The sequence below is a fragment of the Mesoplodon mirus genome (assembly GCF_964341445.2).
Source record: "Mesoplodon mirus genome assembly, chromosome: 4".
Taxonomy (NCBI): domain Eukaryota; kingdom Metazoa; phylum Chordata; class Mammalia; order Artiodactyla; family Ziphiidae; genus Mesoplodon; species Mesoplodon mirus.
In genome coordinates, this window is record NC_138979.1 from 49568364 (window position 1) to 49674697 (window position 106334).

At 37.9% G+C, this 106334-nt stretch overlaps 1 protein-coding gene across 4 annotated transcripts; it reads right to left on the bottom strand.

The window, feature by feature from the left end:
* Nucleotides 1-17870: 17870 nt before the first annotated feature.
* Nucleotides 17871-61956, bottom strand: SLTM (SAFB like transcription modulator). 4 transcript variants are annotated; one of them, XM_082620093.1, is made up of 21 exons: nucleotides 61699-61956; nucleotides 60663-60750; nucleotides 49958-50022; nucleotides 47126-47323; nucleotides 46171-46218; nucleotides 38243-38270; nucleotides 36431-36899; nucleotides 35763-35812; nucleotides 33489-33607; nucleotides 31120-31269; nucleotides 30805-30908; nucleotides 30629-30714; nucleotides 29986-30071; nucleotides 29612-29775; nucleotides 27030-27210; nucleotides 26167-26291; nucleotides 25171-25341; nucleotides 24316-24630; nucleotides 24058-24202; nucleotides 20434-20594; nucleotides 17871-18559 (listed from the first exon to the last, which is right to left on the bottom strand). In XM_082620093.1, exons 1-21 carry the CDS (start codon nucleotides 61858-61860, stop codon nucleotides 18451-18453), a joined length of 3024 nt encoding a protein of 1007 aa, XP_082476219.1. In that variant the 5' UTR covers nucleotides 61861-61956; the 3' UTR covers nucleotides 17871-18450. The 4 variants fall into 4 exon arrangements, with proteins under 4 accessions (XP_082476219.1, XP_082476217.1, XP_082476220.1 ...); XM_082620091.1 differs by having other exon boundaries at nucleotides 30548-30714; nucleotides 61699-61955; XM_082620094.1 differs by having other exon boundaries at nucleotides 30548-30714; nucleotides 36431-36671; nucleotides 61699-61954.
* Nucleotides 61957-106334: the final 44378 nt, after the last annotated feature.

A 106334-nucleotide genomic window follows, 5' to 3' on the forward strand; every position in this document is an offset into this window, starting at 1 on the left:
GTTATGCCTTACTTAAAACTATAGCCTTGCTTAAATTTCCCATAGCCAGCACATGCATTGCCCTAAAATATTCCAAAGTGAGCATAGACACTCACTTTAAGTCTCTGGCACTTACAAAATGGCATGACAAAATGAGACCCCACAGGCTCCTAGTTAAAGTAGTTAATGTAATCATCCTCCTCTCAGGCGATTCATTTGACATATTTATTAAGGACAGACAAGTCCAACATCTTTTAGTCCTTTTTGAATTCTGAAGGCAACATATTACTCAATTACAAGTTTTACTTAATCTCACTGACGCCACTACTTATAAATCAGCCCATCTTAAATGGGGTTCCCTTCAACAAAAGGCTCTAGAATCTGTCCAAACTAAAGTCAACAGACACTTCCTTCAGTGCCTTTAGAGATTCCTTTGCTGTAGAGGCTTTCACAACTCCCCACATTCCTCCTGGAGTCTCTGGACCACCTATGACGGCCATAAATTGTCCATAGGCTTCTAATGCAAGAAACTACCCTTCTCAGCCTCACGCTATATATAGCATTAGAGCAGTAATTGCTGGTCACATACTGGGATATCCTGGAAATACAGGCTGTCAGACCCTGAGCCTGTGACCTTCAGTACCCAACTGCCCATTATGCCTTGGGTCATGGAAGCAGCACCCCACAAGCTTGGCACTGCTACTGAGGCCTCCGTGATGCAGAATGGAGCCAAACCTGGGCCCACTGGTTTATTCCTGGCATATTCCACCTGAAAGAGAAATGGCGTTTTGCTCTCAGTCCCTTACCAGATGTCACTCCCCCTCCAGACCGCTTGGCCCCCTGGGGAGCCACTTGGGATTAACTGAGTGAACAGCAATGGTGAGCTCACAGAGTGTACAGCATTGCCACCATCATAAGTGAGGGAGCTCAGTGCAGTGTTGCTGCTTCAGCTCTTAACTGAGATGTCCCGATGAAGGATGAGACACAAGGGTCAGCAAAACTGGCCAAATTGCAGGTAGTCATCTTAGCACCAAATGCCCTAGTCAGCAAATTGCCCCATCTGCACATTTTTATAAACGTTTGGGCCATTGCCTAAGAGTTGCCCCCTCCTGTCGAGGTGAAGAACTCAAAACTTCTTGCCTTACAGGTATCCAAGATATAAATCAAAGTCACACATGCCTCTACATATATTAAGGTCATAATACAGAGCCTCACCAGACAGTCATCCCCTTCAAAGTTCCAGACATTACTGATAGTCACCAAGACACACATTTCACTTCTCAAAATACATACTTCTGGGCTCTGGGAAAAGGCCCTCAACTGCACTTTTATCTTCCCAAAGGTCCTGGACAGCCAGTTTAATGAGAGACATAATTGTCTCTTCAAATAACATAATTTTACTCGTCTGCAAATAGATGCCTAAATGGGTCTGTATCTTGCCCCAGGCCTTAATCTCTCTTAATTTAAGTCTCCTTGGATAACTTACACCTTATAGCAACTTAAAACAACTTTCCAATGCTTTTTCCTATCTTTAGAGGCTATGTCTTTCCTCTATGTATATGAAGACTCGTTATATATGAGGCCCTTTTAATAATGTCTCCCTGTATCTTTATGGATTTTCAATCCTGCCCCCCACTCCGTAAGGGTAGGAAGCTAGATCAAGGATGCATAGTCCTTTTGGACCCATTAACTATGGATTATCTGTCAGGCTAGGCACCTGCCCATCGGATAGGGGACCCTTTTGAGCTCGAACTTCCACTACCTGAAATCTTCAATATCCAGATAATAAAGGGGTGGGTAATTCTTCTGAGCTCTCACTCCAATCCCCTCAAGGAAATAAAAATTAGTTGTCCAGGGTCATTTCCATAGACAGTGTGGACTACCAAGAAGGGAAATAGAAAATCCCACTTAGTGAATGAAAATTACATTCAGAGATAATAATAAAATCAACACCATATCCCATAATGATGAAATCAAAATCAATATCAGGCAACAAAAGCCTGCCAAGTGCAGCTGCGCACCATTCCATTGGCTATTTGTTTTGTTACTTTTGGTCTGTGTGCTTTTGTTGGTTTGCAGTCTGGAGGCCCAAACCCTCCAAGTAAGTCACTGTTTCAACCAAACACAGCAAATGTTGAGGCCTGCATACCATCAAGTGTGACTAATGCAAGCTCTGCAGCCCAAAGGTCCTGTCAGCTTGCCTGCCAACAATCTTAACTCATAAAGCAAAAGGCCCATAATAATTGGCTTAATTGGAGGACCTGCCTGCAGTTTAATTCTAGATCTCTAACCACCTCAGCCATGGATATTTAAATAACAAACAACTTGACTGTTAATAACATGCACCTAAATCAGGCCATAAGATTTAAAACCTATTTGTTGCAGAATTCCCTTCATCCCCCATCTGGGGAAAACCTTGGACTATTGGGAGTTTTTAGATTTGGCCAGCCCTATATGGGTGTTTAAATGTGCCAACTGGGTTCTGGTTCTTTGGCCCAATTATGGCAGTATCATGGATGCCAGCATCCCTTTTGCTAGCTGTGTACCCACAAAGCGTCTTGACTTAAGCTTGCAAGTAAAGCTCCCAGGCCCATTGCCTTCAAATTCCACAAGCGGCTTATTCTTCTTATACCATAAAGTCAGAAAAACGTGAGCCCTATAATCTGAGTGGATACCTTACAAAGGACGCACCAGTCCCACATCCCAGATGCCATTGCTGTGGTCCAGGAGTTCACCACAAGAAGACATCACCTCAGACACCATCTCTCCTGTCCAAGATCTGCGCATCAAATGCTGAGACCACTGCCCAAGCTACGCCCATGGGTGGCCTCTCCTAAGCCACTGACAAATTAGACACAGGTCACTTATTGCTTTTCCTCTTTTGCTATGAGGGGTCGTATTATGTTTCCTATTATGCTTGCTGTTTATGTGGCCCATGATCCTAGTATACTCCTTGCTCTCTGCCAAAATATATACCTTTATACTCCCATGTCTAATGGGAAACCCTGTCTCCCAGATAGCACTACGATCTGTGTCACTCTAAAAATTAATGAAAATTATTGCTTTCCCCAGGAAGCAACTACCTCATATGAGCCCACTCACCTCTGCATTCTCCTATTCCCCCTTCTGGCTTGCCACTTCTCACCTTGCATGTCCGACCATGGCTACCACACTACCCTTGCCCCTTGGTTACAAATACTACTGACATTTATATATAGCTTATTGAACTCTCAGTTCATTCTCTCCAACAATGTAACTGCAGAACCCACCACCATAACCCAAGAAATACACCAAGATATTGTCATGAAAAATATAACTTAGACTTTTAACATACCTGACAACTCCAAGATATTGTTAGAGACCTCAGAAATTTCAGATGTTTTCATGGCTAATGCCATGTAAATGGGGAACATAGTTATGGCCAGCCCATTAGGACTCCTTGTACTTCTGTTTTCTTCCTTTTCACGCTCATAATAAAATATTTTCTATGCCATTCAGGGCAACTTATGCTCTACTCTCTAAAATTCTCCTCTAGTATTCAGGCCACTCAAGTACCCCAAATAACTGAACTCGAAACTGATGATAAGACATGAGGGGTCAATTGTAATATTTTTTAAAATGCTATCTTAAGATATTTTTTATTGAGGTATAATTGACAGATAGGAACTGTACATACTTAAGGTGTACAGCTTGATGTTTTGACACTGTGAAATGATCACCACAACCAACTAACATATCCATCACCTCACATAGCTACCATTTTTCTTTTCTTTTCCTTCCTTTGTAGTGAAAACACTTAACATCTCTCTCAGGAAATTTCAAGTACACAATACAGTATTGTTAACTATAGTCACCATGCTGCACATGAGACCTCCAGAACTCATTCATCGTGTATAAATGAAACTTTGTCCTCTTTGATCAACATTTCCCTATTTTCCCCTTCCTTCTGTCCCTGGCAACCATCATATTCTCTGCTTCTATGAAGTTGACTATTTTAGATTCCATATATAAGTAAGATCATACAATATTTGTCTTTAAGTGTCTGGCTTATTTCACTTAGCATAATGTCATTCAGGCTCATCCATGTTGTACCAAATGGCAGGATATCCTTTTATAAGGCTGAATACTATTTTATTGTATATATGTGTACACACACACACACACACACACACACACACATCTTCTTTATCCATTCACCCATCAGTGAACATTTAGGTTGTTTCCAAGCTACAATAAACATAGGAGTGCAGATATCTCCTCAAGATCTGGGCTTCATTTCTTTAAAATATATATCGAGAAGTTAAAAACACTATCTTGATCAATTTTAAGCCCCTGGCTAGTAGCAAGTCAGTTTCCCTTCTTGAGTGGCTAAATCCACACCCAACACCTTCCCTTACTGGGCTCTCACACTCCAGGCCACTATGCACCCAACCTAACTGCCCTCGGACAAGGTACCAGACAGGTAAGACAGTCCCTATGCCCCTAGTTAAATCATTCAAATTAGCCAATCCACAGAAGAGTCATGAAACCTAACTGACCACACCTCATTTACCATATATAGGCTGCCCCCTACAGCTCTAATTTGTTGTTACCCTGTCCCTGGGTGCAATCTCTCGTGGTACTGCATGGTAGCTTTTTCTTGTTCAGATACTGTAAATACAGTATCATTGTATCCCACCATCAAAAGAATCTTTAGGGCTTCCCTGGTGGCGCAGTGGTTGAGAGTCCGCCTGCCGATGCAGGGGACACGGGTTTGTGTCCCGGTCCGGGAAGATCCCACATGCCACAGAGCAGCTGGGCCCGTGAGCCATGGCCGCTGAGCCTGCGCATCTGGAGCCTGTGCTCCGCAACGGGACAGGCCACAACAGTGAGAGCCCCGCGTACCACAAAAAAAAAAAAAGAATCTTTAAATGTTATAAACAATTAGAAAGCAGCCTATAAAAAATGATCTAAGCTTCTACCTTAAGAGGAGAGAAAGAGCAAATCAAACCCAAGTAAGCAGACAGAAATAATGAATGATAAGAGAAGGAAAAATTGGATAGAAAATAGACAAATGATAAAGAAAATAATGAAATGGAAAGCTGGTTCTTTGAGGGTAGAAAAATTTTTAAATTACTTTAGCCAGCCTGACCTAGAGAAAAAGAGAAAAGACACAAATGCCAAGAATGAAAGAGGTGACATCACTAGAAATTCTACAGCCATTAAAAGGACAATAGGGAATGTATTAATTTTCTGCCCAATAAATGCGATCACTTACATAAAATGGATAAATTCCTTGAAAGACACAAGTTACCAAAATCAGTTTCAAGATGAAATAGAAAATCTGAGTAGCCTTATGTCTATTTAGAAAATTGAGTCTGTACACTTAGTACCTCCTCAAAAGAAAATTCCATGCCCAAATGTCATCACTGGTAAATTCTATCAAACATTTAAGAACAAAATAATACCAATCTTACACAAACGCCTTCAGAAAAAGGCAAAGGAGGGAACATTTCTCTATTATATTTATGAGGCCAGTATTACCTTCATAAGCATCACAAGAAAAGAGAACTACAGGCTAATATTCCTCATGGAAACAATACAAAAATCTTTAACAGCAACAATAACAACAAATGAACAAAGAATGAAGACTCAAACTTTCTGATTTCAAACCTTGCTACAAAGCAACAAAAATAAATGTTACTGTCATAAGGATAGACATATTGATCAATGAAATAGAATTTAGAGTTCAGAAATAGAATCATATGTCTATGGTCAACTGAATTTGACAAGGTGCCAAGACTACTCAACGGGGAAAGGATTATCTTTTCAACAAATGGTGCTGAAACAACTGATGATACACATGCAAAAGAATGAAATTTGACCCTTACCTTATACCATATTAAAAAAATTGACCCCAGGGCTTCCCTGGTGGCGCAGTGGTTGGGAGTCCGCCTGCCGATGCAGGGGACACGGGTTCGTGCCCAGGTCCGGGAAGATCCCACGTGCCGCGGAGCGGCTAGGCCAGTGACCCATGGCCGCTGAGCCTGTGCGTCTGGAGCCTGGGCTCCGCAACGGGAGAGGCCACAACAGTGAGAGGACTGCGTACCAGAAGAAAAAAAAATTACCCCAAATTGATCATACACCTAAATGTAAGAGCTAAAACTGTAAAACTTTTAGGAGGAAACATACTGGTAAGTCTTCATGACTTCTGGTTTGGCAATGAATCCATAGAAATGACACCAGAAGCACAAGCATCAAGAAAAAGTAGATTGTACTTCATCAAAATTTAAAACTTTTGTGTTTCAAAGGATACCATAATAAAGTGAAACAACCACCCACAGCATGGAGGAAATATTTACAAATCATATATCTGATAAAGGACTTCTACCTAGAATATATAAAGAATTCTTACAACTCAATAAAAATAGGGCAAATAACAATAAAAAATGAACAAAAGGTCTGAAGAGACATTTCTCCAAGGAAGATGTACAAATAGCCTATAAGCACTGGAAAAGACGCTCGGTTTTATAACTCAGAGGAATACGAACCAAAACCACAACGAGATACCATTTCACACCCACTAGATTGGCTAGAATAAAAAGAGAGTAAATATTTTAAGAAAAAGGAAAAATCAGAACTTGCATATAATGTTCATGGGAATATAAAATTGTGCAGCCAATTTGGAAAACAGCACGACAGTTCCTCAACATAGAGTTACCATATGGCCCAGCAATTCCACTACTAGGTGTATACCCAAGAGAAATGGAAACATATGCCCACATAAAACATGTTCAGGAATGTTCATAATAGCATTATTCACAATACCTAAAAGATGAAAACAAACCAAATGTGCATCAGATACATGTATATGTATAAGTGAATCACATTGCTGTACACCTGATACTATCACAACATTGTTAATCAACTATACTCCAATACCAAATAAAAAGTTAACAAAAAGAGAGAAATGTCCATCAACCAACTCTGAATGAATAAACAATGTGTGATATAACCATACACGTAACATTTTTCAGGCATAAAAAGGAATGAAGTACTGATACCCGCCACAACAGGGATGAACCTTAAAAACATTATGCTAAGTGAAAAAAGCCCTGTGAAAAGACTACAATAACGAACCCAAAACAATTAAGAAAATGGGAATAGGAACATACATATCGATAATTACCTTAAATGTAAATGGACTAAATGCTCCCACCAAAAGACACAGATTGGCTGAATGGATACAAAAACAAGACCCATATATATGCTGTCTACAAGAGACCCACTTCAGACCTAGAGACACATACAGACTGAAAGTAAGGGGATGGAAAAAGATATTCCATGCAAATGGAAACCAAAAGAAAGCTGGAGTAGCAATTCTCATATCAGACAAAATAGACTTTAAAATAAAGACTACTAGAAGAGACAAAGAAGGACACGACATAATGATCAAGGGATCGATCCAAGAAGAAGATATAACAATTGTAAATATTTATGCACCCAACATAGGAGCACCTCAATACATAAGGCAAATACTAACAGCCAGAAAAGGAGAAATCGACAGTAACACACTCATAGTAGGGGACTTTAACACCCCACTTTCACCAATGGACAGATCATCCAAAATGAAAATAAATAAGGAAACACAAGCTTTAAATGATACATTAAACAAGATGGACTTAATTGATATTTATAGGACATTCCATCTAAAAACAACAGAATACACATTTTTCTCAAGTGCTCATGGAACATTCTCCAGGATAGATCACATCTTAGGTCACAAATCAAGCCTTGGTAAATTTAAGAAAATTGAAATTGTATCAAGTATCTTTTCTGACCACAATGCTATGAGACTAGATATCACTTACAGGAAAAGAGCTGTAAAAAATACAAACACATGGAGGCTAAACAATACACTACTTAATAACGAAGTGATCACTGAAGAAATCAAAAAGGAAATTTAAAAATACCTAGAAACAAATGACAATGGAGACACGACGACCCAAAACCTATGGGATGCAGCAAAAGCAGTTCTAAGAGGGAAGTTTATAGCAATACAATCCCACGTTAAGAAACAGGAAACATCTCGAATAAACAACCTAACCTTGCACCTAAAGCAATTAGAGAAAGAAGAACAAAAACATCCCAAAGTTAGCAGAAGGAAAGAAATCATAAAAATCAGATCAGAAATAAATGAAAAAGAAATGAAGGAAACGATAGCAAAGATCAATAAAACTAAAAGCTGGTTCTTTGAGAAGATAAACAAAATTGATAAACCATTAGCCAGACTCATCAAGAAAAAAAGGGAGAAGACTCAAATCAATAGAATTAGAAATGAAAAAGAAGTAACAACTGACACTGCAGAAATACAGAAGATCATGAGAGATTACCACAAGCAACTCTATGCCAATAAAATGGACAACCTGGAAGAAATGGACAAATTCTTAGAAATGCACAACCCGCCAAGACTGAATCAGAAAGAAATAGAAAATATGAACAGACCAATCACAAGCACTGAAATTGAAACTGTGATAAAAAAAAATCTTCCAACAAACAAAAGCCCAGGACCAGATGGCTTCACAGGCGAATTCTATCAAGCATTTAGAGAAGAGCTAACACCTATCCTTCTCAAACTCTTCCAAAATATAGCAGAGGGAGGAACACTCCCAGACTCATTCTACGAGGCCACCATCACCTTGATACCAAAACCAGACAAGGATGTCACAAAGAAAGAAAACTACAGGCCAATATCACTGATGAACATAGATGCAAAAATCCTCAACAAAATACTAGCAAACAGAATCCAACAGCACATTAAAAGGATCATACACCATGATCAAGTGGGGTTTATTCCAGGAATGCAAGGATTCTTCAATATATGCAAATCAATCAACGTGATACACCATATTAACAAACTGAAGGAGAAAAACCATATGATCATCTCAATAGATGCAGAGAAAGCTTTCGACAAAATTCAACACCCATTTATGATAAAAACCCTGCAGAAAGTAGGCATAGAGGAACTTTCCTCAACATAATAAAGGCCATATATGACAAACCCACAGCCAGCATCGTCCTCAATGGTGAAAAACTGAAACCATTTCCACTAAGATCAGGAACAAGACAAGGTTGCCCACTCTCACCACTCTTATTCAACCTAGTTTTGGAAGTTTTAGCCACAGCAATCAGAGAAGAAAAGGAAATAAAAGGAATCCAAATCGGAAAAGAAGAAGTAAAGCTGTCACTGTTTGCACATGACATGATACTATACATAGAGAATCCTCAAGATGCTACCAGAAAACTACTTGAGCTGATCAATGAATCTGGTAAAGTAGCAGGACACAAAATTAATGCACAGAAATCTCTGGCATTCCTATATACTAATGATGAAAAGTCTGAAAGTGAAATCAAGAAAACACTCCCATTTACCACTGCAACAAAAAGAATAAAATATCTAGGAATAAACCTACCTAAGGAGACAAAAGACCTGTATGCAGAAAATTATAAGACACTGATGAAAGAAATTAAAGGTGATACAAATAGATGGAGAGACATACCATGTTGTTGGATTGGAAGAATCAACATTGTGAAAATGACTCTACTACCCAAAGCAATCTACAGATTCAATGCAATCCCTATCAAACTACCACTGGCATTTTTCACAGAACTAGAACAAAAAAATTCACAATTTGTATGGAAACACAAAAGACCCCGAATAGCCAAAGCAATCTTGAGAACAAAAAATGGAGCTGGAGGAATCAGGCTCCCTGACTTCAGACTATACTACAAACCTACAGTAATCAAGACAGTATGGTACTGGCACATAAACAGAAAGATAGATCAATGGAACAGGATAGAAAGCCCAGAGATAAACCCACGCACATATGGTCACCTTATCTTTCATAAAGGAGGCAGGAATGTACAGTGGAGAAAGGACAGCCTCTTCAATAAGTGGTGCTGGGAAAACTGGACAGAGACATGTAAAAGTATGAGATTAGATCACTCCCTAACACCATACACAAAAATAAGCTCAAAATGGATTAAAGACCTAAATGTAAGGCCAGAAACGATCAAACTCTTAGAGGAAAACATAGGCAGAACAGTCTATGACATAAATCACAGCAAGATCCTTTTTGACCCACCTCCTAGAGAAATGGAAATAAAGACAAAAATAAACACATGGGACCTAATGAAACTCAAAAGCTTTTGCACAGCAAAGGAAACCATAAACAAGACCAAAAGACAACCCTCAGAATGGGAGAAAATATTTGCAAATGAAGCAACTGACAAAGGATTAATCTCCAAAATTTATAAGCAGCTCATGCAGCTCAATAACAAAAAAGCTAACAACCCAATCCAAAAATGGGCAGAAGACCTAAACAGACATTTCTCCACAGAAGATATACAGACTGCCAACAAACACATGAAAGGATGCTCAACATTTTTACTCATTAGAGAAATGCAAATCATAACTACAATGAGATATCATCTCACACCAGTCAGAATGGCCATCATCAAAAAATCTAGAAACAATAAATGCTGGAGAGGGTGTGGAGAAAAGGGAACACTCTTGCACTGCTGGTGGGAATGTGAATTGGTACAGCCACTATGGAGAACGGTATGGAGGTTCCTTAAAAAACTACAAATAGAACTACCATATGACCCAGCAATCCCACTACTGGGCATATACCCTGAGAAAACCATAATTCAAAAAGAGTCATGTACCAAAATGTTCATAGTGGCCCTATTTACAATAGCCCAGAGATGGAAACAACCTAAGTGTCCATCATCGGATGAATGGATAAAGAAGATGTGGCACATATATACAATGGAATATTACTCAGCCATAAAAAGAAACGAAATTGAGCTATTTGTAATGAGGTGGATAGACCTAGAGTCTGTCATACAGAGTGAAGTCAGTCAGGAAGAGAAAGACAAATACTGTATGCTGACACATATATATGGAATTTAAGAAAAAAAAATGTCATGAAGAACCTAGGGGTAAGACAGGAATAAAGACACAGACCTACTAGAGAATGGACTTGAGGATATGGGGAGGGGGAAGGGTAAGCTGTGACTAAGCGAAAGAGAGGCATGGACATATATTCACTACCAAATGTAAGGTAGCTAGCTAGTGGGAAGCAGCCGCATAGCACAGGGAGATGAGCTCGGTGCTTTGTGACCGCCTGGAGGTGTGGGATAGGGAGGATGGGAGGGAGACGCAAGAGGGAGGGGATATGGGAACATATGTATACGTATAACTGATTCATTTTGTTATAAAGCAGCAACTAACACACTATTGTTAAGCAATTATACTCCAATAAAGAAAAAAAAAGGAGCAATGAGACAGGGGCTTACTAATTTTTCTTTTGGCGTCAAAGTAATTAACATTTCAAAGTAACATTTTCTGAGCGTCTACTCTATGCCAAGTATTGGATTAGATTCTGTGATAGAAAGATTAGTAAAATAAAAAAAAAATTAATGCCATTTGCAGCATCATGGATGGACCTAGAGATTGTCATATTGAGCGAAGTAAGTTAGAGGAAGAGAAATATACGATACCGCGTATATGTGGAATCTAAAAAGAAATGAAACAACTGAACTTATTTACAAAACAGAAACAGACTCACAGACTTATAGAACGAACTAATGGTTACCAGGGGGGAAGGGGACAGTTAGGGAGTGTGGGATTGACATGTATACACTGTTATATTTAAAATGGATAACCAACAAGGACCTACTCTGTAACACAGGGAACTCTGCTCAATATTATGTTACAACCTAAATGGGAAAAGAATTTGAAAAAGAATAGATATATGTATATGTGTAACTGAATCACTTCGCTGTACACCTGAAACTCTCACAACATTGTTAATCAACTATACCCCAATATAAAATAAAGTTAAAAATAAAATGATAAATTAAAAAAAAACAAACGTTACTTTATCCTCTTATGTACTAAAAAAACAAAGTCCATATTTTTCAAAGCCTTATATCATGTTAAATATCAACTTTTCCTTAATGATTAAATCCCTATTGATCTTTTTTAAAATAAATAATAAAATAAATAAATAAATATTAAAATATTTTACAGTTAAAAAGTCCTAACCACCATCGGAGTCTTCAGCGAGTTTGTAGTAGTAACATCAAGGATCACTCATCACAGACCACCATAAGAAATATAATAATAATGAAACTGTTTGAAATATTGAATTATCAAAATGTGACACAGAGACATGAAGTGAGCAAATATTGTTGGAAAAATGGTGCCAATAGCCTTGCTCAATGCAGGGTTGCCACAAACCTTCAATTTGTAAAAAAGCAGTATCTGTGAAGCATGATAAAATGAGGTAAGCCTTACATAATAAAAAATATAAATATTATATATATATATACACACACATATTCCCAGCAATCCCACTCCTACATATTTACTGAAGAGAAATGAAAACATGTGCACAGAATTGTACACAAATATTCATACCAGTTTTATTCATAATGGCCAAAAATTGTCAACTCAAATTTTAATCAATAGGTGAATGCATAAAAAATTGTAGTACACCCACACAGTGCAATACTGTACAGCAACAAAAAGGAACTACTGATATACAAAGCAACATGGATGAATTGCAAAAATGTTACACTGAACAAAAGGAGCCAGATACAAAAGTAGAGATTATTTTATCATTGTTTATATGAAACTCTAGGAAACAGAATCTCTAGTAATAGAAAGCAGATAAATTGTTGCCTAGGGCTGAACATGTGAACTGTAATAACCAGGAAAGGGCACGAGGAAAACCTTTAGTGATGAAAGTATTCTGCATCTTGAACATGGTAGTGGTTACTTGGGTGTATACACTTATCAAGCCTCATTAAACTGTACACTTGAAATGTATGCATAATTTTATTTGTAAATTTTACTTCAAAAATTTAAAAACTGTATTTCTACATACTAGCAACAAATGATGGAAAATTGAAATTTAAAATTCTATTTATAATAGCATCAAACATACTAAATATAAATTTATCAAAATATGTGCGAGACCTATACACTGAAAACTAGACCTTGAGTTACCTCATTTGTCATTCACCATTTCCACCTTGAGATTTTATGCTTAAATTTTTTAAAATAGTTAAAGAGTGAGAATTATAAAGTGTAATATTTTTGCTTCGTAAGTACAAATTTTAGTTAATGCAAAAAATACTTTACTGAACTGTAGTAATATCTTTTAAACTGAAAATTCTTTTTTAATCACTAATTTAAAACTAAAGAATACAGGAAATGCTTATTATGGAAAATAATTTTGTCATATAGAGGAGATGTTTAGAAATTATTTGCTTTGTGGTATCAAATATATCACATATAAGTCACTGGTCATATCTCCCCTACACTGGATGAAATGACTTGAAGTTATCTTCTTCTAAGTACATGCCTATGTTTGGATCTTGGTTCCACCACTTGCTATCTCTATGATCTTGAGCAAATTGTTCCTTCGTTTTCACACATTAAAATGGGAATAATAGCAGTACGTATACCTAAATCATAAGCCTGTTGTGGAAATTAAATGAGTTAATGCATGTAAATTACCTAGTACAACGCCTAGCACATGGTAAGTGCTCAATAAATACTAACTTCTGTGATGAAAGTCAAGCTCATAATATATTTACCATGCCTGACAAACATTAATCTTTAAGTATTAGTTACCTTATTATGTGACGAGACTTTTTTCCCCTTTAGGCTCCTGTGATTAGTTAGAATGACCAGAGTTGCCTATATTTGAATTTTTATTGTAAGTTAGACAGGAATCATAAAAGCCATAAATCTGTGCATAAAGAAATTGGGAACCATAAAGGTTAGATTATATGCTCCAGTTAGTAGGATCAGAACCAGACTCCAAGACTTCTAACTCTGGATCTAGTCTCTTAATCTTGGTATCTATCTATAATCCTTTTTAAAGGTGATTCTCCAGTTAATAGAATAAAAACAAAGTACTTCTTATCTAAATAATACATAGTATTAATATTTCAGAGCTCAACCAAGACAGTTCTAAAAGCCCTGGACACAAGTTTCTAAAGCTGATGCCGAAGTTCCCCTTCCCCTACCCCAAGTGATTCAACTATATGAAGTTATTAATCATCAATTAACTAGAAAATTACATTAATCACAGCATCTCATCCCACTGGCAAGACAGCGTTTCTGAAACTAAAATGACGTGTTGGAGCAGTGATGAGGAAAACTCTACTACTCATAAAATTCTCAGCTGCTCTTCAAAGAGCGTTTGGTCCTTCTTACTCTGAGCTATATCTCCATAGTGATTCTCAACCTCAATTGTTCCTTATCTTACAGAATAATATTTTAGAATTTTGTCTTATTATCGTATACTTAAGGAATGCACCATATATCTTACTTGTCATGGCATCTGATCTGTCTCCGCTCCACTCCATCTCCCAAATGCCTGGCAGCATATGATGAGTAAATTAATGAGTTAATATATGTTGATGGATGTCATTAGAAATTTTAGAGAAGGAAAACTGTCTTTATCCTAATGACTGGTTACTGCTTGAGCTTTTGATGTACTTAGGCAGTCTCTAATAAACCGATAAAAATTTAACTATTGAGCAGATTTCATATTCTTGCTTCCTAACCCCATTGGCAAATCCAAGTGGGAAGCAAATATATGATTTGGTGAGCTTGGAGCTGGAGCAAAGATATCTAATGGCTAATATTCATGCCTAAGGCAGGCATCTCTGTGGCTTACATCTGATGGTTTGGGCAGCCTGTCTCTAAATGGTCCCATTTCTTACTGGTGGCTTCTCCGAAGGGTGGCTTGGAGAGGCTTTTGGCCGTCCTCAAGCCCTTACCTCAATTCTCACCAGATACTCTCAAGGTTTCTTAGAAAAGTGTGTTGGTTACACCAATGCAATTTCAAGATAAAGCCCAGACCCCCACCCCAACCCCCATTCCTACCAGACTACAGCCCCTAAGCCCCTTCTATACAAATTCTGAATTCTCCATATATTTGACAATTATATTGAGAAGCTACTAAGTGCCAGGTGCTCACGATATGGCAGTGAAAACAAAAAACCAACAAAAATTGCTGCCCTCCTGGAGCTTACAGCCCAGTTGGAAGAAACAAATGATAAATGTCAGATGGGAAGGGGGAGGGAGAATACTGAGGGTGGGCTAAGAGTGTGGCAGTTTTAAATATAATACCAGGGAAGGCATCACTGAGAACATGACATTTTCATGAAGACTTGAAGTGAGATATGTGGATATGTGGGGGAAGTGCATTCCAGATCAAGGAATCAATGCAAAAGGCCAGAGACGGGATGCTGTATTCAAGAAACAATAAGAGGCCAATGTGATGGAAACAAAGTGAGCAAGGAGAGTAGCAGGAAATGAGGTGAGAGAAGTAGTGCAACTCCAAAGACTTTAGATTTATTTCCAAGGGAGATGAGGTGATAATTTGAAGGTTTAAAACAGAGAAGAGAAAAATATATGCCGCTTGGAGGTGTGGACATAAGACAAAGGTAATTAGCACAGAATACATAGGTGAAAATTAACTGTTTGGAACCTGACCGTTAAGCCTGGTTAGAAGGGCTAAGTATAACAGAGAAAGGAAAGATAGCTTATTTTGCAGGAAGCACTTAAGGATTTCAGAAAACAATTCGTTGCAGGTAAAAATAGGCAGTATTTGCTGACTGAGGCAGTTTAAGTGATGTAGGAAAGAGAATTTTATGTATGGCAGCCTTACGGACTTTGAAGATAGTGACTAAATGTTTGTGAGGATTAGCTAGTTTGTGGGGGGGGGGGCGGGGGGTAGGTGAACATGTTAGATCAGAGGCCCTGAGAGGAAAGCTAATCAAGCCCTGGAGGTACTGGAAAAGATTCATCTTTAGGTAAGGAGCTGGATTAGACGAAGTTGGAAAAAATGCAAGTCATTTGACATTTTCACAGTAAGGATTCAGTAAATGTTTAACTGTTGGAACAGGCTTAAGTATGGAGGAACTGAGTTAAGTGACAATCTAGCAAGGGATACAAACATAGGCAGAAGGGTTTCTAAATTTTTCTATGCAACTCTGAAGGTTTTTTTTTTTCTTTTACAACTATTTTGGGTATGTGTAGTTTCTGACTTCAGTGCGGGCTTTTTCTTGAACCACTGTAAGCTGTTACTCCCTAAATCACTGAAACCTTCTATATTATTGGATTGCTGAAACATTTTTGGATTGCTCAACAAGTATAAGGAGAGTAACAAAATTTTCTCCTTTTCCTTGGTTTTGAGGCACCCATCTTCCTTTACAAAATCTCTAAAACTGGTTTTCACTACTGATCCTTAGCCAGCCAGATCTCTACTAACTGGTGCCCCTGAACCCTAAGGGCTACTCCCAAACTCAATGCCAAAATTTCAGAAGGTGGTTTTGTTGTTTTTTTTCAACTTGAAAATGCTATACTATGGCAAACTGAGGAAAAAATAACTACCTACCAGTCTGTAGACTGTTGTACCATTCAGTGTAGGTGTAGAAGAGATTATAACAAATCAAAGATCTAATACTTTAAGAGATTACTTCTCAGATCCCCATCTGAAAAACGGGTAGGACAATAATTGTTACTTACAGTTAGTAGGATTCTTTTGAGTATTAGGCAAGCAATGCGCTTAAGATGCTTAGTACACTGCCCAGCACATAAATGTTAGCAACTGTGTAATCCCTTGTGGTAAGCATAGCTCCACTCTACAAATGAGGAAAAAAGATCAGAAGTGACACAGAGACCCAAAGTCACAAAGAGAGGCAGAGTAGAAGTTAGTTCACTCCAATACATACTGAGGCTTCCACTGTGCCATTCTACAAAGTGCAGAGGGGATCAGGACATGAAGAAATAGACCCCTAGACACACACACACACATACACACCCACACAAAATCACCTGCTCCCACAACTATAGAGTTAGGAAGGGAAGAAAAGGGTATGAAATCCAGAACAATACAAAAAGTGCCAGTTCCCCCAAAGAGTCAAAGACAAGGGTACCCTGGCTGCCCACAGCACTCAGAAGTCTGAGCCATCTCATGGGCACAGCCATATCCACTCAGGGACACTTACAAGAACTTCTATAAAGACTCCTGCTCAAATCAAAAGGTGGCCTCAGAGCAATCCCTTGGCACCCATCTTCTACTCTGTACGAGCATACAGACTGCTGAGTTTTCCAAGAATCTAGACCATTTGAATTACTCATCACTGATTTATATGAAGGAATATGCGAGGCTTTAAGAGGCGCTATTCTGAATTTACCTTGAAGGACTTTCCTGGAAAAGATGCCTTAAAGAAAAAAACCAGTAAGGTTAGTGCTTAAGGTTCCAACACTTCAACAAAGTGTGCTGCCCAGCTACTGAGATGAAGAGTCAAAGTTAGACTTATTTCCTAGGAACAAAAACCAAAAGTCTGTTGTTAAAGTTCTAAACCTAGTCAATTACTTGGAGTAAGGAAAAGGGCTGGAGGACTAACACCTAAAAAGCTGGAAACAAAGACACATACACTTCCAGGTGTGGATTTTTATTTTCACAAAGAGACAACAATGCCTTCCCACATACAAGTATTTACAAAACCCAACTGATTCACCAATCTAGAACCTGGGTTTTTTTTTTTTTTCCACTTCTCAACATAGTTGGGAATATGGAAACATTAATACCCACACAATTCCCAGAGATGGAATTTACCCATCAAACAGTGCAGATTACCTAAAAGTGCACTTACCTGCACAACTCAGTCTAAGAACCTCAGTGATACAAACCTCATGGCCAAGGTTTCAGTAATCTATTTGGTTTCATACCATGCAAACCTGAACAAGTGTGCTGCTACACTAAACTGAAAATCGGTTCTCATTTTACAATTAAAAAGGTTCTCAACGCTTTAGCAACTATACAGAATATGAAGGTTTATTTCAAAAAAGAGTACATTTTTTAAAACCAGGATACACAGATGCACTTAATGTAACAGTACCTTCTGCAAAAATAGGTTACATAATACTCAGAAATGCAAGGAACAATCTTATTCTCTAAAAATTAAACAGCAGACTTTTTAAGCTTAAACAGCCTTCAAAATGGAGGCTGAAAATGCTTGGTGACAAGAAGTAACTCTAGAGCCTGACACCACAGAGCTAATGCTGGAAATTAAACTACGACCACACACCTGCAAACTACGCTTTATATTCACACAGAATTAAAATGGTTTTGATTCCTATCTTTTCAAATGTGTCTTGGTGCTGCAAGAAAAAAAGTTGAATGATACACAAAACTATTAAAAGTTACAACAGAACTATTTAAACATCTTCTCCAAAATTGAGAGAAGCAATCATGTTAAATTTTAAAAAAAGAGAAAAAAGAAAAAGTCTGACAGAAATCTCAAGCAAGTCAGAGGTCCTCTTCATAAGTAGTCAAGTAAAGTTTACAGGAGATTTCAATAAATTATCTTGAAACCGTGGCAGAGAGCTAATTTTCAGAATCGTCGTGGAGGTCCACCCTTAAATGGCTTAAATCCAGAGCCACTTCCTCTTGGCATGGAATTGCCACTGATTTGTACAATTCTATTAATTGGGGATGCATTACTGAAAAAGGTTTAAAAGAAAAAAATGTCAGAGAATAAAAGAACAAATAATTACAGCTAATACTTAAAAAGTGATTATCATTTAACAGACACTGTTCTTTGTACTTTACCCATATTAAATAATTTACTCTTTTTAACAGTCCTGTGAGGTATGTACCATTACTAACCCCACTTTCCTGATGAAGAAAGACAGATCTAGAAGCTAAGTAACTTGCCCAGGATCACACTGGTGATCTGATAATAAATGGTGGTGTGAGGATTTCAACTCAGGCAACCTCACGTCTAAGCCTCTGCCTCTTAGTAAGCAATTTAATGGTCTGTGAATGAATGGACTGGAGCAGTGTTTCTCAAAGTGTGGCCCCCAGATCTGCAGCATCAGCATCAACTAGGAACTTGAACCTCTGAACTACAGGACATCATTCAAGAAATATTTTTGGAATTTCTTTTATATGTATAATGCAATACAGTAGGTACGAACGGATAATACAGGAATAAAGACCCACCCCAAAATCCTACGACAAATTTGGGAGCGAAAAACCCATGGTGAAATGGTTTAAGTAGAATAAAACCAAATTACAGAACGGTTTGGATGCCAGGCTGAGGAATCTGGATTAGATCCTGTAACCTAAAGAAGCTGTCTGTAGTTTTGGAGCAAGTAAACAGTGTAAGAAAACAGTCCCAACAGTTAAATTTAGAAATAACGTGAAAAAAGGAGGAGAGAAAACACTCATTTGGGAAGATCTGATAGAAGCTGAAATGAGCAGGAAGACAAAGCTACCACAAATATATATTTTTAGCTGAACCATACTTAGAAATTTATGCTAGGAGTGGAGAAAGATAAAGATGAGGCCCAGTCTGGCAATGGCAAATCAAAAGAAGCTGGAGACAACAACTGAAACATAAAGGTTTTAAACAGCAGAGGAATGAGTTTGCTTGTGACCCTGAATTTATGGAGACCTCCAAGCATTTACATGGAGATCATGATATAAAGCTAAAAATAAAAAATAGTATCTAAAATCCAACCGTGTGAAGGAGCCAATAAGTAAATTAAAAAGGTAGAAAAGAAAATTATGGTACATTAGAAAACAGAGGAATGTTTTAAAAAAGGAAAAGCAACAGTGCTTAACCACCAAGGAGCCCAAGAACTAAAAAAATAAAGGAATCTATATTTGTCAAGAAAAAAGGTATTGGTGACCTTTAATAACCAAGGACAGAATGAGTGATGAGGCTGTGCAGGGCACAAGTATAGTAAACAGTCACTTAAGTTTGAGGCTAGAAGCAACCAATAGAAGAGTAGTAACTTGGATCACTGAGCCAAGCCACTGTCTCTTCTAAGACAGATGAATGGGAAAGAAAAAAGGGCATGGGAGAGAGAGAGGCCAAACACTTGCCAGCTGAAGGGCCACAACGGATGTTGGTATGAAGAGAAAATAAAGCTCATCTCCTAGCATTTGAACAGGCTTTGGGATAAATGTCCAAAAATTTTAATAGACCTATTTTAAAAGGGAGGAAGCAGAACATACTTTCAGTTTCTTCTTCCTTTCTAGGAATTTTCAGAATGATAGTGAACAAGAAGATGGTTCCAACATGAAATTAAAAAGCTTCATTATCTACTGGATTCTGACATACATACCTACCTGTATCGAGACTGATATGCCAGAATGTCAATCAATTAACTTACAATGAGGAACGTTAACTCACAAATTAACATCAGCTGTCCTGGGGATTTTGGGTTAATATGAGGAAATATCTGGGCAGACCTAGGGTTGTTACTAGTTGCAATTCAATCTCTCAGAAACTATAATGACCTTTAAGGAAAAGGAAAAAGGTTTGGTTGCATGCTGGCAGAAAAGTCTTAACTGATTAACTACTTACCTTGTATGCTGCGTTATCATGCCTGCTCCTGTCCGGCCATCACCCATTCGCCTTGCATCATGATAGCTAGGCCCTTGCGAAGGTGGACCATGCCATTCTTTCCTTGGTCCACTTGTGTCCCGTCCATGGCGGTCAACCACATGCCGTTCTTCAGGATAGTGCTAAAAAATAACATATTAAAAGAAAAATCAGGACAGACTCAGCCTCAGGCCAATTTACTTAAGATGTACTTTTTTTTTTTTTTTTGCTAAATTTGTTTTATTTTTATTGATTTTTGGCTGTGTTGGGTCTCTGCTGCTGCACGCAGGCTTTCTCTAGTTGCGGCGAGCGGGGGCTACTCTTGGTTGTGGTGCGCGGGCTTCTCATTGCGGGGGCTTCTCTTGTTGTGGAGCACGGGCTCTAGAGCGCAGGCTCAGTAGTTGTGGCCCAGGGGCTTAGCTGTTCCGCTGCATGTGGGATCTTCCCAGACCAGGGCTCGAACTCATGTCCCCTGCATTGGCAGGCGGATTCTTAACCACTGCGCCACCAGGGAAGCCCCTTATGGTATACTTTTAATGCCAGAAGGAAATTAGTAAGATGTGTGAGAAGATGAAAGAATGAATAATATGAAAAAAGGTTTCTATCTACTTTGAACTAAGAAGCTTCTCAGGCTTCAGGGTAGAAAAGGTAGAAAAGGACAGAACATGATTCAGCACTGTTATTTCTATACCTTCTAGCACCCATGTACTTTTTGACCCTTGAGTATTTCTGGGTCTATATGTAATGCCTGGATCTTCTATATATATGTAAGAAGGCATACTGAGAGGTCAAAACCTTAAGACAAATCAAGGTGGGGTATATGATCAACATGAAAATACCACATAGAAACAGGAGCTGTCATCTTACTGTACACAGTACTAGTTAGTGCTATGGCTCTTACAAGGTCTTACATCCATGACTATGAAAAAAAAAGAATAGTGAACATAAAGAAACAAAAGCAGAGAACTAAGGATCTGCGGGGAAAAATAGAGTCAAAAGTTATGATACTTAGCCTACAGAAATCTGAAGGCGCCCTACAGAGATATAATGGGTTGGCCAAAAGGTTTGTTCGGTTTTCCCGTAGGACGGCTCTAGTGGCGCTTAGCTGTCTTTAACTTCATTCAAAACAATTCTGTTAGATTGTATTGTGACAGCTGTCATATCAGTGTGCATTTTAAAAAAACCCCAAAGTTGGTGAATTTTTGTGTAGCCATTTTAATATTGAAGATGGAAGAAAAAAGCCACATTTTTGGCATATTATGCTTTATTATTTCAAGAAAGGTAAAAACGCAACTGAAACACAAAAAACGATTTGTGCGGTGTATGGAGAAGATGCTGTGACTGATCAAACGTGTCAAAGGTTGGTTTGCGAAGTATTGTGCTGAAGATTTCTCGCTGGATGATGTTCCACGGTCGGGTAGACCAGCTGAAGTTGATAGCAATCAAGTCGAGACATTAACTGAGAACAATCAACATTATACTACGTGGGAGATAGCCGACATACTCAAAATATCCAAATCCAGTGTTGAAAATCATTTGCACCAGCTTGGTTATGTGAATCACTTTGACGTTTGGGTTCCACGTAAGTTAAGTGAAAAAAACCCTTCTTGACCGTATTTCCATATGCAATTCTCTACTGAAACGTAACAAAAATGTTCCATTTTTAAAACAAATTGTGACGGGCGATGAAAAGTGGATACCATACCACGGAACGGAAGAGACCGTGGGGCAAGCGAAATGAACCACCACCAACCACACCAAAGGCCAGTGTTCATCCAAAGAAGGTGATGTGTATATAGTGGGATTAGAAGGGAGTCCTTCCAGAAAACCAAACAATTAACTCCGACAAGTACTGCTCCCAATTAGACCAACTGAAAGTGGCACTCGACGAAAAGCGTCCAGATTAGTCAATAGAAAACAGAATTTTCCATCAGGATAATGCAAGACCGCATGTTTCTTTGATGACCAGGCAAAAACTGTTACAGCTTGGCTGGGAAGTTCTGATTCATCCACCGTATTCACCAGACATTGCACCTTCGGCTTTCCACTTATTTTGGTCTTTACAAAATTCTCTTAATGGGAAAAATTTCAATTCCCTGGAAGACTGTAAAAGGCACCTGGAACAGTTCTTTGCTCATAAAGATAAAAAGTTTTGGGAAGACGGAATTATGAAGTTGCCTGAAAAATGGCAGAAGGTAGTGGAACAAAACGGTGAATATGTTGTTCAATAAAGTTCTTGGTGAAAATGAAAAATGTGTCTTTTATTTGTACTTAAAAACCGAAGGAACTTTTTTGCCAACCCAATACTACAGTCAGAACAGCTTATAGACCAACACCATGGAAACCAAATTTCCAAGGGAGGAACAGGATCTCTTCCCTCAGGATACCTTTTGCAAAAAGGGCATGTGAATGCAAGGGCACTAGTCTATGAGACTTAAATTTTACTCTAACTAAGGCAGAATATCTGGATTATGTAACAAATGTTAAATGTTCTATTCAGGATAAATAGCTCAATGAATTCATCTATTGAACATTTCTACTTACTAGAAACATTAAAACTTAATAAATCCCAGCAGGCCCAAATCCGTTTCAAAAATGCTTTGTATGAAATGGAAAGTGCATAGTTGTATTAACTAGAATGCCAAGAGATTAAAAAGTTTTCTGGTAAAAAATGTTGCTACAAAACCTAGTATGTATTCAAATACAAAACAGAGCACCAGAGTATACTACAGGCCTAAGGATGGAGACACACATACACACACACTTCAGAATTCTTTTCTGTATGTAATTTAAGAGAATATTCTATCTCTGCTACCGTCCACCCATATTATGCCAGTATTTCATCGACAGAATGCTTTCAAATCAGGTAAAAGGTTTTTGCTCATTTGTATTGCTAAGAGATGTCCTCTGTCGAGATTCATTAACTTCTTAATAGAAAATATTCAAGTCAATAAAGTGTCACAAGAGTAAAAAAGGCAAATACAAAATATTCCACTTACCTACCTTTAAAAATAAAAGAGCAAGAAAGAGACAACTGTTTTATTTCAGTTCTATACTTTAAGCTACTTAATAAAGTGGGAGAAAAGAGAGTATTATAAACCAAAAAGACAACAAAAAAAAGGAAAAGGTGAAAGGGAAACACAAGTAGGGGCCCAAGATTTCCCATCCAGTTTGAAAGCCTCAATTTCTTAAAAAAGAAATAAAGCCAGTCATCATTAGGAAGGCTCATCTACCAAATATAACAATTCTCAAATTTTCTCAGGAAGTTTAATAAAAATTTCAGGGCTACAATCATTTCATCATGTATCTAAGCCAAATCATTACATTGTACACCTTAAACTTACACAGTTCTTTCTGTATGTCAATTATATCTCAATAAAACTGGAAGGAAAAAAAAATTTCAGGGCTAGTATCCTGCTTCTCTGGACTACTATGTTCAACTACTGACTTGAAAATACAAGAGGCATTAAGATCTTTCACAAGAAACTCTCAATCATTCTAATCTAGTCTAGTCCACACTCAAATGATACTACAGATACAATGTGTCTCATAAGTCCTTTAAATTTATTTCTGGAGAGTTGACAATAAACCTGCATAAGCATTTACCTGTGCTCCACTTCCTCGGTCTGTGATTACTCCTCTGTCTCCCTCTCTGTTTCCATAGCCTGAAGCGTTACTGCGATTCCCAGGGGGAGCCCCTCTCACACTGTGCCCTGATACTTCTCTCCCAGATCTTTCTGGCCTTTCAACTCTGTTAAACAAAATCCAAAAACATACACAATCAAACTCTATTATACCTTTTTTTGAAAAACCCAAATGCATTATAAACCACCATTAGCTAGTCATTATCAACTACACAAATACCTTGCTTCCCGTTTGTCGGTGGACATGCCTCCTTCACTCTTCCAGGAGGTTGGTCTAGATGGATTGGGCCCTCCTTCTCGAGGATGTCTAGGGTGAGTGATATCAGGCCTGTCATGAATGATCACTGTCCTCCTCTCATCTCGTTCCCCTCGTACTTCTCGCCTGTCTGTTTCTCTAAGTTCATTTCTTGGTGGTAGAGGCTCATTTCTTCTGGAATCACTGAAATTTTTGGGATACCTTTCAAAACCTGGATCTTCTCTTCGTGCAGAAGGACGTGTTTTTTTCCCTTCACTTTGACCAACAAAACGTTCTCGCCTGTTATCCAAAACAAGGAACACAGGTCCTGAGAAGTACTTACTTGGCCTTATTCTTCTTAACTTTATTTGCATAACCTACAATAACATCTTCTTTAAAAATTAACTTAAGGTAAGGCGACCAAAAATGGCCACAATTATTGATAATAACATATATTCTTTTAAATTGAGCTAAATGTCTGGCATGAAGGTTGGTTTTTTGTCATCCAATGGTAATTACATCAAACACTCAAGTCACTACCAACCTGAGGGATATTTTACTGTTCTTCACAGTTGAGGCCCATCCAAAGTTAACAGTACTCCCACTTAGTTTTAAAGGTTAAGAAGATAAAACCAACCTACTTAACTGTGTTATGGTGGCCTATAAAACTAATTTTGAATACTGAATCACAGTCTCATTAACAAATACAAAAACCAAACATATGATTTGTTCTGAACACTCAGTTATGACCTGTACTTCTTAAGATTTTAATAGAGAACCAAACTATCACAAACAAGGCTCATATACCAAATACAGCATTTTTCAACATAATCTGTTTACCTTTCAAAAGATGAAGACTGTATTGATGAACTCTCAGGAAACCTGCCCCTCTCTCGGTGATCAAAGTCATTAAATCTATTCTGTTGTCGAGAGTAGTCAGATCCGTGGCCGAATCGTGCATCTGTATCTAGAGACAACTTTTTATTCTCGCTCCAGTAAGGATCATCTCGCCTTGAAGAGAAATATTTGCTCGTTTATATAAATTAGTTTTACAACAATCAAATAACACTTACTTGGAGTCATACATACCACATGCTAGGAACTGTGGATACAGAGGGCTAATAAACTCAAGACAAAACATTGTTACAAGCTAGCAAAAAATTATTGTTATACAAAGTCATGTAGTTATTAGAGGAATTTCACAGGAAAGAAAATAGTTGAAAAATTGTTTGTTTTCAAATTACTAAATGGAAAAGACAAATAAGATAAACACTTGATACCATTTTATGATAAAATTCTAACTAGGTGTATACAACCTTTTTGGTTATATTTAACTTTGGAAAGGTTAGAGGGGTCAGTCCCAAGCACAATTCATTCACTCCACTTATTTCTCAACACTATCAACTAAACCTCACAGAATGTATAATGAGAAATGACTATATTGTATTTTGAAATCTATTAAGAACCATGAATGCAAACACATACAGAATCTATATTTTAGTCTTCCCAAATTTATGACTTTGATTTCTGTACCATCTGCACTACCCTGTAAGAATTTTCAAAATGGGTCTGAGTTTGAGCCATTGCTGAAGTCTACCATGTATTTCCAGTCATAGTGGAAAAACATTTGCATTAGGAAGGGAAACAGAAAGAAGAGCAGACTCTTCTACTTGACAATGCACTGGGTCCAATTCAATACTGCAATCATTCCCATCCCTGTTGATCATGACCCTTTACTCCAGTGATGGGTGCCTGTACTCTCCAATTCTAGAGTTAGTCTTAGCTTGGACTAAGGAATAAGATAGTAAGCTACTGTTAAAGAAAGTAAGCAACTACCTATGATCTACATCACGTGGGCGTTTCAAAGAATTCCTTTTTTCTTGTTCATAACGAAGCTGCTGCTGTTGCCTTCTCAGTTCCTCTCGTTCTCGAGCAATACGTTCAGCTTCCTTACGTCTTTCCTTCAGACAACATAGAAGGAAGAACCAACCAATGCAAAATGAAAACATAAGGTAAGTATATATGCAACTTTGTTTTAATCCTGTCATTAAGAAACCATCATAGGCAAGCACCAGGCAAAACACATACCTGGGACAAATAAAAAATTCTGACTTCAGTAATTAGCAATCTAAGCTATGACTATTGTTCTGCAACATTAAAATTAACAGAGACTGGGTGTTAAAAGCTGGCAATTTTTTAAATTTGGAAGGTCAGATTTAGTTTAATAATTTTAAACAAAAGCACCTAAAGGGAATTAGAAATACAGTTCTTAATATGTATGAAGATTAAGTGCCTTAAAACCTTGGATGCAATTCTGCAAAGAGAGGCATTATTTCCTTCCAGCCTTGGGAAATCACTCCCACTATAATATGTAAGGAAATAGTTATTTTCTAAGAATGGGATAGTGACAGAGCCTGGATTACAACTACTCTGGACTCATAGTCCTATGCTCAGACTATTAGGCTGCCATGATATTGCAGAGCTCGAGGTATTACCAATTGGCTAGAACAACGTCATGACTAAATGTATTTTTAACTAGCACCTAATTCACTGTTATCTTTCAGGGACACTTAATAAATGCTCATTAGCTAAACTTATTCTATAGAAGCTTTACAACATGTAAAGCAAATTTTAGGGCAAAAAATCACAGGGTTTGAAAAAGGTCAGTTATTTAAGATGAAAAGATTTTCTGACTGCACCTGTTCAATACGAATGCGTTCCCTTTCCAAGCGTTCGCGTTCCATTCTCTCTCTCTCTAGTTTTTGCCTTTCAATTTCTAGGCGCTCTCTCTCTCTCTGTAAGCGTTCCCGTTCTTCCCGTTCACGAATTATTCTAATGCGTTCTCGCTCTCGACGCTCTCTTTCTGCAATCTCTCTTCGTCTAACAAAAATCAGTATTTAGAAATACTTAAATTATGCTAGCACTGTGTGAAAGAGAATAGCTTTTGAATTTGTATTTTTCCTTGAGGTTGGCAATTTTAAACTTCAACTCATTCTAAGTAGTTTTAATGTAATTGGAAAGAGAACTCAAAATAAAACTTTAAACAGATTTCAATACTGTCACTTATTTATTAAGACTGTCAACTAAACAGCTGAATTTTATAGAGTAGTTGCCTCTTACATGATTCCTGTTTAAATAAAAATCCCACTATAACAGCCCATTAATTAATCAACATTTTTAAAAGGAGATATTCTACATACATGAGTTTACAAAACTATAACTTCTACTGTTTTTGATAGCAAAATAGGATACAGTCTATCTCCTTAAAATTAGGTAGGCCTTATTTTTGATAACTTGGGATCATAACCATCAGCATGAATTATAGCAAATGCTGTATATAATAAACGGTTGCCTCAAAGCCTCTTTTGGAGTGTTCACAGCCCATAACAGATGGCTCCAGGTAACATGCTTCTTTGATTCAGGAGGTAGTTCAAATGTTTGCTCAACTAAATTAAGTTATTATATTAAGACTTTTAACAGCTTTTGTTTTTTTAAAAAAAATCATTTCCTTACTTTAAGGCACCCAGTGTATTTTGTCTATCACCATGTCTTCCCCTAGTAACCCAGTGGTTCTCAACGGTTCAGTACTGCCCCCATGGAAATATGAGGGGCATTTTTAATTATCACAAGGACCATGGGGCGGTTACCAGCAATTAGTGAAAGGGACCAAGGATTCTAAATTATCTTCTGACGCGTGGAATAGTCAAGATAGTTCTGTATAACAAAAAACTGTCCAACACTCCTAATATACCTTTCAAATACCATAATGGACACTCATGTCATCAAAACAAAATCACCTCTAGAGAAAAAAATCTAGCTCTAGAACTTAAATAATTTTTAATAAATGCTAGGTTCATCTGCTTTGGCGTGGTTTTATGTACACTAAAGTTTCCAGGAATGCAACTCCATATAAGTAAGAGGGAAAATTATACTTTCTTGAGAACTTCACCAAGAGTTGTTCACCATTTCAGATATCATGTCATAACGTCAACAACACTCCTGGTATTTGACTCACCAATATGACAAACCGGTATCAATCTGTGTTTGTAGCTGTCACATTCTCACTGAGTCTTAAGAAGGGTGCAAACATCTGACTACTTCATTAGATCTTCTAGAGAGTCATGCCTAAACATTCATATCTGGAATATATGCTTCATTATAAATTACTTTCATTTTTTCCTTCGTATTACAGTTAAGGCTTTATATTGATATTTTTTGTATATTTGTATGGGTAGGTATATTATATACCAATTTCGTTTCAGATTAGTAAAGAAGGTGCTGCAACTCTTTTGTTTACTATGAAAGGGGTGCTGGTCTAATGGGTTTGAGGAGTGCTGCCTAATAACTCCCACTCCCACCCTCCTCTCAACTTGTGGTCCTCTAAACAGGAGGCTAAGCGTGCTGAGACCTCATCCAACAAAGGTTCTGAGTAATGCAAGGGTTATTTCCTTTAGGTAAACTGTGCGGCAATCATAGTATTATTTAAGTTGCTAAAAGTATCTCTGGTAGTTTGGAGCACTCTTGTGAATGAACAGATGAAATTTCATGGTAAGTGACCATTTGACAGTATAGGTTAATATTTGGAAATTTATATTATGAAACACTTTCACAAGAATATTTTAAGTGGCATCCAAAAATTGATATACGAAAGCAAACGGGCACTCATGATGAACTGTTGAGATATTGACACTAAAAATAGAAATGTTTTGTTCTCGTTTTGTTTTAAAAAGAATGCCTGCTTTGGGACAGAGCTTGAACACAAAAAGGTTCACAGGGTTAAATCTGTCTTCACTTGGTCTCTAATTCAAAGTACAATAAGTTTTCCCTAAAATGTCAACATATTATTTGACCACTATAGCTTACATTGAGACTATCCTATCTCAAAAATCAATTGTTCCTTTAAAGTCATGTTTTTTATGGCGGCAGCTTTGGAGTAGAGGAAAGAGCATTGGACTTGGAGTCAGAAGACTTGGGTCTGAGTCCCGACTCTGCCACTCATTAGCCATGTGGCATTGGAAGAGTCATTTAGCCTCTCTGGGCCTCCATTTTTTTCACTTATATAATGGACATAACTAACCTTACAGAACTGTCAAGACAGAGATAATAGATGGAAAGGTATTTTGTACATCGTAAAATACTACGCAAACTTAAGAAATCATTAGGTTTTACTGCATTTCTTAAAAGTGACAAATATCTTTCTGTAGGAATACAATTTCCAGAAATCTGGTTTGTAACTAGTGTTAAAGATGTACCTATAGTTAAAAACAGACTCTTTTCCTACCTTCGAAGTTCCATTGCTCGTCGCAATCTTTCAAAACGAACTAAATGTTCCCTCAATCTTTGTTCCTTCATCTTTTCAAAAGGCAAGATGTCTTTCCTCCTGTAGTCTTTGTCCCTTTTTTTATCTAAGCTAGCTCTCTCCTTTTCCTTGCTTCTTCCATGAATCTGTAGAAAAAAAAATTATAACAGGACTACAAGTTAAAATAATTTTGTTTTTTCAAGTTGAGCTGGTCATTTAAAAAGCCTAAATGAGTAATGACATTCCCCTTTTCTTAGGTTTTCTAGCATGGAAGTATGCAAAATGGTTAGAGATACTGACTTATCTTCTTTTGGGAACAGGTGGAATAGTATACAACATCCGTCTCAGAGACTTACTTTCTCATATCTTCCTCTTCTTGATGGTCTACAATGATCTCCTTTAGTTTGGTCTAGTATTACCATATGTCCTGGACTCTTTGAACCTAAGAGGAAAGAAAAAAATTAGGTAAGCAAATGTCTAAAAATATTCCAGTAAAAAAAGAAAATATAATGTAAAAATGCTGAATTCTTAGACAACCAAATATTCATAAACCAATACATGAAGTAAAAAACTTACTCTATGAGAAGTTAAAGGTAAAGAGTTTTTAAAGCTTGATCTGCTAACATAAATACTTTTAGAGATACCAAAAGATCAATTACATAGCTATTACTCAATGACCATTTTCAGCCAGCCCAGATTTAACAGTAACTGGGCTTAGGTGGAAGAAGACATCTGTTTCCTAAGAGTGGAAAAGGAGAAGACAATCAGTCTATTAGACCTCCTTTTCTACCACAGTGACATCTAATAACAAAGTTTAAATATTTATCTGGATTGTAATCTCAAGTTTCCCCTTCCACTGTAAAAATTAAATTGTAGGATGCATTAGAAAGGGATTGAGAAGAAAGATGCATAGCATACTTATTCGTTTCTTTTCTTCACTTTTTTTAATCGATTCTGAAGTTTGGCCACTTGATCCATTATCATTCTTCTCATCTTTACCTTCTATTTTCTTAGTATCCTTGCTTTCTTTTTTTTCGGGTTTCTCAGACGACCTCTTCTCTTCTTTTTTGACTGAGGCTTGTGTCCTGACCCCATGCAAGAAAACAACAAAATGAGGACTACTTCATCAGTGTACCAAAAAAGTCTATATGCTTATCAACAAAATAAATCCTTACTTGCTACTTCTATCACTAATATTTTTTTTGTCTCCAGAACTTCTTAAACTACTCTTTTCATCATTTTCTTTCTTCAGTTCTTTCTTAGAAGGATCACCTTTAACCTGAAAGGTTTAAACAGAAAAAAATATGTTTTAATGTTACACTTTTATGTTTGTAAATAGTATGTTGATGGTAGAAAATTTGGAAAACAGAAATGAATATATAAAAATAAAATCATTCCTAATTCTACTCCCCACCAGTGTAACATCTTTAAATTGAAAATTATTAGCCCTCAAAGTAACCTCCCTTTTATAAACACTTAAGCAAGCTTACTTTTTCAACAGAAATTAGCTGTCCATGCAGCTCAGTGCGATGAAGATGTGCAATACATCTGGACACCTCTGTGCTTGAAGACATAGTTACAATGCCATAGCACTTGGCCCCAGGACTTCGAGCATTTGTGACTACCTTTGCACTCAGAACCTGTAAAATGAGATTATACTTTAGAAAGTTTTACAACTTTACAACCACATACATTTCTAAATAGATTAAACTTCAGAATGGAAACTATTCAAATTAAAGGATATGTTCAGGATGTATAAATTCAGGATAAAGGATAAATTTAGGACATATATTATTCTATGATCACCATCTACCTTGCCTGTAAGTACTCAGTAAATATTCAGGGGAACAATTTAAAATGTCAAAAAGCAATTTAACCTGCTTTTAGTTTTTTCCTTTTTTTTTCTTTCAAATACATTGCCAAAACACAGTCACATCAATGAAGTAATAGCACAATTAACGAAAGCAAAGAAATAATATTTTCAATTAGATTTGGGTCAAAATTTCCCTATCAAAGGCCCACCCTGAATCTCTTAAAGATATTAAAACAAAAAGGGTAAGTTCCTAGAAAGTGTCTAGATAAGTGTTAACACTTTTCTATAATGGATCTTTCAAAAATAAAGAATCTGCCACATGTAAAAAAGCAACCTTAAAAATACACCCTAGGGCTTCCCTGGTGGCACAGTGGTTAAGAATCTGCCTGCCAATGCAGGGGACACGGGTTCGAGCCCTGGTCCGGGAAGATCCCACATGCGGTGGAGCAACTAAGCCCGTGCGCCACAACTATTGAGCCCGCGCCTACAGCCCGTGCTCCGCAACAAGAGAAGCCATGACAACGAGAAGCCCGTGCACTGCAATAAAGAGTAGCCCCCGCTCACCGCAGCTAGAGAAAGCCTGAGCACAGCAACGAAGACCCAACACAGCCAAAACAAAAACAAATAAATTAATTTTTTTAAAAAACACCCTAAAAACACACCCTAAAAAGACACACTTTCCATCCATGTACTTTTAAAATGTATACCAATATAAAAGTGACAAATAATTTCAATTCTATAAAGTGAATAGCTAAGAGAGACAAGGCAGGGGTGGATGAGTGAGAAGAAAAGTGAGAGACAACAATGTAGTGCTGAATAAATAGGAACAGGGACGCAGTGTCAGGAAGAGGAACGTAAGGAATTTAGGAGGCTGTAAGGTGTGGGTAGCTGGTAGCTATCAGCTTTTATCTCAACTCTGGGAAATGCTGCCTTGCCCCAACAACAGCTTAATTCTTAAGCCCAAGGTCCTTGTTATAAGTACATGGTTTCCTAATATAGTTTTAATCCTAATAAAGGCCAACATCAAAATACCGTTTTTACAGCTCTAACAATAAATTGTTGAAAACAGAACCAAAAAGACACCACAGCTGATCATGGGACCACAATTCTCAGTGTTCTGTATCTGACATCTACAGGAACCTCCTTAATGTGCAGGTAACTCTCTAATTAGAAGAAGAAAAAAAAACTCCTAAAATCAATAAGATAGGTTTTTGTAACACTCATTAATGGCTATTTACCGTTAATGGTCATTAATTTAATAAATATTTTAAAGCCTACCATGTGCACACATAGTATAGTAGATAAAGATCCCTGCTGTCAAAGAGTTTACAGCAGAGTAGGTTACATACGATGTATCAATATATTGAACACTAAAATGTAAAGTAGAAAGTAGTGAGGGCCCTAAGGGATGCAGATCAACTGCAACTTAATTCAACAGCCATTATTTGAATATTCAATTCATTTAATCATTGACTATTTTTCTCTTCTGTTAGGGCTCCCCTCATATGCCAGAAAAAGTTCTCCTGATGAACCAACCACAGTAAAGCCTCCCTTTGCTAACACCCTGCACTCTTCCTTCACAGCTATCAAAGAACTATCAAAACTTCTGATTAAGTTTTACCAGTTTTACATTTTTCACCACCACTGTACTGGAATCTGTATAATGAGAAGGACCACATCAGTTTTGGGGTGTTTTCCCTCATATTCTATATCCCATTGCCTAATATTAATCTACCTATATTTTCCAGATGACCGGATCAGCCTCAGCAATTCTAGGTCCAAGAAATAACATGATGAATGTGATGAATCAAACTCAGTCCTTGGCTTAAATGGGCTCAAAATATGAGCTCTTAATAAAAGATTCCCAGGGTTCAGAGTGAGATTATATGATGAAACTCACCATTACTACAGAACTCAATAATTATGCCTGTGACAGTCCTAAGAGAGCCAAAAAACGAGATTTTATATATACTGTTTTGAATATAACCTCTATTTCAAATGGAGATACCAGAAAGATGGATCAAAAGGTAGAAAGAATGTATGTACCTTTCCATATTTGCCAAAGAGGTTCTTCAAATCAGCAGCTTTGGTATTAGAAGAAAGTCCACTAACCCAGATATTTTTAGTTGAGCTTCCACTGCTACCGCTAGTACTACTTGTACTTCCTAGAATAGATTTAATAGAAGTTTAAGTACCTCAATTGGAATATTTTTAACACAATTATTAGGGCCATATTCTTCCAAAATTATAATACCCTCTAATGTTGAGAGTACAACTTTACTACATCAAAATCCTACACATCTATTATTAAAATCAAACACAATAAGAGATAATACAAACATGTCTGAACATCTGTACCTTTCCTGCTGCACGAATTTTAAGACAAAGTGGGCAAAAAAAATAAATTACATGTCTTGGACTTCTGCTGTTAAGCTCAATAACTTATACTCAACCACTGCACTGAATACAGGCAACCAGGAAGTAGTCATCTAGGAATGTACAGACTGCTTAATTACCTACATCTGTGGTGGGCTTTAGCTCCTGAGAAACTTGGGAGCACAAAGGGAAAAGTCAAACAAAGGGATAAACTGTTTTCAAGAATTTGAATGTTTAATAACAAAGACGAGCGAACCACAGTTCACCTTCATCCTCTATCAGAGAAAGGGTAAGAGAAAGTGGGAATTACATGCAGCTGGATAACTCTGTATTTAAAAAAAAAAAATCTTCTAAAATCACTTACAAAAATAAGATCAGAGACCTCAAAATCCTTTAGAATAGGTAAATGGTTATATGAATTATTTCTGCACTATTTCCATACACAAATTATGGTTTCATACAGATAAATGCCATTTCTTAAAATACAGGCCTGGTCAGTCATCCTTCAGTGCTTTACTTCAAATGTACTATTATAAAAAAGGAATTTTCATTCATTTGACTTTACTTGGAAAACAACTCTTACCCACTCTAAGGGAAACAGTATCTAAGCAAACAAAAGTAACAATTTTTATAACTTTGCATTATTGGAGTAAAATGTTTAATGCTTTAAAAATTACAAGCCACAAGTTTTAGTTGAAGAACTATTGTCAGTGTACTTATGAGGAGACAACACATGCCTGACTCAAATATTTTAAATATTAATGGTTGCTGCATTTGTGTTCTTAAGAAATGTAGTTATCAAACGATCTGCTATGAAATGTGAACTGGAAGTTTGTGTATCTTTTTTATTTTACCAGTAACATTTGGGCCCACGTACTTCTCTAACTACAGAAAAAAATATTTAATGACAGGAAAAAGTTAACATTTAATTAAGACTACACTAGTCTTCTAAATTTAAAGGATAACATTTAAAACATTTATTATATCTTATCCATTAACCAAACTGTAAGGAATGTGGGTAATGCAATTAATTAATTGTCAATTACTAAACCAATCACAAAAATTTCTAATTATTAAAATATACCAACAAAATATACTAAAAAAAGTAAAAGGAACACAGTACTTTTTCAGGCACTCGAGGCATTTTCAGAATCTATAGTACCTAAATGGCGTTATTTTCCCTTAAAATGCTTTTTTAGAACACAAGAAATATTTTTCAATATACAGCATATACAAGATGACACTAAAGCACATGACCAGGAGACAAACTGAGACTGAGACTTCCCAGTAACAAAAAGTAATCAAATAATGCACCTTTAAGCTTACAAAAATTAAAATAAAACTACTTTTCTACATAAAACTCTCATCAATGCAAAATAAGTCAAATAGGAAGTAAATTCCGAAGAATTAAAATACTGTATAACTGGCTATATTAACAGAAGTGTGCCCTGATTTAAAGAATCAAGAAAGTAAAACCCAATGTTAAGAGACTGACTTTCTTTCAGCTCCACAAATATACACAAATACTGTTTATAGCATATTTCCTACTAGACAGAAAGGGAAAAGACTGTGGTGGTGTATAGGGGTTAAAAGTGACTACAATCAAAGATAAAATACTTGAAATTATAATATAAGAAAACAAAATATCTGTTATATGAATATTCCATACAGATGCTTAGAACACAACGTAAAAAACACAGACCAAATATATTTTAAGCAAATTCATACCAGTTTAAAAGTTAAGTAATTAAGAAAGTAATGCTTCAATCACACTGAGAATTTGCTGTACTCTAACTCCACTGTTTACATAAAAGGGCATCGAAAAATTTTAGTATGTCAATTTTTGAGGACTAAGTAATGTCAAAGGAAACCCCAGGCAATTATTACTTTTTAATGAAAATATGAAATTTATCACTGAAATAAACAGGAAAAGAAATCCATTACCTTTGTCATCTTTGGATGATGTCTTGCTGTCTTTAGATTCCTTTGAAGAGCTAAAGAAGCAAATCACCAGAAGAAAATTGAAAAGAAAAAAAAAAAACACAACAGAAAAAAACAAAAGAACAAAAATCGAACAGCTTGATATTGACTATATTTCAAACTAGTGCTATTCATACAAATTAATAATTCCAAAGGCCTAGATTAGGTTATTTGAACAAATGATTCCCTTAGGATTCTTGCACTGATTTTCCCCAAGATGCCTGAAGATCTAGATTTTCTGACAATTCTATTCAGTGGATATATGGCCATCTTCTCCAGATTTCAGGACTGGGACTTGACTTCATTTTGTGTTCTTAGGACTGATAGTTGTTCATTAACCATCATCACAAGGATTTTTAAAAATAAAACACAAAAAAATTGTCAATTTGAAAAAAAACAACCAAAAAAAACAAATATATGCTGACAATTCGACAATGCAATCAGTAGGACACACTGCATATTACGAAGATCTTGAATTTTTTTTAAAGTAACTTATGACGGTCAAAAATATTATAGGCAGGATCATAAGTACTAATTACTGTACATGGTCTTGAAGCCACCCCCTTAATGTAGAGTGATCTTATTGAATGCTGGAATTCAGTATCGTAAAGAACTGACATAGAAAAACAAACCTCTTTGCTTGACCAGAGGCCCCAGTAGACGAGGGCCCTTTCTTCAAAGTATCCTTTTCTTTGTCTCCAGATTCTGCTTTCTTAGAACTTTCTCTGGCTTCCTTCTCGACAGGATCACCCTTCACGCAGTCTTCCTTCTTACCATCTTTATGGTTGGCATTCATCTCATAATCCTTGCTTTCCTTCTCCGGGCTCTGTGCAATGACGTCCTGCCCATCTTTTGGCTTACTTGCTTCAGAATCTGTAATTTTCACATTTTTACCTGTTTCTAGGAGGTCATCACCATCAAAATCCAGAGTGATGGCATCTTCAGCCTGGATTGTGACCGAGATGTTGTCATCCTCAGCTTCTTTCACAGTCGTATTAGCTTCCATCTCTTCATGAGCTGTGTGATCAGCCTCAGCTAGGTTCCCTTCTGAAGGAAGAGGTTTAGATACTTCTTGTGTACCATCACCAGAACCTGCTATATCTAAGAGGATTTAACAGGAATAAATACGGCAAAACAAGAAGTTTAAACAATTTCATATTCATAAGCTAGAATAGGACCTAGAAAATATAAAGCCAGTTATTAGCACTGATGGAAGGTTAGGAAGAAAAACACAAGGGTATTAACTAACATAAACAATCCTTTACCCAGGATCACTTATTCTTCATGGAAAAAATGATCTCTAAATACAAATACCAAACAACAAAAGTGAGGAAATGGTTCCATCCTGAGGATACCAGCTCTTCATTTCTGGTTATAAGTTAATGGCATATGGAAGATTTTTTTCCTCCATGAGAGAGTGACAAATGTGCAGACTTGGTATTCAATGTTCAAATTATCTTGGGATTTAACCCTTGTGACCTTCAGAACTCCCATGGTGACGTCTTGAAAGGTCACAGTCTGAGGATACCAATCGGTCTTCAAAGTATTCAGGGCCTCATCTTTTTCGCTCTTCTTATTCAGTTCTTGTGTAGTCCAGAATCACATGGAAAACTGCTACAGGAGGCTCCAAAGATGGCCTGCTCCATAACGTTTAGGAAAGTGGTTATTTCCAGGCTTCATCCTGTCCAGTCAGTCCTGCAGTTACCATTTTCAAAGATGTCTTGCATTCCCCCAAAATAGAAAGGCTTCGGGCATCTGAGATTTTCAGCTGGTAGCTTTACTTCATCATTTCTTCTAGGTTTTTTATTCTGCCTTGCTTAGAAACCTGTTCCATGTCCTTTCTAGTCCAAAGTAGGAGGATCCTTTGACGTCTTTCCAAGAACTCTTCCATAAACCTCATACTGACCACATATTTTACTACTGGTGTCCCTGCAATTGTATTGGATGAGATAGCTCTCCTAAACTACTGAAACTGTCAGAAGACTGTACGAAATTTCTCTAAGCAGCAAACAAAAAGTCAGTCTCCTGGTCACCCAACATTTTTAGGGCTAGTTGTAAAATTAATTATCCATTACATACCAGGACTCCCAATAAGCACGTATGAGTTACTGCAGTACCAGTCTTAAGAATGTAATCAACTTACCGTATGCTAGGAGTTATTTTTAAAAATAAAATTTAAATTGGGATAAATAAAAAATAGCATTGTCCACTACAGTAACTGATATGTACCATTAAGTTAGAACATATCTTTAAAGTGTTAAAAAGAAAATTAAAACCAATTGAAAAATAAAATCAAGGTGCTAACTTAATTCACTAAGTTGATAAATTTGAAAATAAACTCATTTCAAAAATAAGATTTCAAATAAGGAATGTTTTATTTTCACATAATTTACTGTTTTTCTAAATGTCACCAATTTTTAAACTCTACTTAACATCAAACATACCTTTCTCATTTTCTTCTTCCTCACCATCCTGAAATTCAAAGAATAATCAAATGTAAAATGAATTCACTTAAAACTGGATTTCAGTAATAGTACAAGATCTATCAAGTTTAATTGCTGAATGATTTAATAATATTAGAGACACCTAACACTAACAAATACAGGATATTCCAATCAGAACTGAACCAAAACACATTTACAGAAATGTAGCATATGTCTGGTATACATGATTTTACACAACAGGCAAATCTGTTAATGATTATATCAACAATGAACTGGATTATTTAGTTTCACTACTCAAAACTAGTTTAAATAACCAGACTCTTACTCATATCAAAAAGCCACTATGAATTCCCTGGCGGTCTAGTGGTGAGGACTCGGCGCTTTCACTGCTGGGCCTTGGGTCCGATCCTCGGTCTGGGAACTAAGATCCCGCAAGCCGTGAGGGGCGGGCCCCCCACCGCCCCAAAAAAAGAGGATGCAAAAAGACGCCAATAAAAAGCCTGCCCTGATTATTTTACATGACTCGGTTCAAAGGCACTCTTAGGACATACTATTCAAAATGTACCAGAAAATCTAACATGAAAACATATACTTTTCAAGGGATGGAATGCATATTAATAAACAAAATAAATAAACAAAAAACACTCCCTTCTTAGGCATTTCAGAAGTAAGAATGACTACAAGAGTAGTTTCAAATTCTTCATTCCTTTTTAATCTGTTAAAATAAATTCATAAGCTGTCTCATATACAATGGTGGTCAGCCACTTTAAAAATGGTATTTTTGCTAAGGTAATCAAAAGAAGTAACACAATTTTTTAAATGATTGGCTTTAATTTTAAAATATGTGATATTTCAATTTTAAAATTTGTGACATCACATAATCTAAAATTAAGCATGTGCTGGCTTGAAAACAAGAATAGCACAGAGGGGAAAATCTTTATTTAGTCTACACCAAGCTAATACTACAAAAATAACTGAATTATAGCAAAAAAGAAACATTTCCCAAAATTAAAGATCATAACAAATAAGCTAGTAATATGCATTATAATCTCAGTAATGGAAAAAAATTAAGGAATGTTTTAACTTATAACTTTTAAAATAAAAGCTGAGTAGAAGTAGATTGTTTTTAGTCAAGGTGGTGTGAAGCTACCATACACGAAGGCTTAGAGTAGTGGTTCTCAAACTCTGAGTCTGTATCAGAATCCCCTGAGGACTTGGGATTGAGACTGAGATTGCTGAGCACCAACCCTAGAGTTTCTGATTCAAGTCTGGAGTAGGGCCTGAGAATCTGCATCTCTAACAAGTTTCAGTGATGCTGATGCTGGTCCAGGGACTACAACTTTAAGAACGGTGCCTTAGAGCGACAGCCTAGCAGGGAAATTAGACTGAAGGCAAAACTGAACTGTAAACAAAATTTTAAATGCCGCATTAATCTTATAACATCATTTTAGATTCATATAAAAGCATGCAGTCCTTAAAAATGTCAAATATTTTACCATATGCTCAAAATTAACATTTGGGTAACAAACGTATTTCTAAGAAGTCATTTTTAAAATAATTTTTCAACTTTAAGTTAACACATAAGTGCCCCAATTAGGGAATGACCAATCGTACCACAAACTAAAGTAACGTGAAGGAAACTGAAAACACTGAAACAATTAAGCCATAAGCTTAGGAAGTAAAATAGTCCAAAACAAGTAGATTACTGACTGACAGCAATGTGAATCCTATTATTATATAAGTCCATTATACTGTGCTCTAATCATCTCCTAATTGTTAAGCTGGAATTTAGTTTTAATCATTACATTTCTAATGTGCAACATTTGAAAAGGAAAGAAAAATGCTTTAACTTGGGTGGAGTGGTAGGCAGTGGCAGCAAAGGAAGGATGAGTTATGCTGGAATTACTGATAAGTCTTTTTCTCCCAAACTCTCTTTTAGTCATTGACCTCAGAAGGATAAATAGACTGGAATATCTTAACTTTTACTTAAAAGCAGAATAAAGTAACTTAAAGAATGCAACTCGCCTCTCCTTTATCTACCTGTGATACAACAGCACACCACTTCCAAGATATTCTTTTAGACGCAATATTGATATGTTCAAGAAAAAAAATGGCCAAAGTAGTCGCCATTTTTAAAAAAGTAAAATGTTTAAAACTACTGTGATGTAAAAGACAAAATCTTTCTGCTGTCCTTTCTGCCAATTAGAAATGTTATTTCTAGCTGCTAAAATAATTGGTAAGGTTTGCCTTACTTTGCTCAAGAGTTTTTAGGTATCTATCCTAATGACTCAACAGGTCTTCTGAAGGGTTTCACAACTTTAGTTTCTCAAAATAGTAGTAACACTAGCCTTATTACATATACTTAAATGTCCCTAGGAAAGGAGTCTGAGCCAACTTCCAGAAAACAAACTGATTACAATGGGGGTGAAGCACAAAAACAACTAGGCTTAGTAGAAAAGATGAGCCACATACCAGTGCATATTTGAGTTATTGTTCAGTATGTGCAGTAAACATAGCACTCACTACTAAGGTTAAACCATTCCTTACAATAAAGAAACAAACCAAGAAATACAAGAAAGACAGTGGAAAATTTTCCCTGTAAATGATATATAGGCACAGACATGACATGTACTTTATTTGAAAATAATTTTCCTCCACCGAAAACAGATGTTTTTTCAGAATAAGGAATATGGTAAATAAGTAACCACAATGAAAAGCAACCTTTTAAATTAACTACTTTTTGTGCTAATCTTGAAAAAATGTATTTCACATATGAAAATGAAAACAAATGTCTATAATGTTTATGTTGTTTACCTTTGTAATGGGATCTATAACCCTTAAGTCAAATGTGAAAATTAATACAGAAAGCTTCTCTATTTTTATTTCATTCTAGGAGCAGCAATGACTCATGAGAGATAAAGACAAGCCTAGGACTTGTTTTTCAGTTAACAAAGTGTTTACTATATACTCATTCTATTATCTTCCCCTAGGTTAATCTTGTGATACATGTACATATATGTGCTAAGTAAGAAGACCTCTTCTGGAAGGCCTCTTTTCCCCTGACTTGTATATAAGCACTGTATTCAGTCTGAATAATTTACAATAAACCTTCAAAATAACCCTAAACCACTAACTACCTGCTACCTATCGGGCAATACGCTAAAGACTCTGGGAAATACAAAATACCTGGCACATAATAAGCACTTAACAAATATTTGTTGAATGAATTTACTGAATAACTGTAGTGTAAGACACTGCTGTTTTTAGGTGGAGGGACTGAACTAACTGCAGCACTGTGTAAGTACAATGGAATTCAGAAAACAACAATTACGAGTGTGGAGTCATTTAGTGAAAAGAATACCAGACTAGGCACCATGAGACTTAGGTATTTATTCTGGCTTTACCACTAAAACAGTTTCACTCTGTGGTAGTGTCATCTACCTAGGTGAAGTTTACCTACAAAATAGAGATAACGGGCCTCCCTGGTGGCGCAGTGGTTGAGAGTCCGCCTGCCGATGCAGGGGATACGGGTTCGTGCCCCGGTCTGGGAGGATCCCATATGCCGCGGAGCGGCTGGGCCCGTGAGCCATGGCCGCTGGGCCTGCGCGTCCGGAGCCTGTGCTCCGCAGCGGGAGGGGCCACAACAGTGAGAGGCCCGCATACCGCAAAAAGAAAAAAAAAAAAAAATAGAGATAACATATGACCTAAATAGGATATATAGAATTAAATAAGATAAGGGGTGTAAAAAGTTCTCTGTCAACAGTAAAGCACTACATGAGAGAGATATGAGAGAGAGCTTTATGGAGGAGACAGAGATAAGTCTGGCTTTGAGAGGTATATAGACTTCGTATGACAAAAAAAGGGAAGGCCCTTCAAGTTAATGAAACATTAGGGGCAAAGGCAAATGGAAAAAGGAATATACATGAGGCAATCATAGAAGATTGACAAGATTGACACTAGAGGAAATTTTTAACAATTAAAGCATTACCAAATACAAACATTTTGGAGAAAATTTTCCAAACAATTCTCAAATAACTGATAGCTTCAAGCAAGTAAAACAATACTACAAGTAACCACTAACTACACATGTACTATGTGCCAGGGTATATGATTGATCTTCACATCACTCTAGCAGGTAGGACTTACAATGTTCATTTTACAGACATAGAAATTGACTAAGAAAACATGTCCAAACTCACAATATTATAAGTAACTAACAGAATGCAAACCAAATTCTACCTGGTATGACAAACTGCTTAGAGGCTAACACCTAAAAGCTAAAGATTTAAGCTTCAAGTCAAAGCCTGAAGACTGGCTTTAAATAAATATATCCCTATACAAAGGCACTGCCTATTTACTTATATTTTTAAAAACAAGTAATAAAAGGATAAATCCTGAATTTTAGAAAGTTCACCAATAAGGGGATGGGTGAAGGGGACTTTTTTGAATATATCCTGTCTCTTAGATTTGACTTTGGAACCATGTAAATATTTAAAATAATTATAAAATTAAATTTAAAATTATAACTTTTTATTTTGAAATAATTATAGACTCACAAGAAGTTACAGATTAAAATTTTTTAAAAACAATACTTAAACATTGAAAATAAAATGAAACAAGTCAACCTAAATATGTATTAGTTGGTGATCATACAGAAGACTAGTCTAAAACACAGTGACTTGTTTGTTCCTAGAGGGGTACATCCTTAGGAGAGACACAACTGGGGGGAAAAACCTTAAATTATTTTCAGAAATCACACTGATGGCGGTGTTGGTATTATCATTCTAGGACTATTGTATATACACTGTGAGATAAAGAAAATAATTAACTTAGAAGTATCCTTATGAACTCAAAATCTATTTTATCTTAGAAGTAAAAACCAACAAAAACAAGCAAACAAAAAACACATTCTCTAGCACTGTACATTAAAAAGGCCTAGAAAACAAGAATAACCCAGTGGCAATGAATACCCCTACCATGGAGATGATTGTCTTGAAATACCATTTACCACTAAAAGGAAAAAATGGCTAATTACAGGTCTGGAGCAGGAAATGGAACATCTTTACCAGAAAGCACAGAAGCAAAGACTACTAGGATCATGTTGAAAGGACTCAAAAGCCAACTTGAAGAGGCTCTCACTGGCTACAGATGGGACAATTTGAGCATTAATAAGAATAATAACTACAATGGACTGAAATACATTAAAAATATTTAAGTCCATGAGTTCAAAATGAAACTATGGGAGAAAAAGGGAAAAAAAAAAAAAGAACCTCATTAGTCACTATTGGAGATGCTCATGAACCAGCTCATTATTTTGAAAATTGGTAAATAAAAGAAAAATAATCAAACATATATCCCGCCTTTCTTTGTAAATGGTACCACGGGGTAACCAAATAGCAGGTGAGGAGAAGTTTCTCTTTCCAAGGAACATTCCAGCTAACAAATAAAGAAAAAAATGACAGAATTAGAATATCACCACTTTGATCTCCCTAAATAATCAGTGCAGTATGGATCATCAATGATTGGTACCATCACCAAGAAGATACAGTCAAACATTATGTGTATCCAAATAGAAGAATACAACACTACCTGGGAATTAGCTGTATGTCTTGCAGGGATGGAGATGGGGGCGCAGGAATCAGATGGTAAACCTCTGGATCCTATAACCAACTTACCAATTTACAGGAAATACAGTAAGCAGAGTTGAACGAATCCATAGGAATGTAATCAGCAAAATATAGACTTTGGAAGCTCTATGACTTGTCAAACTATGCTAGATGCTCTTTTTGTAAATATTTTTACTGAAACAGCCATCTCCATTCATTTACCTAATGTCTGTGGCTGCTTTCACACTACAATGGCAGAGTTGGATAGTTGTGACAGACCATATGGCCCACAACGGCTAATGGCCTTTTCTACCTGGCCTTTTAAGAAAAACATTGCCAACTCTTGTTCTATAGGATAAACAACTCAATTTCTTTAACAAATAAGATAGTAGGGGAAAAAAGATGGAGAGAAAATCTATAGATTAAAAGAGGCCTAAAAGACATTTCAATCAATCAGAATGTCTCGATCTTATTTGTATCTGGATTCAAATAAAACCTGTTTTTTAAAAAAAATGTTGGACAACTATTTGAAGATATTAAAAAAACGTGTTTTAGGAGTAATAATGTAAAAAATAAAAGTGTTCTAAAATTTTTAAATTTTTACGTACTGAAATCTTTAAAGTGAAATACAATGTCTGGAATTTGTTTCAAAATAATGCAGAAAAGGGGAAGTGAACAGAAGTATAGATGAAATAATACTGCCCGTGAACTGATAACAGCAGAAGCTGTGTGATGGGTACACTCTATGCAGTATTCCTTAACACACGTAGTAAGACAATACATTCATTAGTCATGTTTAGAAGCATCAGATCATGATGGAACTCAGAAACATTCATATATATTTCTAGATATTCCACTATACATCATTTAGGAAGAGGAAAAAGGTCATTTTACTTAAAACTTCTCTGAAGATGTAACCTCCCTTTTGATATGATAAGGCAAAACTTGCCCCTTGATGAGAAGTATATGTTATTTCATTCTCAGGATGGAATGGGAGCAAGGCCAAATCTAGCCCATAAAAATTTGCAAAAATTAGAAAAAGGCACTCATTCCTTAAGATACTTCTACCTGTTAAATTTCTACAATAAATATATAATCTATTATGAGAATGGGGACCCTTAGATGTGATGCTTTCACACACTCACAACCTGTGCAACTGTAAGAGAGGCCCTTGATGAAAATTAAAAAACTCGTTGCCAAAGAATATGAAGAGTTCAACTTTACCTTTTTGCAAATTAGTAATCTAGAAAAGGTACTCCTCCAGTCTGGGAGTTGATCTTCCTCATCTACTTTTCATCATTCAGAAATGAATGTACCTGAGGGTAGTATGGGGGACAAGTCTACAGACTTTCAGAGTCCTAATATTTCCTTCCTGAATATTCCAAATTAACAAAAACATTTCTCCCAGAAATGCAATTTCTCCCCCATTGCAATAAACACAGAGAGCCGATATACAGCGTCACCAGCATTTCAAAGGCAAGAGAGTTGCAGGAAAGAAGGTATGACCAGAGGCAATCAGCTAAGCAGTCTGTGAATATATGCCCAATTATATACTCTTCCAGTAAATATTAGAGTGAGGAAATACGGCTGGATCACTATTTTTTCTAAATCTAGTAAACAGAGGGAATCCTTATCTCTATTTGAAAGTATACTATTTAAAGAGGGTACATGAACAAGGCATTCTTGAGTACAGATATGAGAAAAAGACAAAGGATAATTTTTTAGTAGAGAAATTGAGCTATAAATGTGTTTACAGCATCTGTACATCATACTTTAAAATGTACATTATGCGTATCACATATACCAAAAACCAAATCTAATACAGAATAGAAGAGTTGTCATTTTCTATACACACATACACATACATACATACATACCCCAAGTAACTTAATTGAACAGATTTTTATCATTTTTATACTATGCCCATCCTAGGAGTGTTAAATTAACAAAATTTTAAAGCTTTGAAAAGGATATTAGTACTTTTAAATGATTTATTTTATACCAAAGTGACCAAAAAAAATCAAGGAGTGTGAAGGCTTCCCAAAAGACTGGTAAATAGAGTCATGTTTTATACAAAGGATAGACTGTTTTTATTTTTATTTTGAAAATGGTAGGAACCTTGTTGTAATAACTTCCAATTACCTCTATGGCAACAGAAATTTCAGCTGCCACTTTAAAGTATTTTGTATATACCACGTAAGTAACTCAGTATTAAATTTAAGGCAATTTTATGAATTAAAGAATTATGAAGTCAAAGTAAGATTCCTTTTCCAAGCCCTTCCACCCACAATATCAAATTCATAGGACTAAATGTAAACTTACTTGGGCTGTTAGAAAGGTATCATCTTCACCTTCTTGAGCTTCAAATTCCTAAGTAAAAGGGTATACAATAGCTTTGCTTTACAAAATATCTGGGTAACATGAGAATGCTTTTATGCTATACCCGATTATCACTTGCCTCGTGTTCTGTGCAGGGTCTATGGATACCATGGGTCCTAAGTCAATGCTTAATTATTCAGGCTATATTTTTTAGGCCAACAGAAACGCTTAGTCACATTGATAAAAGAATTAGAAAAATGTCCTTCATGAGCCCTTCATTTATTAGGCTAGGTAGAACGAAGTGTTCTAAGCATGAATACTGACCCCCTAATCCCTTGATTTTCTTAAGATGTACTAACATACTTCAAAGCAGGACAAATGATCTATTTCATTCAAAGAAAAGACTTAAAAATTATATGCTTTTAAGTTAAACCTTCACAAGTAATTTCCCCACACTTGATAATAACCAAATAAATGCAAATTAGTCTTTTATATCTACTAAAGTAGTAAAAACAAAAGAAACTAAAACTACCACCTGATAATGTTAGCAAGGTCAGAGTTAGATTGGTACACTCATTCATAGCGGGGTAGTAAACAACTTAAAAGTTAAATATCCCAAATTAAAGGAGTAGCTATTAGATACATAGAAAACAGTCTAATAAGTTGTGGTGTAACACAAGAATTATGAAGTCATTATGATATGTTATGTGAAAATATTATATAGAATAGCAACTTATGGCATGATAACTACTAGGTAAAAATATATACATATGTGGAAGATAATAAGCAAAAATAAAAGGGTCATCTTAGATGGTAGGAGTCTGGGTGATTTATAAATAACTTTAAAAATATATTTTTTGAAAGTTCTGCGACTTTCACATTGAACTAGAAAAATACTTTTTTATTATTTAGTACTTAATTTAACTGTGTCACGTTTTAAAAAAAACTGGCTAAAGACCTGACTTTCGATGTCCTCTTTTTCTATATCTTCTATTGCTTCTGCCTCTATTAATTCATGAGCTCTCTTGTTCTCTTCTGCAGAAAGTAACTCCTTGGAATGCACATTTTCTTCTTCATTTTCACCAAATTCTTCAGAGTCCTTTAGTTCGTCATTTCCATCTTGTTCATGTGCCTCTTGATGTTCCAATTCACAGTCCTTTTAATGGTAAGAAAATTTGGTACAACTCGAGGCAAAGTACTATAGGCTATCCACCAAACCTTTTTGGTAATTTACATCTCTAAACATTTTCACTTTTATCATATTTTGACATTATTCCCAAAGTCAAAGTTCAATCATTTTATAGGACACATTGTGTCCTTAAAAATAGAGGGAGTCTAATACCAAGGTCATTAAACTATGCATCTGAGTTCCCAAATCTCTTACACTGAAATACATACATACTAACTGGATTGCTCTCAAGTTCCAGTTGTTTAATATTTACCAAATCACATACTTGTACGAGCTGTCCTTAAAGACATGGCTTTAAAGAAATGACTTCTTTTCTCCACATGTCACAGTTTGATTTAACTTCAAAGACCACGGAAATCTTACATACGATAATATAAAGTTTATTTCCAATTAATAATAAGGAATCCCAACTGTTACACCCATGTCTATTCTTAGAAAATATGCAAATAATGAATCTAAATGTATTAGCTTTGAAATCTACCACTATGCCACAAAGCCGATTAAGCAGGGGAACATAGGTTGGGATTGCCTCTGTGAAAGAATATGTTTGCCCTTCAAAGTTTAAGGATACAAGGGTACCTCAGTAGAAACAAAGAAAAGCAGCAATCTGCCTAGTTCCCTCTTTGATTAGCTGCAGAGAAAGGGTTGAAAGCAATGAACATTCCTTCCTCCTTTCCTATTCTCATGGTACATCTAGCAGATTTAACAAAAAGTTCCTGGGTTAAAAGGGGAAAAGTGCAGGGGTATAACTATTAATCATTCATAGCTGAACTGTGATGAGTGAATAGAAATTTCTGGTGGGCACCGAGAAGAAATACGATTGTTCTGGAATATGAAGTGCTTGGGGAGCAGGGTGTCTCTGGGACAGAGGTTTAACCAGCTTCACTACCTATGGGTGGAGGAACGTAGGGGATTGAAAATGGATTAGGTGGTTGGTTATATGATGGTAGAAGAATAGGTGCAAAACAAAAGAAAATCACAAGGGAAGTCACTGAGGGAACTTCATCTACTCTGAAGTGCCAACTTTGACCATTCTCCTCACCTATAAGTAGAAGTAATTCCTATAGTATTCATATATCTAAGCAGTAGGTGACATTTACCCACCACTACTGTATAAATTCCAAAATTACCAACTCTGAGAAACAGGGAAAGCATATTCACTTAATTTCTATCAAATTCATCACATATGCAGATACTTCCAAAGGGAAAAAGAAATATAAAGAGAGTGAAGATATATTTAAATAGGATTTTTTAAAAAGCTCTTTTGTTCTTCGAGACATTATGAGACCAGGTTCATTTAATAATTACACAAAGGCATCCTTTGCAGTACATATAAGAGACAGCAATATTACATCTCGTAATGTTTCAAACGACTGAAACATTTTTATGAATTGAAGAGCTGAAAGGAGGTTAGAAATGTGAAAACTAAAAGGGTTTTTACTAAGTCACAATACTTTTCCAGCTTATGTATAATTTTGGTTAATCATGCACTCACTAGTGAAGATAACTAGAGAAATTAAGAGCAAAGGAACAACCTAATGGAAGATATACCACAAGGATAAAAGAATACAAAGACTGAAGAGTTCTTAAATGCTCAAACGAAAGCGGGTTACAGACATGCAATCATCAATTTTAATGGATCCCTGAGCAAACATTTCCTAAACCATCTGACTGCAGGGCTAACTCCTCAACCAAACATCTCTCTCTCTGTGCCTGCCCTCAAAGTGCAAGATACAAAGCATTGAGACGCATGGTGCTGTGTGGCTTGTGTGTGTATAACGTAGGGAGGGTAGAGAGCTAGACTGTAGGAGAGATGGATGGGTGAATGGACATGAGCTGGCTTCATGGTGGAGCACACAGACATCCCAAGATGTTACGGCAATATGGCCTAACTGTACACAGAAAACGGAAATACATGGGGTGTACATGTACATAATTTAAGAGGAACTATGCTCATTAAATAATTCCTGCAAATGCTCCACTACCTAAGATCTAATGATCAGTAAATAGCAGATCACACTTCATTAAAATGAAAACAAACAAAAATCTAATGCTGATTAAAAATAACAGTATATAGAACTGCCACAACCTCAATTAAAATTAAAATACTTCATACTTCTGGTTGGTCAGTTTGAAAATACATTCTTTTTTAGCCAATAAAGACCTGGCTTATCTTTAAGGGGCGAAACAAATTTCTTAATCTGATCTTCACCAAGTAGCAACAGATCAGCAACTTCCTCCATTTCAGGGACTACATTATTCTAAGTTCTGTTTGTTATATACGAAAGCTAACGCGATGGGCAGTACCCTGTCCAGGAACTAAGATAACAATTGTCCTGTAGCTGTTCCTCTGGCCCCTATGTCTCAGATTTCTACTTAAAGGCTCAGACAAACATTTTTTGCTTTGTCTCATTTAACTAAAGATAAAGTTATTTATTATATTTCTCAACTATGAGAATAAGATTGACAATATTACATAAGTCTCTATCGTTATTTTACCTACATATTTCAGTGTCTACTGTTCAAGTAAAATGCATGAATTCATCATGCAAAATGTTAGGCTCAAAATAAACATCTTAACCTGCGTAATTAACACTTTACCTTGACAAAAGCATCATCTTCCACAGAAGCATCTCCACTCAACTCATCTGCTTCCTGTTTTTTACCTGCGAAAGAAGGAAAATGGGCTAACAACCAATATTTTATTACTTTAAAAGCAAAAAACATTCAGAGAAGTTTACCCCGAGGTACCACTCTCCACTCCCAAATCACCTGACAAAGCTAATGCCAACTGCCTATAAACCACCTGGCCACAGCTGTCCCAAACAAAAAAAAGCTTTATTATCAATGTCATGCTGTTTCATTTCACTAAAATAAACTGTACAATTAATCCTACATATGAACCCATCATCTTAACCGACTTGACATGAGATACATTTTTTACACCACTCAAATTCTCTACCTCCAATTCTCCCAGAAGTAGCAGCACCTTTCAACAGTTCTCTATTTGTATACGTAACCAGACATCTGATAGCTAAATTCAAGACTCATATCCCCCATAGCGCCTTCCTAAGTTCTCCTTGTCAACAAGCTTTCTCTAAAATAAAATTCTCACACTTGACACCTCACAATCCATCAGCTGATTATATATTGCCTTGTACTCTCAAGTACATCTTGCTTCACCATTTAAAAAAATACCTTAAGTGCAGTGACTGCTTTTATGCTTGTGTTTCTCCAAAGGCCTAAATATAAATAGCGCTGGGCGCTTAACTTAATGACTGATTTAACTGATTTAAGGCAACTAGAAATTACTTCAGACCAAAAACTGTTAAGAGCTTCTAGATAGACTACAGGCCTCCCTGACCCAACCCTCACCTTCAAAACTTTGCAAACTGGTGGCTGGAATTTTAAAAATGCCTTCCACATCAGAAAAAAAAAAGTTTTCCACAGAGCCAAAGCTAAAAGTTTGTGTTTTCAAGCTAGTCCACAAAAATCTACTAATTACCTAGCCCATAATGTACCAGAAATGCTGTAAAAAAAAAATCACAGCGGCTAAAATTTTACTATTAAATTTTTATTGATTTTCAGATGTTAATGAATGTTCTTTCCCGAGGCTAACTAATCAACCTTTCCTTTGCGTAAAACAGGAGCTGCCATGTCTCAAGCTTCCATGACCCCCAGGACCCCCAGAGTAGAGGGCTTAGTTGTGAGGTAACTGTAAAAAAAAGTTAGGATGCCTCCTTTTCCCATGTCTCCTCACCAGCTCCTATCTTCCATCTACTCCCAATTTGAAATCCTTTCCATGAATGAGAGATAAAAAGTGAAACAAGATACTGGTCCTTTCCAAATATGTGAAAAGATTAAGAGTAAAGAGTTTTCTTTTATCCACTGAGGTTAAAAGAGGTCTTCATGTCCCTGAGGGCTTGTGTGAATCAAAACAGAAACAAAACGTGGAGCTTAGTGGCATTTGTATTTTACAGAAAATACAAGTTAGAAGTTACTGTAAGGGCAACAAGAGAGCTGTTCCTTCCTTACAAAAGAAAACAGTATCAGGTGAGAAAGAGCTCACTAAATTGTTTTATCACGTTTAGAGAAAGTTCCATAATATAAAAACTTTAAAGATGCTACCTTTGAGAAGAAATAAGCTTTTTAAAACTACAGGACTGGGACTTCCTAGTGGTCCAGTGGTAAAGAATCTGCCTTCTAATGCAGGGGACGAGGGTTCGATCCCTGGTCAGGGAAGTAAGACCCCACACACCACGGGGCAACTAAGCCCACATGCCACAACTACTGAGCTGGCGCACCTCAACTAGAGCCCACGTGTCACAAACTACAGAGCCCATGCGCCACAACTACAGACCCCATGGCCCTGAAGCCCGCGCACCACAACGAAGATCCCACAGGGCTCAACGAAGATCCCACGTGCCGCAACTAAGACCCAACGCAGCCAAAACTAAATTAAATAAATAAAATAAAACTATAGGATTCCACCCCCCAACACACACACACCACCAAATAACCTATAGAGTAGAGCTTTTGGGTGAACTCCTTCAGATCATTTGCAAATACTATTTACTCTTTACAAATATAAAATGCTTTACAATTTGCAAAGCGCTTTTTTGAAAGTTATTTTATTATATTTTATTTTTGGCTGCATTGGGTCTTCGTAGCTGTGCACTGGCTTTCTCTAGTTGTGGCGAGCGGGAGCTACTCTTCGTTGCAGTGCGCGGGCTTCTCACTGCAGTGGCTTCTCTTGTTGCGGAGCACGGGCTCTAGGCGTGCAGGCTTCAGTAGTTGTGGCTCGCATGCTCTAGAACACAGGCTCAGCAGTTGTGGTGCACGGGCTTAGCTGCTCCGCAGTATGGGGGATCTTCCCAGACCAGGGCTCAAACGCGTGTCCCCTGCATTGGCAGGCGGATTCTTAACCACTGCGCCACCAGGGAAGTCCCGCAAAGCACTTAAACAAAAAAAGGTCAACTGATTTTTCCTAGCACCCCATGGTACATAGGGCCGGAATCACAATTTTACAAAAGAGAAAATGAACCCGAGGTTACACAGCTTGCCCAAAGCTAGTAAATGGCATTGTCAGAACCGGAAGCCAAGGCTTCTCATTTCCAGTCTTAAATTCTTTCCACTTCATCTTACTATGACCTACTTAAAAGACATTATTCTAGTAAGAAGTGGTTAATTAACTCAATTTAAAGATACCATCTTTGAAATGGCAGCCCTCAGCATAATGACAAGCTACATACACTATGCACACTCCATGGTGAGTTTCACTTGCCTTAGTTTACTTAAAGGAAAACCAAATTACACTACAGCAACCAAAACAACAACAGCAGTCACTACCACTGCTTAAGCCGCTTCCACAGTGCAGACACTAGGATAAATGCTTCATATGTATTAATGCATTTATCTTATCCTCTTAACTAGCCCCATTTTACAAAACAGGAAACTAATGCTGAAAAGTTAATCCAATTACAGAGTTAGTAAGGGTAGTGCTTCAGTTTAATCCCAGGCCTATTCCCACTCCTCAAAAACCACAGAACCATTGATGTTCAAGTAGCTACAATGTGCCAGTTGTTAAAAATGTTATCTCTTTTAGCATGAACACAGGCTCCACAAGCCACATCCATAAAATTTTAAAATGTGAGAGTCACAGAGATTATGTAACTTGCCCCATGACAAACAGGCAACAAGAGGCAGAGGTACACAAAAAGGTCCAAGTTTGCTATATCCCTTATTGTTTTTAACAGCTGTATCACATGAAAGTACTGGACACAATGTGTCATAAGCTTGTAAACATAAAAACCACAAGGAGGAGATTTTCAAACATACAGTGATGAAACTTTAGTAATAACCTGATAGGTACATAATATTTAAGAAAACTGACATTTCACACACTAGTTTTTGACTCCTCTCATGATCTGTAACTCTGCATTTGTTTACACATGATGAATTAGAAACTATACTGTAATTTCTTCCTTTATGAAAAAAGTATCACCCCTCTGGGCTTCCCTGGTGGTGCAGTGGTTGAGAGTCCACCTGCCGATGCAGGGGACACGGGCTCGTGCCCCGGTCTGGGAAGATCCCACATGCCGCGGAGCGGCTGGGCCCGTGAGCCATGGCCGCTGAGCCTGCGCGTCCGGAGCCTGTGCTCCGCAGCGGGAGAGGCCACAGCAGTGAGAGGCCTGCGTACCGCCAAAAAAAAAAAAAAAAAAAAAAAAAGTATCACCCCTCCACCATACAAAAATAATTCACATCTTAAAAAGCTATGATGTTCATCATCCAGCCCAGAACCTAGTACAATGCTATATAATAAGTAGATACTCAAGCATTATATATATCCTGACTGATAATGGTGTAGGTTCTAGGTTGGATGCTAGCAGTAAACAAGGTCTGGATTTCTATTCAGAATTTCTATCAGCCCTCACTGGAACAAAGGTAAGACGTGACACGCCAGTCAAACTAGCATCATGTGCAACCCCATCCTGTCAGTAAGGACTGTAAACTCCAACCTTAATGATGTTACAAAGTACATCGACAGATTCCTAACTTTTATGATGTCACAGGTAAGAAATAACTTAAAAGAAAAATCAAATCCCACTTAATTCAACAAGCACCACCAGCTTAGGCACATTTTTGTACAGTCAGTAATCGTTTATACCCCATATCCCATTTAAGCCTGTGCTATGAAAGCTCCTACAACAAACTAATAAATGAATCTTTTGTCCTTCAGGGAATCTGGCATATACCACAGAAATGGGAACTGGTCCAAAGCAAAGTAGCACCACCAGGATGAGGAAGCTAACTGAAAGTGCAATGCAGTAGGAAGCCTAACTTTAATGCTCTGAGGAACAAAACTAGAAAATAAATTGAGTAGTAAAGATAGTCTGAATAGCAAAATAAAAAATAGAAGCAAAATTACTTATCACATCTCAAACTATCATAGTAGTAACATATAGTTATTTTGAAATTTCACTGCAATGATTTTAGGGTCAAAAGTAAAATGGTCAAGTAAAAATGTATACACCAAAGGAAGACGACACTAGAATACCTCCTTAAGTATGCAACATTGTTTGTATGGGTCCACAAATCCTCAGTGAAACCACTGGGGCCAGACATGTTTCAGAACTGTCAGATTTTAAGAGAGTACAATAGTGTATATACCATTTGTTAATTTAAACCTTCCAGTGGCTTCTGGAACAGTTTCTCTCAATCAATCACGGAAACACTTGTGCAATGAAATATATGAATATTAACATCAATTAGGATAAATCAAGACTATAAGTAGCCTCACTTTTGTCACCAAACTTAAGAAAAAACTTCATTTTCAGAATGTTTGTATTTCAGAATTAACAATAAAGAATTTTGGATGGCAATTTGGTTTTCTCCTTCAAAGGCAAACTGGTCCTTACAAGGTTTGGTAATTTTCCTTTTCAAGTTCAGAAATACCTCCAGAAACAAAATGAAACAAAAAATTCACTTAACAAGTAGATTTTAAAGTAATTTTGCCAAAAAAATTTTGTGGCTGAGTAACTTTTCCCCTAAACATTTATAGAAGCTATGAAACGTAGAAAATGTTCAGTCATAAAATTTCTGTTGGATAAGAGGGGGGAAGACTCAGAGACCAGGCCAAACTGAACAACACTGATGTTTCCAGCAACAACCTGTCCTCAACTGTATGAAATCTTAAAATAATCACATACTATGCCTTGTGTTAACCATTTGCATATGTGTTTTAGTCTCTCTTCTATTAAAATGGTATTTCACTAATGAAATCAGTTTTCTAAAAGGCCTTGCACACTGTCTTAAACATAGCAGTCATCCAATAGGTCATTTTATTATTTTTTAAAAATCTACCATAAAGATAATTCATACTCATTATAATAAAATAAATCTGGAAAACACCAAACGTATATTTTTAAAAAATCTCTTAACTGTGTCATCTAAAGACAACCAAACTGAACATCCACACACACTTGTGAGCATCTGCACAAGATTTTAAAAGGCAGCAAGAATGTAACTGAGTTCTTAACAGATTACTTTTCTATCCTATCAATAAAAAGAAAACAGCACTGCTTAACTCAGCATTATTGTGAGCATCAAATAAAGCAATGTGAAAGTGTTTTGAAAACTGTAACAGAGAACTAATTGCAAACTGACAGGCAGAAAGAGATGAATGAAAATGATGCTAAGTTTTAAGCTGTAATCTAGAGCAGCCAGTGGTTCTTAACCCTAGCTGCATGAGAATCACCTGACGAACTTTTAGAAAAGACTGATTCCTGGGCCCCCAACAGAGTAACCAAAACCAACTCTCTGGGGGGCAGAAGCCTGGTATCTGTATTTTTAAAAACTCAAATGACTCTAATGTAGAGCAGTCTGAGCATAACTGAAGAAGTTGGAGTGAGAAGAACATAAAAGGTTACCATTTTCAGATTCTCCAGATTAGAAAAAATTTAAATTCTACCCACCTTCAACAAAACACCTTGAGTAGGCATGAACCGGTATTAATTCTCGACAAGGTTAAAAAAAAAAAATCCTTAAACATAAACCTCCTATGAGTACATGCACATGTACATATATACCTTAGATCATGTTATCTGTGATAAAATCCGAGTGGTGGAATTACGGGCAATTTTCACTTTTTTGTACTTTTCTGGATTATCTAATTTTTAGTATATGTGCTGCCAAAGCGAGCACTGGATTATCTAATTTTTAAAATGAAAACATTTCACTTTTATAATCTGGAAAACAATTCTGTAAAGCCATAATACAAACTACTATTCCAGGTTACCAGAACTGCCACGTAAGGCTAACTCGGGCTGTGGAGTTTACGGTGTGAATGGTTAACTCCCGGAATTGCACCACACCGAGGCCCTTTTATTGTAATGTGTGAGAACTAACTTATAGTTGATTAAATAAATCAGCAAATTTCAGCCTTAAATCCTAAGCCATTGTTCAGTCTCTTCATTAAAGTCATTTCTGATGCCACCAACTGATAATAATGACTGGTTTTTCCTCTAATTCCTGGACAATTCTCACTTTATTTTACATGAGTTCATGAAAGAGAAGAAAAAGTCTGAAGTCTTCTGTCCTTAATTCAAAATGCCTAGGAGATGAATGACATGGGAGAAAGACACTGTCATAAAGTACTAGAAAATTTTATCTATCTCCCCACCAGGATCCTTGACACACACCATATTTGACACAATAAAATAGCTGAAAAAAGTACAAAAGTGCTTTGATGATAAACATAATCCACCATATACAACTGCATAAGTCAAATGCAGGTTTTAATGGCTGAGGCAAAAGGGCCTGATTTTGTGAAATGAAAATGACATACACAACTTCTGAGGTTGGACAATATTCCGGCAAAAGTTATGAGGCTTTCCAACACAGCAACAACTTGGTGAGGGATAAAAGGCGAGCGCCATGATTCACATACTCTAAAAGTAAGTACGTTTCACAATCAGTGTTTAAGGAGAAGCTACTAGTGCTGTTGAGAAAAGCACCTTAAAAAGAAAAACTGTTTGGAAAATAGTAAAGACTATTAATCTCTGACAGACTGCTGCCTACAAAGAAATATACAATTAAAATAAGCACCAAAAGAAGTATTTTTAAAAGCAGTTGTTAAGAAAGTCATCATATGGCCCTCAGTATTCATTCAACAAACCTGTTATGTGCCAAGCAATATGCTAGGCGTTACAGAGATTAATGTATATAAAAGACTATGTCCTCACCCCACAAAGCTTTTAGCCCAGTGGGTACCCAAAAAATATTTATGACAATTTTGTTCCCAAAATGCTTCTCAATGCCACAGTTCTGATTAAAGTTTCCTTAACATCCAAACACACAACAGTTTTTTAAAAAAGCAAGCATTACAGTACACTGATACTAAATTATATGAAATTCATTTTATGTAGTTGATTACTATATGCTTACTTGGCATACAAATTTTAGAAAGCTTTACACAGTAAACATGTAATTAATTATACTGAGTGTGGTACTTTCCACACATAATCAGGCATTATGTTTGGATAAACCTATAACCCCAAAATATACTTGTTTCTATAGTGGGAACAAAACAGATTTTATATAGCAGTTTGAATCTTTTTTAAACCTGCGAGTATTGTAAGTGAGTTTCAATTCGTTAAGTACTGATTACATATACTTCTGAATATTGTACTGATTAACTACTTAAAGTAACTTTTGCTGAAGTTTAGAGGCGACTCGAAAGGTTGAATATCCAAAAGAATGATATGCTGTTTACAGGTGAACCGAAAGAAAGTTTACATCTATAATCTCTAAAAGAAGCTAATGAGGAGTTAGCTCTACCTGTTTAACCGCTTTCTTAACACACACCCAAATAATGACAGTAACTCTTACTGGTGAAGCACTCTTCTAGGTTACTTATTAAAAATTTCATAGCAAAGAGAATGTGAAAAGACTCAGAAGTGAGAACCAATCTAAGCTTAAAATTTCACCCCACTAACTCTATGCAAATAGATTTTACAAATATGTTAACCATAAATATTAGGACCTGCTATAACATTATCAACATTTGTTACAAGTTTGTGAGTTTGTGCTTGTAATAACAGCATTTTTTAAAATATTCTACAATATACTTAAGAATGCAGATTCCTTTTCCTCTAATCTGTCAAAACATAACTATTTTAACACAAAAAAATTGTTTGAGAAATAGTGACCCTGCACTTATAAGAGAACGAACTTAATATTTCACCTAAGTAACTTTTCAAGACCCATGAAGCTTCTCTTGCCTTATCATTCAACATCATTTAATTTTATTGCTACATTAAGTCACATCATCATAAGAATTATTTATTTTGCCTAACAAGCTATTAAATGTGGTGTCTTGCTGTTGTCTACATGACTGCCTCTAAGTAATCCCTTTCTTTATTCTTATCCTTTTCTAGTATTCCCAGCTAAAGATATCCATACTGCCTGAGGACCTATGAGTTTTCCTGTTCCTTCCTTATATATCTATTTTAGCTAAAAAAAGAATGTTTCTTCTGGCTCCTAGCTACATATAATTATTAAATTTCAGAATTAAGAGACCATTACAGATGGTCTAGTAAATTTTCCAATTTTATAAAAAGGAAGTATACCCATTGAAGGAAAAGTAGTATGACCAAGATGCAATTACTTTCAAGATAGATACTGCTAAGTGAAGTAAGATGTGACAAAAAGAACATCATATTACAATATTATTTAATTTCTTGAATCCTTAGTTTTAAAAATCTGTTATTAATATTTTTGTTTCCCTATTCAAATTTGATGTCTAAAAATTATTTTTAAACTTAATTTAAAATTTAAAATAATCTTACTTATAAGCATCTTAACTAAATTAATTCAAACTAGGTTCTTAGTTTGGGATTTACATTATGTTCTTTCTCATTCACAGGATTTTCAGAACAATGATAAATGGAACTCAAGGAGACAAGAGCTATTTATCACACATGTCATGAAGTACTCAGTTGTAGTGTGTTGCAGACAATTAATGTTACAACTCCTGACTAAATACTACAAGATACCTTAACATCAGAGTTATGGAAAAATTAAATTTCAAGTATCCTTATAATCCATATAAGAGGAAAAAATTAACATACTTGTTATATATATATATATACACACACATACATACATACACATATATATGTATACTGAAAAACTTCTTAAAATGGTATATTGCTGAATTTATTGCTAAAGGTAGGATGAGTGAAGTTCCTAATGACTAAAAAAGAAAGTGATACACAGTTAAATTAAAAGTAGGTGAGAATGAATAAATCACATGAGATTTACTTTACATGCTAAAATCAGTAATCAGCTTAAATAATTTGGGACTATGATTAATACATAACATCTATCAAACTACCACAATATGCTAAATAAATGACATGAATCAAAATCATTATAAGAAATCACAATAAGAAACATGGTTAACTCCTGATGTACTTATTTCTGAATTTTTTATGCTTCCTCATTTTGAAAGTGCCTCTGAGTTTGTCAGCAGAGGCTTCTCAACACAAGCTTCTCTAACACAGGGAAATGTATCGCTCAAAGTGATACACTGAGTTAAGAATTACATTAAAAGCCACAGATCTTCAAGATAACTTTGTTACTCCTCTAAACACCATTTCTACCTCTGCCATTCCCATCCCATCCAGAAAATGCTTCTTTGCCCCTTTCAATTTCCTTTAGCACAAATAGGGCACTCTTGCAAACCTACAAAAACTCTCAGTGAGATGGCATCAAGATGTGCCTGGTCCCAATACTCATGCAGATTGCTTAAGATCAAACTTGACTATTTCCTTCTTTTCAAGGTTAATCCATTCAACCATTTTACTCTAGTTCAATCAATCTGGTCTACAGCAGAGAGTAGCATCTAGGATCACCTAAAGCAGTAAAGAGTGTTAGGTTTTTAAAATGCTGCAGCTGCATGGAACTTGTATGTAGGTACCAGGATCCAGATACCCACATCATGCCCACCCTCTGACACTGTCCTTATAGGACCGAGGGAAAAATCTGTAATTATTCAAGTAAGTATTTCACTTACCAGAACCTTTTAAATATATCTAAGTCCCATTTATATTGTTAAAATATTAATTTAAAACAACCTCTACCTATTCATTAAATCACCATATCCTAGAAATATATTCTGGCCTACTTTAAAAGTTATAAAATCGAAATCATTAACATATCCCTATAACTTAAAACTTTTTATTTTTAAGCTAATTAGTCATGGATTTTTTTTTCCCTACCTTGTTAGTATGATTGGTAAGGTCTTTTTGAATTTCACTGAAAATTAGAATGTTTAATGGCATAAATGCAAATTAAATTCACCAAATCAAACAAAATACTAAACACAAAGGTTATAAAATTTTAATATACTAGAGAAAACAGCAAGGAGCCAAGGTGAAAGATTTGGTAGGAATTCCATCAATACTCTGCCAATTGTGGGGCAAGGTAGACATGTATTAAACCGTATTTTATTCTTCAGGTCTTCACACTATGAAGGAAGAAATATTATGAAACTTGACTTTGTAATTTTTTCAGAAGCAAGAAAGAACTGGTCTCACTTTCAGGTCAGCTTCAGCCAAATCTTAAGGGCTACTAGTCACCCAAAGCTTGGCAACAGTAACTTTTCTTCCTTGACCCAACAAGGCAGAGTGCCAGAGGGAAATAGCAAAGAGTAGCACTATATAAACAGGGCAAGTGGCACAAGAGCAGAGGCAAGTTATATAACCAAAATATATTTTAAAATATGTTTATAACTCGTAACAACCTTTGCCTTTGGTTGGTTTCTTGTTTGGAGTATCAGTTGAAACAGTTAATTCAATATTATCTGGATCGCCTCCTTCCTCTTCAATAGCCTACATTAGAAAGAGAAGTTAATATGCTACACAGTCTATCTAAACTTATTTTAAAAAACGAAAAAAAAATTAGCAAACCTCAAGCCTCAAGACATTAGAATTGCCAGTCATTTCATAAACCAACTTCACAAAGGAGCAATTAAACTACAAGAGTGAGAAACTTTCAGGAGGAAATATCATTAGGTATCAAAATCACATGGAGTTTTACATATTACCCAGTCAAGAAAATTAACTAACACATATTATCATACTGAACAAAAGTCTAAATATTCTCGATTGCATAGAAGTTGCTAGCTACGAAAGTAAAGAACTAAAATGAGCTTTCCTAATTTCTATAGTACAAACTTATTTCTCCTCTACAATTCCAACGCTCACTCAAACCAGAAAGATAATCAGGGAAGAAAAAGAAGATTATTGCGCTAATGCAAAACTGAAAACCCAGCGGAAAACAAACCCTTTCTCTTACCCACCCATCAACTCCCACTACCAATTACCCCCCAATTGGGGGAGGAAACGGTTGGACACAATTACACGGTAACTTCGCAGAAGTCACCAAAGTAACCAGTCCCTACGAGGCCAAGAAATGCACGCGCTCACCATCGCTAAAGGCTGGGGACCGAGCGCCTCCCGGGTCTCCACGATCGCCCTTGGGAGGCCGCGCCGGCCGGCCGCAGCCTGGCAGGGACGTCCTGGGGGAGGCAGGGGTGCGCTGGGCTGCGGCGGCCGGTCCCGGGCGGCTCGCGGGCCCCTCGCAGGCCCGGCCCGGAGCGCGGGGGCGGGGGCGCCGCGAGAGGGTCCTTGCCTCCCGCGCGCGCGGGCGCCGCCCGGGACCTCCCCACCTCGCAGCCCCGCGGGCCCCGGCGGCTGCGAGCGGACGGGGGCTGCGGCGGAAGTGGGGGCTCCGAGGCGCGGCCTAAGCTCGCCTTCCCGGACCTAGCCGGGCCTCACCTGCTTGAGTCGGGAAACGAGCACAGTCTTGACTCCGGTGATGTCCAGGTTCCGCCGTTTCAGCTCGGACTTGAGATCGATGACCCGCAGATCGGTGATCTTTTTACCTTCCGCCTGACCTGAGGCGGCCGAGGCTGCCACAGCACCGGTAGCGGCAGCCATTTTAGAAGAACAGCGCGCTGCCTAGGCAGCAAGTGATCTGCAGGGCGGCGGCAGCAGCTCCAACTTCAACTCAGGCCTCGCCGGCCGCCGGCGCCGCACAGCGCTGCGCACAATGAGCCACTAGCCCCGCCCCCTGTCCGCCACCCCGGCGCAACCTGCAGCCTCAACCAGCACCCGGATGAGGGGCGCGCGTGCGCACTGGCGGGAGGCGGGGGATGGCGCCCAGCGCGCGCTGCGGAGACTGCCGCTGCCACCTGGGCGGTGCGACGGCCCCCACACACCCTTGCGTGGACTGGGAGGTCAGGCGCGTTCAACCGCACCAAAGTCCGCCGTGCCGCGGTTCCCCACGGCTTCGTTAGCCATTTTCTGGAAGCGTCTCGAGTCTTGAGCAACAGCAGTGCGCTGGCACTCTCGGCATAGATAGTGCGCGCGTCACTCAACACAAACCAAGGGGCGTGTGCGCGCCCTAAAGCTCTTCCAGGGAAATACTTTATCGGTTCTGCTGAATAATCGAAAAAATGTGGCCACTGTGCACGAACTAACTAGGTTCGCCGAGTTCCGTTCGAAGGCCGGAAAGAAACTCTGGGGCGGTTAATATAAAGAGTATAAAGGGTTATAAGAATATAATAGGGCTGGCCTGTGTGACAAGTCCCACTAGCTGTCTCGGGAAAACATGCCTTTGCTCAAGAGAATTAGTCTATTCTAGGGCTGCCCATCTCACTGAAAAAAGCAGGACAACTTCCCTTCTGCACTGGCCTCAGTTTTCCATCCTCTCCGGGGGTCCTGATGGCTCAACACAAAATTGATTACTGAATAAGGAATTTAGTTTGTAAGTACTCATTACCGTTCTCAAACGCTGTGTTCACTGTTCTGTCTCCCTCAAAATTTAGGATTCCAAGAACAATGACAATTCTCTTCGGCGGGACTAACCTGTACAAGTGAGTAACTTTAGGCACTATTATTAATCATCAAAGCATAAGCATTTATGGAATAAAACTATAAATTCCATGAATAGAGTATGACACACAACTCTTCCTGGCATTTCCTGGTTTTAAAGTTGATGAGGTCTGTGTCACTTTAGGTTGCTTTTCCCATTAACTAATTAGAGCAAAAAGAGAAAAACTGGATATTATAAAATAATACCCACCAGTTAGGTAGTTTTTTTATGGTTTATAATGCACTTTGACATGCAATAATCCCTTAATCTTTCTGCATTCTCTGAGGTAAATCTCTGCAAGCCTTAGAGAGATTAAATGGCTTGTCCGTGTTCACATAGCTGGTATGTGGCCGAACTGGTGCTCTTAGTTGCCCCTCACCAGCTCCTTAGTTGTGGCATGTGAACTCTTACTTGTGGCATGCATGTGGGATCTAGTTCCCTGGCCAGGGATGGAACCCGGGCCCGCTGCATTGGGAGCAGAATCTCCCAAACCCACCTCTGTCTCTATTACAAGTTGATTCATAGTCATAGAATATTAGAACTCAAAGGATCTTTAGAAATCTTCTGGCTCATTCCTCTCTCTCTCTCTCTATCTCTCTCTCTCTTTAATAGATGAAGATATTAAGATTTTTACCTAGGGACCCCACAATTAATTACTGACCAAATTGGCACTAAACCTCAGTTCTCACGCCAGTATCTTTTCCACCCTGCTCCCACCTTCTGTGGACACTTGTAAAGAGGGGTTATATTAACCCAAAGCTAATGTTATATGTAAAACGAATGAGTTTTTGTCTTTAAAAAAAATCTAATAAGGGAGTTATCTTACAATGGAGACCTGTACCTTCTGATCTGATGCACCGGATGATACATCACCTGCCAAACTGCCAAGAATGTTTAACCTAAATCTCATCATGAGAAAACAATCAGACAAATCTAATTGTAGGACATTGCACAAAATAACTGCTCTGGGGGCTTCCCTGGTGGTGCACTGGTTAAGACTCTGTGCTCCCAATGCAGGAGGCCCCGGTTCCATCCCTGGCCAGGGAACTAGATCCCACATGCATGCTGCAACTAAGAGTTCACATGCTGCAACTACGAGTTCACATGCCACAACTCAGGAGCTGGTGAGGGGCAGCTAAGACCTGGTGCCACCAAATAAATAAAGTAATATTTACAACAACAGCAACACCAAAAACCTGCTCTGGACTCTTAAACAAAGCAGCGCAGATGCCCGTTGGTACCAGTGCAGGATTGCTTCCAGCAACCCCTCAGATACCAAAACCTGCAGATGCTCAAGTCCCTTATATAAAACAGTGTAGCATTTGCATATGACCTATGTACATCCTCCTGCATATTTAAAATAATCTCTAGATTACTTATAATACCAAATACAATGTAAATGCTGTGTAAATAATTGTAAACACGATGCAAGTGCTATGTAAACAGTCACCAGTACGTGGCAAATTCAAGTTTTGCTTTTTGGAAATTTCTGGAATTGCGGGGAATACTTTTGATCCACAGTTGGTTGAATCCATGGATGGTTGAATGCATAGCTATGGAGGTTCCAACTATATCATGAAAGTAAAAGTAGTAGAGCAGTTCTACAATACAGATACATGATGACTAAACTTTATGTGTGACTGTTGTTTGGAACCTGGATCAAAGAATGAAAAAGCAGCTTAAATGGACAATTGGGAAATTTGAGGCAATTGGGAAATGTGGCTTTGTATTAGATTGTGTTATGGTACCAATGTTAACTATCTGGAGTGTTATATCATGGTTATGTAGAATGTCCTAGTTCTTAGGAGATATTTGCTGAGGTTCTTAGAAGTGAAGTGCCATTCTGTCTGCAATTTACTTTCAAATGGGAAAGAGAGACAGAGAGCCCAGCATGAGAAAGAGAAAGAGAACATACAAATGTGGCAATAAGTTAAAATAAAATAAGTGTGGCAAGATGTTAATAATTGGGGAGACGTGACAAAATTAGGCAAAATTAACAATTAGAAAATCTAGATGAAAGGCATAAGGTTGTTCACTGTATACAGTTTAAATTTTTTATAGGTTTGAAGTTATTCAAATTAAGTTGGGGGAAAACCCACACATAAATCTAATTTTTTGTAATAGAGAAAAAATAAAATGGACACAATACATTTTTTCACTTTTAACGTGTAGGATATTTAATTTTGTCATTTAACCTATGATTCTTGTTTTTTGGAATTATCTAAATAATCCACCTTTAAATGAATCTTTTTTAGTACACTATTTTTTTCCTGTTTTCATCTTTTAGTGAAATATATTTAGGTGAAGAAATATGATGTACTTATTTCTACATCAAGAACACTGCTAGAAAATTGACAACTTAAAAAATTTTTATTGGAGTATAGTTGATTTACAATGTTGTGTTAGTTTCAGGTGTACAGCAAAGTGAATCTGTTATACATATACATGTATCCACTGATAACTTATATTTTACGTATAAAGCCTCTTGCCATTTACTGAGTACTTCTGCACTCATTATTTTATTGTTTTCTCAAATGTTAACATCAACTTTATTCATGTTCATCCAAAACAAGAAAGGTTCAAAATGACTTTCACAATAGGAAAGTATGCAACCAATCTGTGCTACAACCACATGATGAGATACTATTTAAGAATAACAAAAAATAACTTTCAAGCCACCTAAGACACAGAAGTAACTTAAATGCATATGGCTAAGTAAAGAAGCCACTCTGAATAACGTTTCATATTATATGATCTGATTTATATTGCATTCTGAAAAGGACAAAATTATAAAGACATTAAAAAGACCAGGGTTGCCAGGGTTCCATGGGGGTCCAGGGTGCTGAATAGGTGGTGAATGTATGATAACTTTTTTTTTAACATCTTTATTGGTATTGGAGTATAACTGCTTTACAATATTGTCTTAGTTTCTGCTGTATGATGAAGTGAATCAGCTATATGTATACATATATCCCCATATACCCTCCCTCTTGCGGCTCCCTCCCACCCTCCCTATCCCACCCCTGTAGGTGGTCACAAAGCACTGAGCTGATCTCCCTGTGCTATGCAGCCGCTTCCCACTAGCTAGCTGTTTTACATTTGGTAGTGTATATATGTCAATGCTGCTCTCTCACTTCGTCCCAGCTTACCCTTCCCCCTCCCCACGTCCTCAAGTCCATTCTCTGCATCTGCATCTTTATTCCTGTCCTCACCCTAGGTTCATGAGAACCTTTTTTTTTTTTACATTACATATATCCATGTATATGTGTAAGCAAATGGTATTTCTTTTTCTCTTTCTGACTTACTTCACTCTGTATGACAGACTCTAGGTCCATCCATCTCACTACAAATAACTCAATTTCATTTCTTTTCATGGCTGAGTAATATTCCATTGTATATATGTGCCACATCTTCTTTATCCATTCATCCGATGATGGACACTTAGGTTGTTTCCATCTCCGGGCTATTGTAAATAGGGTTGCTATGAACATTTTGGTACATGACTCTTTTTGAATTATGGTTTTCTCAGGGTATATGCCCAGTAGTGGGATTGCCGAGTCATATGGTAGTTCTATTTTTAGTTTTTTAAGGAACCACCATACAGTTCTCCATAGTGGCTGTATCAATTTACATTCCCACCAACAGTGCAAGAGTGCTCCCTTTTCTCCACACCCTCTCCAGCATCTATTGTTTGTAGATTTTTTGATGATGGCTATTCTGACTGGTGAGAGATGATACCTCATTGTACTTTTGATTTGCATTTCTCTAATGATTAGTGATGTTGAGCATCCTTTCATGTGTTTGTTGGCCATCTATATATCTTCTTTGGAGAAATGTCTATTTAGGTCTCCTGCCCATATTTGGATTGGGTTGTTTGTTTTTTTTATATTGAGCTGCATGAGCTGCCCTTTGTCAGTTGCTTCATTTGCAAATATTTTCTCCCATTCTGAGGTCTGTCTTTTCATCTTGTTTATGGTTTCCTTGCTGTGCAAAAGCTTTTAAGTTTCATTAGGTCCCATTTCTTTATTTTTGTTTTTATTTCCATTTCTCTAGGAGGTGGGCCAAAAAGGATCTTGCTGTGATTTGTAGCATAGAGTGTCCAGCCTATGTTTTCCTCTAAGAATTTTATAGTGTCTGGCCTTACATTAAGGTCTTTAATCCATTTTGAGTTTATTTTTGTGTATAGTGTTAGGTTGTGTTCTAACTTCATTCCTTTACATGTAGCTGTCCAGTTTTCCCAGCACCACGTATTGGAGAGGCTGTCTTTTCTCCATTGTATATTCTTTTTTTTAAATTTTTTAATTTTTTTAATTTTTTTTTTTTGCTTTATAACAAGTTTAATCAGTTATACATATACATATGTTCCCATATCCCCGCCCTTTTGCATCTCCCTCCCACACTCCCTATCCCACCCCTCCAGGCGGTCACAAAGCACCGAGATGATCTCCCTGTGCTATGCGGCTGCTTCCCACTAGCTATCTACCTTACGTTTGGTAGTGTATATATGTCCATGCCACTCTTTCGCTTTGTCACATCTTACCCTTCCCCCTCCCCATATCCTCAAGTCCATTCTCTAGTAGGTCTGTGTCTTTATTCCTATCTTACCCCTATGTTCTTCATGACTTTTTTTTCTTAAATTCCATATATATGTGTCAGCATACATATTTGTCTTTCTCTTTCTGACTTACTTCACTCTGTATGACAGACTCTAGGTCCATCCACCTCATTACAAATAGCTCAATTTCGTTTCTTTTTATGGCTGAGTAATATTCCGTTGTATATATGTGCCAGATCTTTTTTATCCATTCATCCGATGATGGACACTTAGGTTGTTTCCATCTCCGGGCTATTGTAAATAGGGTTGCTATGAACATTTTGGTACATGACTCTTTTTGAATTATGGTTTTCTCAGGGTATATGCCCAGTAGTGGGATTGCTGGGTCATATGGTAGTTCTATTTGTAGTTTTTTAAGGAAACTCCATACCGTTCTCCATAGTGGCTGTACCAATTCACATTCCCACCAGCAGTGCAAGAGTGTTCCCTTTTTTCCACACCCTCTCCAGCATTTATTGTTTCTAGATTTTTTGATGATGGCCATTCTGACTGGTGTGAGATGATATCTCATTGTAGTTTTGATTTGCATTTCTCTAATGAGTAAAGATGTTGAGCATCCTTTCATGTGTTTGTTGGCAGTCTGTATATCTTCTGTGGAGAAATGTCTATTTAGGTCTTCTGCCCATTTTTGGATTGGGTTGTTTTTTTTGTTGTTGTTGAGCTGCATGAGCTGCTTATAAATTTTGGAGATTAATCCTTTGTCAGTTGCTTCATTTGCAAATATTTTCTCCCATTCTGAGGGTTGTCTTTTGGTCTTGTTTATGGTTTCCTTTGCTGTGCAAAAGCTTTTAAGTTTCATTAGGTCCCATGTGTTTATTTTTGTCTTTATTTCCATTTCTCTAGGAGGTGGGTCAAAAAGGATCTTGCTGTGATTTATGTCATAGAGTGTTCTGCCTATGTTTTCCTCTAAGAGTTTGATAGTGTCTGGCCTTACATTTAGGTCTTTAATCCATTTTGAGCTTATTTTTGTGTATGGTGTTAGGGAGTGATCTAATCTCATACTTTTACATGTCCCTGTCCAGTTTTCCCAGCACCACTTATTGAAGAGGCTGTCCTTTTTCCACTGTACATTCCTGCCTCCTTTATCAAAGATAAGGTGACCATATGTGCGTGGGTTTATCTCTGGGCTTTCTATCCTGTTCCGTTGATCTATCTTTCTGTTTATGTGCCAGTACCATACTGTCTTGATTACTGTAGGTTTGTAGTATAGTCTGAAGTCAGGGAGCCTGATTCCTCCAGCTCCATTTTTCGTTCTCAAGATTACTTTGGCTATTCGGGGTCTTTTGTGTTTCCATACAAATTGTGGAATTTTTTGCTCTAGTTCTGTGAAAAATGCCAGTGGTAGTTTGATAGGGATTGCATTGAATCTGTAGATTGCTTTGGGTAGTAGAGCCATTTTCACAATGTTGATTCTTCCAATCCAAGAACATGGTACATCTCTCCATCTATTTGTATCATCTTTAATTTCTTTCATCAGTGTCTTATAATTTTCTGCATACAGGTCTTTTGTCTCCTTAGGTAGGTTTATTCCTAGATATTTTATTCTTTTTGTTGCAGTGGTAAATGGGAGTGTTTTCTTGATTTCACTTTCAGATTTTTCATCATTAGTATATAGGAATGCCAGAGATTTCTGTGCATTAATTTTGTATCCTGCTACTTTACCAAATTCATTGATTAGCTCTATTAGTTTTCTGGTAGCATCTTTAGGATTCTCTATGTATAGTATCATGTCATCTGCAAACAGTGACAGCTTTACTTCTTCTTTTCCGATTTGAATTCCTTTTATTTCCTTTTCTTCTCTGATTGCTGTGGCTAAAACTTCCAAAACTATGTTGAATAAGAGTGGTGAGAGTGGGCAACCTTGTCTTGTCCCTGATCTTAGTGGAAATGGTTTCAGTTTTTCACCATTGAGGACGATGCTGGCTGTGGGTTTGTCATATATGGCCTTTATTATGTTGAGGAAAGTTCCCTCTATGCCTACTTTCTGCAGGGTTTTTATCATAAATGGGTGTTGAATTTTGTCGAAAGCTTTCTCTGCATCTATTGAGATGATCATATGGTTTTTCTCCTTCAATTTGTTAATATGGTGTATCACGTTGATTGATTTGCGTATATTGAAGAATCCTTGCATTCCTGGAATAAACCCCACTTGATCATGGTGTATGATCCTTTTAGTGCGCTGTTGAATTCTGTTTGCTAGTATTTTGTTGAGGATTTTTGCATCTGTGTTCATCAGTGATATTGGCCTGTAGTTTTCTTTCTTTGTGACATCCTTGTCTGGTTTTGGTATCAAGGTGATGGTGGCCTCGTAGAATGAGTTTGGGAGTGTTCCTCCTTCTGCTATATTTTGGAAGAGTTTGAGAAGGATAGGTGTTAGCTCTTCTCTAAATGTTTGATAGAATTCGCCTGTGAAGCCATCTGGTCCTGGGCTTTTGTGTGTTGGAAGATTTTTAATCACAGTTTCAATTTCAGTGCTTGTGATTGGTCTGTTCATATTTTCTATTTCTTCCTGATTCAGTCTTGGCAGGTTGTGCATTTCTAAGAATTTGTCCATTTCTTCCAGGTTGTCCATTTTATTGGCATAGAGTTGCTTGTAGTAATCTCTCATGATCTTTTGTATTTCTGCAGTGTCAGTTGTTACTTCTCCTTTTTCATTTCTAATTCTATTGATTTGAGTCTTCTCCCTTTTTTTCTTGATGGCTAATGGTTTATCAATTTTGTTTATCTTCCCAAAGAACCAGCTTTTAGTTTTATTGATCTTTGCTATCATTTCCTTCATTTCTTTTTCATTTATTTCTTTTTTTTTTTTTTTTTGGCGGTACACGGGCCTCTCCCTGTTGTGGCCTCTCCCGTTGCGGAGCACAGGCTCTGGACGCGCAGGCTCAGCGGCCATGGCTCACGGGCCCAGCCGCTCCGCGGCATGTGGGATCTTCCCGGACCGGGGCACGAACCTATGTCCCCTGCACCCCTGCATCTGCAGGCGGACTCTCAACCACTGCGCCACCAGGGAAGCCCTTTCATTTATTTCTGATCTGATTTTTATGATTTCTTTCCTTCTGCTAACTTTGAGGTGTTTTTGTTCTTCTTTCTCTAATTGCTTTAGGTGCAAGGTTAGGTTGTTTATTCGAGATGTTTCCTGTTTCTTAAGGTGGGATTGTATTGCTATAAACTTCCCTCTTAGAACTGCTTTTGCTGCATCCCATAGGTTTTGGGTCGTTGTGTCTCCATTGTCATTTGTTTCTAGGTATTTTTAAATTTCCCCTTTGATTTCTTCAGTGATCACTTTGTTATTAAGTAGTGTATTGTTTAGCCTCCATGTGTTTGTATTTTTTACAGCTCTTTTCCTGTAATTGATATCTAGTCTCATAGCATTGTGGTCAGAAAAGATACTTGATACAATTTCAATTTTCTTAAATTTACCAAGGCTTGATTTGTGACCCAAGATATGATCTATCCTGGAGAATGTTCCATGAGCACTTGAGAAAAATGTGTATTCTGTTGTTTTTGGATGGAATGTCCTATAAATATCAATTAAGTCCATCTTGTTTAATGTATCATTTAAAGCTTGTGTTTCCTTATTTATTTTCATTTTGGATGATCTGTCCATTGGTGAAAGTGGGGTGTTAAAGTCCCCTACTATGATTGTGTTACTGTCGATTTCTCCTTTTCTGGCTGTTAGTATTTGCCTTATGTATTGAGGTGCTCCTATGTTGGGTGCATAAATATTTACAATTGTTATATCTTCTTCTTGGATCGATCCCTTGATCATTATGTCGTGTCCTTCTTTGTCTCTTCTAGTAGTCTTTATTTTAAAGTCTATTTTGTCTGATATGAGAATTGCTACTCCAGCTTTCTTTTGGTTTCCATTTGCATGGAATATCTTTTTCCATCCCCTTACTTTCAGTCTGTATGTGTCTCTAGGTCTGAAGTGGGTCTCTTGTAGACAGCATATATATGGGTCTTGTTTTTGTATCCATTCAGCCAATCTGTGTCTTTTGGTGGGAGCATTTAGTCCATTTACATTTAAGGTAATTATTGATATGTATGTTCCTATTCCCATTTTCTTAATTGTTTTGGGTTCGTTATTGTAGGTCTTTTCCTTCTGTTGTGTTTCTTGCCTAGAGAAGTTCCGTTAGCATTTGTTGTAAAGCTGGTTTGGTGGTGCTGAACTCTCTCAGCTTTTGCTTGTCTGTAAACGTTTTAATTTCTCCATCAAATCTGAATGAGATCCTTGCTGGGTAGAGTAATCTTGGTTGCAGGTTTTTCTCCTTCATCACTTTAAGTATGTCCTGCCACTCCCTTCTGGCTTGTAGAGTTTTTGCTGAGAGATCAGCTGTTATCCTGATGGGGATTCCCTTGTGTGTGATTTGTTGTTTTTGCCTTGCTGCTTTTAATATGATTTCTTTGTGTTTAATTTTTGACAGTTTGATTAATATGTGTCTTGGCGTATTTCTCCTTGGATTTATTCTGTATGGGACTCTCTGTGCCTCCTGGACTTGATTAACTATTTCCTTTCCCATATTAGGGAAGTTTTCAACTATAATCTCTTCAAATATTTTCTCAGTCCCTTTCTTTTTCTCTTCGTCTTCTGGAACCCCTATAATTCGAATGTTGGTGTGTTTAATGTTGTCCCAGAGGTCTCTGAGACTGTCCTCTGTTCTTTTCATTCTTTTTTCTTTATTTTGCTCTGCAGCAGTTATTTCCACTATTTTATCTTCCACCTCACTTTTTCGTTATTCTGCCTCAGTTATTCTGCTATTGATCCCATCTAGAGTATTTTTCATTTCATTTATTGTGTTTTTAATCGATGCTTGATTCATCTTTAGTTCTTCTAGGTCCTTGGTAACTGTTTCTTGCATTTTGTCCATTCTATTTCCAAGATTTTGGATCTTGGAAATAGAATCTTGGATCATCTTTACCATCATTATTCTGAATTCTTTTTCAGGTAGACTGCCTATTACCTCTTCATTTGTTAGGTCTGATGGGTTTTTATCTTGCTCCTTCTGCTGTGTGTTTTTCTGTCTTCTCATTTTGCTTATGTTACTGTGTTTGGGGTCTCCTTTTTGCAGCCTGCAGGTTCGTAGTTCCCGTTGTTTTTGGTGTCTGTGCCCAGTGGCTAAGGTTGGTTTAGTGGGTTGTGTAGGCTTTCTGGTGGAGGGGACTAGTGCCTGTGTTCTGGTGGATGAGGCTGGATCTTGTCTTTCTGGTGGGCAGGTCCACGTCTGGTGGTGTGTTTTGGGGTGTCTGCGGACTTCTTATGATTTTAGGCAGCCTCTCTGCTAATGGGTGGCGTTGTGTTCCTGTCTTGCTAGTTGTTTGGCATAGGGTGTCCAGCACTGTAGCTTGCTGGTCATTGAGTGAAGCTGGGTGCTGGTGTTGAGATGGAGATCTCTGGAAGATTTTCGCCATTTGATATTATGTGGAGCTGGGAGGTCTCTTGTGGACCAGTGAACTGAAGTTGTCTCTCCCACCTCAGAGGCACAGCACTGACTCTTGGCTCCTCAATTTGGGATGATTTGTTGTCTATTCATGTATTCCACAGATGCAGGGTACATCAAGTTGATTGTGGAGCTTTAATCTGCTGCTTCTGAGTCTGCTGGGAGAGGTTTCCCTTTCTCTTCTTTGTTCTCACAGCTCCTGGGTCTCAGCTTTGGATTTGGCCCCGCCTCTGCGTGTAGGTCGCCGGAGGGCATCTGTTCTTCGCTCAGACAGTACAGGGTTAAAGGAGCAGCCGCTTCGGGGACTCTGGCTCACTCAGGCCCGGGGGGGAGGGAGGGGCACAGAGTGCGGGGCGAGCCTGCAGCGGCAGAGGTCGGCGTGACGTTGCACCAGCCCGAGGCATGCCGTGCGTTCTCCCAGGGAAGCCGCCCCTGGATCCAGGGACCCCGGCAGTGACGGGCTGCACAGGCTCCCGGAAGGGTGGTGTGGACAGTGACCTGCGCTCGCACACAGGCCTCTTGGCAGCGGCACCAGCAGCCCCCGCGTCCCACGCCCGTCTCTGGGCTCGAAGGCCGCGGCTCGCGCCCATCTGTGGAGCTCCTTTAAGCAGCGCTCTTAATCCCCTCTCCTCGCGCACCAGGAAACCAAGAGGGAAGAAAAAGTCTTTTGCCTCTTCGGCAGCTCCAGAGTTTTCTCGGACTCCCTCCCGGCTAGCTGTGGCGCATTAGCCCCCTTCAGGCTGAGTTCTCGCCGCCAGCCCCAGTCCTCTCCCTGCGCTCTGACTGAAGCCCGAGCCTCAGCTTCCAGCGCCGCCTGCCCCGGCGGGCGAGCAGACAAGGCTCTCGGGCTTGTGAGTGCCGGTCAGCACCGATCCTCTGTGCGGGAATCTCTCCGCTTTGCCCTACCCAGTTACGTGGGGAGTTTTTTGCCTTTTGGGAGGTCTGAGGTCTTCTGCCAGCGTTCAGTAGGTGTTCTGTAGGAGTTGTTCCACGTGTAGCTGTATTTCTGGTGTATCTGTGGGGAGCAAGGTGATCTCCGCGTCTTACCCTTCCGCCATCTTCCCCGGAAATCCATTGTATATTCTGGCCTCATTTATCAAAGATAAGGTGACCATATGTGCATGGGTTTATCTCTAGGCTTTCTATCCTGTTCCATTGATCTATATTTCTGTTTTTGTGTCAGTACCGTACTGTCTTGATTACTGTAGCTTTGAAATATAGTCTGAAGTCTGGGGGCCTGATTCCTCCAGCTCCTTTTTTCATTCTCAAGATTGCTTTGGCTGTTCAGAGTCTTTTGTGTTTCCATACAAATCATGAAATTTTTTGTTCTAGCTCTGTGAAACATGCCATTGGTAGTTTGATAGAGATTGCATTGAATCTGTAGATTGCTTTGGGTAGTATAGTCATTTTCACAATATTGATTCTTCCAATCCAAGAACATGGTATATCTCTCCATCTGTTTGTATCGTCTTTAATTTCTTTCATCAGTGTCTTATAGTTTTCTGCATACAGGTCTTTTGTTGCCTTAGGTAGGTTTATTCCTAGGTATTTTATTCTTTTTGTTGCAATGTTAAATGGGAATATTTCCTTAATTTCTCTTTCAGATTTTTCATCGTTAGTGTATAGGCATGCAAGAGATTTCTGTGCATTAATTCTGTATCCTGCTACTTTACCAGATTCATCAATTACCTCTAGTAGTTCTCTGGGAGCACCTTTAGGATTCTCTATGTATAGTATCATGTCATGTGCAAACAGTGACAGCTTTCCTTCTTATTTTCCAATTTGGATTCCTTTTATTTCTTTTTCTGCTCTGATTGCTGTGGCTAAAACTTCCAAAACTATGTTGAATAATAGTGGTGAGAGTGGGCAACCTCCTCTTGTTCCTGACCTTAGAGAAAATGGCTTCAGTTTTTCACCATTGAGAACGATGTTGGCTGTGAGTTTGTCATATATGGCCTTTATTATGTTGAGGAAAGTTCCCTCTAGGCTTACTTTCTGGAGAGTTTTTATCATAAATGGGTGTTGAATTTTGTTGAAATCTTTTTCGGCATCTATTGAGATGATCATATGGTTTTTATCCTTGAATTTGTTAATATGGTGTATCACATTGATTGATTTGCGTATATTGAAGAATCCTTGCATTCCTGGGATAAACCCCACTTGATCATGGTTTATGATCTTTAATGTGCTGTTGGATTCTGTTTGCTAGTATTTTGTTGAGGATTTTTGCATCTATGTTCATCAGTGATATTGGCCTGCAGTTTTCTTTTTTTGTGACATCTTTGTCTGGTTTTGGTATCAGGGTGATGGTGACCTTGTAGAATGAGTTTGGGAGTGTTCCTCCCTCTCCTATATTTTGGAAGAGTTTGGGAAATATAGGTGTTAGCTCTTCTCTAAATGTTTGATAAAGTTCCCCTGTGAAGCCATTTGGTCCTGGGCTTTTGTTTGTTGGAAGATTTTTTTTTTCTTTGTGATACGCGGGCCTCTCACTGTTGTGGCTTCTCCCGTTGCGGAGCACAGGCTCTGGACGCGCAGGCTCAGCAGCCATGGCTCACAGGCCCAGCCACTCCGCAGCATGTGGGATCTTCCTGGACCGGGGCAAGAACCCGTGTCCCCTGCATCGGCAGGTGGACTCTCAACCACTGCACCACCAGGGAAGCCCTGTTGGAAGATTTTTAATCACAGTTTCAATTTCAGTGCTTGTGATTGGTCGATTTATATTTTCTATTTCTTCCTGGTTCAGTCTCAGAAGGTTGTGCTTTTCTAAAACTTTGTCCATTTCTTCCAGGTTGTCCATTTTATTGGCATTTAGTTGCTTGTAGTAATTGCTCATGCTCCTTTGTATTTCTGCAGTGTCAGTTGTTAGTTCTCCTTTTTCATTTCTAATTCTATTGATTTGAGTCTTCTTCCTTTTCTTCTTGATGATTCTGGATAATGGTTTATCAATTTTGTTTATCTTCTCAAAGAACCAGCTTTTAGTTTTATTGATCTTTGCTATTGTTTCCTTCATTTCTTTTTCATTTATTTCTGGTCTGATCTTTATGATTTCTTTCCTTCTGCTCACTTTGGGTTTTTTTTTTTCTTCTTTCTCTAATTGCTTTAGGTGTAAGATTAGGTAGTTTATTTGAGATTTTTCTTGTTTCTTTTTTTTTTCTTGTTTCTTGAGGTAGGATTGTATTGCTATAAACTTCCCTCTTAGAGCTGCTTTTGCTGCATCCCATAGGTTTTGGGTCATCGTGTTTTCATTTTCATTTGTTTCTAGGTATTTTTTGATTTCCTCTTTGATTTTCTTCAGTGATCACTTCATTATTAAGTAGTGTATTGTTTAGCCTCCATGTGTTTTTATTTTTTATAGTTTTTTCCATGTAATTGATACCTAGACTCATAGCACTGTGGTTGGAAAAGATACTTGATACAATTTCAATTTTCTTAAATTTACCAAGGCTTGATTTTTGACCCGAGGTGTGATCTATCCTGGAGAATGTTCTACGATCACTTGAGAAGAAAGTGTACTCTGTTGTTTTTGGATGGAATGGCCTATCAATATCCATTAAGTCCATCTTGTCTAATGAGTCATTTAAAGCTTGTGTTTCCTTATTTATTTATTTTTATTTTTATTTATTTATTTATTTATTTTGCGGTACACCGGCCTCTCACTGCTGTGGCCTTTCCCGTTGTGGAGCACAGGCTCCGGACGCACAGGCTCAGCGGCCATGGCTCACGGGCCCAGCTGCTCCGCGGCATGTGGGATCTTCCCAGACTGGGGCACGAACCCGTGTCCCTTGCATCGGCAGGCGGACTCTCAACCACTGCGCCACCAGGGAAACCCTTGTGTTTCCTTATTTATTTTCATTTTGGATGATCTGTCCATTGGTAAAAGTGGGGTGTTAAAGTCCCCTAAAATTACTGTTTTACTGTTGATTTCCCCTTTTATGACTGTTAGCATTTGCCTTATGTATTGAGGTGCTCCTATGTTGGGTGCGTAAATATTTACAACTGTTCTGTCTTCTTCTTGGATTGATCCCTTGATCATTATGTAGTGTGCTTCTTTGTCTCTTGTAATAGTCTTTATTTTAAAGTCTGTCTTGTCTGATATGAGAATTGCTACTCCAGCTTTCTTTTGCTTGCCGTTTGCATGGAATACCTTTTTCCATCCCCTCACTTTCAGTCTGTATGTGTCCCTAGGTCTGAATTGGGTCTCTTATAGACAGCCTATATATGGGTCTTATTTTTGTATCCATTCAGCCAGTCTATGTCTTTTGGTTGGAGCACCTAAGCCATTTACATTTAAGGTAATTATCAATATGTATGTTCCTATTACCATTTTCTTAATTGTTTTGGGTTTGTTTTTGTAGGTCTTTTCCTTCTCTTGTGTTTCTTGCCTACAAAAGTTCCTTTAGGGTTTGTTGTAAAGCTGGTGTGGTGGTGCTGAATTCTCTTAGCTTTTGCTTGTCTGTAAAGGTTTTAATTTCTCCGTTGAATCTGAATGAGATCCTTGTCGGGTAGAGTAATGTTGGTTGTAGGTTTTTCTCTTTCATCACTTTAACTGTGTCCTGCCACTCTCTTCTGGCTTGCAGTGTTCCTGCTGAAAGATCAGCTGTTAACCTTATGGGGATTCTCTTGTATGTTATTTGTTGCTTTTCCCTTGCTGCTTTTAATATTTTTTTCTTTGTATTTAATTTTTGATAGTTTGATTAGCATGTGTCTTGGCGTGTTTCTCCTTGGATTTATCCTGTTTGGGGCTCACTGCACTTCCTGGACTTGACTGACTAGTTCTTTTCCCATGTTAGGGAAGTTTTCAACTATAATCTCTTCAAATATTTTCTCAGACCCTTTCTTTTTCTCTTCTTCTTCTGGGACCCCTATAATTTGAATGTTGGTGCATTTAATGTTGTCTCAGAGGTCTCGGAGACTGTCCTCTATTCTTTTCACTCTTTTTTCTTTATTCTGCTCTGCGGTAGTCATTTCCACTATTTTATCTTCCAGGTCACTTATCTGTTCTTCTGCCTCAGTTATTCTGCTATTGTTTCCTTCTGGAGAATTTTTTATGTCATTTATTGTTGTCGTTCATCACTGTTTGTTTGCTCTTTAGTTCTTCTAAGTCCTTGTTAAACATTTCTTGTATTTTCTCCATTCTATTTCCAATATTTTGGATCATCTCTACTATCATTACTATGAATTCTTTTTCAGGTAGGCTGTCTATTTCCTCTTCATTTGTTTGGTCTGGTGGGTTTTTACCTTGCTGCTTCATCTGCTGCATATTTCTGTGTCTTCTCATTTTGTTTAACTTACTGTGTTTGGGGTCTCCTTTTCACAGGCTGCAGGTTCATAGTTCCCATTGTTCTTGGTGTCTACCCCCAGTGGTTGAGGTTGGTTCAGTGTCTTGTGTAGGCTTCCTGGTGGAGGGAACTGGTGCCTGTGTTCTGGTGGGTGGGACTGGATCTTGTCTTTCTGGTGGGCAGGGCCACCTCCGTTGTTGTGTTTTGGGGTGGCTGTGAACTCAGTATGATTTTAGGCAGCCTCTCTGCTAATGGGTGGGGTTGTGTTCCTGTCTTGCTAGTTATTTGCCATGGGGCGTCCAGCACTGGAGCTTGCTGGCCGTTGGGTGGAGCTGGATCTTAGCGTTGAGACGGCGATCTCTGGGAGAGCTCTCGCTGATTGATATTATGTGGGGCTGGGAGGTGTCTGTTGGTCCAATGTCCTAAGCTCGGCTCTCCCAATTCAGAGGCTCAGGCCTGACACCAGGCTGGGGCACCAAGACCTTGGGGTTCTGGTTCCAACATGACTCGGAAAGCGGGTCCCCAGCTCATTTTCCTGCGAGGTCCCAATATTGAGTATTTAGTGTATTCACATCCCACTCAAAGGATCTCCCTTTTCTCTGAGTTTGTGCTGGGATTTCTCCCCAGCAACATCCTTGAATCTCCCCACTCAGCACTCAGCTGGCTGAGGAAGCTTCCTACTCACAACAGTTGGTCCCAGGCCTGTGCAGTCGCTCCCTCAGACACGGAACTCATTATGTTAATTTGTTTTTTATAAAAGCTCATCATTAAACAAATACCTATTGAATGTTTACTACCTGCCAGGCATGCCGCGCTCTAGGAAGAAAATGATTACTTCATCTGTATTGCTCACCTTTTTGTGGGCTCCTAACACAGTGTAGACACTCAATAAATACTGATTGCTTGAAGGAAAACAGACTGGCCTGCACTTGTGAGGCAAACTAAGACACAATCAATCTTAAAAACAAATGTAAAATTGCAAATGTAGCTAGGGCAATGAAGGAGAAATACACAGTGCTCTGAGAGCCAATGATAGAAAAATTTAACCCTTATAGGGATAGATAGAATGATCCTTATTTTATGAAAGAGAAACCTGAGGTTCAAAAATGTCAATAAGTAGTCCAAGATCATAGAGTTAGTAAATGGAAGATCCAGGAGGATTCCTAACCTACTGCATTTTTAAAAATCTAACATCTTGTTTTCCATCAGAGTTTATTTGCATTCCCCAAAAGAGCTTTCTTCCTTTGTCCTAAGGCTAGGTCCCAATTTATACCATTCACTGCATTTTTCTGGAGACATCTTAGTCTCTTCTTACCATCTTCATGCCCAACACTTTTGTTCCTTGCTCTTACTTTCAGGTAGGCTTTGAAATATTTTATATCTTGAAATACCCTTCCTTGACCTCCATATTTACTGTTGGCCATAGTTCCATTATTGTATCCTTCTCCTAATGGAAAAGTGTATAGCTTCTGTTAATGACAGAGGAAGTAAATTAGATACGTGCTCCCTCTGAAGATAACAAAATGCTTGACCAAATACATAGTTCAAATCTTCTATGTACTTACTGATTTTCTTTCTGCTTGTAATATTATTTACCGAGAGAGGTGGGTTAAAAATTTCCCACCAAGAATGTGGATTTGTTGATTTTCTTTGTAGAACTGTCAAATGTTAATTTATATATTTTAAGCCTTTGTTATTAGGTGCATACAAAAGTACAGTTTTTATATCTTCGTCATTAAATGAGCCTTTCATCTTTAGTGGGTTTTTCTCCCTTTAATACTATACCAGCTTTCTCTTGGTGAGTGTTTACAAAGTTTTGCCTTCAGCCTTTTTTGTGTGTTCCTTAAATGTGCTTTTCTTTCTTTTTTTTTTTTTTTTGCTGTATGCGGGCCTTTCACTGTTGTGGCCTCTCCCGTTGCAGAGCACAGGCTCCGGATGCTCAGGCTCAGCGGCCATGGCTCACGGGCCATGAGCCATGGCCTGCGGCACGCTCCGCGGTGTGTGGGATCTTACCGGATCGGGGCATGAACCTGTGTCCCCTTCATTGGCAGGCGGACTCTCAACCACTGCGCCACCAGGGAAGCCCAAATGTGCTTTTCTAACTAGCATGTGATTGGTTTTGTTTTTGTTTTTGTTTTAATCGAGGCTGACAATCATCTCTTTTACCTGAAATATTTAAAGCATTAATATTTAATGTAATTACTCTGAGATTTGGATGTTTGTCAGGGTTCTCCAGAGAAATAGAACCAATAGGATATATATAGATAGAGACAGAGATAGACATAGACATAGACATAGACATAGACATATATATATAGACTTGGCTCATATCATTATGGAGGCTGAGAAGTCCCAAGATCTGCTATCTACAATCTGGACATGCATCTTCATGTCTGTTTTCAAAAAATGTATCCTACTTGGGCTTTGTTGAACTTCTTAAATCTATAGATCAAGAAGATTTCCTGATTTTACACCCAGGAACGCTATTGGCATAATTCCAATCCAAGTCCAAACACCTGAGAACCACTGGAGCCAGTGGTGTAAATCCAGGTCCACATGCAGGAGAAGACTGATGTCCCTGCTCAAACAGGCAGGCTTGATAGGAGGGTTAGCCCTCAGATTTGTCTCTCCTCAAAGATAATATTAGGAGAATATTATTATGACCTTGGATTAGAAAAAAACTTATTTATAATGACACAAAAAGGACTAACTGCAAAGGAAAAGATTGATATATTTGACTACATTAAAATTAAGAATTTTGCTCATCAGAAGATACAATTGGGACTTCCCTGGTGACACAGTGGTTAAGAATCTGCCTGCCAGTTCACGAGACATGGGTTCGAGCCCTGGTCTGGGAAGATCCCACATGCCACAGGGCAAATAAGCCCATGTGCCACAACTACTGATCCTATGCTCCACAGCCCGGGAACCACAACTACTGAGCCTGTGTGCAACAACTACTGAAGCCCACGTGCTTAGAGCCCATGCTCTGAAACAAGAGAAGTCACTGCGATGAGAAGCCTGCACACTGCAACAACCCCACTCGCCACACTAGAGAAAGCCCACGTGCAGCAACGAAGACACAACACAACCATAAATAAATAAATATATTTATTTATTTATTAAGAAAAACAGAAGATACAGTTAAGAGAGTTACAAAAATAGTACAGAGTTCCCATATACACTTCATCCAGTTTCTCCAGATGGTTACATCTTATGTAACTATACCACAATATCAGAATCAGGAAATTGATATTGGTACAATGCATGTGTATAATTCTATGCCATTTTGTCATACACAGGTTCATGTAACCACCACTACAATCAAGATACAGAACTATTCTATTACCACAAACATCTCCCTAGGGCTGCTACTTTAGTAGCACACCCACTCCTCTCTCCCACCCCCGTCAGACCTAATCCCTGGCAACCACTTATCTATTCTTCATTTCTATAATTTATTTGAAGAATGTTACAGAAATAGAATCATTGAAATGGTCTTTTTTTTCTACACAGCATAAGTCCCTTGAGATCTAAGATGTTGCATATATCAATAGTTTGTTCCTTTATTCTTTTATATTATTTAGATTTATTTTATTTAGTATTCCATTGTATGGAGATACCACAGTTTGTTTACTCACTCACTTATGGAAAAAAAACCTTTTGGCCTTTAACTATCACAAATAAGCTGCTTTCTACACTTATGTAAAGATCTGTGTGTAGATTCCAGTCATTTTCCTGGGACAGATGTCCAGGAGTGTGAATGTTGTGTCAAAAATGAAAAGTTAATACCCCTAATTTAAAAAGAGCATCTAAAACTAGAGGAGGAAAAGGTATGTGGTAAGTATGTTTTATTTTTTAATAAACTGTCACACTTTTCCGGTGTGGCTGTACCATTTTATATTCCCACTGGCAGTTCATGAGACAGCCAGCTCTTCCACGTTCTTACCAGTATTTGGTATTGTCACTTAAAAAATGTTAGCTGTTTTAACAGGTAGGTAGTGAGGTCTCATCAGAATTGGGGGTTTTTAATAACCAAAGAATCCATTTCTAACACCAGGATGAATTCCAAATGGATTAGATATTTATTTTTTAATATAAATATATTTATTTATTTATTTTATTTTTGGCTGCATTGTGTCTTCGTTGCTGTGAATGGGCTTTCTCTAATTGTGGCAAGTGGGGACTACTCTTCATTGCAGTGTGCGGACTTCTCATTGCAGTGGTTTCTCTTGTTGTGGAGCACTGGCTCTAGGTGCACAGGCTCGGTAGTTGTGGCACGCGGGGTCTAGAGCGCAGGCTCAGTAGTTGTGGTGCATGGGCTTAGTTGCTATGAGGCATGTGGGATCTTCCCGGACCAGGGATCGAACCCATGTCCCCTGCACTGTCGGGCGGGTTCTTAACCACTGCGCCACCAGGGAAGTCCCTGGATTAGATATTTAAATATGAGATGAAATCATACTAGTCCTGGAAGCGAGTGTTGGTGAATTCCCAGTTGCTGGCAACCACTGACCTAACTTCTGTCACATTGGTTTGCCTTTTCCAACTTGTCATATAAATGGAATCATATACTATGAAACCTTTTAGTTTTGGCTTATTTTACATAGCTTAATGCTGTTCAGCTCCATGTATGTTCTTGCATGTATTATTACTTCCTTCTGTCTAATGGCTGAGCAGGATTCCATTATGTGGTTATACCATAATTTGTTTATCCATGCACTAGTTGATGGACATTTGAGTTGTTTTGAATATTATGAATAAAGCTGCTGCTATAAACATTTACACACAGGTATTTGTGTAGTCGTGTTTTCATTTTCCTTGAAATAGGTAATATGGTGATTGTATATTTAACTTCCGGAGAAACCACCAAACTTTTCCAGATATGCCATTTTCCATCCCCACCAGCAATATCTGAGGGTGTCAGTTGCTCTAAATTCTTATAAGCACTTAATATGCTCAGTCTTTTTAAATTTTAACCATTCTAGTAGATATGTAGTGTCATTTTATTGTCATTTTAATTTGCATTTCTCTAATGCCTAATAATTTTGCATACATTTTCATGTGCTTATTTGCCATCTGTATATATGGTGAAGTGTCTGTTCAAATCTTTTGCTCATTTTAAAAATTGGGTTCATTGAGACTTCCCTGGCAGTCCAGTAGTTAAGACTCCCTGTTTCCAATGCAAGGGGCTCGGGTTTGATCCTTGGCTGGGGAACTAAGATCCTGCGTGTGGAGCGGCCAAACAAATGTAAAAATAAATAAATAAAATTAATAAAAATTGGGTCATTGTCTTATTTTTTTATTATGGTTTAAAGTTTTTTTTAATAGTATGCATATAAGTCCTCTTTTATTTTTTTAAATATTTTATTTATTTATTTATTTTTGGCTGTGTCGGGTCTTACTTGCAGCACGCAGGATCTTCGTTGTGGCATGCGAGATCTTTTGTTGTGGCACGCAGGCTCTTCATCACAGCGCACGGGCTTGTCTCTAGTTGAGACGCTTGGGCTCTGTAGTTTGAGGCATGCAGGCTCTCTAGCTGCAGCACGCGGGCTTAGTTGTCCCGCAGCATGTGGGATCTTAGTTCCCAGACGAGGGATGGAACCAGAGTCCTGCATTGCAAGGCAGATTCTTTACCACTGGACTACCAGGGAAGTCCCATATAAGTCTTCTTTTATTTATTTATTTATTTATTCATTCATTCATTCATTCACTCATTCATTCATTCATTTAGGCTGCGTTGGGTCTTCATTGCTGTGCATGGGCTTTCTCTAGTTGTGGTGAGCGGGGGCTACTGTTTGTTGCAGTGCCCAGGCTTCTCATTTCAGTGGCTTCTCTTGTTGCGGAGCATGGGCTCTAGGCGTGCAGGCTCAGTAGTTGTGGCTCATGGGCTTAGTTCCTCTGCGACATGTGTAATCTTCCCGGACCAGGGGTTGAACCCATGTCCCCTGCATTGGCAGGCAGATTCTTAACCACTGTGCCAGCAGGTAAGTCCCTAAGTCTTCTTTTAGATATATGACTTTCAGATATTTTCTCTTGTTTTCTAGCTTCTACCATAGTCTTATTAGGAGTATTTTCAAAGAACAGGACTTTTAAACTTTTAGGAAGTCCAGTCTGTCATTATTTTCATGATTAATGCTTTTACATCTTATCTAAAAAATAGTTGCCTAACCGAAGGACACAAAGATTTTACCTGATGTTTTCTTCTGAAATTACTATAGTTTTAACTCTTAACCTTCTGATCCATTTTGAGTTAATTTTTGTATATGGTGTGAGATAACAATCAAAGTTCATTTTATTACATGAATTACCCCATTGAATTACCTTGGCAACATTATGGAAAATCAACTGAACATATATGTATTGAACTATTACTGAACTCTCTTTGTGTTCCATTGAGCTGTGTATCTATCCTTACAGGATTGCCACATTGTCTTGGTTATTGTTACCTTATAATAATAAGGTCCTTTACATCCAAACTGATCTATAGATTCAACCCAGTTCCAACTAAAATCCCATACATTTTTGGTAGAAATTGGAAAACTGATTCTCAAATTTATATGGAAATGTAAAGGACCTTGAAAAGCAAAACAATTTTCAAAAAGGGAACAAATTTGGGGACTCACAGTATCTAATTTTAAGACTTATTATAATAAATTCTGGGACTTCCGGGTAAGATGCCGGAAGAGTAAGATGCGGAGATCACCGTCCTCCCCACGGATACACCAGAAATACAGCTACACGTGGAACAACTCCTACAGAACACCTACTGAACGCTGGCAGAAGACCCCAGACCTCCCAAAAGGCAAGAAACTCCCCACATACCTGGGTAGGGCAAAGCGGAGAGATTCCCACACAGAGGATCGGTGCCGAGCGGCACTCACCAGCCCGAGAGGCTTGTCTGCTCACCCCGGCGGCGCTGGAAGCTGAGGCTCGGGCTTCGGTCAGAGCGCAGGGAGAGGACGGGGGCTGGCGGCGAGAACTCAGCCTGAAGGGGGCTAATGAGCCACAGCTAGCCGGCAGGGAGTCCAGGAAAACTCTGGAGCTGCCGAAGAGGCAAGAGACTTTTTCTTCCCTCTTGGTTTCCTGGTGCGCGAGGAGAGGGGATTAAGAGCGCTGCTTAAAGGGGCTCCACAGACGGGCGCGAGTCACGACTGAAAGCGCGGAGCCCAGTGACGGGCGTGGGACGCTGGGGCTGCTGCTGCCGCCGCCAAGAGGCATGTGTGCGAGCGCAGGTCACTGTCCACACCGCCCTTCCGGGAGCCTGTGCAGCCCGTCACTGCCCGGGTCCCGGGATCCAGGGGCGGCTTCCCTGGGAGAACGCACAGCGGGCCTCGGGCTGGTGCAACGTCACGCCGACCTCTGCCGCTGCAGGCTCGCCCCGCACTCTGTGCCCCTCCCTCCCGCCCGGCCTGAGTGAGCCAGAGTCCCCGAAGCGGCTGCTCCTTTAACCCTGTCCTGTCTGAGCGAAGAACAGACGCCCTCCGACCTACATGCAGAGGCGGGGCCAAATCCAAAGCTGAGACCCGGGAGCTGTGAGAGCAAAGAAGAGAAAGGGAAACCTCTCCCAGCAGACTCAGAAGCAGCAGATTAAAGCTCCACAATCAACTTGATGTACCCTGCATCTGTGGAATACATGAATAGACAACAAATCATCCCAAATTGAGGAGCCAAGAGTCAGTGCTGTGCCTCTGAGGTGGGAGAGACAACTTCAGTTCACTGGTCCACAAGAGACCTCCCAACTCCACATAATATCAAATGGCGAAAATCTTCCAGAGATCTCCATCTCAACACCAGCACCCAGCTTCACTCAATGACCAGCAAGCAACAGTGCTGGACACCCTATGCCAAACAACTAGCAAGACAGGAACACAACGCCACCCATTAGCAGAGAGGCTGCCTAAAATCATAAAAAGTCCGCAGACACCCCAAAACACACCACCAGACGTGGACCTGCCCACCAGAAAGACAAGATCCAGCCTCATCCACCAGAACACAGGCACTAGTCCCCTCCACCAGAAAGCCTACACAACCCACTAAACCAACCTTAGCCACTGGGCACAGACACCAAAAACAACGGGAACTACGAACCTGCAGGCTGCAAAAAGGAGACCCCAAACACAGTAACATAAGCAAAATGAGAAGACAGAAAAACACACAGCAGAAGGAGCAAGATAAAAACCCATCAGACCTAACAAATGAAGAGGTAATAGGCAGTCTACCTGAAAAAGAATTCAGAATAATGATAGTAAAGATGATCCAAGATTCTATTTCCAAGATCCAAAATCTTGGAAATAGAATGGACAAAATGCAAGAAACAGTTACCAAGGACCTAGAAGAACTAAAGATGAATCAAGCATCGATTAAAAACACAATAAATGAAATGAAAAATACTCTAGATGGGATCAATAGCAGAATAACTGAGGCAGAATAACGAAAAAGTGAGGTGGAAGATAAAATAGTGGAAATAACTGCTGCAGAGCAAAATAAAGAAAAAAGAATGAAAAGAACAGAGGACAGTCTCAGAGACCTCTGGGACAACATTAAACACACCAACATTCGAATTATAGGGGTTCCAGAAGACGAAGAGAAAAAGAAAGGGACTGAGAAAATATTTGAAGAGATTATAGTTGAAAACTTCCCTAATATGGGAAAGGAAATAGTTAATCAAGTCCAGGAGGCACAGAGAGTCCCATGCAGAATAAATCCAAGGAGAAATACGCCAAGACACATATTAATCAAACTGTCAAAAATTAAACACAAAGAAATCATATTAAAAGCAGCAAGGCAAAAACAACAAATCACACACAAGGGAATCCCCATCAGGATAACAGCTGATCTCTCAGCAGAAACTCTACAAGCCAGAAGGGAGTGGCAGGACATAATTAAAGTGATGAAGGAGAAAAACCTGCAACCAAGATTACTCTACCCAGCAAGGATCTCATTCAGATTTGATGGAGAAATTAAAACGTTTACAGACAAGCAAAAGCTGAGAGAGTTCAGCACCACCAAACCAGCTTTACAACAAATGCTAACGGAACTTCTCTAGGCAAGAAACACAACAGAAGGAAAAGACCTACAATAACGAACCCAAAACAATTAAGAAAATGGGAATAGGAACATACATATCGATAATTACCTTAAATGTAAATGGACTAAATGCTCCCACCAAAAGACACAGATTGGCTGAATGGATACAAAAACAAGACCCATATATATGCTGTCTACAAGAGACCCACTTCAGACCTAGAGACACATACAGACTGAAAGTAAGGGGATGGAAAAAGATATTCCATGCAAATGGAAACCAAAAGAAAGCTGGAGTAGCAATTCTCATATCAGACAAGACAGACTTTAAAATAAAGACTATTACAAGAGACAAAGAAGCACACTACATAATGATCAAGGGATCAATCCAAGAAGAAGATATAACAATTGTAAATATTTATGCACCCAACATAGGAGCACCTCAATACATAAGGCAAATACTAACAGCCAGAAAAGGAGAAATCGACAGTAACACAATCGTAGTAGGGGACTTTAACACCCCACTTTCACCAATGGACAGATCATCCAAAATGAAAATAAATAAGGAAACACAAGCTTTAAATGATACATTAAACAAGATGGACTTAATTGATATTTATAGGACATTCCATCCAAAAACAACAGAATACACATTTTTCTCAAGTGCTCATGGAACATTCTCCAGGATAGATCATATCTTGGGTCACAAATCAAGCCTTGGTAAATTTAAGAAAATTGAAATTGTATCAAGTATCTTTTCTGACCACAATGCTATGAGACTAGATATCACTTACAGGAAAAGAGCTGTAAAAAATACAAACACATGGAGGCTAAACAATACACTACTTAATAACAAAGTGATCACTGAAGAAATCAAAGGGGAAATTTAAAAATACCTAGAAACAAATGACAATGGAGACACGACAACCCAAAACCTATGGGATGCAGCAAAAGCAGTTCTAAGAGGGAAGTTTATAGCAATACAATCCCACCTTAAGAAACAGGAAACATCTCGAATAAGCAACCTAACCTTGCACCTAAAGCAATTAGAGAAAGAAGAACAAAAACATCCCAAAGTTAGCAGAAGGAAAGAAATCATAAAAATCAGATCAGAAATAAATGAAAAAGAAATGAAGGAAACGATAGCAAAGATCAATAAAACTAAAAGCTGGTTCTTTGAGAAGATAAACAAAATTGATAAACCATTAGCCAGACTCATCAAGAAAAAAAGGGAGAAGACTCAAATCAATAGAATTAGAAATGAAAAAGGAGAAGTAACAACTGACACTGCAGAAATACAAAAGATCATGAGAGATTACTACAAGCAACTCTATGCCAATAAAATGGACAACCTGGAAGAAATGGACAAATTCTTAGAAATGCACAACCTGCCAAGACTGAATCAGGAAGAAATAGAAAATATGAACAGACCAATCACAAGCACTGAAATTGAAACTGTGATAAAAAATCTTCCAACAAACAAAAGCCCAGGACCAGATGGCTTCACAGGTGAATTCTATCAAGCATTTAGAGAAGAGCTAACACCTATCCTTCTCAAACTCTTCCAAAATATAGCAGAGGGAGGAACACTCCCAAACTCATTCTACGAGGCCACCATCACCCTGATACCAAAACCAGACAAGGATGTCACAAAGAAAGAAAACTACAGGCCAATATCACTGATGAACACAGATGCAAAAATCCTCAACAAAATACTAGCAAACAGAATCCAACAGCGCACTAAAAGGATCATACACCATGATCAAGTGGGGTTTATTCCAGGAATGCAAGGATTCTTCAATATACGCAAATCAATCAACGTGATACACCATATTAACAAACTGAAGGACAAAAACCATATGATCATCTCAATAGATTCAGAGAAAGCTTTCGACAAAATTCAACACCCATTTATGATAAAAACCCTGCAGAAAGTAGGCATAGAGGAACTTTCCTCAACATAATAAAGGCCATATATGACAAACCCACAGCCAGCATCATCCTCAATGGTGAAAAACTGAAACCATTTCCACTAAGATCAGGGACAAGACAAGGTTGCCCACTCTCACCACTCTTATTCAACATAGTTTTGGAAGTTTTAGCCACAGCAATCAGAGAAGAAAAGGAAATAAAAGGAATCCAAATCATAAAAGAAGAAGTAAAGCAGTCACTGTTTGCAGATGACATGATACTATACATAGAGAATCCTAAAGATGCTACCAGAAAACTAATAGAGCTAATCAATGAATTTGGTAAAGTTGCCGGATACAAAATTAATGCACAGAAATCTCTGGCATTCCTATATACTAATGATGAAAAATCTGAAAGTGAAATCAAGAAAACACTCCCATTTACCATTGCAACAAAAAGAATAAAATATCTAGGAATAAACCTACCTAAGGAGACAAAAGACCTGTATGCAGAAAATTATAAGACACTGATGAAAGAAATTAAAGATGATACAAATAGATGGAGAGATGTACCATGTTCTTGGATTGGAAGAATCAACATTGTGAAAATGGCTCTACTACCCAAAGCAATCTACAGATTCCATGCAATCCCTATCAAACTACCACTGGCATTTTTCACAGAACTAGAGCAAAAAATTCCACAATTTGTATGGAAACACAAAAGACCCCGAATAGCCAAAGCAATCTTGAGAACGAAAAATGGAGCTGGAGGAATCAGGCTCCCTGACTTCAGACTATACTACAAACCTACAGTAATCAAGACAGTATGGTACTGGCACAAAAACAGAAAGATAGATCAATGGAACAGGATAGAAAGCCCAGAGATAAACCCACGGACATATGGTCACCTTATCTTTGATAAAGGAGGCAGGAATGTACAGTGGAAAAAGGACAGCCTCTTCAATAAGTGGTGCTGGGAAAACTGGACAGGGACATGTAAAAGTATGAGATTAGATCACTCCCTAACACCATACACAAAAATAAGCTCAAAATGGATTAAAGACCTAAATGTAAGGCCAGACACTATCAAACTCTTAGAGGAAAACATAGGCAGAACAGTCTATGACATAAATCACAGCAAGATCCTTTTTGACCCACCTCCTAGAGAAATGGAAATAAAGACAAAAATAAACACATGGGACCTAATGAAACTTAAAAGCTTTTGCACAGCAAAGGAAACCATAAACAAGACCAAAAGACAACCCTCAGAATGGGAGAAAATATTTGTAAATGAAGCAACTGACAAAGGATTAATCTCCAAAATTTATAAGCAGCTCATGCAGCTCAATAACAAAAAAACAAACAACCCAATCCAAAAATGGGCAGAAGACCTAAATAGACATTTCTCTACAGAAGATATACAGACTGCCAACAAACACATGAAAGGATGCTCAACATCTTTGCTCATTAGAGAAATGCAAATCAAAACTACAATGAGATATCATCTCACACCAGTCAGAATTGCCATCATCAAAAAATCTAGAAACAATAAATGCTGGAGAGGGTGTGGAAAAAAAGGAACACTCTTGCACTGCTGGTGGGAATGTGAATTGGTACAGCCACTATGGAGAACAGTATGGAGGTTCCTTAAAAAACTACAAATAGAACTACCATATGACCCAGCAATCCCACTACTGGGCATATACCCTGAGAAAACCATAATTCAAAAAGAGACATGTACCAAAATGTTCATAGCAGCCCTATTTACAATAGCCTGGAGATGGAAACAACCTAAGTGTCCATCATCAGATGAATGGGTAAAGAATATGTGGCACATATATACAATGGAATATTACTCAGCCATGAAAAGAAATGAAATTGAGCTATTTGTAATGAGGTGGATGGACCTAGAGTCTGTCATACAGAGTGAAGTCAGTCAGAAAGAGAAAGACAAATACTGTATGCTGACACATATATATGGAATTTAAGAAAAAAAATGTCATGAAGAACCTAGGGGTAAGACAGGAATAAAGACACAGACCTACTAGAGAATGGACTTGAGGATATGGGGAGGGGGAAGGGTAAGCTGTGACAAAGTGAAAGAGCGGCATGGACATATATACACTACCAAACGTAAGGTAGATAGCTAGTGGGAAGCAGCCACATAGCACAGGGAGATCAGCTCGGTGCTTTGTGACCGCCTGGAGGGGTGGGATAGGGAGTGTGGGAGGGAGACGCAAAAGGGAGGGGATATGGGAACATATGTATATGTATAACTGATTAAATTTGTTATAAAGCAAAAAATGAAAGAAAAATAATTTCTTAAAGAGCTATGGAAGGATCTCACTGTGGTATAGGTCTCCTCAGCTTCTTTCTCTTCATGAAACTCACCATGATAATCATTACAGGCATGTTACTCAGAATGCTGTTTACTGTCACACAGTGTCCCTTTAATAATATTTCTTTCAGGTCTCAATGTAAGGAAAATTTCTGCTTCTGAGACATATTACCTTATTTATACTTGTGAATCTTGTAACTGACTGCATTTTCCTATTGCCTTTGGCTGAAAGGAATCTAAAGCTAGATTTGTGGCTCTTATCTAGAATTTTTCCAGGATTCTACAGTATGTATTTCTGCATAATTACTTCTGGCTAAATTTTCCTATCCTCATTTATTTTTCATTGTTTATCTAAAGTCTCATTCTATTTAGGTTTCTACCCTGATATTACTTCTGTTCATGTCAAGCTCTTGAAAATACTATTAGAGAATAGGTTTGGGAATGTTTAAACACGTAAGTAAATATAATAAAATATGGTTCGTTTAAAGTAGCACTTATAGCAAGGCATTAGTGAGTATTTCACATTTTAAAAGTCATAGTTTCAAAATTTTAGATTGCATTTCTAAGTTCATTATCTCATTGTTAAGATAGGTTTTGTTGCATAAACCAAAGGTGAAGCAGTGGAAAATATGCTTCCTCCAACAACAAAAATATTTTTAATGTGAAACATCTTGTCTCTGTGTACTCCTTCACACTTCATATTGGCCATGGACAAGTAATTTAAACTGTTTCAGCTATAATTGTCTTATTTAAAATGTGAGTAAAGCTGACTTCACTTAATGATCAGTTCAAGGCAATAGTACCTCTTAGATGAAAAAAACAGAATTGATTACTGCTACTAACTAAATTGGTATGGGATATTGGAAAGCTACTTGATCTCTCTAGGGTTTATTTTTCTCTAGTGGAAAATAGGATGACTCAATTAGATGATCCTTAAGACCCTTTACGACTCTTAATTGAATTATTCAACAAACATTCATACAAACGTGAGTAAAACAAAGGACTTAGACTTTAGAAGGTCACGGTAGAGTTAGAGATTATGGAAAATTACTTATACTCTCTGATTCTCGTTCCGTAAATCTGGCATGACAGCAAATGAAAAGTATTCAATCTTACTAGGGATCATGGAAATATAAACTAAAACTTTGGTGATAATGCCTAGATGGAAGATTTAGAAATTGAATGAAATAATATACATATTACTGGAATACATATGTTATTTATATGGCCTGGAATTACTGACATATAGATGCAGATCCAATTCTATATATGTTGGGTTTGGGTGTTCCTGTGGGACACTCAAGTGGAGATGTAGAATAGATAGTTGAACATATATATCTGATGCTCAGAAGAAATATGTGGACAAAGATATAAAATTTTGAAATATCAGCTTATACATGGAGTAGCATATAAAATTACTTAGGGAGAGAGTGACATACAGTGAGAACTAAACGGAAACCCCAAAGACTAAAACTTGAAGGCAGGTTACTTGGGGGTTTTTTTGGTTTTTTTTTCAAAATTATTTTTTATTGAAGTATAGTTGATTAACAAGTTGTATATATATATTTTTCTGCTTTATAACAAATTTAATCAGTTATACATATACATATGTTCCCATATCCCCTCCCTTTTGCGTCTCCCTCCCACACTCCCTATCCCACCCCTCCAGGCGGTCACAAAGCACCGAGCTGATCTCCCTGTGCTATGTGGCTGCTTCCCACTAGCTATCTACCTTACGTTTGGTAAAGTATATATGTCCATGCCGCTCTTTCGCTTAGTCACAGCTTACCCTTCCCCCTCCCCATATCCTCAAGTCCCTTCTCTAGTAGGTCTGTGTCGTTATTCCTGTCTTACCCCTATGTTCTTCCTGACATTTTTTTCTTAAATTCTATATATATGTGTCAGCATACAGTATTTGTCTTTCTCTTTCTGACTGACTTCACTCTGTATGACAGACTCTAGGTCCATCCACCTCATTACAAATAGCTCAATTTCGTTTCTTTTTATGGCTGAGTAATATTCCATTGTATATATGTGCCACATCTTCTTTATCCATTCATCCGATGATGGACACTTAGGTTGTTTCCATCTTCGGGCTATTGTAAATAGGGCTGCTATGAACATTTTGGTACATGACTCTTTTTGAATTATGGTTTTCTCAGGGTATATGCCCAGTAACTTGGTTTTAAATTATGGTAAACTAAATAAATTTTACCTACCTTCCCACTGAATGTAACTTAAAAAGATAGATAAGCTATAAAGTCTTCTTAAAAATCATTAAAAAGGGGACTTCCCTGGTGGCACAGTGTTTAAGACTGTGCTCCCAATGCAGGGGGCCTGGGTTCGATCCCTTGTCAGGGAGCTAGATCCAACATGCATACCACAACTAAGAGTCCAAGAACCACAACTAAGGAGCCTGCCTGCTGCAACTACCTATTGCAACTAAGTAAGACCCAGCACAACCAAATAAAAAAGTAAATTAAAAAAATCATGAAACATTTAATATTATAGCGAAGAATTACAAGGCAAGATATGGGAGAGGTTAGGGTTCCACAGACATAAGCCATTTAGGAGCACTTCTTTTTTTTTTTTTTAGAATCTAGGGGCAGGACAGGAATAAAGATGCAGACTTAGATGGACCTGAGGACACGGGGAGGGGGAAGGGTAAGCTGGGACGAAGTGAGAGATTGACATGGACTTATATATACTACCAAATTTAATGGACATATATACACTACCAAACGTGGGGTAGATATATGGTGGGAAGCGGCCGCATGGCACAGGGAGATCAGCTCGGTGCCTTGTGACCGCCTGGAGGGGTGGGATGGGGAGGGTGGGAGGGAGGGAGATGCATGAGGGAAGGGATGTGGGAACAGATGTATGTGTATGACTGATTCACTTTGTTATAAAGCAGAAACTAATAAAAAAAAAAAAGAAAAAAAAATAGATAGCTAGTGGGAAGCAGCCACATAGCACAGGGAGATCAGCTCAGTGCTTTGTGACCACCTAGAGGGGTGGGGTAGGGAGGGTGGGAGGGAGACGCAAGAGGGAGGAGATATGGGGATATATGTATATGTATAGCTGATTCACATTGCTATAAAGCAGAAACTAACACACCATTGTAAAGCAATTATACTCCAATAAAGATTTTTTTAAAAAATTGAGGTGTAATTGACACATAACGTTACATTAGTTTCAGGAGCACTTTGGTCCTAGGTATCTACACCAATCCTAAGAAGGCAAATGAAAGACTAAGCTGCACTTACGGAAGCCTTGCTGGGCTGAAGGAATGAGGACTGGTAGATGGAGTTCACCAACTTTGTGCTAGGGCCATGACAGTCTATTCTCTGGGGGAAAGGACATGGATTGCTGTCTCCCTTCACATCACGTGGTGATGCAGCAAACCACACCTTGGTCTGGCACTGCTGACCACCTTGAGCATCTGGCAGATGCATACAAAACCCCTTTGTATGGGAACAGATCTAGGATGATGTCTGTAATAAAATTTCAAGCACAGGATTCTGAAAATAATTAAAGATAAAGAGGCACACAAAAAGGCAAAAGATGCCATGAATTAGAACCAGCAGGAAAAACAAATAGCAGAAAAAGATTTACAGGGACTCTGGAAATTGGAATTATGAGGCGCAGATAAAAACAAAGCAAAACTAAAACTAAACTAAAGAAAACAAAACAAAACTGTGATTATTGCGTTCAAGGGATAAAATCAAACTTGAAAATTTTAGCAGGGAACTGTAAACTATAAAAATGTGACATAACAGATGTAGGGGGGAGAATGAAATCCAGAACTGAAAGTTTAATACCAAATTTTAAAATTTTTGATTAGTGGGTTAGTCACAAATGAAGAGCAAATTAGGTGACTCAAATAAATTTCAGAAGAAACTATGCAGAATGAAGCAAGGAGAAATTTAAAAATAGGTAATACAGTATAAAGGGAGAGAGGTCTATCAGATACAGTGAGGAGACCTAATGTGTTCAACTGAAGTCCCAGAAGAAAAAGAGAAAGAATGGATCTGAGGCAATATTTTGACAAGATGATCATTAATAATCTGATTCAAGAATCCCTACAAAGCCCAATAAAAATAAATAAAAATAAATCCTTAACTAAACACATAAAAATAAAACTTCAGCAAATCAAGACGAGATAAAGGACTTCCCTGGTGGTGCAGTGGTTAAGAATCCACCTGCCAATGCAGGGGACACGGGTTTGATCCCTGCTTCGGGAAGATCCCACATGCCACGGAGCCACTAAGCCTGTGCACCACAACTACTGAGCCTGCGCTCTAGGGCCTGCGAGCCACAACTACTGAGCCTGCGTGCTCCAGCTACTAAAGCCCACATGCCTAGCGCCCGTGCTCTGCTACAAGAGAAGCCACTGCAACTAGAGAAAGCCTGTGCGCAGCAACAAAGACCCGATGCAGCCAAAGGAAAAAAAACAAACAAAAAAAAGACAGAGATAAAAATCTTAAAACAGCCAAAAAACCCAAAACATGTTAAGTTCGAAGAAGCTACAGTTAAACCCAACACTGACATCTCAATGACAAGAGCTTCAGAAGGCAGTGAAATGTTACCTCTAAGGTGCTGTAAGAAAACAACTACTGGACTTCCCTGGTGGCGCAATGGTTAAGAATCTGCCTGCCAATGTAGGGCACACGGGTTTGAGCCCTGGTCCTGGAAGATCCCACATGCCACGGAGCAACTAAGCCCCTGCGGCACAACTACTAAGCCTGTGCTCTAGAGCCCGCTCGCCCCAACTATAGAAAGCCGGCGCACAGCAACGAAGACCCAACAGAGACAAATAAATAAATTAAAAAAAAAGAAAACAACTACCCCTCTAGATATAATTCAATAAAGAGGGTAAAATTAATACATTTTTGAGAAAAATAAGAGATATTGCCAACAGGAGATAAGCTTTAAAGAATATAAGTGGTTCATCATGCAGAAAGAAAATCATCTTGCATGAAAGATCAGATGCAGAAATTGATAGAGACCAAAGAAAATGATAATTATGAGAATAAATCTAAATCACATTGACTGTGAAAGTAGGGCGTGTGAAGAAACAACAGTGTGGCATTTAAATGATATAGAATTACAATACTACATGACAAAAATATCACATGATGTGTGTGCATGTTTGGGGATGTATGTGGTAAATGCTGTTACACCGTTTATAGATTCTTCCCCAGGAGGATAATAAAGGTAACAATATTAGGTTTTTTAAAAAATAAACTTATTTATTTATTTTTGGCTGCGTTGGGTCTTCTTTGCTGCACGCGGGCTTTCTTTAGTTTTGGCGAATGGGGGGCTACTCTTCATTGTGGTGTGCGGGCTTCTCATTGCGGTGGCTTCTCTTGTTGCAGAGCATGGGCTCTAGGTGCGTGAGCTTCAGTAGTTGTGGCTCGCGGGGTTAGTTGCTCTGCAGCACGTGGGATCTGCCTGGACCAGGGATTGAACCCATGTCCCCTGCATTGGCAGGTGGATTCTTAACCTTTGCACCACCAGGGAAGTCCCACAGTGTTAGGTTTTATTAAGTAAAGATGGTTTAGTTAAGGAATTTCTAAAGTAATCACGAAGAGAGTAAAACAGTGTGACCACAATGAGATGCCACTTTACACCCACTAGGATGACTATAATAAAAAAGACAGACAATAACAAGTGTTGGCCAGGATATGGAGATATTGGAACCCTCATATTTTGCTAATAGGAATATAAAATTGTGCATCCACTATGGAAAATAGTTTGAGGAAAATGGTTCCTCAGAAAGCTAAGTGTGATGGTGTGACCCAACATTTCCACTCATAGAAATCATACACACCAAGAAGAATAGAAAACAGGGACTCAGAGACTTGTACATGAATGCTCATAACAGCGTTATTCACAGCAGCCAAAAGGTAGAAACAACCTGAGTGTCCCTCGAGAGATGAATGAATAAACAATTTTAGAACTTCAGAAATCCTTCAGTTTGAGAAATTTCTTATTCTTTCATAATTTCTTCTCTCCATATTCTTTGTTCTCACTTTCTGGAACTTCTACTGGATATTTTACCTCTAGGATTGGTCCTCTATAACTCTTACCTTTTCTCTCATATTCCTTTCCTTTTTTGTCTTACATCCTGGAAGATTTCTTGCTTTTGCCTTCCAAACTTTCTTTGAGGTTTAATTTCAGAAATCATCATTTTAATTTCCAAGCATTCTTTCTTGCTTTTTTCATAGTATCCTTTTTCTGTTATAAGGATGCAGTGTCACTTTTTAAAAATTTCTGAGGATATTAGTGGGGTTAAAATATTTTCCCCTTCCCTATGTTAAATTATCTCTATTCTCTGCAGTTTCTTTTAATGTTAGGTTGGTCCCTTTCACATTACAAGTTTTCCTCAAATACCTGGCATATCTTGGTTTTCAATAAATATTTTAAAATTATGTAGTATAAAAACTAAATGTTTTAAAATTGTGTAGTATAAGAACTAAATGTGTAAAAGGATGATGTCTACTGCCAGGCAGGTGTTGGCAGGTGGGACCTATTAGTATTCCAATTGAAGTATTTAGTGTGGGCTGTCACACCAGCCGTTCTAGATCTCCTCAGCTAGTTCAATCTGTTTGTTTTCTTTTCTTCTCCTTCTTCTTCTTCTTCTTTTTTTTCCCCAGAACTCCCTGCCCTTGTTTTTAGCCTAGAACTTCAAATCCTAGATGCTATACATTCTTTATATGGTGAAGAGAGGCGTGGAGAGGTTTGACCATGACACATACAGACTTGCAATTAATCTCTTTTTAATTTCTAAATATTTTTCCTTGGCCTTCCTTGTCTTTGGCCTGAGTTTTTAGCCTCTGGTGTATTCTGCAAAGCGTATCAGCTTCCTAGTTGGTACAGCCCCTCTGGTAGTAGTTCATGGTGTAGCTTCTTCTTCACTCTGCCTCAGCAGTCACCTGTTCTCTATCTCATTTCTGTCTTCCAGATATTTGGTGGAATAACTTGCTTGCTTATGACCTGCTCCCACTCTCTTGTTGTTTTGGGTTTGTATCATTTTGATTCCTTTGTCGTTTGTCGGGTGATGTCGGGCATGATAAACACACGACCAGTCTGCTATTCTTCTACTAGAAGGAAATATTTAGTTGAATAATTTTTCAGAGGGTATTTTCTGTATGAAGATTCTCTAAAATGTACATCTTTGATGCTAGAACTTTAGATGTTCTGAAAATGAACTTAATGTTGAGGTGTTTAAATAATTTTGATTCAGTAGGTGGCACTCTTTCCTAGTTTAACTCAATCCTAAATTAGTGTTTGAAGGGTTCAGGGTAGAAACATTTTATTTATCCTTATAATCCAAATAAATACATTTTCAGAGTTTGGTTATCATCAACTTTGACCAATTTATATTTTTACAACTTAAAATTTTTGAGTTAAATTTCAAAGTAAAGATCTAAAACTAAAATCTCCAATCTTTCCAGATTTCTGCAACAGTAGTGTTGATAGTGACTTATGCTCTATCAAAAGTTAAAAATAATTAAAATCTTATCAGAAGTCCTGAGTACTAATGGCATTCAGATTCAAGTTGTTAAATATTTTAAAAATTTCCTCTTATTACATAGAGAGTTTCATTTCATTCTCTTTTCTTCTTCTATATCCTTCCTTTTGAATATTCCCCAAGTATATCAGTATTTTAAATGTACTGATATATTTGTACAATCTATAAACTAAACAAAGCTCAATCTCTGTTTACAATCCTATAATCCAAAATCATAGTCAAGATACATGTTAAGCAATTAAATAAATACTAATATAGTTTAGGGAAACATTTAGTGCTTTTGGAAAACTTTACATAATCTATAAATAACAAGCAAGTACATAGAAACATCTTAACTTCCTGTTCTGAATTTGCAAATAATTTACCGGTCTGTAAATCACGCTTGAAACGGTAATATTCACAGCGTTCACATAAATCTTATTAGGTCTGAAGCAAATCATGAAATGTTAGAGCTTTAAGGGACTTTGGAGAGTATAAGACTAACTTTTTAATGATCTTAAACTTTTAAAGTTTTGTTTACTGCTTACAGAAGTGAACCCTTTAGAAATTATGGTTTTTAAAAACATTAAAGGGGACTTCCCTGGTGGTCCAGTGGTAAAGAATCCACCTTCCAGTGCAGGGGACCCGGGTTTGATCCCTGGTGAGGGAACTAGGATCCCACATGCCGCGGGGCAACTAAGCCCATGCACCACAACTACGGAGCCTGAGTGCCTCAACTAGAGACCCCGTGTGCTGCAAACTACAGGGCCCACACGCTCTGGAGCCCGTGCGCCACAACTGCAGAAGAGAAAACTGCATGCCACAACTAGAGAGAAGCCCTTACGCCGAAAGGAAAGATCCCGCGTGCCTCAGCGAAGATCCCGCGTGCCGCAACGAAGACCCGATGCATCCAAAAATAAAAATATAAATAAATCAATAAATAATAAATTAAAAAAATTTTTAAATTGCAAAAACATTCTAAAAAGAGTTAAAACAACTTATTGTAAAAGTTAATTGGTAAGCCTGTGACCAATTTTGACAAAGTGTATGAAAATACTAGTAATTAACAGACTAAACTATTCTGAGAACAGTTGTCAATCAATCTGGAAACCTCAGTGTGATGCTAGGCTTACATAACCATAGGTGAATGGTGGCTTTCTCTTTTATTTTTCTACAGTTTTATTTTAAAAATATACTTTCACAGAACCACGTGGCCTCAAGCATGCCCAGAATTTGGCCAGATAGCCAGAAATATTTCAGGATACTGGAAGTTTCAAATGCTTGTCTACCAAATTTCAGGCATACTGTGTCTCCTTGTTAGTCCATAATTTGTTACTTCTGTTTTTCAAAAACTGAGCCACACGGATAGTATTAGTGCTTGACAATTCAAATATACCTTGAAGGTTACATCCCAAAGACAATCAGAGAAACTTTAAAAAATGATATATATTCATGAAAATTATCCTATCTTTTGATGTTATCATTCCACCAAAGAGCTCCTCAATTTTTCAAAATGATTTCATTGACTTCAAAGCAGTTTAGCAGTAGGAAATAAATGCTGTGCCTAATGACTCCTCACTTTCTGCTTCTGTTTTTCTGTCTCTGTCACTCTGTACGTATAATAAAGATTGTAATCTTCAAGCTAAACACAGTCTCTATTTGCAATCTTATAGTCTGAAATCAAATTATATATATAAAATTTTAATGAGGACCTGCCTTGCCTCAACTAAATCAGCAGTGTTGTGGAATCTATAAAATTTTCCTTTTAGTTTCAAGTTCCAGTGATACCTTGGTACATCAATAAGAAAGTAAAATGTTGTGAATCACTAAGTGTTCTGACCAGTGCACTTCAGATCCTTTTAATTCTTCCCCAAACTTTTCATCTGAGGGAATATTTTAGTAAATATTTTCAACAAGTTCCCCAAATCCCCTCATTGCATCAAATCCCCAATCTTTGTTTCATTTTCTTCCAGAGCTCACAAAGCTGACCACATAAGCATACTCTCACTTGCAAAGGTTATAGAGTTAACAGTATTTATGCAATGGTTGATGGGCATACAAGTCTTTCCCTATGACTTCGATAATTTGTAGAAAATTTCCTTTTTTCCCATTTATTGCAGGTGATCAATACAGCTCAGTATTTCCATGTTTAGAACAAGCTCCTTAAATTCTTGTCTACCAGATAGTTAGGCACTACTGGCCCACGTGTGCAGACTAATTTGGTAAACATTACTTTGCTGCAGTTCCCGGCAGGCAGAATTTGGTTTGGACTATATGTTGAATAGCCCTGAGCTTTTCACAGTAAGTAAAATTAATTTTTGGAAGAGTTCAAATGATTTGATTAAGACTAAGAATTTCTGTTTTCTTAGTGCAGAATTAAGACTAGAACCCCGATCTTTTTTCCTTAATTTTTAAATTTTATTTATTTTTTTACATAGCAGGTTCTTATTAGTTATCCATTTTTTACATATTAGTTTTTATTGAAGTATAGTTGATTTGCAATATGTGTTAATTTCTGCTGTACAGAAAAGTGATTCAGTTATACATACATGTATATATATACACACTCTCTTTTTCATATTCTTTTCCTTTATGGTTTATCACAGGATATTGACTATAGTTCCCTGTGCTATACAGTAGGACCTTGTTATTTATCCATTCCATGTATAATAGTTTGCATCTGCTAATCCCAAACCCCCAAACCATCCCTCCCCCAACCCCGCACCCCCTTGGCAACCACAAGTCTATAGAACTGCAATCTTCTTATTCAGTAAGTTCAGTAAATATTTTTGAGTGATATTTTTCTACTAAAGAGAGAAGGACATTATATATATATATATTTGATCTTAGATTTTGGAACAGACAGGTATGTATATAAATAATTATAATGCTTCTAATAGAAGTATATACAAAGATTGAAGAGAGTACAAAAGTCAGAGTAATTATTAGGCCTGTTGTGGGAGTGGGAGGAGAGAGGTATGGAAATGCTTCAAGGAGGAGGGCTTTGAGGAATGGATAAGCGTTTGCTAAGCAGATGAAGCAGGGGTGGCGGGGGGAAGGGGAGGGTATTTGCACAGAAGGAATAGCAGGTGCAAAGGCAGGAAGATTTTGGAAGTATACGTTTTCTAGAGAATGCAAGGAGTTTGAGAAGTCTGCTGAAGTCTAAGTGGGGGCAAGGAGTAGGATTGTACAAAGAGGTGGTGTGAAATGGCTCTGGAGAATCTCGATTTTGAAGAGCTTTATTTGCCAAGCTAAGGATTTTGGATTTTATCCTGAAAGTGATGGAGGATCACTGAAGAATTTTAACTTAGTGTCTCAGTTTCTGCCATACTCTGGTAGTGGTTGAAGGTGGATTTGGGAGTGGTAGGGTGATGCTCGTGGAGTGGAAACATAGAAATCAGGAAACTATTGTGTGTAATTCAGATGAGAGATATCTCCCACCCCTATAATCTGCTATTATTCCCCTAAATACAGCCCGTGGCACCTGTCCTTTCAGTCTCACCCCTTTTCTGCTCTGGGCTTCCTGCCTTTGATTTGTTGCTCATCTACTGTCTGCCCTGCCATCATGTTAGTGACTATTCTGATTTTTTTAAATCTACCTCTTCTCATTACTCTCCACCAAGCCATTTCCAAACCTGGTGTCTTAGTAGATGGCCTTACCTCACATTTCACAGAGATATCAAGGCCATTCAATGAGCAAGCCTGAGTTTGTTTGCCCCCTGAAGCTAACAAACTTAATTCATTTATACAATCACTTCCTCCTCCTCCCCACCTGCTTCAGTGAAAGGACTAGCCCTTCTCCTATCTAAGGCTAATTCTTCCATCTGACCTTTGAATCCCATTTCCTCTGCTTTCATTGAGCATTTCTTTATTTCCGTGATCATTCACCTCTCTTTCTCAGCGGGCTCTGTTCCCGTCAATATACCAATAGGATTCAAGTCTCTGCCTTTTAAAAATTCCATATCCTGCTTGATATGTGTCTTTCTTTTTCCATTTACTACCAGTTTCATGACAAAGTACTGATCCTTGTATAACTACACTGTTCCACCCTTTCTAAACCAGGACTTCTCAGTTGGAATATTATTGGCATTTTTGAGTCGGATAATTCTTTGCTGGGGGGCACTGTCCTGTGTAGGATATTTAGCAGCAGCCCTTGCTTCAAACTGCTAGATGCCAGTAGCATCTACCTAGTTGTAATAACCAGAAATATCTCCAGACACTGTCAAATAACCCCTGGGGGTCAAAATCAACCCCAATTGAGAACCTGTGTTCTAAAATGTAGACCAGTTGCCGAAACTGCTCCTACTTACAGGTCTCCATACTGCCAAACATACCCTTCATTACTCACTTCATTAATGAAACTTTTTTCTCACTGGTCCTGTTCATTACCTGTTTCTCCCTTTGTTCTGGCCTATCCATATCCTTCTGGGACTCCTTTTCATTCTTCAACTCTTAAAATACCAGACTTCCCCAGGTATCTGTCTCCTCTCATTTATGCTCTGTGTGACCTCATCAAAACTATTGTTTTGGCTATCACATATAAGTTAATGAGTCCAAATCTCTGTCTTCAGCCCAGACCTCTCTCCTAAGCTTCAGACACATATGTTGAACAGGTTAACTGGAATCTCCACTTTGGGTAAATGTTAGATATCTCAAACTCAACTTGCCCCCAAAAGAAGTAATACTTTCCTTTCTCTCAACCTGCTCCCTTATCCCATGCAATTGAAAGTCCCAAACCCTCAAAGTTGGGGTTTTCAAGCCTCTGTCTCTTTCCTGGATGGTGCCACCACCCAACCACTTACCATAAATCTGGAAGCCTTTGAGATTCTCCTCCTTCACCTCCTATAACCACTTATTTATTCAATCTTCTTATCTTCTGTATCTGTCCCTTGCTTCTTACTCCCACTTCTACTACCCTCATCACTTTTTACGTGCAATTGCAACTGATCTTTGCCCCTCTACTCTTGCCCTTCTCCAATCTATCCTCTACTCTGCTTATATAATGGTGTCTCTAACAGTCAAATCTGATTTTTATTCCTCTGATTGATTTCCTTTAATAGCTTCTCATAGTTTTAAATATAAAATAGTTCAAATTCCTTATCCTAGCAAAAACCTTACTTAATATATTTCTATCTACTTTGCTTCCCTCATCTTTTGATAGTTTCCTTGCATGACACATTCAGTCGATCCTAGTAAAGAATTTGTTTCATGCTGCTTCAACTAGAGGATTCTGTAGCTTAGCATGTGCTGATCTTTCTGCCTGCAATGCCCTCTCTATTTGCTTTATTTGTCTTCATTCATGTTGCAAAATTTAAACATTAAATTTTGTTTTAATACTTGACTACATGTTTGACTACAGTGTTTCATCTTCTCTTGGTTTGACTACAGTGTTTCATCTTCGTGTTCTCAGAACATGAGTGTACCATCCTTTACTTTCCACATTACAGTCTAAATTGTGGGTTTGCTTTCTGGGTCTTGTAAAATACTTCAACTAAAGCAGTGGTTATGTACCTAGTACTCAAAATGTGCAGCACAATGTCTAGCACATAGTAAGTACTTGATAAATGAATAGTTCTAAATATACTAAAGACCTGGACTGGTGCAGGGTACAGAGAGGAATGGATCGATTTTTGATATATGAGATATTTCATTGGCAGAATTGGAAGGACTTATTGACTAATTAGAGGTAGGGAGTGAGGAAGAGTCATCAAAGATGACCATTATGTTCCTAGTTAGATAACTTGGTCCTATTGGTTGAGACAGGGAAGACTGAGATGGATGGGGTTTAAACACCGTATCCATACATTCATTTATTTATTTTGGACACGATACGTTAGAAATGCCTGTGGCACATTAAAGTGGAAATGACATATACAGTAAACAGCCATATGGGTCTAGATCCCAGTCAATGCTGTCCAACAGAAGTATAATGTGAGCTGCAAATGTAATTTAAAATTTTCTGGTAACCATATTTTAAAAAGTAAAAGAAATAGGTTAATTTAATTTTAATAGTATATTTTACTTAATCTTGGATTTGTTGACTGCACTATTAACATTTTGTGCTAGAGAATTCTTTGTTGTATAGGGCTATCCTGTGAATTGTAGGATGTTTAGCAGCACCCCTGGCCTCTTGTTAGTAGTTGCCAATAGCTCCCTCCCCACACAAGTTGTGACAACCAAAAATGTCTCCAGATATTGTTAAATGTCTCAGGGGGAGAAGACAGTACCAAATCACCCCTGTTTGAGAACCATCGATTTAACCCAATATAGCCAAATTATTATTTCAACATGTAATCAATATTAAAAATTATTGGGATTTTAATAATTTTTTGTATTGTATCTTTGAAATTGGATGTATAGATTTCACGTACAGCACTTCTCAGTTTGTACTAGCCACATTTCAAGTGCTCAACAGCTACATGTGGCTAGTGTCTACCTTTTTGAAGAGCATAGGTCAAGAGCTTTAGAGAAATGGTTCGGTCTGGAAATACATGGCTTTGAGAAGTCATAAGTTGATAACAGTTAAAACCGTGGCAGTAGATAAGATAGTTGAGGAAGAATTTTTTATTTAGAGTGAGAAAATAGGAGGATTGAGGAAAAATCCTAGTCCAATGCTCTTCTGGTCTCCCCACACGATCTGCTACCCTTTCTTGTTTATTATCATTATCATTATTTAAAAATATTTTCTTCACTGAACAATATGGAGAACATGAACGAACAAAGGAAAGGGTATTGAGAAAGACAAGCTGATGACAAAGGGAGGGAATTAATGTTTATTGAACACATAATTGGTAAGTAATGCTTGAAGCGTTATGTGAACTGTCTTAATCTCACAAGAACCCTTTGAGAGAAATGATGTTACCTCAGTTTATAGAGGAGGAAACTGAGGTTTTTTGTCTTTGTTTTAAATATGCTTTAATTTTTTTAAATTGAGGTATAATTGACATTTTCTTTCTTTTCTTTTCTCCCCCTCTCTCTCCCTTCCTCCTTCTCTCCCATCCTTCCTTCTGGAAACAGATTTACAAAGGTCTAATCAATTAAACAGCTAGCTGTTAATTGGCATCACTGGGATTTTTTTTAATTTTTAGAATTATTTTTCAAATTCTTTTCCCATTTAGATTACAGAATATTGAGCAAAGTTCCCTGTGCTATACAGTAGGTCCTTGTTGGTTATCTATTTTACACATAGCAGTGTGTACATGTCAATCCCAAACTCCCAGTCTATTCCCCCCCTTCCCCTGCTTAACCATAAGTTCATTCTCTAAGTCTGGCATCACTGAGATTTGAAAGGAAGTTTGACTAATTCCAAAGCCTACATCCTTTCCCCCTACATCCTCCTAATGCACGTAATGAAGCATTTGCTATCTACTGATTTTTATAAAATAAGTAAGAAGGCGTATGTGATTGTACAGTTAGT

What these genes read in the sequence shown, in the direction of transcription:
- SLTM (XM_082620091.1), bottom strand. Translation starts at nt 61,860, where the DNA reads ATGGCTGCCGCTACCGGTGCTGTGGCAGCCTCGGCCGCCTCAGGTCAG. An exon ending in GCCTCTGGTCAAGCAAAGAG is followed by an intron (nt 35,813 to 36,430) that starts GTTTGTTTTTCT and finishes TTGCTTCTTTAG; the next exon opens with CTCTTCAAAGGAATCTAAAG. An exon ending in CGAGCAATGGAACTTCGAAG is followed by an intron (nt 27,211 to 29,611) that starts GTAGGAAAAGAG and finishes GATTTTTGTTAG; the next exon opens with ACGAAGAGAGATTGCAGAAA.